Raw genomic sequence first — 142017 nt, 5'->3', positions numbered from 1 at the left:
TTCACCGTCCTGGGCTTCATCAGTAGTTAAAGCACTAAGTAATGCAAATAATACAATATCATGATCTCACACATTTTACAGCAAGAATAATATCAAATAATAAATAACTGTACATACCATATGTGATATGACAAGACAGTAGATCTTATGGCATAGTAGTAGCTGTGGTAAGCAGCAACTGTTACAAAGTAGGCCTATATGGACAAGCACAATATTGATTGGGTTACAGGTGTTGGCAATCCACAGATACAGAATATCTTTCTTAAAGTGACCCATTTGGCACAGCAAAAATAAAGAAAACAAACTTAATCCATGTTCAGATAATATACATGTACACATTAATACAAACTCATACATTAATGTAAACACTTTTTGGATCCAAAAATAATAGCAATCCACAGATGCACAATTAAGTACTCAAAATAATCCACTTGGCCCACAGAGGTGAAACAAACTTGTCCATGCTCAGGTGTTCTACATGTAAACATTAGTACAAATTCACAAAAAACAACCATAATCAATTTCAGTATTCAGACTTGAGGGATGTAAGGAATTGAATAAGAAAATAAACCTAGTTTCTTTCTGCATAAGGATTTTTTTAGCTCGTTCTACAGGACCTGAATACGTCCAAAGTGCAAAAAATGTCATGTCCTCATCGGAATGAGATGCTTCAATAAAATGTTGTACTAAAGGAACCTCTATTACATTGTTCCTGAACCTAGATCGGTGTTCCGATATTCTTACTTTGATAGGTGTGAGAGTATGACCTGCATACAACAATCCACAGGACATCTAATCATGTAAATTACACATGCAGTAGCACATGTGGCAAATGCCTGTAAAAAGAACTTAAAATCTTCTTTGTTGTTAAACTCTTTTACCTGCAGAGCATATTTGCAGGAGGTACAATGCCCACATTTAAAGAAACCACGTGGAGGACCAGACAACGTACGTTTTATGGGTGTTGATTTTAAATCCGTATGCACCAATATATCTTTTAGTGACTTGGTGCGTCGTTTGGCAAAAAGAGGGGTATTATCTGTTGGGATACTGCCAGGGAGACAAAGTCCATCATGGTTCCCAAGCCATCTCCGGACGTCCATTGACCTCCCGTAGAAACGCAGTATCAGCAATTAGCGACACGAGCTCCAGAAAATATCTTTCCACATTCCAGAACTGGTGCACGCTCTATCAGCAGATAATGCACAGCGAAAGTTGCACTCAGGAGAGTATCATTTAGAAATTTATTCAGCGTTGGTCAGAACAAAGAAAAACATGACTGCCTGCTTCGGTCTGCTCAGGCAGAGAGAGAGAGAGACAACAGCTCAATCAAAACAGAAACATCCTGTGAACAGGAAATATGCAGGCTGTGACACAAACATCCTGCTCCTTTTTAAGGTGGAACGGAAATATCCTAACATCCTCCCCCTTTCCGTGTAACCTGTAGTACCTGTGGTTCAACCCAATTGCAACCTCTGTACGTAAACCTTAAGTTGTTCTCTGTTAACAACCTTAGACAACAGATCAGCAGGAATTTCATTTCCTGCCATGTAGGACACCTGAATGAGTCCTTTCTGAATACACTCTCTTGCACGATGTAGCTTAATCTTCAAGTACTTGGTTCTTTGCTTGCAACTCTCTGAGTTCAGCAAAGCCAAACAGGATCTATTGTCTTGATACACTTGTATAGGACATTTCACAGAAACTCCAATGTCCTTAAACAGTTGCATCAACCATTCACAATCCATGAGTGAAAATGACAGAGCATTGAGTTCTGCTTCACAGGAACTTAGGCTCACTGTCGTCTGCTTCTTGCACAGCCAGTCAAACAGACAGTGGTTGTACATGTAGCATACTCCAGAAGTGCTTGTACCATCCGTGGTGTCGCTTCCAAAACTAGCATCTGCAAAGATTTCAAGACCTCCAGTCTTCTGACTGGTGAACCTCAGCCTGTAGTGCAAAGTCCCTTTCAAATAGCGGGCTATGCGCTTCAGAGCTTTCCAATCCTGAACAGTAGGATTGTTAGCATGTCTGCTAAGCAGGTTAGTGCTTACAGCAATGTCAGGTCTTGAGCATCTAGCAATGAAATTCAACTTGCCTAGAATGCATCTGTACAGCTCCTCTTCCCGTATCAAAGTTGAGCCAATTTCCCGAATGACAGTCAATTGGAAGATCGGGGAAATCCCAGCCTTCAATATTAAGTTGGAACATTGCTGGATGGAAAAGTAAAAAATCAGATCCAGAATTCAAAAAATATATTAATTCCTTTCTTATCATACTATTACAAGAAACTTGGGTGGAGGAGGAAATTGAGTTAAATGGCTTTGAGTTTATATGTTTGCCTGCTAGCCCGTCGAATGGTGGCCGTCCTAAAGGTGGCCTTACAATTGGTATCTCCCTTAAACTTCGGGCTAAATTTTCACTAGTGCATGCATTTCCGCCATATGCTATTACCGGACTGATCTCCTGTGGAAACTTCTCTTTATTGGTTACAAATGTCTACTTCCCTCCAGGAGGGTTAGCAGCTGACCTTACTTCTAGATGGGAATCCCTAGAGGATTTTTTACTCTCTTGTTATCTTAAATATCCCAATGTCCCCTCCATTACTGGAGGCGATTTTAACGCTCGGATAGCCTCAAATTGGGAGGCTCTTAAAAAGTCTAAGTGGTGGATTGACCCTGGCGCTCAAACTTACGATCTAGCATACACCCCCACTAGAATATCAAAGGATGTAAAAGTCAATAAGGCGGGAGTGATGCTTTATCAGATGACTTTACGCCTTAATTTAATTATATTAAATGGCAGGTGTCCTCCAGACATTCCAGGAGAGTTCACCCACCTGGGGCTAAAATCAAACAGTGTTCTTGACTATGTTCTGGTTTCCCGGGATTTATTCTTGAATGTCATCTCTTTTAAAATTGATAATGCCCAATTTAGTGACCATCTTCCCCTGACAACCAAGTTATGTGTTGACTGGCAGTTGCTCGACCGTTCCCACCCAATCCCGGTGACTGTGGAGTCATCCACTAAAACAAAGGGGATTAGATGGTCTCCTGCCCTCGCTCATAGATATATGGATTTTATCAGAGAAAAGTTTCCGGGTGATCAGCCGGATGTAGGAATAGTCCCGCGTGATCCTATTACCTGTATGAATTTTTTTTCTTACCTGATAGAAGTTTTAACTCGGTTTTTTACTTCTCCAACCTATGGAGTTAAAAACGATTATTTTAAATTTGGCGCCCCTTGGTTCAACTCTGCTTGCAAACTAGCCAGACTCCATCTACATACAATATATAATGACTATAAACTTTCCGGCGCTCCGGCCTTACCTCCATCTTATTCCCTGGCTAAAAAAGCATACAAACAGGCCCAGAAATCAGCCAAACGGGAATGGCATTTAAATCGTTGGCAGACTATAATTTCTGCCTCAAAATCTCATAACTCCCGGAAATTTTGGTCCTTATTAAAGGGAAGAAACGTGAAATACCCCTTAACGGTGATCCCGGCCCCTACATGGGAGCAGTTCCTGAGAAAATATTTCTCAGTGGTAGAAGCTCCGGCTACTCATTGGAGACCTCCTAATCCCCTTCCCGTCTGGCCCAATACCGACCCTGCTGAAATCCTAGAATTGATAGCTGAGCTGAAAACTGGTAAGGCCCCTGGGCCAGATTTGGTCCCTGTTGAGGCTATAAAGCTTCATTCTACATGGTGGGCAGGGATTTTAGCTAAAACGTTCGACGCAATAAATGCCACGGGCTTAATTCCAGGAATGTGGAAGGAGGCCATTATAATTCCTATCTACAAAAAAGGCCCTCCCGGTAACCCAGGGAATTATCGGAATATTAGTCTGCTATCGTCCATTGGGAAAATATATGCCCGTTTTTTGCTGGCAAGGTTGATGAAGTGGTCAGTTGAGGCTGACCTGATTGGACATGAGCAAGCTGGATTTCGATTAAACCGATCTACAACAGACCAGGCAATTATTCTTTATCACGTAGCCCGGAAATACTCGACACCTAGACGGGGCCAACTTTGCGCAGCTTTCATAGATTTGAAAGCTGCGTTTGATAGTATCCCGAGGAAATTACTATGGGATAAACTTGCCAGTTGGGGAATAGATAGAAGGCTCCTGTGGCTTATCTCCCAACTTCATGCCGGGTCCGTGGCCAGGGTGAGATTATCCCCTGCTGGAGACCTGACTAACCCAGTGCCAGTAAATAAGGGTGTACGCCAGGGTTATATTTTAGCGCCGCTTCTTTTTAACTTATTTATCAGTGATATGAGGAACCCATTAGCCGTCTCACAAAAACTTATTCACACCCCTCGTATAGCAGATTACCGTTGTCCTTTACTTCTCTACGCAGATGATGCTGTACTACTCTCTTACTCCAGAGTGGGTTTAAGGAGGGCACTAAAGATTTTCGCGACATATTGTCATTCTAATCATCTGTCTATTAACCACACCAAGTCCAAAGTACTGATATTTTCAAGGAGTCGAAAACTTTATTCATGGAAACCGGAGGGAACGAAAATCGAACAAGTACACAAATTTAAATATTTAGGAATTTATTTTCAATATAATTTAGGGTGGAAAGCGCATATTGAATATCTTCAAAACAAGACAAAAGCCCTTTCACACTCCCTCCTTCATTTTTTCTACTCTGAGGGGGCCTTATTCATCCCTGCGGCCCTGAAGGTGTATAGCATTAAAGTGATGGCCACAATGGCCTATGCTGCACCTTTATGGGCTGCCTTTGCAAACCTCTCACCATTAGAGTCACTTCAAAGCCAATTCTTACGCCGACTTTTAAAACTACCTACATGCGTAAGTAATGCGGCTATTCGCTTAGAAATGAAGATCCCCTCAGTGGAGTTAGTTATATGGAGGAGAGTTTTGATTTATTGGATATCCCTATGGCATAAACTCCTGAACCACTATCTCATTCAATGCATGTGGCGAGATGACTTCACAAATTTGTGGTCAGGAAAAATCCATGCCAAATTGCTGTCCTATGAGATCTCGCCCACTGAATTGCTCAAACTGGAGCTAAATGTGGCAAAAAGGTATATAAATCAAAGGCTGGATGATGCGGAGCTATACCAAAATTTCGTAGCTGGTGGTGGAGCCTGCTCGCCGTTAAATTTCGGCATAACCCCTATCTACCGCGCTCCGTCCTACTTAACATCGTTTATGGCCGCGTCTCACCGATATGCCTTCATTAGAGCTAGGTTCAATGTCTTTCCAACAAACGTGCTGAGACATAGATTCACTAAGGGCCAAGTCCCTTCAATGTGTGCTTGTGAAATGAAAACATCTGAATCTCTACATCATGTTATGTTTATCTGCCCTTTGTACAGTTCAGCCCGTGCTAGTATACTAAACTCCATAATCCAGCCTATGGCTGACAAACCAGTAGACCTACAGCTTGCCTGGTTGTGGATGCTTATATTACCCTACAGGTTGCTAAATTCCTAACAGCCGTCCTCTCACACAAGAGACGGAATGGAATGTTAGCTGATTATTGATAGCTCTAAGAAGTTTCTATAACGACATCAGATATTGATTTTAGTGTAGTGTAAAAAATAGTTTTAATTTTAATTTTAATCCTAAATTTTTCTTATGAATGGCTAATATTTGTCCTTGTGAGTTGTGAACTGTGTTATACTATTTGTGGCTTGTACGAGTCCGCTGTTTTATTTGATTTGTTTTGCTGTTGTTGCGTTTCATGATGGGCGTAAAGCCGAATAAACATTTTGAACATTTGAACATCTGTACAGCGTAGTGTCAGAAAATGCTTCAGCAGTACTATCTACCTGGTAACCTGTCACCATCGGTGTGTCTGCTGGGTTTGCATCAACCAAATTCAACCTGGTTAATACATCAGCAATTTTCTGTGTTTGGTGTACCAGAAAATTACCTGCTTAGTCCCTCTCCACCTGCAGAGAAAGATAGTTGGATACCTCACCAAGATCCTTCATGTCAAAGTGCTCCTTCAGCTGAGCTAGGGTGCTTTGGTAAAAAGCCTGATTCTTCCAAAACATCAGAAGATCATCAACAAAACATAAACAATACAGTTTGTTTTGCCCCTCCTCCTTGACAAACACACACGAATCAGCTTTGCCCTGGTGAAAACCTAGAGAAAGCAATGTCTCAGTGAGTTTTGTGTTCCAACACCTGGCACTCTGCTTGAGACCATATAAGGATTTCCGAAGTTTACAGACCATTCCCTTCTGTATCTGCATTCCATCAGGTGGAAGCATGTACAGCTCCTCTCCCAAAATCCCATACAAAAAAACTGTATTAATGTCATGATGGGAAACATGCAGTTTCTCCTCTGCAGCGATTTTGAGCATCAGCCGAATGCTCTCATACTTGGCGGTGGGTGAGTAGGTCTCGTGGTAATCCTGTCCTGGTACCTGTGAAAAACCTCTGGCAACCAATCTGGCTTTGTGTCTGACAACCTTGCCATTCTGGTCTGTCTTGGCCTTGAAGACCCATTTGCTGCCAACCAGTCTCATTCCTGGGACTACCAGTACCAGCTCCCAAGTTTGGTTCCTATTCAAGGAATCAACTTCAGCCTTCATGGCATTAAGCCAAGGCTCAGCATCTTTAGAGGTTAACTCCTGAACCTCTTTGAAGCTCAAAGGTTCCCACACCTTCTCTGAGCTACTAAGAACAGCAGTTGCTGTCTTAGCAAACTCATCAGCAAATCTCTTTGGAGGTCTGCCTTTGGTGGCCCTTTCAGACCTGCGAACTAGACGCAAGTCTTCTGGATTCATCTCCTCCTTCTTAGGAGAAAAGTGACCAATGGTGAACAGTGGTTCTTCCAGTTCATTGTCAGACGCATCAGATGGTCTGGCTGAGGCCTTTGCACTCTTGTAGTCTGCTGTGTCATCACTGTCGCTGACACCAGCAGCAGCGCCGCCCACTGAGCTGGAATCTGAACTCTGATCATCATCATCATCATCATCCTCAGCTTCCTCAACATTATCTGCTTTTTTCACATCACCTTCATCTTTCTCTGGGTAACTCTGGAAAATTCCCACATTTTCCCCCCACTTAGGATTATACTCAACACTCTTTGTGAATGTAATGGACTTAGAGTCAGTCATTCATATTTAAAGTTTACTTACAGAAACATTGTAAAATTAAGGAATGTTAGAAGGAGGCTGGAATGAAGTTATGTGGCTTTAGCAGAAATATTATAAAGGACTAAGTAAAAATAGACTGTTAATGGATGAAAGGAGGAAAGGTAAAGTTACATTATATTAAGATAAATTATAGGATAAAAATTGGGAAGGATGGAAAGGATTTGCTGAAATAGCTAACCGAACTAGAATACAAAAAAGGGAGGTGTGAGGAGGTCAAGTAAACAAGCAAATGAAAGATAAGTTATGGGAAGGTTCATTGTGGTTTTTTTTAATTGTTTCTATTTTTCTGTTTTTTATAATTATTTTTGTGACGTGTTGTTAAGTTTGTGTTTAACTTGGTGTTTTTTCTTTTTCTTTTTCTTTTTGTAACCTTTAAAACTTTAATAAATATTATTTTAAAAAAATAAAAAATAAGGTGGCAGGGCCTTTGGTCTGACCCAAGAGGGCTCTTTCTGGTGGTGGATTGAGCAATGGCATTCCTCACCTTCATTTATCTGTGGTTCTCAGGCTGAAGCCCCATAAATGGAGCCACTCCCCCATCAGCTGCCTCTACAATAAGAGCCTGCTATAGCCATTGCTCAGAGACCAACCCACACATTTCCCATATTCTGGAAAGCTTTTATTCCTTTTCCCTTTTGCAGTGAACTGCCCATGTGCTGAGAAAGTCTATGAATATGCATTGTCCTGAAGGTACATCTCATCCGTAAGAAAGGTTCATGATGTTCCCCTGATAAAAATTAGCACCTCCCTGCCACCATTATTGCTAGATATTTTAAAACTACAGCTATGCAGCATTGCAAATTAATTTTATATTGCAATCCCTGTCAATCATTGACCTTAATTGTAAACTACAGGATGCTGAGGCAGCATGCAATAGCAACAGCCTTTTTCCTACTGCTGCATCATGTTAATCTTGTAGTCTACTAAGACCTCTTGATCCTTTTCACATGTACTACTGGCAAGCCATGTGTTCCCATCTTATATTTGTGCAGCTGGTTCTTCCTGCATAAGTGTAGCACCTATGGTCACGTAAAGCATCCTCAGTAAACACACGAGATGTAACCAGCTGTGTTCTTAGATAAATAAGGTATACTATTTATTGTATCAAATTGTAAATTTCTTTTTTTTTAAATGATATTTATTAAGATTTTTCAACAAGAAAAAAGGTGACAGAAATAGTAAAAAAAGAATACAACAAATGCAAAACTAAAAAAGAAAAAATAATAAAGAAAAATAAAAACCGTTAAAAATAGATCCCTCTTTCTCTTATCTTACCACTCATTTACTTATTTTCATGACTTCCTCACACCTCCCTTTTTTGTGTTCCATTTAATAATTAGTTCAGCAAATCCCTACCCTCTTTGTTTACCCTTAATTTCTTATCTTCACATATTATAACTTCAGATTTTCATCTAGTATCAATCCATTTTTACATATTCCTTTTGCCTTATTGCTAAAACCACTTCCTTTCATTCCAGCATCATTAACATTCAATAATTTTGCAGTGTTTCTGTAAATAGTCTTTAAATTTCTTCCAGTCTTCTTCCACCAACTCTTCTCCTTGGTCTCGGATTCTGCCCATCATTTCCGCCAATTCCATATAGTCCATTACTTTCATCTGCCATTCTTCCAAGGTGGGTAGATCTTGTGTCTTCCAGTACTTTGCGATGAGTATTCTTGCTGCTGCTGTAGCATACATAAAGAAAGTTCTATCCTTTTTTGGCACTTGATAAGTTCTTAGTATTTGTTGTTGTTGTTGTTGTTGTTGTTTAGTCGTTTAGTCGTGTCCGACTCTTCGTGACCCCATGGACCAGAGAACGCCAGGCACTCCTGTCCTCCACTGCCCCCCGCAACTTGGTCAGACTCATGCTGGTAACCTCGAAAACACTATCCAACCATCTCGTCCTCTGTCGCTCCCTTCTCCTTGTGCCCTCCATCTTTCCCAACATCAGGGTCTTTTCCAGGGAGTCTTCTCTTCTCATGAGGTGGCCAAAGTACTGGAGCCTCAGCTTCACAATCTGTCCTTCCAGTGAGCACTCAGGGCTGATTTCCTTCAGAATGGAGAGGTTTGATCTTCTTGCAGTCCATGGGACTCTCAAGAGTCTCCTCCAGCACCATAATTCAAAAGCATCAATTCTTCGGCGATCAGCCTTCTTTATGGTCCAGCTCTCACTTCCATACACCACTACTGGGAAAACCATAGCTTTAACTATACGGACCTTTGTTGGCAAGGTGATGTCTCTACTTCTCAAGATGCTGTCTAGGCCTGTCATTGCCCTTCTCCCAAGAAGCAGGCGTCTTTTAATTTCATGGCTGCTGTCACCATCTGCAGTGATCATGGAGCCCAAGAAAGTAAAATCTCTCACTGCCTCCATTTCTTCCCCTTCTATTTGCCAGGAGGTGATGGGACCAGTAGCCATGATCTTCGTTTTTTTGATGTTGAGCTTCAGACCATATTTTGCACTCTCCTCTTTCACCCTCAATAAAAGGTTCTTTAATTCCTCCTCACTTTCTGCCATCAAGGTTGTGTCATCTGCATATCTGAGGTTGTTGATATTTCTTCCGGCAATCTTAATTCCGGCTAGGGATTCATCCAGCCCAGCCTTTCGCATGATGAATTCTGCATATAAGTTAAATAAGCAGGGAGACAAAATGCAGCCTTGTCGTACTCCTTTCCCAATTTTGAACCAGTCAGTTGTTCCATATCCAGTTCTAACTGTAGCTTCTTGTCCCACATAGAGATTTCTCAGGAGACAGATGAGGTGATCAGGCACTCCCATTTCTTTAAGAACCTGCCATAGTTTGCCATGGTCGACACAGTCAAAGGCTTTTGCATAGTCAATGAAGCAGAAGTAAATGTCTTTCTGGAACTCTCTAGCTTTCTCCATAATCCAGCGCATGTTTGCAATTTGGTCTCTGGTTCCTCTGCCTCTTCTAAATCCAGCTTGCACTTCTGGGAGTTCTCGGTCCACATACTGCTTGAGCCTTCCTTGTAGAATTTTAAGCATAACCTTGCTAGCGTGAGAAATTAGTGCAATTGTGCGATAGTTGGAGCATTCTTTGGCACTGCCCTTCTTTGGGATTAGGATGTAGACTGATCTTCTCCAATCTTCTGGCCACTGCTGAGTTTTCCAAACTTGCTGGCATATTGAGTGTAGCACCTTAACAGCATCATCTTTTAAAATTTTAAATAGTTCAGCTGGAATACCATCACTTCCACTGGCCTTGTTATTTGCAGTGCTTTCTAAGGCCCATTTGACTTCACTCTCCAGGATGTCTGGCTCAAGGTCAGCAACCACACTACCTGGGGTATATGAGACATCCGTTTCTTTCTGGTATAATTCCTCTGTGTATTCTTGCCACCTCTTCTTGATGTCTTCTGCTTCTGTTAGGTCCTTTCCACTTTTGTCCTTTATTATGGAAATCTTTGTACGAAATGTTCCTTTCATATCTCCAATTTTCTTGAACAGATCTCTGGTTCTTCCCATTCTATTGCTTTCCTCTATTTCTTTGCATTGCTTGTTTAAGAAGGTCTTCTTGTCTCTCCTTGCTATTCTTTGGAAATCTGCATTCAATTTCCTGTATGTTTCACGATCTCCCTTGCATTTTGCTTGCCTTCTCTCCCCCACTATTTGTAAGGCCTCATTGGACAGCCACTTTGCTTTCTTGCATTTCCTTTTCATTGGGATGGTTTTCGTTGCTGCCTCCTGTATAATGTTACGAGCCTCCATCCATAGTTCTTCAGGCACTCTGTCCACCAAATCTAAATCCTTAAACCTGTTCCTCACTTCCACTGTGTATTCATAAGGGATTTGACTTAGATTGTATCTTACCGGCCCAGTGGTTTTTCCTACTTTCTTCAGTTTAAGCTTGAATTTTGCTATAAGAAGCTGATGATCTGAGCCACAGTCAGCTCCAGGTCTTGTTTTTGCTGACTGTATAGAGCTTCTCCATCTTTGGCTGCAGAGAATATAATCAATCTGATTTCGATGCTGCCCATCTGGTGATGTCCATGTGTAGAGTCGTCTCTTGTGTTGTTGGAAAAGCGTGTTTGTGATGACCAGCTTGTTCTCTTGACAGAACTCTATTAGCCTTTGCCCTGCTTCGTTTTGATCTCCAAGGCCAAACTTGCCAGTTGTTCCTTTTATCTCTTGACTCCCTACTTTAGCATTCCAATCCCCTATAATGAGAAGAACATCCTTCTTTGGTGTCACTTCTATAAGGTGTTGTAAGTCTTCATAGAATTGGTCAATTTCAGTTTCTTCAGCACCAGTAGTTGGTGCATAAACTTGGATTACTGTGATGTTAAAAGGTCTGCCTTGGATTCGTATCGAGATCATTCTATCATTTTTGAGATTGCATCCCAGTACAGCTTTTGCCACTCTTTTGTTGACTATGAGGGCCACTCCATTTCTTTTACGGGTTTCTTGCCCACAGTAGTAGATATGATGGTCATCCGAACTGAATTCACCCATTCCCGTCCATTTTAGTTCACTGATGCCCAGGATGTCAATATTTATTCTTGCCATCTCATTTTTGACCACCTCCAACTTACCCATGTTCATGGTTCTTACATTCCAGGTTCCTATGCAGTATTTTTCTTTACAGCATTGGACTTTCCTTTCGCTTCCAGGCATATCCGCAACTGAGCGTCCTTTCGGCTTTGGCCCAGCCGCTTCATCAGCTCTGGATCTACTTGTACTTGCCCTCCACTCTTCCCCAGTAGCATGTTGGACGCCTTCCGACCTGAGGGGCTCATCTTCCAGCGTCATAACTTTTATATGCCTGTTGTCTTTGTCCATGGAGTTTTCTTGGCAGGGATACTGGAGTGGCTTGCCGGTTCCTCCTCCAGGTGGATCACGTTTGGTCAAAACTCTCCACTATGACCTGTTCATCTTGGGTACCCTGCTCGGCATAGTTCATAGCTTCTCTGAGTTCTTCAAGCCCCTTCGCCACGGCAAGGCAGTGATCCATGAAGGGGTTCTAACAATTCTGTTTCTAGTTTTGATTTCTCCACTTGGAAGCCAACCTTCCTGTCTTGATTAAACACCTCCAATATTTGATAATAATGAAGCCAATCTCGTACCTTGGACTTTATTTTCTCAAAACTCTGTAATTTAATTTTTCCACTCTCTTGCTCTAAAATTTCGCAATATTTTGGCCATTTAGATTCCATATTAAGCTTCTTCACCCCCTTAGCCTCCATTGGTGATAACCACCTAGGAGTTTTATTTTCCAACAAATCTTTGTATCGAATCCAAACATTGTATAATGCTTTCCTAACAATATGGTTTTTAAATCCTTTATGAACTTTAACCTTGTCATACCATATGTATGCATGCCAACCAAATCTGTTATCAAATCCTTCCAAATCCAGAATGTCTGTATTCTCAAGAAGTAGCCAGTCTTTCAACCAGCAGAACGCTGCCGATTCATAGTACAATCTTAAGTCCGGCAGGGCAAACCCCCCTCTATCTTTTGCATCAGTTAATATCTTAAATTTTATTCTGGGCTTTTTGCCCTGCCAGACAAATTTAGATATATCTTTCTGCCACTTCTTGAAACAGTCCAATCTGTCCACAATCTGTAATGTCTGAAACAAAAATAACATTCTAGGCAATACATTCATCTTAATTACAGCAATCCGGCCTAACAAGGAAAGCCTCAAATTTGACCATATTTCTAGATCTTTCTTTACCTCTGTCCAACATTTGTCATAGTTGTCTTTAAATAAATTCACATTTTTAGATGTCATGTTAATCCCCAAATATTTCACTTTCTTCGCCACCATTAACCCAGTTTCACTTTGAAACCTCTCTCTTTCCACATTTGTCAGATTTTTCTCCAAGACTTTGGTTTTTTGCTTATTCAGCTTGAATCCTGCTACCTGACCAAAAACTTGAATTAATTCCAAAACTCTTTTCGTACTAGTGTCTGGCTCTTGTAAAGTTAATACTAAATCATCTGCAAATGCCCTCAGTTTATATTGTTTAGCTCCGACCTGAATTCCTTTAACCAGCTCGTCCCCCCTAATCATATTCAACAAAACCTCCAGGACTGATATAAAAAGTAATGGGGATATTGGGCACCCCTGTCGTGTCCCTTTTTCTATAAGAAGTTCTTCAGTAACCACATTATTTACAATTAACTTTGCTTTTTGTTCAGAGTATATTGCACCTATACCATTTTCAAACCTTTGACCTACCCCCATCCCATGGAGATTCTTCTTCATAAAACTCCAAGAAATATTGTCAAAAGCTTTCTCTGCATCCACAAATATTAAAACCGCCTTCGTGTTAATGTTAACTGTTAATAATTCCATAACTGTTAACTGTTAATAATTCCATAATGTCAATTATATTCCTTACGTTATCTGACATATGTCTCCCTGGGAGAAAACCTGCTTGGTCCTTATGAATCTCCTCCACCAGCACCTTCTTCAATCTTTTTACTAAAATGTCAGCAAATATTTTGTAATCCACATTAAGTAATGATATAGGGCGGTAGTTCTTAATCTGATTTTTTTCAGTCTCAGTCTTTGGTATAAGTGTAATAAATGCTTCTTTCCACGATTTGGGTGCCCTTTTCCCCTCTAAAATTTCATTGCAAACCTCCTTCAACGGTTGTACTAACCATTCCTTCAAAGCTTTATAATATCTGGAGGCTTTATAATATCTGGAGGTTAGTCCATCTGGTCCTGGAGATTTACCTAATTGCATATTTTGGATGGCACCCTCTATTTCTTGTTCTGTTATTTTCTCATTCAAAACCATCATACTTTGTTGCGAGATTTTTTGTAGTCCATATTTCTTAAGAAAATCTTCTATTTCTCCTTCTTTTTCCGGCCCTCATGCATATAGTCTTCTGAAATAACTCTGAAAACAATTACTAATCTCATTTGGTTTATAGATGTTCTTTCCTTCCACCTCCAAACTTGTAACTGTATTCAGTTTTTGTCTCTTCTTCAATTGCCATGCTAGAAGTTTCCCGCATTTATCTGCTAATTCAAATGTCCTTTGTCTCATTTGCTTAATTTTCCATTCTATCTCTTGGTTCATCAGTTCCATATACTGCATATACTGCATATACTGCATCTGGTAAAACTTAATTTCTCTCAAAATTTCATGAGACTTTGGTTTAGACCTCAATTTCTTTTCTCCTTCTTTTATTTTTTCCAAGATCTTATCTTTCTTCTCATTCTGTTTCTTCTTCTTTAGAGAGTTCTGTTGTATTAGGAAACCTCGCATCACGGCCTTACTTGTGTCCCAAATCACTCTTTTCTCGATGTCTGTCTTCAGATTTATCTCAAAGTAGTCCTTCAAAGTTTTTTGTTTGTTTTTTTTTAATAATAATTTTATTGCATTTTCCACAAAAAAAAACAAAAAAGCATATTTTCACAAACATTACAAAAAGAAAAATTTTCACAAACATTACAAAAAAAGAAAAAGAAAACATAGACAAAAAAAGAAAAAAAAAGAAGATTTTGACATAAAAATAAACTCACTTTCCAATTATAACCTTCAAAACCTTATTTTCCTTACTTCCACCCGCCTCCCGATCTTGTATTCTATGTAATAATTAGTTCAGCAAGCTCAATCTTTGTTCATTTTGATTCTTGGTCCCTCCCTTTGTGCTCTTATTTAACTCAGTCACTAGAACCCCTTCTTTTCCTTTTCAATGTCCTCAACATTCAAAGATTTTACAGTGTTTTTGTAAATAGACTTTAAACTTCTTCCAGTCCTCTTCCACCTGCTCTTCTCCTTGATCTCGAATTCTGCCGGTCATTTCAGCCAGTTCCATATAGTCTATTACTTGCATCTGCCATTCTTCCAGAGTGGGTAGATCTTGTGTCTTCCAATACTTTGCGTCCTTCAAAGTTTTTTGGGCCTTTTTGTAAATCTCATCATCTCTGAATAGGGTGTCATTCATTCTCCATCTAAAGGAGCCAGCTGTTGTTAGTTTCATCTCCATCTTTACAGCATTATGGTCGGAGCATGTCTTTGGGCAAATTTCTACTTTTCTTATCTTTGGAGCCATTCCACTAGTAACCCACATTTGGTCTATTCTTGTCCATGTCATTTGTGCTTCAGAGAAAAAGGTTCCCTCTCTCTGGAGGGTTCCTTGTTCTCCAAATATCAATCAAGTCCATATTTTCAGTCATTTCAAAGAAGGTCTTAGGTAATCTCCCATCCTTAGAGACCACCTGTCTTTGTGCTTTGTCCATATTTGTAGAAACCACACCATTCATATCTCCTAACAAAATTACATTGTAATCCAAATAGTCCATTAAGGTCTCATGCAACTTCTTAAAAAATTCTGCCTTCCCTTCATTAGGTGCATATATCCCAACTGTCAAAAAATTTTCTCCTTGGATTTGTATCTCGATTGCCAAAAATCTTCCTTGTTCATCTTTAAAAATCAATTTTGGGGCCAACTTCTCCTTTGCATAGATGACCACTCCTCTTTTCTTAACTTTATCTGATGAAATAAATTCCTGTCCTAATCTTCTATTTATAAGCAATTTTCTATGTGCCCTTGTCACATGAGTCTCTTGTAAACAAATCAAGTCCAATTGTTCTCTTTTCAAAATATGAAAAACCTCACGCCTTTTTCTGGGAAGGTTCAATCCATTACAGTTCCAACTTAGAAATTGCAGAGCCATTGTTATTTAGTTAGTTCCAGCTGCTCCCTGCAGCTGTTCTTCTTCCGTTGGTGATTTAAGTCCAAATGTTAAATTCGCAAGATCTGCTTCAGAAGTCAATTCCACCACTCCTTTCTGAAGGTCCTCCTCGTTTCTTTCCAGGAATTGTTCTTTATCTTGTACTGTTCTTATTTTAACTTTCTTTCCTTTGTAATTAAAAGACAAACCTTGTGGAAATTCCCACCTGAAAGGTAAATTGTTCTTTTTCAGCAAGTAAACCAGATTCTTGTAATGAGTTCTTGCCTCCAGAATGTATTTGGGAATGTCCTTGTAAATTTGCACGTAGGTATCTTTGATCTCCAAGGTTCTCTGATAATGTAGATTTAATATTTTATCTCTTTCCTCTTTAGATCTCAAAGTTACCAGGCAATCCCTTGGGTTCTTTCTGTTTTGCCTCCTGCCCAATCTGAAGGCAGCTGTTATCTTAAATTCTTCTCCCTCTGAGTTTACCTGCCAAAATTCTGAAAATTCTTTTGTGAGAAAGTCCACTAGGTTGTCCTCTTCACTTTCAGGGACCAGTCTTAATCTCAAGTTCCTCTCCTTCCTCTGCATCTCCCACAAAGACAAGGCCGCCTCATGTTCATCCAACTGTTTACAGACTGGTGCTAATTTTTCCTGTGTAGTTTCTGCAGTAGTTTTAGCTTCCTCAGCAATTTTTCTAGTTGTAGCGTTTTCTTCAATCAGTTTATTTATAGTTTCTGTGTTAGTTGTAATGCTTTTAGTATTCAAATCTAATTTTGTTGAAAGTTCTGTCAACTGTTTGGTATTTTCTGTGCTCTGCTTTGTCAAATTTTCTAGAGATTCATTTATTTTGAGTAATGCTTGTGTCACTGGATCCATAGATATATTTGTCACTTTTTCCTGCCCAGCTGCACCTGTTGGCAGTGTGCTTGATATTGAGCCCCTTTTCTTTTGTGCAGCTTTGGCTTTAGATCTTGTTGCTATCTCTTCTGCTGGGCCACTCATGTCCCAAGGTCGTTCTCCCAGGAGCAGCTTTTGAATGGAAAAATCCACTGACTTGTTTTTTTACCAAAATGTCTGTGTTCTCAAGAAGCAGCCATTTTTTAAGCCAGCAAAATGCTGCTGATTCATAGTACAGTTTTAAGTCTGGCAGGGCAAATCCACCTTTGCATCAGTTAGTATCTTAAATTTTATTTGAGGTTTCTTGCCCTGCCAGACAAATCTAGAAATATCTCTCTGCCACTTCTTGAAACAATCCATTTTATCCAAAATTTGCAGTGTTTGAAACAAAAACAACATCCTAGGCAGTACATTCATTTTTATCACAGCGATTCGGCCTAGCAATGATAACTTCAGATTTGACCATATTTCTAAATCCTTTTTCACTTCCATCCAACATTTTTCATAGTTATCCTTAAATAAATTCACATTCTTGGCAGTCATATTAACCCCTAGGTATTTCACTTTCTTAACCAGTGTTAATCCTGTCTCCTTCTGAAACCTCTCTCTCTCAGTCACTGTTAGATTTTTCTCTAAAACCTTAGTTTTCATCTTGTTCAGCTTAAAAACCGCTACCTGACCAAATTCCTGAATTAGTTCCAGTACTCTTTTAGTACTAGATTCTGGCTCCTGTAGTGTCAATACCAAATCATCGGCAAATGCTTTCAATTTGTACTGTTTAGCTCCGACTTGTATACCTTTAACCAATTGGTCCCTTCTAATCATGTTTAGAGGGACGCAGGTGGCGCTGTGGGTTAAAGCCTCAGCGCCTAGGGCTTGCCGATCGAAAGGTCGGCGGTTCGAATCCCTGCGGCGGGGTGCGCTCCCGCTGCTCGGTCCCAGCGCCTGCCAACCTAGCAGTTCGAAAGCACCTCCGGGTGCAAGTAGATAAATAGGGACCGCTTACCAGCGGGAAGGTAAACGGCGTTTCCGTGTGCGGCTCTGGCTCTGGCCAGAGCAGCGATGTCACGCTGGCCACGTGACCCGGAAGTGTCTCCAGACAGCGCTGGCCCCTGGCCTCTTAAGTGAGATGGGCGCACAACCCCAGAGTCTGTCAAGACTGGCCCGTACGGGCAGGGGTACCTTTACCTTTTTTAATCATGTTTAAGGGACGCAGGTGGCGCTGTGGGTTAAAGCCTCAGCACCTAGGGCTTGCCGATCGAAAGGTCGGCGGTTCGAATCCCTGCGGCGGGGTGCGCTCCCGCTGCTCGGTCCCAGCGCCTGCCAACCTAGCAGCTCGAAAGCACCTCCGGGTGCAAGTAGATAAATAGGGACCGCTTACCAGCGGGAAGGTAAACGGCGTTTCCGTGTGCGACTCTGGCTCGCCAGAGCAGCGATGTCACGCTGGCCACGTGACCCGGAAGTGTCTCCGGACAGCGCTGGCCCCTGGCCTCTTAAGTGAGATGGGCGCACAACCCCAGAGTCTGTCAAGACTGGCCCGTACGGGCAGGGGTACCTTTACCTTTACCTTTTAATCATGTTTAAAAGGACCTCCAGGACCAATATAAAAAGCAATGGAGAGATTGGGCAACCTTGTCGTGTTCCTTTCTCTATCTTAAATTCTTCCGTCACTACATTATTTACAATTTACGTTATTTTGTAATTCAACATTAGCTTATTTTCTTGAGAGATTTTTTGTAGTCCATTTGTTTTCAAAAAACGGTCAATGTCCATTTCTTTCTGCGTCTCCTGTGTATATAGTTGTTTAAAGTACCTCTGGAAGCACTTTCTGATCTCTGCTGGATTCTGTATATTCTTTCCTTCCGCTTCCAAGTTTGTAATAATATTAAGTTTTTGTCTTTTTTTCATTTGCCAAGCCAGCAGTTTTCCACATTTATTTGCCGATTCAAATGTCTTTTGTCTCATCTGTTTAATTTTCCATTCTATTTCCTGGTTCATCATTTTCATATATTGTACTTGATATAACTTTATCTCTTTCAGAATCTCCTGCGACTTTGGTTTCACTCTCCTCCTTTCTTTTCTCCTTCCTTTATTTTCTCCAGAATTTTCTCTTTTTTTCTGATTTTGGACTCTCTTCTTAATTGCATTCTGTTGTATCAGAAATCCTCTCATGACCGCTTTGCTTGCGTCCCAGATTACTCTTTTTTCAACAGTGGTGTTCATATTTATCTTGAAATAATCTCTCAAAGTTTTTTGGGCCTCCTTAGTCACTTCTTCATTCCTAAACAAAGTGTCATTCATCCTCCATCTAAAGGAACCAATTGGTGTTAGTTTCATTTCCATTTTGACAGCATTGTGGTCGGAGCAAGTTTTAGGGCAAATTTCCACTTTTCTGATCTTCGGAGCCAGCCCTCTAGTTGCCCAAATTTGGTCAATTCTTGTCCATGTCATTTTGGCCTCAGAGAAGAAAGTTCCCTCTCTTCCCAGAGGGTTCTTCATTCTCCAGGTGTCAACTAAATCCATATTATCAGTCATATTAAAAAAAGGTTTTGGTAGTCTACCATCCTTAGTCTCTTTACCTTATCCATATTTGTAGATACCACTCCATTCATGTCCCCCATCAAAATCATATTGTAATCCATAAAATCCAAGAGTCTCATGTAACTTCTTTAAAAATTCTGATTTTCCCTCATTTGGTGCATAGATGCCTACTATCAGAAATTTCTCTCCTTGTGATTGGATTTCAATTGCAACAAATCTTCCTTGATCATCTTTAAATATAAATTTTGGTGATAGGCTCTCCTTTGCATAAAGTACTACTCCTCTTTTTTTAACTTTGTCTGATGAAATAAATTCATGGCCCAATCTTTTATTACTCAATATCTTCCTATGTAGCCATGTCACATGTGTTTCTTGTAAGCAAATCAAGTCCAATTGTTCCTTTTTCAATATATGAAAGACTCTGTGCCTTTTTTCGGGGGAGTTCAGTCCATTAATGTTCCAACTTAATATTTGCAATGCCATGGTGTGATTACTCTGATTTTCCTCCAACTGCACCCAATGCTTGCTCTTCTTCTGTTGGTGGTGTTGGTATCACATTCACTGAATTATCCAGTCCAAAGTGTAGTTTTGTTATGTCCAGTATTCCTTTTTTTGGTGATCTTCTGTCCAATGCTTTTTGTTCTGGTCCTCTGTCTGATCTTCTGTCCGATGCTCTTGACTCTTTTCCAAGCTCCTTCTGCAGATCTTCTTCGTAATTATTCAAAAATTTAACTTTATCTTCTACTGATTTTATTTTTATTTTCCTTCCTTTGAAACTGAAGGATAGGCCTTGGGGAAATTCCCACCTAAAGTTGATTTTGTTCTTTCTCAGCAGGGCAACCAAATCACTGTAATTGGACCTAAGATCCAAAAGGTATTTAGGGATGTCTTTGAAATTTTCCACTCTTGACTGTAGTAGTTCCAAAGGGTTCTGATAATGCCAGCCCAAAATTTTATCTCTCTCTTCTTTAGTTCGGAGGGTAATCAAACAGTCTCTTATTCTATTCTTCTCTTTCTTCCCTCCTCTTCCAAGTCTAAAGGCACTCACGATTTTAAATTCCTCCTGTTCCAAATCCAAATCCCAAAAATCTGCAAATTCCTGCATGAGAAAGTCTATCAAACTATCCTTCTCCACTTCAGGTACAGCTCTAGTCCTCAAATTTGTCTGTTTTTCCTTAAGCTCAAACATAGAAAGTTTTGACTTGTGGTCTTCCAATTGCCTCTGCAGGTCTGGGACTCTCTCTGTTTCAAGTTGTGTTACCTTAACTTCCACAGCAGCAACTTTTTCCCTGGCTTCCTCTGCGGTCTGTCGTATCGTATTGGATTCCTGTATCAGTTTCTCGATGGTTTCTGTATTTGTATTCACCTTTTGTCCCAAGTTATTTAAGCTTTCTGTATTTAACTTAATTGTAGTAGTTGCATCATCGACTTTCTTATTAAGTTGTTCCAGTAAGTCACTTATCTTACTTAATGCATGCTCTAAAGCTTCTTCTGATGACATCCCTCTTGGTTTAGATTGTGTTGGAACAGCCGCAGATGAGGCAGAAGGGCCGGATGCTGACGCTCTTCGCTGCCAAGACTTCCCAGACCTTTGATGAATTGCGTTTTAGACTAAGTGGCTGTCTTATCTTAGTATATAATTAAGATTGCCATATTTCCAGAGGTAAAAATCTGGGCAAAAAAAGTTGTTGAGCTTTTTTTGAGTTATCACCCACTTGCCATCCACCGTGGCCTCACCCACACCTGAGCATGAGCCTGAACCTGAGCCGCACACAGACACACAATTTTTTAAACCCCCCAAACCCAAACACTTGCTTAAAATTGTAAAAATCCCCCTGGATGGGCATGTAGGCCCCCCAATAGAGGACATGCCCAGGGCTTCCCAGACATATGGCAACCCTAAAAAGATGTAATGGGTATGTATTTTTGTATATCTATGAATAAGTATCAATAAATAAGTTCATAAAAGAGGGGGGAAGAGATCCTTAGAAGATAAAGGTGGTATATAAATGTAAAAAAATAAAGACACGATTTTAAATTTCTTCCTTGAATGGAGATCCCCATTGTGATTTCTAGTCTCATTACTGATAACTGTAAGCAACTCTGGAAGCTTTTTTTAGGTGGAAGAGAGCAGTCAAAAGTTTCCTTTTTCTGTCTGTAGTATAATCCACAGAATCAAAATCACCGTGCTTCACAACATGCTAAGGTCCTCGAAGCACTCAGTTGTGTTCACAGGTTGGCAAAAATAAAAATAAAGTGGGCTCAGGAAACTGAACAGACATGAGCAATTTCTCTTCTTTAAGGGATGGGTACCCCTCTGAATACAAAAGCATCTGTGCAGATGATGCCAAAGGTCCATCAAGGCCAGCATCCTGCTTCCCACAATGGCAACCAGATGAAGCCTTCAAGCAGGGCCTGATGCCAAACGTGCCTTTCTGTTGTTTGTCTCCTTCAGCATATTCAGAGATAGACTGCCCCTGAACCTGGAGAAGGAAAGGCACCTGTCAATTGATTGCTGTATAGAACCTCCAGGTTCAGAACCAGTCTACCTCCGAATTTGTTGGAGCTGGAAAAACCAACAACAAAAAAGGGCTTAATGAATCTCTCTCTCTCCAAGTACCTCTTGCCTTTCAACACAACCCAGAATTATCTCCTCCTGCCAAAAATAAAAATAAAAATCCATCTAGTCCTAGTGGACCCATTAAGTCCAATAGACATGATGAAGTAAGGCTCATTAATTTCAGTGGGTTTTCTTTGAATGCAAGCCATAGGATTGCTAGCCATCCTAGCAGCAGAATTCTTTCTCCGTCGAAAAACCTGTGCCTCCTGTCGTTGTGGTCAAAAAATGAAACAAAAATGAATCTTCTCTCTCTCTCTCTCTCTCTCTCTCTCTCTCTCTCTCACACACACACACACTGCAGCCTAGGGAGGGAGACAGGTATGCATGATGTCTGCACACTTCAAGTAGCACATTAAGAATGCATGCTTCTGATTGGCTTCGGTAGGGTGCCTAGAAGTTTGCTTGGCCTCTGTGAGAGAGAAACATTACAAGAAGACCTTTAAACAAAGGCTTTGCTGCACATTTAATTATTTGTTTTAACAAAACTTAAGGGGGAGAGGAAATTTGGAGACAGCCTTCCTTCCCCAGCTGCAAGCCTAGTGATGAACTAGATGGGGTGATGGATGTCCTATAGCAGTGGTTTTCAACCAGTGTGCCGTGGCACCCTGGAGTGTCTTGAATGATGGTCAGGGGTGCTGTGGGCTACACTGGCCTCCATCCCTCTTTCCTTCCCTCCCTTCTCTGGTACCCTCTTGTGTCTCTGCCTCCCAAAGGCTTACACAGCTGTTTATTGCAGCAGCCCTGGCTATAAGCTCTGCAAGCGGATAGTGCCTCTGGGAGGCACCTCTCTTTGGGGTGGGAGGGTGACTGGCAGCTCAGAGACCAGGGACGGCAGCGGTGGCTGCCCAGAGGGAACAGTCCACAAGGGAGGGTGTTGGGGAAAGGGTGAGAGGCTGCCAGCTCTGCAGGCAAGGGGTGACATAAATGGGCTCCTGAGCCCCACAAGGGTGCTGCAGAAAGAATGTAATTGGTCAAGGGAACTGTGGACTCAAAAAGGTTGAAAGCCTCTGTCCTGTGGCCTCAAACACCTTCTTCACAAGGAGAGAAGGTATGGGGAGGGAGTTATCTGCCATCTTTTATTACAGGCATAAAAAGGATTAACAAAAAAGAAGGCCATGAACAGAAGTTACTTCACCATCCCAGGGGTAGCATAAGAAAAATAATAAATGCCTTTTCAGGCCACTGCCTTCTTGGCTTCAAAAACTCATCCCTAGTCCATGCTATGCCATGCCATACTATAAAAAGCATTCTGCAGACCGGCAGGTTTCATGACCCACTAAGGAAGATAAACAGAATAAGATTGAAAGCGCTAACAATTAATTGCACATTTATTCAAATTCTGATTAATTCAACAAAATAGATGCACTTGATCTAGTCATATTGTATCTGCTTTTCATTTATACTTCCAGTCATTTATACTCCCCCCGCCTCCCCCTTGCCTTTTGCCCCCTCCCCCCAACAATTGCCTGAACAATACACACACACACTGAACAAAGAAAGAACTTCAGTGCTCTGTATTGCAATAGCAGAGAGGGAGAATAGGAAACTGTGTCTGTGGGCTGTATTCCATGCTACCTAAGAGATCACCTTAGCCCATATATGCCCATCTGACCACTTCAATTGGCAGAACTAGCACTACTACAGATGCCACATAATACCTGCGCCACATCAGTAAACTTGATCATTTAGTGTGGCAACACTTTGGAACCCCCTGAGTGTTGATATCAGGCAGACACCTTCACTGTATTTTTGTGTGTGTCTGCTGAAGAGTTTCTTATTTAGGCATGCCTATCCAGTGAAATTAATGGGCATGACTCATTTAGGCACAATCATTTCAACCAGTGATTAAGTACTGGGAGTAGCAATAGGTGTGAAAATTTTATTCCTCTGACCTTTATGTTTGCTTTTATGGTGTGTTTCAGTTTGATGCTTTGTTTTGCTGTATTTGTATTTTTTTTTAAGTACTGGGAGTACTTAGAGCTTCATGCTGATGGCAATGTAGTGTGTGCACTCAGAGGATGACTTCCAAACCATCCTAAATATTTTTGCAGAAGCTTATGGAAAGCTTGGTCTATCACTCAATATCCAAAAAACCAAAGTGCACAAAACAACCCCTCTTCAGCACCACAAATCCAACTTAATGGTGTAATGTTGGAAAGTTCAATCACATTTCCTACCTGGGCAGCTATCTTTCCACAAGGGCTGACATCAATGTCGAAATCCAGCATCGCCTGAGCTCTGCAAGTGCAGCTTTCTCCTGACTGAAGTGCAGAGTGTTTGAGGACCGGAACATTAGCAGGGAGGCCAAAATGCTTGTTTACAAAGCTATTGTACTACCAGCTTTACTGTGGGCTTGTGAAACATGGACCACTTATAAATGCCATCTCCAGCTTCTCGAAAGATCCCATCAATGGTGTCTCCAAAAAATTCTACACATCACTCAGGAAGACAGGCAAACTAATGTTCAGTGTACCGGAAGAAGCAAAAGATCACCAGTGTTGAAGTAAGGATTCTTCAACATCAACTTCGTTGGACTGGTCATGTTGTGAGGATGTCTGATTATCGTCTTCTAAAGCAACTACTCTATTTCCAATTTAAGACAACAAAAACAGTGGACAACAAAAGAGGTTTAAAGACTCTCAAGGCAAATCTAAAAAAAAAAAGTAGTATAAACATTGACAACTGGGAAACACTGGCCTGTGAGTGCTCCTACTGGAGAACAGCCTTTACCAAAGGTGTCATGGTCTTTGAAGAAGCACCAACTTAGGGTGACAAGGAGAAATGAGCTAAGAGAAAGACAAGTTTGACAAACCCTCACTGTGATCAACTCCTTCCTGGTAACCTATGTTCCCACTGTGGAAGGACGTGTGGATCCAGAACTGGCCTCCACAGTCACTTACGGACTCACTGTTAAAACCGTGTTCATGGAAGACAATCTTACTCAGCCATAAGTAATAGCCAAAGAAAACACCTTTAAATGAGAACTTGAACAATACACCCTGGAGTGATTATTTACTGTAATGCAGTAGACTTTACCGAAAACATTATGCAATTTAAAGGTTGGCAAACCTGATTTCTTCATCAAAATCCTGTAGATGATCAGAAGGGGAAAGCAGAACTGCCTGGTAGAATTTGTGTCTGCTTTGTCAGCGCAACACCATTGTCTGAGGCCACATCAAAAATGTTGCCATCTGCGCCTGCTTCACTTCTGTCTGGACCAGGTACAAGAACAGGGGAAATCAGAGAGGGGTTCGAATCTAGCTGCCCACATGGCATGCTAGTTTTCTTGGTGTAGGGAAATATAGGGTTGCACCCAATGTCTGCCATACTCAGAGCCACTGAAATCAAAGGATATGAATAACATGGTCTCATCAATTAGGCAGCTAACATTTGAGCCCCTTTTTTCCTGTACCTATTTATGTTTGTTTGGACTTGAGGGATAAATGAATCAGTCAGTTTTAAGCTCTCACATTTCTTTTTCACCAATGTATGCATTTCTCTGGTCAAACTGCACCACAAAATTTGGAGAGCTGTGAATTTTGAAGGACAGCTGTGTTTCAGATCATGTGTTGGCATGAGAAGAGTGGATCCGGTAGTCTTGCATTAAACTAAAAAAAAAGGGGGGCTTTCCTCCCATTCGTGAGGAGCCTCCCCTCCCAATGGAGGATCACTCTCCATGCATCCAGTCAAGTGGACTGTAGTCAGTAGAAGATGTTACACAATAAGGCTGCACTCCTAACACCCACTTACCTGAGAATATACCCCACTGCGTTCAAGAGGATTTACAGAAAACAGAAACAGGTACAGTGGTACCTTGGGTTAAGAACTTAATTTGTTCTGGAGGTCCGTTCTTAACCTGAAACTGTTCTTAACCTGAAGCACCACTTTAGCTAATGGGGCCTCCCGCTGCCGCTGCACCACCGTCATGCGATTTCTGTTCTCATCCTGAAGCAAAGTTTTTAACCTGAGGTAATATTTCTGGGTTAGCAGAGTCTGTAACCTGATGCGTCTGCAACCTGAATTGTCTGTAACCTGAGGTACCACTGTATAGGTTTGTGGTGAAAAACCTGCTAGTCTTCAAGGCATCATAAAAGTTCCCATAAAAAGTCATGCGCCTCCTTTACAAATTCTCCTCTCACCTGTCTTGTAAAGTTCTTGTGAAATGGGCTTCAAAATGACAGAAGAAATTTCTCTGTTTGATTTCATCTTTTTGTCCGTTGATATTGTTTTCATTCTGAAGTTGATGTGTGTGGGGGGGTTTTGGGGGGGCAGAATTTCTGTTTCTCTTGAGGTTTTGCCATATGTCGTTCAAATATACCCATCTCTGTGTGTGTATCTGCATGCAGGCACATAAATCTCTCTTCTCTTTGTGGTCATGCATTTCTTTTCCTGGATACCGAGAACCTGATGCTCCATCTTCAGACACACCACTCTGCCTGACATCCCGATGATGGAGGAAATCTGCCACCATAGCATTTGTTGGCACAGTGAATGTGTATCACAATTAACTACACAATGGCATAGGTCCCTTCCTGGGGCTCTTCTTCCTCGGTCACAAGCCCCTCCACTGACACGTTCTGTCCTCAGCTGTATCTGTTGCCAGTCCCTCTGAAAAATAAATAAATGCTGCCCCCACCCTGAGTGCACAACAAGACAGGAGGATGCTTTGCAAGGTAGCTCTTTCTGCATCCAGTCGATTGCCAAAGACAAGGCCCTTTTCACCCAAGTTGCAGTGTGAGGTGGGACACGCTATGGATGATGTTGATGATGCTAGTGGGCACACCTGGCTTTGTGTTGCCACATAATATAAAATACCTGCAAGGTTTCCCTGAGAAGCATATTTATCATTATTCTTAAATACTGATGCTCTCTCAAGAGCACGTTAGGAACTCTACGGTGCTTAGAAATGTCCAACAGATTTATTATCTGAAGCAGCTTTCCGCAACATGGTGTCCTCCAGAAGTTTTGGACTGCAATCTCCCAGCAACTCCATGAGCACAAAAGCACTCTCGCCTCCTCTGGATTCTAGCAAACTGGTATTTGGAAGCATTATTGCCCTCAACTGTGGAAGCAGAGCATGGCCATCGTGGCTAGTAGCCCTCAATAGCCTTCTCCTCCATGAATTTGTCTAACCCTATTTTAAAGGCATCCAAGGTGGTGGCCATCACTTAAGGCAACTGTAAGCCATCTTGCTTGGTGCTTTTGTGAAGGTGCCATGGGTTATTCTTATTTAGGTTGCTTCCAGATGGGTAGTTATGGTGGAATGGGAGCTACTCATGCATGCAAGTCTCTCTTTTTTTATTAACAAAAAAAGCTGCATTCACACAATGTCAGAGGCATCAAAACACCTGCCTCTATATCCCCCCCCACACACACACCCATACTAATTTTATCCAGATTTATCCCTTTCTGGGGGAAATCCCACACCCTCCAACATTCCTCAGATGAAAACAGGGACATTTCTCACTCCCCGCCCCCAACTGACCCTCCTCAAGCCCCCCCCCCCTCTTTTGTCAACCCACACCCAGCGAGGAAGGATGAATGCCACCACCACTTCACCAGTGGGACACAGCACACCTGCCCTCCATTGTCCTGAAATAGCCTCTTAATTCTGATTTTATTTTATTCTTCGGTTGATTTACAAAAAGAAATCAAACACCAATAAACAAATTTTGGAAAGGGGCAAGATTAGATGCAGACACACAAAGGTTTTGTGTCTCTTTTAAATCAAGACTCCTTGAACTCGGCTCCGCTTCCCGTCCAGGGCGGCCCTGCCTTCTGCCTGCCCCTCGGAGCTAGCGCATCATGCGAGGCTGGGTCTTGGCAGCGGAAGCCTCTCCTCCTCATCATCCGCTCTCCAGTAGCAGCTACAAGCTGCCCAAAGGGAGGAGAGGCCAAGGAGAGGCAACAGGATGTTCCCTTCACTGCTGCCACTGTGGCGCAGGTGGAGAAAATAGGGACAATCCGGGATCAAATCAGAAGCCAGGATGGCTTTTGTAAATCTGGGAATGTGCCCAGAAAATAGGGACACTTGGGAGAGTATGAAACGCAGTCTGTCTGTTACCAATAATCCATTTACATATTAAGCACCCATCTAGAAGCATCCTTAGCAACTATTTGGTGTCCTATGGTATTGCTGCTTTTATTATCCATTTCTGCTGGCTTTTAATTCCTGCATCTTGTTAGCTGCTTTGGGGGACTAATGGCTGAACAATGACAAGTACTGGTGCCCTTGTGTTGCTGTTGTTGCTTTGTGCTAATGGACCAACGTGGCTATCTAAGTTTGATCTCTGAGCCTCAGAGTGTTTTGTCTTGTTTTCATTTTGGCTCAGCAGTATAAATGCCGTAAGCCCAACTCACATCCCTTATTTGCAGAAGCCCTACTTTCTTGCTGCCGCTCTTCCTAGGCCCAACTCTCTCTTTGTGAGAGCACAATGGCGGCCAATAATTAATTGATTGCTTTTCTTGGTTGCCTCCGCCCTCTGGGTAAGATGAGCCAGCAGAAGCAGGCACAGGCACTGCTTAGAGAAACTTGACCAGGGATGAGGTCACTGGAACGGGGCAAGGGGGTGGGCAGCAGGCACAGCTCAGCCTGAATCCTTTGGTTTCCGGCACAGCACTGGTGCATCCCTATAAAGCTAGCGAGTGACGGGTCTCTCAAGGGCTGAGCGGCTAATCAACCTCACAGACACCTCTTGGGACCACCTCTCCTGCTTCGGAAGACATATGGCCACTTTTGTCCCGGTAAGAAACAATCCAGCTGTGCCCATTGATTTACTTACTCCATTTGTGGACCACCTTTCTCCCCAGAATGGTATCTGCACCAAGCGTTGCTAGCACTTATAATCTAAAATGTTGCTAAGGTGCAACAGGATCAAAGAACTCAGCTAGTACATAGAATCCTGGGATTGTACTGCTGGCTCATCTAGTCCAAACCCCCGCAGTACAAGAATCACAGCTAAACTGATCACCAGCATGTTTTATATAAGGAGAGAAGGGCATCCGTGGGAATGTGTCTCAATGTGAAGACATCTCTTACAAGGTGGAGTTAAGATTTTTGCAGTGCATAGCTAAACTATGGCCCTCACTCCCCCAGGAGGCAGTGATGGCCACCAACCTAGATGGCTTTAAAAGATTATTAGATGAATTCATGGAGAAGGAGGCTATTGACTGCTGGCCATGATAGCCATGCCCTGCCTCCACGGTTGGAGGCAGCAATGCTTCTGAATACCAGTTGCTGGAAACGTAGGAGAGGAGAGGGCTCTTGTGCTCTTGCAGATTTCCCACAGGTTGGCCACTGTGAGATCAGGATGCTGGACCAGAGGGGCCATTGGCTTCATCCAGCATGTTTTAAAGATGTTCTTAAAATGGTACAGCAATACTGAAAGTAAAGGATGCTAACCAACAGGAGCCGGCAGAGAAGATTGCGAAGAGATTCTGGCTAAAACATATACACCTTATGTTTACGAACTAAAGAGCCACCACCAAATATGCTAGCCTTACCTAATACAATGAAATGTACAACTTGGTGAACCTGATCTGGAGCAGCCTCCTGACTGGCGCTAACCTGCTTTGCCTTTCTCCCCTCCATGCACCCTCAGTACGCCTCCTGCTATGGGAACAAGCAAGCGGTGCAGCTCCTGGGCCGAAACAGCTACTTCTCCCTCTTTGCCAACCCGCCTTGCCTGATCAGCCAGCGGCAGCGGCTGGCATGCCAGGCCCCAGAAATGACTCTACGGCAGATTAGCAAGCTGATCCGTGTCCTAAGGCAGCTGAACCTCCGTGACGCCAAGGGGAACAAACTGCCTGAAGCACAGAGGTGAGAAAACGGGGCAAAGGGGAAACCAAGATAGCCCGTTAGGGAGCTGGGGCATGGGGAAATCTCTTTAGGCTGAAATATCAGTGTTCTCCAATGGTTAAGAGTATCAGGCGAGGACCTGGGAGACCAGAGTTTGAATCCCCACATGGTCATGAAGCTCACTGGGTGACCTTGGGGGGTCAGTCACTGTCTCTCAGCCTTGCCCACCTCACAGGGTTGTTGTGGGGGATTGAATGGGGAGAGAACCATGTATGCCCCCTTGAGCTCCTAGGAGGAAAAGGTGTATAAATCTAATTGATTAATCCATCGAGAACAGGCGACCAAGTCAGATGGCATAATTCCAGGGAAACTGGGAAGTCCCTTGGGTGGGAACTGCCCTACCCCATACCCTCGAGGCAGCAGGCATTGGAGTAGCTATAGTCCCATGTTTTCTCTCAACCTTCCTAAATGAAGCTCTTTCTGCCTCACTCCTTACAAGGGAGAAGCTCAAAAAGGCCAATTCATTCATTCGTAGCTAGGGGGTAGCAGCCTTCCAGCCGCCCAGGCAGTCTGCTGTTTAAAGGTTCTACCCAGGTTCAATCTTGGTTCTAGATCTGTCCTGAGTAAGCAGCTACTCTAGAGCTGGGAAAGGGGGCTGAGAGGGAGAAAACATTTTTTCCTAGTGTGGCTGTGTGTTGCACTTTACGAATGATAGCCCTGTTTGAAGGTATCCTCTATCTCAGTGACTCCCACAACGTTTGGGTGGCCCTGCCCCTTGGCTCCATAAACTCACCCTCCGTGCCCCGACCTTACCCTATGAAAACCCTCGTTCAGAATAGCAGTTTGTACAACCTACAATTACTTGCATATTCAAAATCAAATTAAAACTGTTTCAAGTTTCATTAAGTCGACAAAGCTAATGGACTTGATGCCATGATCAATGTACACCTCCACCACACCCCTGCCTCTTAGGGTCCTCCTAAGTAATCCCAGCACCCCCCACAAGGGGTAGCACCACCCACTTTGGGACCCACTGCTCTGTCTGAGGGGACCACCGGGTGGTCCAGTTTTCCATCTTGTTAACATACACCTTCAGCTTATTGGCCCTCATTCAGCCCTTGGCCTGGAATCTGAATGGGGAAGTGGAGCTGGGTGGCACCAACAGACTGCCGTAACTGCACACTTTCTGATTCAGTTTAGTCCGGCCCCCAAACTCCCTGCCCTCTGCCCCCCCAGATCCAGAAAAAAATCTGCAGCAGGCCTAGGCTTCAGCCTTAGCATGGAGCCATTTCATAAAACTGCTTAGGAAACCAGCCTGATAGCAGTGACCGAAGACGTCTCACAGCACAGAAGACAGAAAGCAGCAAAAAAAGAGGTGGTGTTTGGAATTAAGTTCAGCCAGGGAGCTCATTATAGGGGACATTGAAGTATCCATACAGGGGAGAAACTGTGAGGTAGGTTAGGCTGAGAGGCAGTGACTGCCCCAAGGGCACCCAGTGGGCTTCGTGACCAAGCGAGGATTTGAACCCTGGTCTCCCAGGTCCTTGTTGCTTTGAGTTCACCTTTATGGGAAAAGGCGGTTGTTTTATTTATTAAACAACAAAACAATGAGTACAACAGCTCTCCCAACCCTACAGTTTTTCCTGCTTTTCAAGTAAATTGTAATACTGGCTGCAAGAAATTAAACTAGATGCATCCACTCACATCTGAAGCTGCCAGTCTCTTATGGCAGAGCTCTCCTGCTTCTTTGAAGTGATTTCCAGTATGGAGTGGTGATGATGAGAAATATGGCAATTGCTGGAGTTGTGCCTATGGTGCAGCTGCTGTAAAGGAATAGCAGCCTCAGCCTAGAGATGGGGAACTGGCGGCCTTCCAAGTTTTTGTTGGACTACAACTGCCATTATCCCTGACCACACTGGCTGCAGCTGATGGGATTTGAAGTCCCACAACATGGCCCCTGCCTTAGATGGCTTGTCTGGATGAGATACATACCTCCACCTTTTAAGATAACTCCTTACAAAGCAGCTTGGAAAAACTGGGGAAAGATAGTGGTGCAAAGGTCGTGTGGCCTTCCAGATATTGTGGGACAACATCTCCCATCATCCCTGACTGCTGGCCAGGCTGATAGGAGTTGGAGTTCAGCAACATCTGCAGGGCTACAAATTCCTCAGCGCCTCCATAAGAAAAAGAGGCAAACCTGGCCACCACTTAGGAGTCATTACACACCATGGTCAAGGCTCCTTTCCCAAAGATAGCATCAAGCGTGTGGTGGGAAGGACAATGTCTTAATGCTCTTGATGCCCAGGAATCCTACGCCAGTTTGCCCAGCTGTGCCTGCAGGCTTCCAACCCAACTGCCTTGCTTGCCTTCCAGGAGCCGTTCAAGCAGCTCTTCCATGGAATCACAGCAGTCCCAGACTTCGGACCAGCACTGCCTGTCCTGCTTCCATTCAAGACGCAATTCTGGTCCACCTTGTGTCGGGTAAAGAACCAAGACAGCCCAGAGGCTGACCTGCAAGAGAATGACCTCGACATCCTTCTGCCTGCGTTACCTCCTTCCACTCCCCCCCCCCCAATAATATTGGTGGGGTTACATTCAGGACAGCAAACAAACAGGAAGTCCTGTGGCACCTGCAAGGCCCTGGCTGTGACCCTGCAATGCAGACCCCACACACCCTGCCTTGTTTGTAGTGTGGCCAGGAGGGCTGTAGTGTTCGGCAAGAACAACGTGCAGCTACTGCTGCAGCCAGCAAGAAAGGGAAGGTTAACCCCCCCCCCCAAAGCATTTCCCATTTAGAATGAAAGAGATGGAGTAAATAAATTTACCCATGCAGATGCAGGAAATAAAGGTTGAGTCTCTAACGGCTGCTCTGAGTGAATGTGTTGTTATGTGCCAGGAGCCACCATGGGTGATGCATGTTTGGGAGGGAGGGCGGGAAGGGGTGACGGGTCCCGCCCATCTAACCACAATCTCTTCACCACTCAAATATGAACATCTAACCATGTTTTCCCCAATGTCATAAAACTGTGACCCTCCCAGTCAGGCAGATTGGTGTGATACCTTATAGCAGGACCAGCTAAGACACCGCAAAATAGAAGACACGTTTTCTGGTTCCCCAATACAAAGGGGGAGGGATGTGTTCCAGTGGGGGGGGGGGAGAATAGTCTTCAGTTGGCAATATAGGTGGGGACATCATGCAGACTTAGTTATGCAAGGCCAGCCTTCACTAACCTGCTGCCCTCTGGGTGTTTTAGACTACAAGTCCCATCAGCCCCTGGGGAAACCAATATCTGAGTTACTACAGCTCAGATTGTGGTGGAGGGGCATGTGAGTCCTGGGCGCAGAGGGTGAAGATACTTCCAGGATCACAATCAAGCCAAAATCCATTGCTTACTTAGAGATCCTAGGTCATAGAATCATCAAACTGTGGACTTGGAAGGGACCCAAAGGGCCATCCTGCAATGCAGGAATCAATATCAACTATCCTACCTGTTGCTCTCACTCAGCTGGCTCCACATCAATCACCCCTGAGCATCAGCCTTACTCATCACCCTTGTCAAAGCACCTGCTGATGCCTCTGTGACACGAGCACTCACAGATGCACACTGCAGAGAGATCCCTTCAGCTCCAGCCCTTTTCCAGACCGTTAGATACATGGAGACCAGCAAGGCACGTAACCCAAATCCCCATGGCATCTCCAGTTGCCTGCTTACTGGAGCACCCTGGCATTCCTGCCTCTCGGCCAGTGCGAAAAACCTGGGGAGAGCCAACTTTTTTAAAAAAGTGTGTGCCATCCTTGGAGCAGAGCAGCCAGATCTGCAATCTCATCTTCTCCAGACACACAGAAAGTATCAACAATACTCCCTCACTTGGAACGACAAGTGTGACTGAGATCCAGACCAGCAGCAATTGGGGAGCAAGCGTTTCTTCTTGGGTGATTTGCTGCTGCCACTTGGTGGTGACAGGAACAGATGACATTTGATGCAAAGCCCAATAGCACACAGAGAAGGTACAGGGATCCTCCGCTCCTCTTTGAGTTGTGTTGGGGGTTTCAAAGAAGTGTGAGAGACGTGCAACACACTCTTCTGGGTCTTGTCCAAAAAGAGGGCAAAGCAGTGACACACTGAGAGCAGTGACACCCTTGGATAAGGCCTGGAAACATGAGGCCCAGCAGAGGCAGCACAAATGCCTCCACAGAATGTCCTGCGAGGTTCAGTATCTGGCACCACCGACAGTGCAGCCCCCTACAGGAGGACAGGCAAGAGAGAGCACTGAATGCAGCTAAACTAGAGTCAGCACTTAAGGGAGGAGAGGGAAAGGGACACACTGCAAGAGCTCATCCCAAGAGAAGACTGATAATACAAATGAGCTTAAAAATGCTAACACCAAACTCTGGGTTTCTATACAGAACCCATTTTTAGGCTCCCGCCTGAGGTGATGCCAAGTCACAGGAAATACAGTTTTCCACACACAAAAATAGTAACTTGTCAGTTTGGGAGCAGGAACGGACATGCACAGATCCAGTCTGCAAATAACTCGAAGCCAAACCATAGCTTCACACACCAACACAGGATCGTATGGCCTTTGTTCCTCCTCTGGTCCTGCTGCTGCAAGCTGCTTTGGCTTTGCATGTACCGTATTTTTTGCTGTATAAGACTCACTTTTTCCCTCCTAAAAAGAATGGGGAAATGTGTGTGCGTCTTATGGAGTGAATGCAGGCTGCGCAGCTATCGCAGAAGCCAGAACAGGAAGGGATTGCTGCTTTCACTGCGCAGCGATGCCTCTTGCTGCTCTGGCTTCTGAGATTGAAAGTATTTTTTTTCTTGTTTTCCTCCTCCCCAAACTAGGTGTGTCTTGTGGTCTGGTGCGTCTTATAGAGCGAAAAATACGGTACTTCTTCAACCAGAGCATATTTAAGCTATGGAGGCAGTGATGGCCACCAACTTGGAAGGCTTTAAAAGAAGATTGGACAAATTCATGGAAGGCAAGGCTATCAATGGCTGCTAGGCATGATAGCTAACCTCTACCCCCACTGCCAGAGGCCTCATGCTTCTGGGAATCTCAGGTGGGCAGAGTGCTGTTGTGCTCATGTCCAGTTTGCAGGCTTCCAACAAGGATCTGATTGGTCACTGTGCGGAGAGGTAGGTCATTGGCCTGATCCAGCAAACTTGTCTGATGCTCTTATGTTCTTATGTCAAGGTGATGGGTGGGATGCTAGATTTTGTAAATTAATAAAGCGGGGTAGGGGTGGGCGGACACTGTTAGCTCACATTAAAAATAAGAAAAATCCATTAATCCCAATGATATCCAAATGAGACTAATGATTATAAAGATAATATGCTCAGATGTAGAAAGGGCAATTCAATCTCCAAACCGTTGAGTAATGGATGGTGGGTGTTTTTCCTTTCAGTCTCTTTGGGAATTGCCAGATCCCCTTTTGTTGTTCATCCATTAGCCCCCATCTCAGAGGGACATACCGTATTTTTTGCCCTATAAGACTCACTTTTCCCCTCCTAAAAAGTAAGGGGAAATGTGTGTGCGTCTTATGGAGTGAATGCAGGCTGCGCAGCTATCACAGAAGCCAGAACAGCAAGAGGGATTGCTGCTTTCACTGCGCAGCAATCCCTCTTGCTGTTCTGGCTTCTGAGATTCAAAGTATTTTTTTTTCTTGTTTTCCTCCTCACAAAACTAGGTGCGTCTTGTGGTCTGATGCGTCTTATAGAGCGAAAAATATGGTTATCTGAAAACAGGCATCATGATTTGTCTTTTCTATACCATGGGTAGGCAAACTAAGGCTTGGGGGCCAGATGCGGCCCAATCGCCTTCTCAATCCGGCCCATGGACGGTCTGGGCATCAGTGTTTTTTACATGAGTAGAATGTGTCCTTTTATTTAAAATGCATCTCTGGGTTATTTGTGGGGCATAAGAATTTGTTCATTTCCCCCCCAAAAAATATATTCCGGCCCCCAAGGTCTGAGGAACAGTGGACCGGCCCCCTGCTGAAAAAGTTTGAGGACCCCTGCTAGACAAACCATGACCTGTAAACCTAGGAACAAACCTTGCTTAATTTGTCTGGAGACAAAACCACAAGCTAAGGTTCAAATGATGAAGAAAGCCAAACTGTGGCTTAGCTTACAGTGGGACTGGAGGAGCAAAGGAGCTGGCAGGCTCATGTGTTCATGCTAAGTGGTGGTTTGGCTTCATGTTGTGTGAACTGAGCCATGCATAGGAATGTAAAAGGCAGAGAGCATCTGTAAACTGAAACTGACTGTTATTAGTTCTTGTCTAAAAGCCTTCTACAATCTTGGTTAAGCTGCCATGATGATGTCACAGGCACCTAGCAAGAACATCAGGCCTGCCAAGGGCAAGTTGCCCTCCGCAGCCTAATTTACAATACTTTTTTAGCACAATGCCATGCATTTGGCAGCTCAATAATAAAAGCAGCACAGAGAAATCCACCACAAAGCAGAAATATGAGCGTTCACTGAGTGCAAGATGACGACTTACAAGCAGTGATGACAGAGCAAGACAGCTTTATAAAATGCTCTCATTTTATTACAGAATATACACAAATATACTTCCTGAACTACAAGGCTGGAAAAGAACCATGTAGGCAGTGTCCATGCACTAAGTTGGCTCAGCTAGCCTGACGGTCAAAGCCCCAGACAGCAGACAGAAGAACTCAACTCAGGCTCCCATTTCCATCCGCCAAGGAATCTGGGCACCTGCTGGCCGGATGGGAGCCTCTTTCTTCGCCCTTCCCTTTGGGCCGGAATGCATTTTGGCAAGAAAAAATACTGATCTTTGAGTCCTGAAATCACTACTGCAAAGTCGGTGGCTGGTGCTGCTCCTTGCAGCTGTTCTTAGACCCTCTTGGCCTTACAGAATCCACCACCAGAATTGGCAGGCGATTGACTCCAGTCCTGCAACGGGTGGCAGGTCCTCAAGGAGTTCAAAAGGCGCAGCCAAGCAAAAAGGTCACTGAGGTAGGCCCAGAAGTAACAGCCTTTTATAAAACGAAAAGGAGGGGAAAGGGAGCAAATCAAACAGGCCACCCATCTCTGGTAATGAAGCCATGCCCAATTCTCAGATGGAGAGAGAGAAGAAATCCAGTTGAGAGCTTTCTGTTCGATGCTCACAAAAATGATTATGCTGCATTCTATGCACAAGGGACTCTTCAGCCAACCCAGCCTGTCTGTGCATCTTCCCCCTTGTATGTATACGAAGCTCTTTCTCTCTCGGCTAACTTTGATATTTCTGTTTGTGCAGTACAGGGAGCTTCATGAGGGCAAGGAATGGTAGTTCAGGGGAAAATGGATCACAACACAGTTCCCCGTGTGCTGCAAATTTCTCAAGTATCTAGCAAATGCATTTGATTTGTTCCTCATCTCCAGACTGACTGCAAGGCCTGTAATCCCTCCATCCCTCTCCAATGATTGTCTTTTGCAAATAACAGGCTCTTTCCCTGCACTTTAGGGAAGATACTCTGCTGAAACAGGAAGCCCTCCAGGAGCTTATGAGATGCTCATGGACCACAAGCCATCCCACCCAAACGTCTGCTGGCAGAGTGCTGCATCAACCCATCAGCAACTAAGACAACTGACCACCCCTCCTGAAAGCAACATGGGAAGACATCAGCCTCTCTGCTTCCCAAGAGTGGCCCAACAGAGACCACGCGTGGACAAAATCAGGCTCCAACGACGCTTGGTCAGAAAGTGCTCTCCAGCAAGCAGTGGCACCCACAGCCTGTGGGACACACTTCCTGAGTGCGGAACCACTCCATCATGTGGCTGGTGTGTCCTCCGTGCCCGCAAGTCAGGCAGAAGTTGGAAGAGCCTCGGACTGCCACGTGGCAGATGGCACACTGGAACGCAAAGCCCTTGCACAGGGCACACTGAACGCCACGCACTTCGCTGCGGCAGTGGCTGCAGTAGACTCCAAACTCTGCAAGGAGAGAAAGAAAGGAGAAGCAGTGGAGAAGTTATTGGAGGGGCTCTTGCAAGCAAGGCTGCACCTGCAGGGAAAAGGCTGGCATATGAGAAAGCTAGGATCTGGACGCCAGCATGTTACTAACACCACCACCTGGGCTCTTTGGTTTTACCTTCTTTTCTTTCTGCCAGAGGGCATCTCAAAAGAAGAAGCTAAAAAGCCCCCTCCGACAAATATCACATTAACCAAAGTAGAAAGACACTCTGCTCCCATGGATCAATTTTGTAGGAGGGAGAGAGGAAAGAGAGAGGCCTGAATTACCCAATCCAAGGACAATTTCTGTGGGAAGGAAACCCAGGACCTTCTTGCATGCACAGCATCTACTTTTCCACTGAGTTCTACAGTTCCTCCATCAAGGTTTCCACTCACCAATCCCCTTGTGCGGGTCAGGGGGGCAAGAGACAAACTTGAGAACTTCCGCCCGCTTCTCTCGCAGGCCCCAGCGGTAAAGGATTTCTCCGTAGCACTTCTTAAAGTCATCAAACTGCTGGGTGTTGGCTGGGTCCAGAAGCCTGGAGAAAGATCACAGAGTCCTCATCTCCACATACAATGAAGCCAAAGGGCACCTAAGTGCCTTTGTCCCCGGCTAGCGAAGGCTGGCATTTATTCACAGTCACTGCATGATACCACCTCAGCAACCTCTCTTCCCTTTGTCCCCGCCATCCAAATAAAACTCAGATTGTGTGTTCTTAGGGGCAGGGACCTATCTGATTTTGTTTTGTGTTTATGTAGGTTTTTCTGTATGTTCCAAGTTACCTAGATGGGTTTTGCTTCATGCTGCTGCTTTTTATTCTTCTCAGTTTTGTATGTTTGTAGTATGCAGTATTATTGTAGTACAGTGGAACCTAGGTTTTCAAACATAAAACATTCCGGAAAACAGTTCAACTTCCAAAACATTCAAAAACCAAGGATCAAAGGGTAGTCGACAAAATCAATTGAAAAAATGGGGAAACACGCCTTGGAAGCTGTTCAACTTCCAAGGCACGTTCAAAACCGGAAGCAATTACTTCTGGGTTTTCGGTGCTCTGATTCTGAATTGTTCAGCTTCCGAGACGCTCGAAAGCTGAGGTTCTACTGTATGTGCCTCTGTAGGTCAAACAGTTAAGAAAAGTGGCTCAGATTCTAGCACTTTCACAAAGAATAAAACTTGCTAAAATTGGGAGGAAGAGGCGGAGGAGAATGATTGAGCACACATGTTTGTGTAAAGTAGAGAGAAACTTATCTTGGCAATAGTTTGCAGAAATATAAAATTGTACAGCTGAATAATGTAATAGACACAGCATTCAAGGAGCACAGTGCTGGCCACCAGCTGTATCAGTGTGAAGGAGGAGAGCAGCAGGACTTTTCCTCCTCAGGTTTGGCAAGATCCCTCCAAAGAGAAAACTGTGCACAAACATTTTAGCATTTAAAACAGCCTTTCCCAAGCTCACGGGCGTAGCCAGGGAGGCAGCTGCCCCCCCACTCAATCAAAATCAATCGAAATCTGAGGTTCTGCTTCCCTAACAAAAGCCTGTCCCCCCCACCAAAAAAAAAACCAATCTTGGCTGCACCCATGCCCAAGTTCACGATCTCCAAGTGCTGCCTGGGGTGCAGCTTGAGGAAGGATAACTTTTTTGTTTGTGGGAGATTGGAATGGAAGATTTAAAAAGAAATGAAAACATGAGGACCTCAAAAGTAAATGTGTGTGTTGATATTCCAGCTCCCTGGCAGACCAAAATGACCTGCTGGCTCAGCTGCACTCCCCAGTTAAACCAAGAGCTAGCACTTCCCACCCCCGCCTCAGCCTAACTGCACTCTGGGAGGGAACAGGAAATGCTCAAAAAAAATAGGAATGCAGAGCCAATTGGAATGCAGTTGATTTGAAGCTCAGTTCACCTCCCTTGTGGCATCACATTCAACCAAGGACACCAGAAAGTTTTCTGCCACCCTCCCTCCCACGCCTGGCCACCCTTCTGTACCTTTTGTTCTTGTCATGCTGATCCTTCTCGCGATCCCGATGGTCAGCGAATGCCAAGTTCCCAAAGCGGAAGTCGTCAGGTGAAGACTCGCCCCAGGCTGGTATGTGGTCCAATTCTTTGCTGGCTGCAGGAGGTCAAAGGGTGGATAGAAGACCTTACAAGATGGTGGCAGCTCACAGAGGGCTGTGCTGGTGGAGATGGGAGTTTTGGACTAGGACCTAGGAGACCAGGGTTCGATCCCCATGCAGCCATGAAGCTCACTAGGTCACTTTGGGCCAGTCACTGCCTCTCATTGTGAATTAAGGCAAAGTCGCCCAAGAGCTGGGCTTGGGTAGTCAATGGGAAGTGCTTTGCACAACTGTGTTCAATTGCCCTTTTGCAAGCAGATTTGCCAAGTGCAAAGCGACCACCCAAATTTATTTTTGATTTTAAAATCCCACTTGTAATGCAATCTGGGTTCTCAAAGTGGCTCACAATTATTAAGTCCCCAAAGTACAAAGGAAAAGAGCCAGATATGAAAACCTAAGTTTTTTTTTAATTATCTGAACAAAGAGGGCTGGGAGGTGATCTTCCAAGATGCCAAAATCTCTTCCTACTGGGTATTTCAGAGCTGACAGCAGTGCACTCACCTATGTTCCAGCTGCTAGTGCTGAGTCCAGGGTCTGACATGCTGGAACAGGAGCCAGAGGAGGTAAAGCTGGGCTGTTGGGAGAGAGACAAGAGGGAAGTTGCATCACCGGAAGAACCGACCTTGACAGGTCCTTTTGGGGAAAGCAGTCAGAGGCAGAGTCTACCCGTACATATCGGCTGTGGCTGGAGGAGCGTTGAGGAAAGAATCCCACAGGAATCAGGGCTCCCTGTGGCCTGGACTGGGCTTCAAAGACACTGCACAGCATGGCCAGAGTCTGCACATCATGGAGCCGGCAATAGTGGGCCACCCTAGGAAGGGGAGGGAAAGAGAAGACTGGGTAGACCAACGGCCACTCACACACACACAAGGCTCAAAGCAGAGATGGGGGCCACCTGCCCCCAAAGAAAAAATAATTCAGATTTGGCAACCCAACGTCTTAGAGGAAAATATCAAGTAGATATAAACCATTATCTGCTTTGCCCTCAACAAAACCAAAGAGGAGGCAAACAAGTGCTCCAAAGCAGAATTCCTGTTTAGCATTACCACCAGCAGGTTTGGGGATTTCACATTCTTCACACTTCCCAATGTTTCTTGGGTTTTTCTTTGTAGCAAAAAAAGGGGTCTTCACTTGTTTTTGCTTTCATTTGCAAAGGAAAAGGTGAGAGAACCAGGATGCTGAATTTTTGTGCCTGATTTCAGATTCACTTTGCAAAGTATACAAAGCTTGGACTAAAACAAAGACCAAAACCCCCACAAACACTGCCTGGCTGAGAGACACACCTTTTTTTCCTCAAGTCTCTATGGTTTTATAGGTCACCATATTTGCAAAAGAAGATGGGCTGGGGAGCCTTGGGGAACATAAGCACCATCCAATGAGATCCTGGATGATCTACAATTTGACAAGGAACACACTGGTGCTTCAAGCAATAACAAAAAGCTAAGTAATTTTTTTGTGAGTGTGTATTTTTAATTGAGAACAAAATATGGCTGACAAGGGATACCACAGATGAAGGGATTGGGAACATGTGGCCCTCCCGAAGTGGTTGCACTACAACTCCCATCAGCCCCAGCCAGCATGGCCAATGATCACGGGTGATGGGAACTGGATCTCCCTGCATCTGGCAGACCACAGATTCCCCACCCAGCTGTGAGAGAGGATAATGAAGTGTTGCATGGCATAGCAAAATAACTCTCTCTCCCTCCCTCTGTTATAACAGGAGAACCGAGAGACATCCAACAAAACCAATTGCAAAAATATTCAGGGCAGACCGATAGGATTTATTTACACCGCAACATAATACTGATGGGATTACCTGCCCACAGCACATGTTAGGTAGGGCTGAGGGAGCTGCAGCCAAAGCAGAGATTCCTGATGACCTCAATGATCCCCAAACTGGGAGTGCAGAAACTGTTGACACCCACTACTATAGGTGACCAACCACTCAACACCCAAGAGGCACCCAGAAAAAAAATAGGAAGAAAATAAAAGGCACTGTTTTGTTTAAGCCTTTGGGTCCTCGCCTCTTCCCCACCCTCCCCCCGATTCTTATTCCAGCTGCTTACAGAGAATCCAGGAGCTGGCGGCCGAATGGATGCTGGGCCCAGGGGGTCTCCAAGTCTGGGTCGGAGTTTGGGCCAAGGCAGAGATCAGTTGCTACTGTGGCCAGTGACCAGACCTGGAAAAGAAGGAGCAGATGATGGGCACACACACACATAGATGCCCATGCTGTGCAGCCCACAAAGCAAGCGGTAACACTGTAGGGAAGGGGTTGAAGGTTGTCTGCTGAAATACATAGCTCCATGTTGCATGGATGGTGTAATTCCACCTATGGAAGAGAGGGGGCCACTAGAAGAGGGATGGGGGAAAGAAGAAGACAAGTAGCTGAGCAACAAAGAAGAGAGTAAAAAGCTCAGGCTGGACCATTGGCCCACTCTCTGCTGCTCCCTAAGTCAAGATGCTCCCCAGACAATATTGCAAAGCGATGGGAGATGCCTCGCTGGGCTAGCAAAAGTACCTGCAAGAGATCCTTGCGTCCCACAGTCAGGGCAGAGGCAGCGTTCTTCTGACAGGTCTCCTGGATGTCAGTCACGTTCAGTCTGAAGGACAAGAATAGCAGGTGATGCACAAGTGGGGGAGACATCACTCTCAAAGGCTTGGCCCGATTTTCCATATTTCATGTAAAGCAGGAGTGGGGAACCTTTTCGGTCAGAGAATTGCATTCCCTCACAGGCAATCTTACTGGAATTGAAGGCTGGTGGTGGGTAAGGCCAGAGACAAAGATGGGGCAGAGCAATGGGTGGAGCTTTTACCTGTGTGCTGTAGTCAATATTTCAGCCATGCAAAAGACAGAGGCTTCTGAAGCCCACCACCACCACCACCCAACAAGCAAGAGGCATTTTAACAATTCAAAGACAGATTCCAACCAGACAAAAACACTGGAGGCCAGCTCTGCAGCTTCCCTTCCTCTTCTGTTGAGATCGAGGGTGGGGGTGGGGGGATGACTGTTGGCAGACAACTTGGGCAGTGGCTAGTTACTGAATCTACCTTCTTTTTCTGCCCAGGACAGGTGGAGACACAGCACTCAAGGCACCTCAGCCCGCTGTTGCCATTTCCTAGCTTGGAAACACAGCAGGGTGCAAAGCAGTCACTAAGCTCTAAGATCTCTCTGCCAGAGTGACAGAGAAAGAAAGGCCAGAAGAGAGATACAAGGCTGTCTCTCCTCCCCACCCCAAGCTATACAGTAGTACAGCTGGAAAGCTGGAAGGAGTGAACTCCAGTGCACTGTCTCCAGAACACAGCATTCCTTGAATGAAAGACTGAGCTCTGGAAGTGGGTTCAGGGTTCCTGCTTTCCTCCTTCTAGGAAGAGAAGGCCCAACAGCCTGAATCACAGTCAGGAGCTCTTTAAGGCTAAAAGAGAGAATGTGGATTTGCCTGGTCAGCTGGGGGCAACCAAGCTCACCACAGACAACCAGGCAAGTGGCTATTTGCACGCCTGCAAAAGGCAGGGGGTGGGCTGGAGGAAGGAATTCAGGATTGTAGGCGGCCCAGGGACAGACTTTCTGTCCTGATAGGGTGAAGGCCTGCAACAGAAAGTGCAGAATAGGATCACAGGCTGAGTTCTCAACCTGTCCCCCAGAACAGTACCGAAGACTGAGTTGCCACACAGAGTTTCTTGCACATGTGGCCCAGGTACTCACATGTACATCTCCCCTAGTAATTTGTGAACAGGAAGCAGGCAAGAGACATCCTGAATGATCACTTTCCCGGCAGCTTTGATGGGCCGGTTGGCAGCATCTGTCCCCTCTCGCTTGCTGCTCTTCCATCTCCTGGATTTCTGCAGTAGACAGAGCAGCATTTTAAAAGCAGTGATGAGGGAGAAAGACTGCAGACTGAGGGCAGGCAGGGAAGCTTTGGAAGGAGAACATTCAGCCCACGGCCCTGGAAGCTCTGCCTTAGGACCAACCAAGCAAACATGAGCAGCTAATACACAGGGAGACTTGATAAAAGGCAGTCAAGACAGCAGCAAGAACAGAAGGAAGGAAGGTCTGTCGAGTTCAGTGGGTAAAGCCTAGAGAAGAGGCAGCTAAAGCAGGAAGCTGCCTTATGGAGAGTCAGGCTCTTCATTGATCTGGCTAATGTGACCGGGCAGAAGCTCTCCTGGGTTTCAGACAGAGAACTCCTCCAGCCCTACCAGGAGATGCTAGGGATTGAATCTGGGACCTTTTGCAGGCAAAGCAGATGCTCTACCACAGAAGTAACAAGCTAATCCTTGTATAACCTTTGTGGAAAAGGCATAGTCCCAGCCACCAATCTGACTGTAGAAGGTATGTTCCATGTGGCATATGGAGAGTGAAAGTAAGAAAGATTTGGAAAAAGGAGACCTTCCTAGAATCCAAGTGGTTGTGGCCACATGAGTAGGTAGGGTGTGCTGGTGCATGGCCAGCCTGGCACGAAAGCAGCCTCTGCTAATCTGGTGCCCTTCAGAAATACAACTCCCAACACAGCTGTGCTTCATGAGAGCTGAAGGGAATGAGCCTGGCAGAGGCCACACAGCAGGAAACGCTGTACCAGGAGGACAGGCAACGTTCACTTTCAAAACAAGAGCATGGGCTGCAAGCAAACTAGCCGTGCCCTGTGCTTACAGCCACAAAGACTGTCTCAAGTCCACGGTTTCACTCATTCCTTTGGCCACGTTTTCCCATTTAGTTCTTAGATTTGCTTCTAGCTGCCTACTGGGTGAAGGGGAAGGGAGACACATGCAGAGTCGGGAAAGATGGAAGCCATGAGGTCCAAGTTCATTCTCAGAGGGACTTTGGCTGAAAAGGTCCAGGCAACACTGATCAAGCTGTGCTTACTGCATGTGATCAAGCCATTAATGTCCAAGGTGGTGACTTGGTGCATCTCTCACAGAATAAAACGACACATGACCTCTACCTAATAGAGGGAATTCCTGCCTCCCACCCCTCCTCCTGTGCAAGTCCCTGTTGCAGATGCAATAATACATGCAAATACACAAAAGCGCAATTCCCTTGAAGTTCCCCTATTTGCACGAATCATTAACATCCAAAGCTGTTTGTCGGAGCAAAACAGAATTTATAGGGGGAAAATGTGTAGGGAGGGAGGTGGGTGGGTGCACAGAGGAATGCACAAAGCCAGTTATGGTTCATGCACCTCTCGCCAGCTATTTAAAAAGCTGTGAGTTAGGAGAACTTCTGGGATTTGAAGCCTGAAGGAGAGACCACAACCCTGAGAAAGCGAACCCTGAGAAAGTGAGCACTCAAGAGACAAACTCTGCACTGGCACAGCAACACATCTGCAGAGGAAGCTTCCCACCCTGAGCGGCCAGAGGCCCAGGGGGCTCTATGATCTCAGAGGGGGAAAGTCAAGCAAAGTCATACTGGTGCCTCGTGGGGGGCACGAGTTCTTTCTCATACAGACTATACAGCCTGCAATTCCACACACTCACTTTGGAGACCAAAATCGAGGATTAGAACAAACTGGGAATGAGAGACTTGGAGATCATGCTGAACAGGGAGTCCCCCAGGCCACTTTGCTCAGGCAGAAGCAAACACAAAAGCCTGTGTATACTCTATACTAAAGAGAGAAAGAAAAGCAGGGTTCTGCAACTTATTCCAAACTAGGCAAATTTCACACATAAAGACTGGTTGTTTTCAGTCATTTTATTCTGAAGTCTGCCTGTCCCCTTCTCTTGCACTTGGGTGTCAGAGATTCCATAGGGTACGATTTCAAATATGTCTCCACAGACATAAGGGAGAGGAAAAATGTATGCTTAATATGAGGGTCAAACTAGATGTGACTTTCAGAACTTTCTTGAACTACATGCTAATGACTAACCACATCAGCTGCAAGTGTCCTGGTCTGGCTTAGCTGTTACTGGTGATGTAACACTGGTACCCCATCCCCACAGAGCACCCTGTTTTCAACATTGCTTGGAGGCTACTATGCTGTAACCAGCTGCCCTAAGACACAAGGACAGGCTGCTTACACCTCCAATTTCATTATGAACTGCAATGCAATCAAATGGAATCCAGATCAGCATTTGACAAGCCTTCCAGGTGTTTTGGACTGCAACTCCATTCAGCCCTGAGAAACATACTGATGGGAGTTGCAGTTCAAAACACCTGGAGGGCACCGGCTTGGCAAAGGCTTGGCCAGATACAGACTCAGTGACTTGATAGAGCAAAAGAGCCACAGAGGGAATGTAAAGGCCAAGCAACCTCCTCAACTTCTAAGCATCAGGAAGAGGGATGTCATGGGATGGGGATGGAAGCGGCAACTGCACTCAACGAGATCACAACGAGCTGATGGACTGCACCAGCACACGGGAAGGGAGAGAGGAGCCATGTCAACTGGTTATGGATATATAGACATGAAGCAAGCCCAAGAATAAGCCACCAACCACTTTGTAGCAACCGCTGGGATATTTGCACAATCAGCAGGGTGTGGGGCTATGAAATCCTTCCACCCTCTAGTGACTCGTGTACACTTCCCTTTAGCAGCACTTTAGATGGATGAAGCCTCAGCTGATACGTCAAGGGGTCAAGAATTCAAAAGCAACTTTTCACTAAGAATCTGCACTGCACCCATATTATGTCAAATAATGTTAGCTCACCCCTAAATCAAACTGGTCTGCGAAGGGAGGGCAGAGTCAGTTAAAGAGACTGAGGTCCCACAGTACTCTGCTTTCTCTGTGCCAGTATCCAAAGCAAAGCCCTGATCACCTACAGTCAGCAAACAAGAGACACAAGACACAGCAATCAATCAGGATGGCTGGTTGGTTATCGCATTCTGGCTACTAGGAATACAGATATCATTTGCCCTGATCTGCCGCTTAGAAGTTGTGTGTGCGCACGCATGCACACAATTTTTTTTTGTTTTCTTCTCCCTCAACACAATGCAATGGAGCTTTATGACTCAACCATTGCCATGCAAATAACTTAGCAGCATCACCGATTAGTAATTCTCATCACTTCTTAAAAATAAGGTTCACAAATTGCCGCCTGGCACAACATTTTGCTCCATGGCAGAGCTGGAACTTGGAGCTACTTATTCAGGTCTGCAGGCTTAGGCCTAAGTCCACACATTCAGCAAGAATTAAGTGGCGAAGTAGACTATACTACATCAGGTATCTCAGGCTGCATCTCAAGTTTCAGACACATAGGTCAGAGCCAGGGAATCTATGGACCTATGTTGCTGAACTACAATTTCCAACATTCCCAGCCACTGACCATGCTGGCTGGAGCTGATGGGAACTGGAGTGCAACAACATCTAGAGGGCCAAAGGCTCCCCATCACTGGTGCAGATGAAGATATAGACCTCAAAGAGGTACTACTATCACTTGAATCACGCTAACCTTGTACTATGAATGTGCTCTGGATGCATGCAATGTGTGTTTGGGGAAGGGAGTGGGATACCACACTGCTTCCCTTAATGCCCCCCACCCCGGGGCTGATATGAAACGGTAGCCCCTGCAGGTGCTTACCTCTACCACCATCAGCCAGAGCACAAGACAGTCTCAGTTGAACTGGCCCTGGGCAAGAAAAGACTCTCCTCCTGCCAGCTCTCTGCTACCACCACCAAAGCCCATTGCCTAATGTGGAAGGAGAGACTGGTAGGGGGATCCATTCCTTTTTTAAAAATATAATTTTATTAAGACTTTTCAGCATACAATAAAAACAGAAACAAAACAAAGAAGCAAGCTGACAGAGAGATAAGAATAATAACAGAGTGTACGTGTGTGTGTAAGTGTGACTTCAAACTATCCATCTTTCAGTTGTGTCAACAAAAATTCCTCATAATAATCCAGTGTTCAATCCAGAGTAATGTCCAGTTATTCCCTCTGCTAGCTGATGTTTTCCTAATATTAAATCCAGGCACCGCAGGTTCATTCCTTTTCCTTCCCATCCAATAATTCCAAAAGTTTGTCCAGTTATTATAAGTAAGCCTTAATCTTCCTCTAGTCCAATCTCACAACTTTACCTCCAGACTTTAAAAAGACATTCAGTCCTTATTCTTTATATAATAAGACAATATTCATAATTTATTAAAAAAATATGTCCCTCAATGTCTTTGCTGCCCAGGCCTGCCAACTCTATGGGGCTGAGGCCTCTACAGCTCCCCACCTCAATGTCTGCTGGAATAGGACTCAGCCCCCTCCCCACAGGAGGCCTGGTGGGATGTCACCCCCCAATGTTGGTTGCAACTTAGCTGCTGCCACCTTGCTTAGAGTTCTGGTAAGGATGGCACTAGCAGCATAGACTTGGGAAGGCGAAATACTTGCTTTGACTTGATGGGTCTACTGGCGAGTCTAACTGCTGACTCAGCCTTATGCTACACTTGTGAGTATTATCAGGGCTTGCTAACAAATTATGTAGACATTAATTCACAGCCCCTAAAGATGTATCCATATCTTCCAATTCCATTTCCTGGGGCCATGGGCTTCCATCTTTGTCATTTAGGGGAAAAATGATTTCCCGCTTCCTGTATTTCCATCCTTTTTTCAAAAGTATTGCAGGAGGCATTCTCACTTTCCCCCCTCAGATGATTTCAAATTGTACACAGAGTCCTCCTTACATGAATTCCATCTCCTTCCTCAACGTCATAGCTCCAGCATTACATTGTTCCACTCCTTCCAGCACTGATACTACTGCAAAAGGCTTAGGGGCTTTTCCCCCAAAAGGAGAACCCATTCCTCACACATGATGGCAATGGTGGCTTGGATGAAGGACTTCATAGTGAGGTGGGGTGGGGGTTCTGGAAAGAACACCCCCTCCTCAGACTTACTTACCCTACACCCCAACCACTGTTGCACAGGGGGAAAGCATATTTCAGACACAGGCAAGCTGAATGAAATGCTCTGTAGAAATTATGTAAATTAGGGAAGCTCACCTATTTTGCAGAGTTTGCTCTCCCAAGGAGGGGCAGGGATCTAGAGGGCACCCAAGCCCCATCCTCAGAGGACCAAAGATCTGAACAGCCACATGGATTGCAATCCACATGGACTGCACCACATGGATTGCACCAGGAATTTCCAATGAATCTTTCACAAAATTATTATCATAGAAATAAAGAGCGAGCATAACAACTGGCATTCCTATTAATGCTGTCGGTGGTTGAAAGGGCTTCACGTATGCAAGCATATGATAATTCTTGCAACCACCCCGAAAGGTAGGGTCAGTATTGTTATTATCCTTGTCTTGCAGATGTGGAGCAGAGCCCAGGAGGCCGGCACACACTTGCCTAAGGCTTTCCTAGTGAGTTCATGGCACAAACAAGATCTGAAACAGAGGATTGCTTGGCCTCTTAAACACCCTTAACAGCTCTGGACTTGCCAGGGCCAACATTCTTAAGAAGCTTGTTTCTATAGCCTAGACCACATACTGCATGGAAAAAAGGAAGCTCCCCACCCAACATCCCTGTCAGAGAGCCTATTCCTAGGCTACTCCAATCCAATGCAGGAATCACAACTAAAGAATCCCTGAGAGATGGCCATCCATCTGTTTAAAAACTTTCAATGGAGGACAGTTCATGACCTTCTGAGGTAATCCATTCCACTGTCAAACAGCTCTTACTCTCAGAAAGTTCTTCTTTATGTTGAGACAGAATCTACTTCCTTGAAATTTGAATCCACTGGTTCAGGTCCTCCCCTCTGAAGCAGCAGAAAACAAGCTCACTCCATTCTCCATGTGACAGCCCTTCAGATATTTGAAGATGGCTATAATATCACCTCTCAATCTTCTCTTCAACAGGCTTAATATCCATAACTCCCTCAACCACTCCTCATAAGGCCTGGTTTCCAGGCCCTTTATCAACTTGCTCGTCCTCCTCTACACAAACTCCAGCTTGTCAATATCCTTCTTAAACTGTGGTGCCCAGAATTGGTTACGGGACTCCAGGTGGGGTCTGACCAAGGCAGAGTATTATCTTGCTCCAATTAGCACCAAGCATTAAAGCTATATAATCATCCTGGTTGTCCTAGAAAACACAACCGACTCTGAAGTACCACCTCACATAAGCACAGGATGCCTTCCCTCCCACTGCCCTGATTCCTCCTCCCACCCAAGTCAGTTGTCCTCCCCAGCTACAGTCTGGGTTACGCAAAGCCAGGCAGGTGGCAGGTTATTCTTGGGCCCATGGGGAGCGGACAGTTAGTCAAGGGCAGCAGTAACACAGCAAACAGTACCGGGAAGTCGTTAATTGCTTGTATGGACCAACGCCGTCTGGCAGAGCAAGGCGACATCTGTGCATGAGAATGTTACGCCCAGGTGGGGAAGGAGGGAAGAAGGTGAGCCGTTGAGAGAAGGAGAAGAGGAAGAAAAGAACACAGAGCTGAGAAACTCATGAGCCAAGGGGCCTCATGCTGCACCAAGGGCAGAGGCCAGCTTTGGACAAGTCAGAGATGTGCCATTCCAGGGCAGCCAAGAGCCTCCTTATTCTGATTCAGCACAGGAAAGATGGAAGGGTCTGCCCTCTAGAGGAGTGACACAGTGCTATCTACTCTGAGAGCTAGCACCTCTCCCAGGTTGCAGACAAAAGCCTGCCATCTGCCATTGCAGGGGCTGAACCTGTGGCCCTCTACATACCAAACATACTCATGATCACTTCCCACAAAAAGCACAACAGAAGCAAGTTCCCCTAAGATGTCATACGAATCCTCGCTGGTCCTCATATCAATCCTCTATTCCCGGGATAGGGAAACCTGTGGCACTCCAGATGTTAATGGACTCCCAACTCTCCCATCAGTCCAAGCCAGCATGGCTAATGGTCAAGGGAGATGGGAGCAGAAGTCCAACCACAGCTGGAGGGGCACAGGTCCCCCACCCGTTCTTCCTTCACTGCAGAAAGGGAAGTGTCTCACGGAACTAGCGCTGCTGACAGTGACACTGAGGTCAGAGGCCTTGAGCCCTCTGAGTCCTATAAGACACAGAGCAGTCAAATACACAGGCAGGAAGGTCCTGCTAGCTACACCCCTCAGGTGGTTGTTTCCCTTTCCTTATCTCTTTTCCCCTGTGGCTAATTTAACCCACACAAATTCCTAGGAAATAATTAGCTGCTAAGAAAGGGAGCTCAGATGACCCCCATCAGTGCGTAGCAAATGCTCAGCATCCAGATGTGAAGAGCCGTCAACCTGTGCCAATCCCTCCACCTATCCAGGCAGCATGGATAGCTTCTGGGGTGCTGGCATTTCACACACTGCTTCCCTACAATATGCTTCCCATGATTCAGATTATATACTCAATTACTGACCCAAGAGCACAGGGATTTGCAACAAGGAAAAGCCCTGTGCAACTCTGTTTTATTTCATCACTATAAAACCACCCTGTCAGTTGGGCCTCCCAGTCCCTGTGCATTTCAATCCCCGAAAGGCCCCAAAATAGGCAAGAGTAGATACAGCTTCAAGAGCAAAAGACTCCTTCCAAAATGAGACCCCTGCAAACTCAGCCTTCAGGGAACCTGGCTGGCTCAAAGTGGCACATGCCACACTGGGGAGAGGGTCTCTTTCTGCTGCATTAGGTTTTGCAAAGCTGCTAACTGCTGATAGCGCTGGGAAAGTTGAGCCTAATGCGACCAGCTCAAAGAGCCCCAAACCCCGATTCTAAGTGCATCAGCTCAGTTAAGTGTTTTTTGGCTCACTCTCAAGATTGTCATTTTAGGCCACTGTATATGATGGCGTGGGGAACTCTGCTCTGCCAAGAAGGTAGTCACAGCTGTGTCCTATGGGGTTTCATTAAATAAGGGCCATTCAAGCTCTTCTAAAGTGGAAGGGACTAGATGTGGTAAGTCTGCCCTGGGACACCTAACCAATTATCTCTGGCAAGTAGAGGTGCTCAGCATGAGCCAGTCAACAAGCCCAGCTCACAAGTAAGCGGGGAGCAGGAGGCAACATTGTGGCCTTTGCAACCCAGGGGGTTGGCAGATTTTCACGCTCCCTGATGGTCCCCAGTGTGACCCAAGTGTAAAAAGCCTGCCCTCTTGTGCCACACAGTCAGTCCAGATTGCTTACACACAGAAATCCACAGAGCTGTCAGGCACCCCTATAGAATTCTTGCATGGCCCACCCAAGAACCACTCAGATGCATAAAAAAACCTAGCAGCTGGACAAGTCCCTAATTACAGATAGCTGGCCTTTTCCAGTAAGTGAAGGCATAATGCTAACAAAGGAAGCATCATCTAGAATCAAGAGCATCCCAAAGAGAGCCAGCAGCACAGCTCATCCTTGGGCTTCTGTTATAGGACAGGCAAATCCTGCCCTCCACCCAGCAAGAGTGCTGTTAAGGGCAGTGATCTCCAACAAGCGTAAAAGGCTGGAAACGAGGCAGCGAGGAAGCTCCACAGACCATACACTTACCCTCTCCTTATAGTAGAAGGAACTGATGGAGACCTGCTCCTTCTCGTTGCGTGTAGGGCTCCCACCGTACAAGCGCAGGTTGCCAGGGGTCTCTGTACGAATCTTCATGGGAGTGATGAGGCCACTATGATAGGCTGAGAGGGCCGACAGGGAGCTGAACACAAGATACACATTCCTGAAAGCTGAGCTAACAGTCAGTCCCATGCAGCATCACAGGAAGCAGGGATTGAGGCAAAGGGCACAGCAGAAGCATAGGAAACTCTCATAAACTCAGTCAGGCTGTTGGTCTATCCCAGAGTTCGCCAAAGGTTTAGGGCCTGTGGGCACATTTGCAAACCTGAGAAACTATTATGGGAGCATCACACACACTACAACCTATTCTATACAATAGGATGTTTCTTTCAAGACTAAATTCTCAGCAGTGGAAGGGAACTTATGGACACCTGGGAAGGCCTCCGAGGGTGCATGTGTACCTGTGGGCACTATGTTGGTGACCCCTGTTCTATCTAGCACACTACAGTCTACTCTGGGCGATAATGCTTTCCTAAAGTCTCAGGAACAGATTCTTCCTGGCCCTGGTACCCGAGAGCCCAAGGGATGAACCTGGGACCTTCTATAGGCAAAGCATATGTGTTTCTACGGAGCCAAAACTAAAACTCCGTCTCCCTCATTCAGAGAAGAGGAAGAGGAGCCTGGGCATTGCCATGAGCACACCTCTTGCTGCTGAGATGGCTTCCACAACAGTCATTTCCTGCAGCTACTCACGTACTTACCGGGGGGTTGGTTCTGTAGGGGAGACTGCGCGGTGCATCGTCATGGGTCGCGTGAAGTACACCAAGTACCCTGTGAAGATGAGAGATCCTGCACTGAAGAACACAGCTTCCAAAGTAATAATTGGCACCACTTCTATAGTTAGAAAGGATGGTCTTCCCACAGGAAGGCAGCTTTAATCAGGGCTGTGTCTATTCTGGCCAAGCACACAATGCAGTACTGCAAAGCCTGGGGTCAAGGCTATATAGAATCTCACAAGGCCAGCCAAGATCTCCAATGGCCAGGGGCTTTGACCCCTTGCTGCACTTTTCCTTTCCCCCATATCTTGCAGACAGAATTAATCACACAGTTCAAGTAATCTGTCCAACCTGCAACTTCTATACTAGATGTCAAACGCATGGCTCATTTTTAGCCTAGGGACACATAATAAGCCAAGCATTATCATGCTCCCACAACTGCCCAGAAATCAAAGGAGGGGGGTGGGGGGAGGTTGCACTCTAGTCTAGAATGCTGTCAAGAATTCCTGTCCACATGCAAAGATTCCAAAGCTGACAAATGGGTGGGGAATTTGCTCCCTGAGCACAGAAGTCTGAATACCATTGCTCTAATTTGGGCTTTGTTCAGGGTTAGTTTCTTAAGATGCTACCAGTTTGCTAAAGATTAGGCAATTCTACCCATTTTCTTCTTTTCTTTACAAGAAAGAACTGTTTTATAACAATGCAGGTTTTACTCAGCAAATCTGAGGGGCAAATTTGTTAAGGGCTTAAAATCGGTGTTTGGTAGGATGCAACTCCTTTGGCCAGTGTAGCACCCAAGCCTTCCCTACTCCCTGACAAAAATCATAAATCTTATTCTGTCTCAAACAGGTTTTCTTTTTTAAAGAAATACATAGAAATTTACTCCCTTGCTATATACACAGATTAGTAAATAAACTGGAGGAAAGGGAACCTAATCCTGGAACTGGAAACCTAGAATATGCACTCAAAATTATTTTTATTTTTATTTTGCAAAGCTGCCAATTCTATTCCACTCCTGGAAACAAAGATTTTAAGACAAAGGATTTCTAGATGCCCAGAATCATGTCAATTTGTTTGTAGGGTTGTCCGCAAACCTCGTAAATTGCCTCCTTCATTTTGAGGGCAGGTTTCCTGATGCTGCAGCAACAGCACTGTAGCAACAGCTTGCTGCACAGGCGAAGGGAAAGGGGGTGAGGGCACAGTAGTGTACCCTTGCCACACTCACTCACACCCTTCTCCTCTTGGTGGAAAGCTCTGATAAGATTCGAGCTGGGAGCCCTGACCATTTCCCTGCCCTTCTCTAGCTTCACATGCTTAAGAGTCTACCAACCTGCCCCACAAAACCTGGCTCCAGAGGTGCGTGGAAATGGGATGTTGGAATCCTGATAGGAGCCGTAAGCATTCGAGACCCTGGGGAAAGTTGGCAAGGGCGGCGTGACGGAGTTTGGGAGTGCATAGGGGTTGCTGGAGGAGCTGTCCTCCTGGTTCTGAAACAGAAAACAGATTAAGAGTTGCACGCATGGAGCCCATCATCTTGACAACAGGGCTTTCGTCCTGAAACACCAACATGCCAATATGTCAGGGAGGGGGCATAGCTCTAAGCTAGAGTGCATGCATTGCAGGCAGGCAGGCCCAGGTTCTATCTCTGGCAACCCCAGTTAAAGCTATCCCAGAAAGCTCTTTCTGTCTGATGCTCCAGAGGGCTGCTGCCAATTACAGGAAGCAAAATGAGGATGGATGGACACAGTATGAGCTGGGATCAGGCACTTTCCTACATTGCTGCGCAGGCCTGCAGGGTCAGCCAGGTCCCCTTTTTAAACTTTCCCAGTTTGCCATGTTTAAAGCGAAGGAACATGGGAGTAGCATTACTACTCTACCTAAGGATAGTAGATTTATCAGGCAGAATTGAAAACAACCAATTAGACAAAACAGACTTTCAACCGGTGTTGAGCTCATATATATATTATACTATCCTGTTGTTTAACTGCAACATTATGTATCACTGTTTCATATACATGTTCTTAAGAGTTTAATACAGTACCATTTTCATATTTTTGATCTTTTTGTCTTGCATGCACTATTATCTAGGGACCCTAATCGTTGTGTATTTTTAACTGCAAGGTACAGCAGGGCTGCTATTCCCCCTGGCCTGCAATCACGCTACTCATGTGGGAATTGAGTGTCTTGTCACCACACACAGAAACTCAACGCCAGTCAGCTTTCTGCTTTTAAAAGGAAAAAGCACAGAGCCAATGGAGAGGTGTCTCTTAGGACTGGAAGGCAGCAGAATGAACCCAGATACATCATTTGTTGTTGCCATTTTCTATTGTGGTCCCTAAGGAGGCTCTCTTCCTAAATCAGAAAGCATTTGCCACAGTGGTAGAAGAACAAGGCCAAAGAAGAACACTTTGTGGCCAACCAGGGCTTAGTTCTTAAGACTTAAGGGCACTTCTAGATGGGGACTTCAAAGCACTTCCAAATCCCACAGCAGAGGTGCAATTCCTGGTATCCCAGTCCTCAGTCTGCCACAGAGCATGCAACTTGCATGACTGGTGCCTGGTTTATAGAAAGGAGAAGAGGGCAGTGGAATATGCCGCCTTTGGGTTTGAGGAACATTTCCTGTCAGTGGCACAAAATGTTTTCCAAAGCAGGAATCAGAACATTCATAAGATGAGAAACCTGCTACCCAGCCTCGGCAGCAACCCACATACCAGTGACAAGGGCCAGCCAGCTTGAGAATCAGAAACCCTCCCTGCAGATAAGCAAATTTTGGCACCTCTGTGCAATGTGGTTTCTATGCTTCTGCTTTACCAGTACAATGCTAAAAACTGAAAGCATGGAAAGCTACTATGGACAAGTTTTAAAATCTGTTGTAAAGCGCTCTGGATTTGTAAAGAAAAAAGGGATACTAGGAGTTTTTTTCCAAACAAAGGTCAAGGAGACTAGGGCAAAATGAGAAGACAGGTTGGTGCTGAAAGCCATTTCCTACCACAACAGACTCCAGACAGGAGACCAACTGGCGCAGACAGGGCTCCAGGCAGCACTGATTCCGTTTCACCTTCTGCATGGAAGTGTCCTTCAGGATCTGCAAGAGGTCCCCACATACGATGTGAATAGTTTGGGTCATGAACACACACACACCCAGCTTCTCCACACACTCAAACAATGATCAAGGCTCCAGGACTGAGGGTTCCTTGGGATAGAATTCATGGGTAGGCAGCCAATGCAGAGACCCTCCCTGTTCCCGGACCTCTACATCCTTCTGCCACCCCACCTGCCAGAGTTGCTCGCTTGCAGACCCACCTTCAGCAGCTTGGCCTTCATGGTGGAGGGGATGGTGGTCTGATTGACAAACTGGAAGGAGGGGGCAGCATTGTTGGGATACTGAGCAGGGAACATCACCAGCATCTTGACCCTGTGGTTGCTGCAGTGCACAGAGACGGTGCAGCTACGATTTACAGCATCCATCTGCCAAAGCCAATGGAGGAACAGAGGAGATGTTAGGAGAATATTTTGTTAGTGGATCCAATTCTGACCTACTTCAAGGAACAGTGGAGGTCCGCAAGGGGACCAGACTCAACCTGGACCCTGCAATAATCATCATCCTCAGTGGTGGCTGGTGCCCATTGGAACTGGATTCTATTGGTGGAAGGCAGGGAGAGCAACAGTAGGAGACCAGAGCAAATGGTGGGCTGAGCCAAGTGGTTCTGGAATTGTCCCCATCCTCCTTTCTGCTGAGTTCTGTAAGGTCAACACGGAGACTAAGGAGGAAGTTGACAGCCAGTGCTATCATCTAGACTAGTTGTAAGAAAGAGGTTGCCTGGGGGGCTGACTGGCTGTGGGAGACCAAGCTTGGTGGGGCAGTGCCCTATTCACCCTAATAAACCAGCCTCTCTTGATCATCATTATTGTTATTATCACAGAAGTTTCCAAGTTACATTTCTTTTTCATAGAATGATAGAATTGGAAGAGACCACAAGGGCCATCGAGTCCAACCCCCTGCCAAGCAGGAAACACCATCAGAGCACTCCTGACATATTGTTTGTAAACTGCTGCTATTGTTGTTGCTACACTTAAAGTGCGTACTTAGCAAATAATTTAAGTGAAGTTCTTGCCTGAAGGCTCAATCTGTTTTAACAAATGTATCTTCTTCCTTAGACTTCAAAAACAGATTTTGTATACTGCTTAAAGCAATTTTGGAAAAGTAAATGAACTGTATTTTATAATGAAACAAGCAAATTCACCACCAGAGCAGTCTAAAAACAGATGGGGCTCAAGGTGAGGATGGCTGAAAACAATGTCACAGATCTACTCTGGGCAGATCCACTAAAAACAGGGGGCCTCAATGAGTCATGACCATTAATATCAATGGGTCTATTCTAAGTAAGAACACTGGATGCAACTCAGTATTTGGGCTGGCTGCTTCCACATTCTCTCCCCCCTCCCCTGCTTTCTGCTTAAGAGATACTCCAGAAAGTGAGGGCATCATGGATGCAACCCTGCCAGGGAAGTCTCTGCAGACCATTCCCTTGGCCTGTCAAGGAGAGAGTCATGGTGGCCCAAGGAAGACAGTCTGCCAGAAGAGGGCAAACAATCCCCACCCAGCAGAGTGTTGCAAATTCTACCCTCTCAAGCAACAGCACACCCAACAGGAGAACATGGCTCCTCCCTCATCTACCTCCATGTTGACGTTTCGGATCTGCACGTTGATCAGAGAGAATTCCTGCTGCAAGGTTTGAGGCAGCCCCAGCTGGTCCAGCTTTTTCCCCACCAGGAGACTTTTCTGGGAGTCTTCTTTCAAGGCTGTCAGGGAGAGAAGGCAGTGCTGAGGATCTGTGCCCTCCTCCTCCCATTCCCCGTCAGAGAAAGTGGAAAGAGGTGGGACAACAAGCTGAAAGTGCCAGGCATTTGGGGGTGATGAGGAGAGAATTAGAGTGGAATTAGACAGGGGCAGACAGGAAGATTATTCCTTCATAGAAGTCTGATGGACTATTTGAAGCTCTGATACTTCAGCAGTGTTTTTAAGGCTGAAGTGGAGAACTTTTCCTCCTGAGAGCAGCATTCTGTCAGGGTCTACAGAACACCAGCTGTGGGTAAAAAGTGGGAAAGGGTGGAGCTAGACCCCTTTCCCTTTTTCTACCACCCCCTCTGTCCGTCCCCCTCTCACACTTTCTGCCACCTCTTCTTCTCTTTGCCTAAAATGAGTCAAGGGCTGCCATTGCCAAACCCTCTTCTAGGGTTGAAGCCCAGATATGCAACTCAGTTGCCACCTGCAGAGAGTAGGCAACTCCTGTAGGCAAGTCTTTGTAACTCAAGCCCTTCCTGATGTTGTGGAGCCTCACCTGTGCAACTCCCACCCATTTGCCTGCTCCCTTTTATGCTGTTCAAACACCCACTGAAGACTCTGTTCACTAACAAGTGCCCCTTCTCCCCCCCCCCTCCACCAGAGCATGTTGTGTAGCATCCACTGAAGACCAATGGCTTAATTGCTTTCAGCAACTTATGTACCATCTCTACTTTTGAAGTAGAAACCCCCTTGCCTGCAAAATGCTCTGCTTGTTCAGCACAGATCGGTTGCTGATAATCTTCTCTGTAGACATACTGCCTTTGAATCTGTGGTGGTTGCAGTGGTGGCTGGTGCCCACTGTGGCTGTTGGGTGGAGGGCAAGGCAGCTAACAGAGATAGAGCCAGGGGTAGCAGGGCTGACTCTGTGACAGGGTCTTTTCAGTAATGGCTCGCCAGCTGTGGAGTGCCCTCCCTAGCGAGGTACACCTGTCTCCAACATTATTATTTTTCTGGAGGAATTAGAAAGCATACCTATTTACCCAGGTGCATGGCTGAAGACCACTGTTCCTAGCAACCTTGAGATCACTGGATGCAAGAATGTTTTAAACTGTAACTACTTTTAGATGTTCTTAATTGAGCCAGTGTGGTGTAGTGGTTAAGAGTGGTAGTTTCGTAATCTGGGGAACCGGGTTCGTGTCTCCGCTCCTCCACATGCAGCTGCTGGGTGACCTTGGGCCAGTCACACTTCTTTGAAGTCTCTCAGCCCCACTCACCTCACAGAGTGTTTGTTGTGGGGGAGAAAGGGAAAGGAGAATGTTAGCTGCTTTGAGACTCCTTAAAGGGAGTGGAAGGCGTGATATCAAATCCAAACTCTTCTTAATTGTAATTGTTTTTGGAGTCTCTTAACTGTTTTGGAATACTATTGCTTCCATTTTTGTTTTTAAATTCAATTTATGAATTAATAATAGTAATACGGGGAGGGAATGGGACATGGTTAAGGGAGGCCTCCTCAGAGTGACATGCAAAACAAGGCACAGAAGAGTCTGCCAGCTCCACGAACCACCCAGGCACCCCCTCACCTCACCTTCCTCTTCTCCATGGTTGGCATTTTGCTGGGGCTCAGTGTCTTGGGAAGGCAGGGCCTTGTCTGGCTCTGGCAGGAGAGAAATCCCATCGATGAGCTCCTCCACCCCTTCCAGGAGGTCATTGGAGCACAGCTGGAACAAGAAGCAGCAAATGCAGCAAAGCAGAAACAGAGCATGCCATGGATGCGGCACAGCAAACATGGTGCAACTGGAAAACATGCCCACCCAAGTTCCAAGTTGGCTAGGATTTCTGCGCCATCCCTGTCTAGAGACCTCACTGGCTTCACGCTGCTTGTTCCAAGCTCCCACATAACCCTTGCCCTGGTTCATATAACCTCCACACCAGCTTTTCCCCGTAAGTTCCAATATGCTCCCTCTCCTGGCTGCATTTCAACATTCTCACAAGAGACCTCACCTGCATTATTGCTTCCTTGCAACCATCCCAAAGGGATCACCACCCACACTTTGGGAAACCCTGAGCCTTGCTTGCTTATAGGTTTATCATCTGCAAAGATGGACAAAACTGTACAGCTTCCCTGCTGGCACACCTTGCATGCTCCCTTCCTGTTGGGGGCAAGGGGAGCTTACACTGCAGTTTGAGGAATGCTGGCTTAGAGGAAAGGAGATACAAGGACACAGTTATGTGTTTCACAACTGCTGAACCACCACCACCTCCACCACCAAAAGACGACAGGCAGCTCTTGACCAGGGCCCCAAAGGGAAGGAGAAAGGGCCCAGGTTTTGGTGAGGGAGCTGTAGGTTAGATTGAGGGAATGCTTCCTGACTCTAAAAGCAGTGGGATGAAGACGTTGACCAAGGACACTAGTGTAATGGTGCTTCCATGCTGATGTTTAAGCAGGTGATGAACTTCTATCAGAATTAAGAGATTTTGCCAGTGCAAAGGGTTGATCCAGATACTATCAAGGTGGGTTCCACTTGCTTGATTTATTCTGCTGAAACCACCATAAAGTCAGGAACAGGAAAGAGGTTTGATACAAAAGCACAGAAAGAAAACCCCGCAACAGGAGAGGGACCCAGGACAACAGGAAATACCTGACAATTTAGCTGGAAAATAGATGTTTTTTGGTTTCTGACATCTGCAACTTTGAGCAAAACAAAAAAAGGAAAGACTATGCCACCTGCCACTTACCCGTTGCAGCTGGCAATCAACTCGCCACATCCGAAGTGTCTGATCTCGAGACCAGGTGACCAGCTGGTAGTCCTTGGATCCTGAAAGGCATTTCAGATTAAAGAGTTTAAACTCTGGCTCTTTTGAGATGGTATGGTATTTTGAAGACTATCTCCGTACTCTGCTTGAGATGTTTGGCCCACATTTTTGTACTTTTGCTCTCTCAAGGGTGGGGGAGAGGGAGAAGGGTGAATTTAGAATTATCTTTGTATGATGTCTGGCAATGTTGGGTTTTGCTTGTAGACCAACTTCTGTATGTACTCTTTTGATTTCACCTGTTTCGAAACTCAATAAAAATCACATACAAAGAGCTCAAACCAGCCCATGTTCCTTTGATATTAAAGGAATGGGTAAATTGAAGACCGTGTGAAATGCAGCTTAAGCCCAATATTTGTGACACAAGCGCCCAATATCCTTTCCCTGCTTGTGTCATGCATGGCATTTTGCTCTGCATAGTTAGACCAGAATTCTCAATTTCTTTTGGCCATCACAGATTCCCACCCCCCAGCGAATACAGTTGCAGAATGGGGGGGGGGGGGGAAATCTCTTATGGGTTACTGCAATTTAATTTTAAATGAACTAGTTGAAGAACAGAGAGACATGACACAGAGAGGGAAGTCAGAGAAGACACAATGCAATTGAAAATACACTGCCTGAAAAGAGCCAGAATGGGCTTTGAGCTGCAAAGCCACCTCTGTGCTTTGTGGGCCAGACAGCCAGCAGGCACACTGAGACCACTATGAGAAGGACGCATCTGTCACACACCTTCCTTCTGCTTCCGCCACTGGAATTCTAGCACAACATCATCGTGCCCAACAAAGGTGTGGACCGGCGTGTTCAGGTCAAAGACATTCCAGAGGAGGAGGCTGTTCTCTCTCCGCAGCTGGGGCACCATCACTGTCACCAGTCCATTGCTGAAAGGCTAAAAGAAGTCACAGGGGAAGGTTGGAGGTTCAGAAACTCTGAAATGTTTCTCAGTTGCCCTTTCCCCACCAAAACAAGTTACAACATGGCAATACACATGCATCTTTGTAATGTGTGAGTGATCACATCTGAAAGACCTGACAGTTAGCGGAACACTCCTGGGTGTGTGCCCAGCTCTTGTGCTAATTAACAGTGCCAATGTATCAAACCTCAGTGATTTTCACAAGCTTTTGATGGACTATACGGAACTGGCGGAAATGACTGGCAGAATCCGAGACCAAGGTGAAGAGTTGGTGGAAGAAGACTGGAAAAAATTTAAAGTTTATTTACAGAAACATTGCAAAATTAAGGAATGTTAGAAGGATGTTGGAATGAAGTAATGTGGTTTTAGCAGAAACGATATAAAGGATTAGGTAAAAATTGATTTCTTTAATTGGAGAAAGACGAGAATGTAAAACTACAGTATATTAAGATAAATTATTAGGATAAAAATAAAGCTGGAAAGGATTTGCTGAAATATCTAATTGAACTAGAATACAAAAAAGGGAGGTGTGAGGAGGTCAAGGAAATAAGCAAAGGAAAGAAAGTTATGTAAAGGTTTGAGCTGTTTTTTCTCTTTTTTCTAACTGTTTGTATTTTTGTATTGTATTTTCTGTATCTTTTTTATTTTTTTGTTGTTGTTTTTTCAATTTTTTCTCTCTGTAATTTTTAAAATCCGAATAAATATTATTTAAAAAAAAAAAGATTTTCACAAGCTTTATTCCTTATGGCTCTTGGGTGGAGAGTGAAGCAGGCTGCAATCTCAAGTTGTTCCATGCTCTTCATTACTGTTCTTCTCTCTGCCACCTCTGCTACTTCCTACTCTACCCATGAGGCAGAGAAGAAGAGGGTCTTACATCATCTTAGTTGTAAACATGTGAACCTAGGAGTGTTGGAGGGTTGTTTTTTGCTTGGGATATATTTGAATGAAGGAGATACACAAACACCTTAGATTAAGTTTGCAAACTTACAAGAGTCATTCCCACTGCAAGGGAGTAAAGGAGGAAAGCCTCTTTTAAGACATCCCTGCTGAGATACATACCATCTTTCGCCGAAAGTAAGACATCCCCCGAAAATAAGACCTACTTCCAGTTTTGCCTCTCGCTGTAATATAAGGCATCCCCCGAAAATAAGACATCCCCGATAATAAGGCCTCCCCCAAACATAAGGCTTTCCCGGAATATAAGGCCCCCAAAGCTACCGTAAGGCGTCTGACTCCTCTGGACAGTAGCTCACTGATTGGCCGCAGCGCAGCCAGAGCTGTTCAGGCAGTGCGATGTCTCTTTAAATCAGAGAGCTTGCGCCGCCGCCAGGACAAGCTGCCACCTGCTGCTCGCTCTGCCCTGACGGAGTCTGGCTGACTCACAATTAGACAATAAATGTGTACCGTATTCTTCTTCATAGAAAATTAAGACATCCCCTGAAAATAAGACCTAGCGCATCTTTGGGAGCAAAAATTAATATAAGACATTGTCTTATTTTCGGGGAAGCAAAGTATGTCTATCACCTGAAAACAGATAAATATGCTTTTTCTCTTTGAGTATTTGCCTGACCAGCTTTCTCAGTTTGGCTCTGTCCTTACCGTGTATCTGGCTTTCCAGACAGGAACCTGACATGCCAGGATGTTGAGGTATTTTCGGGGTTGTCGGTAATCCCAAAACTTCAACGAAAGAGATAACAAGCCAGTTCAGGAGGAGGAGGAGGAAGAGGATGCTTACCAGCAGCAACATACACACACCTGGGAGATCACAGCACAACAAGAGCACTACAACATGGCCAGAGTGGCAAGGACTTCTGGCCTTCAGTAAGTGTACATATGCTATTTGGAATAACATCCCACTGGAGGACTGGGGTATTCATGAAGGATTTTTAGTATGTGGGCTACCCATTGTCCTTTCAGCATCAAGTACCACACTAAGATGACCAGTCCTGCTCCATGTATCATTTGAAGGTATAAACCACCCCTGGCTTGCCCACAAACCTCACCCATCACACCCCTGTCAATCACACTGAGAAAGGGGAGCAGAGGCCATCCTTTCTATTGGCAGGACTTTCTAGCAGTAGTAAGACATGTGCATATCTGAAAGAAGCTTCCTGGCTACAGGAAACACAGCTATAACATCTTGGGGTTTTCCTGGTTCCGGTCGCCAGATACCCAGAAGGCACCTGAAGCTGGAAATGCTTTTTAATCAACACAAGAATAGACAGCTGGGGCCCTCCTCAGAGGAAAAAGCCCTTGTCACCACCATTAATGTACTGGTAAATATGTTCTGCGGAGGGCTGTCCTTGAAAACAGTCTGGAAACAAAATGCTGCTGCCCTCCTCATGCTAGAATTGGGCCAAAGACACAGCTCAGTAAGAGTAGTGCACTCAGTACACCACCTCTCTGAAAGCTACCAGGTATAATTAAAAAATGAAAGCAATGACCCATAAAGTCCTATAAACTGCCTTAAGCCATGATGCTTTCAAGCAGGGATGGGGAATGCCTGACCCTGCAAATGTGGCCTGACTTCGCCTCTCATCACCCCTGTTGGCCACATTAGGCTGGGGCCGATGGGAGCTGGAAACCAACTACACTTGGAGGGCCTCAGGTGAGTCACCCCTGCATTAGGGGAAAGGTTATGTTATGCCAGTATGTTGCAGTGGTTAAGAATGTTGGGTTACAACTTGGGAGACCAAGGTTCAAGTTCCCAGTCAGTCATGAAGCTCATTGGGTGACTTTTGACCTCTCAGCCTAAGCTACCGCACAGGGTCACTGCACATGGATGGAACTTCACAAACAAATATAACAACACACACAAAAACAGGCAGATCCAGCTTTTGCAAAACAAAATGCAAAGATGCCCAAAGACTGCAATGATTTTTTAGCCTGTGGCAGCGTCACACACTGTGACATGCAGCAAGGAGTATGGGAAAGGAGTCTTGGAAAAGACTGGTTGCTTATTCACCAGGGCACCCCTTCCCTCAAAATGGGCTGGTGCCCACACATACCCTCCATTCATTTCCCAGTGGCCCCCAATGGCTGTGAAGACTGGCAGGGACCAGCACAACTGGAACTCTCCACCTGCCTGGCTAGTGAAGTTCACATTTCAGCCAGTTTGAAAGGTAAGCCCCATGTCAAAACTGGGCTTAAGGGCCCTCAAAACCCAGCCCCACCCACCCACCTACCCTGACAGAGTTGTCCTGGCTGGACGTAGCCAATATGTTCTCATTGTCTGGGTGCCAGTCCAAGCCATGGATTTTAGAGAGATGAGCAGCCAAATATTCCACCGCAGTGCCAGGTTTCTGCAAGAAGAGATTTCATTTGAAAGCTTGCACAAGAGATGACCACAACCATCTCCCTTAGAGGGGCAACAGTGACTCACCCGTCTGTCCCAAATGCGCACATCCCCGTCATGGCTGGTTGCCAAGCAGTGGGCATTCTTCTTATTCCATTTTACCTGGGAGGCACCAGCTGCAGAAGGAACAGAGCACACACACAATTTAAAAGAACACCAACATGCCAATAGGCTGTATGGTCAGGTGAGTATGACGACGACACAGCAAATGCAAGTGAGATGTCAAGTCAAGCCCAGCCTGGGTATTGTATCTTGCTGGGCACAAATAATTGACAACAAATAGGGCAAGAGCTTTCGAAAATGGAGTGGTCACCAGAGGCGTAGTACGGAATGCTGCAGGGTGCAGCACAGCCACCTGAGAAGGCCAGCCCAGGGCACCAGCCAAGAACCAAGCCAGCTCATCTGCCTCCTACTGATGCAGCAGGCAACTTTCTGGGCAAGTGGGGCATGGGTCAAGTTTGAAAAATAGGTTATCACAGGTGTGGGCAAAAGGTAGACTGGGCTCTACTGGAAGACTCCTAGGTGATTTGCAGCTGATTGCCAAGAAGCTCTGGATCACAATGCCTTAGCAAGAACACCAACAAAATGTCTCCCCTGCCCTGTCCTAAATTATGCTGCTGAAATAAAGTCTGAGTAAGGCAGAAGTTGACACTTTATGCTAGCCTCTCCCAAGCTGGTGCCCTCCACATACTTAGGGCTACTACTCCCACCCGCCACAACCATGCTAGTTGGGGCTGATGGGAGTTGTAGGGCATGACATCTGGAGGGCGCCAGGTTGAGGAAGGCTGTTTAATACCATTGCCAGATCTGCTACTGCCTGCTCCAATAGTGGCAGGCATGCCACAGGTTGGACACCTTGTGGGCTACTGGAAACCAGTGCCAAGACCTCTTTTTTGCAGGGCACTTAACACCAACTACTGAGTGAAATACTATGCCAATATTTCAAATTCCACCTAACCAACTGGTACTTACCGACGGCAGAAAGTGAGACAGTAGGTTTCCGAGTGTCCCTGAAATACAACAATACCAGCATAAGCATACATACTGTTCCCTCTCTATTCAGGTTAGTACCTCTCAATTTTTGCTTCTCCAACTTAAAACTGGAGACGCAGAGTTCTTACACTCAGTAAGTTTTGAATTTTGGGGGTAACAAACTTCACTCATTTTGACCAGTGACATGTGATACAGTGAGGCAACAGCATTACTTGCCTCCAGAAAAGGTGGACAGAAGAGGGCCAGGCCAGGCCAGGAAACTATGCAGAGACAGAGCAGGCAATCTTCTCTGCAGTTGAGGACTCTGAGCTTTCATTAATAGTTTAATTAACTTTTTTTCTTTCTTCTTTTTTTCTATTATGTTTTATTGTAATTTATATTCAGTGTTAGCCGCCCTGGCCAGGGAGGGTAAGGTCTACATAAAATTTTATTATTTTTATTTTTCTTTATTATTATTATTATTATTATTATTATTATTATTATTTGCTCATTTCTCATGGCAATGAATTTGAAAATGACTGACCTAGGCGGACAACAAATCATTCAGCCACCACCAGCTCCCACAACTGAAGCTCAGCTGCATGGTAGCTTCTGCACAATGCGGCGGGGGGGGGTGGACTATGCTAGTGAGGCAAAGTGCAGAATGCACAGGGGCCTTACAGACACAGGCTGCTGGGGTTTCTAGTTCACTTGCCTGGGGAGGGCTCCTTCATGATCCCAAATATGAAAGAGCAAAACCCATTCACCAAGAGGATATTACTATGGACAGCTTCACCCTTCCAAACTATCCTGCTCCAGTGGCAGCAGTCCAAAGTGCCACACGGGCATTTGCTCCCATAAAGACCAGCAATATCTTTCCCAATGTGCCTCTGCACTTACTTGATATCCCAGATGTAGATGTACGTGTCAACCGAACTGGTAACCAGCAGGTCCGGCTCAAAAACTGCCCAGTCCAAATCACTAGAAAAGTTGCAAACAAGGGAAGGGGGGGAGCATCAGCAAGAGGGATCTACAGTGGTGCCTCGCAAGACGAAAAGAATCCGTTCCGCGATTCTCTTCGTCTAGCGGTTTTTTCGTCTTGCGAAGCAAGCCCATTGACAGCTTAGCGGATAAGCGCTATTAGCGGCTTAGCGGCTTTTAGCGGCTTATCGGATAAGCAGAAAAGTGGCTTAGCAGCTTAGAAAAAGGGGGTGGAAAGGGAAAAAAAGTCGGAAAAACTCACAAGACATTTCGTCTTGCGAAGCAAGCCCATAGGGAAATTCGTTTTGCAAAGCGCCTCCGAAACGGAAAACCCTTTCGTCTAGCGGGTTTTTCGTCTTGCGAGGCATTCGTCTTGCGGGGCACCACTGTATCTTGGACAGCTGCAAACACCAGACTCTGCATGGTCATTGGTAATTCTCTTGTTCATTGCCTTCTTAACACAATGCCCCATAGGCCCAGTTTCACAGCTCCAAAGACCAGCTTTTCCAAAGACAGAAAGCGTCATCCAGGGAGCTTTAGCTACATGCCCTTTGCTAATTTTCCTGGCCACTGTGTTTCTCTAGGGCAGAGGTACGGAACCTCCAACCCATGGGCCAAAGGGAGCTCCCAGGACCCTCCCCAGAGTGCTTTGGTTTGGCTAAAATATGTTCTTGAAATATAATACCTCTTGGAGGATGGAAAGGGGTGTGTGGGGGTGTAAAACTCACTTGTGTGGCTGGAATGTAGCACATTGTATAAAAGGCAGGAGTCACATCTGCTGATCCACCCACTTTTACCCCTGGTTCCATCCACCACTGGATTGTGTCCACCTCATCCCACAAGAGTGCCCATGAGATTAAAATGTTCCCCACCACAGCCCTGGAGCAGAAGGTTCCACAAAAACAAGATCCATGATGGCAAACAGTGTTCCTGAAAAACAGCTAGCCCACTACTACTGAGATCTCCCTATAACACAGCCACAGAAAGAGCAATATTGCTTAACATCTGTATGATGCTTCCTATACATTAACACCCTGCAAGGTACATCGGTATTATTATTAGCCATATTTCAAATAGGGAGGCCGTGACCAAGAGTGCTGTTTGCCTAAGGTCAGCTATCGAGCTCATGTCAGAGGTGAGATTCAAAATGGAGACTTCATGACCTGTAGCCCAGTCCCTTAGCCCTTACGCTACCCCAGCTCCCAAAAGAATTTGTGTCCTGGAATATTCTTCTGAATCCTCCGTAATGCAAAGCAGTTTCACAGAAAACAAACTGGCATGCAAAGAGGTAAAAAGTTTGAAAAGCACAGCTCTGGGGACTAGGGGAGTTCCAGCTCACCAGAAAAACACCCTGTTGCTGCTGAGACCATCATTTAATCAGGATGAGAGGGGGGTGCTTAATCTTGTTCTCCCTCAATTCACTGCATGAATATTGAAAATATGTCCAGACAAACTCAGGATTTGCTAAGCTGGAATATCTGGGCATGTCCGCAGACAGTTGGTTAGATTGTGGTGCTGATAACGCCAAGGTTGCAAGTTTGATCCCAATAAGGGACAGCTCCATACTGCAGCACTGCAGGGGGTTGGACTAAATAATCATCAGGGTCTTTCCCAACTCTATGCTTCTATGAGACCAAAGTTACTGCAGCAGTGACTGATGCACTTCATGCACTCCAAGCAGGGAAGGCCAAAAGGGGGGCTTCAGAGGGGGAAAAGGAGGGGGGTCCAAGCATCAAGCTCATCACATCAGGACTGAAATTCCCAACACCATGAGCCAGTGTGCAAGGCTCACTGGCCCGCATGACAATGGAGTGCGCTAGGGCTCCCCAGGGCCGTACCTGATCACACGTGTGTGCCCTTGCAAGGAAGTGCCAACTTCCCCATTACCATCTTTCCATTTATACAGGTCAACTCGTTGGTTGCTCTGAAATTAAACAGAAGACATGAGAAGCCACAACACGGGCAGCAGAGTGCTATGTAACTACAGAAGTGCTCCCTAGCATTGGAACACTACACCACCCTTTAAAATCAGCAGGAAAGGCCCTGCTCTGAAGCACGTCAACAGGAGAAACTAGCTTGCCAGCATCTTTGCTACAACAGCTCTTCCTCCCTCCCTCCCAGCCACACCACACCCCCAAGAGTCTGAAATGAAATCCCCACAGAGATGCATCAATGCACTGCCCATTTAATTTTTCCTAAATGATGCAAGACAACTTACGAGAATTGATTTGGCTGCTTTAAGTTCTCCTTTATTTACACAACCTCACCTGTTTTTAATGGCTTGCTGGTTCATTTTGATCCTCAGAATGCTTTACTGATTCTGAAGTTTGTTAGTTGCCTTGATCATCAAATAAAGTTTAGCAAAAACAAATTGTGCTTTGGTCCACACATCATATGAAACCATCGTTTTAAAAAAACCTATGGTTTAATATGAACAAGCAGCATGTGAACTGCTGAAAAGCTTTTGCTCCACTCATTTCCTGCTCAGAACTGGGCTTATGGTTTGTTTCCCTTCTGAGGCTTATTCTTTTCTTATGTTCTTATGACTGCAAATCTTCTAGATGACCATCTTGGGAAAGAGGAGCACCCTTTCCCACCAGAAAACATGTTTAACTTTTCACATAACCAAGAAAAGTTAGCATTTATAAGAACACGCAATGCAACTACTCCACTGCAAACCCTTGAAATATCCTGATTGACAGGATAAAAAGGGCCATATAGAGTCATTAACTGTGCTGCCTCCAATCCCTGTCCGTGAATGAAGATGTCCTGGCCACATACACACACATGACTTGGGATCATGTCCAATGTTACATTTCCCTCACCAAATGTTTAAAATGCTTCTAGGGAAGTGGCTAGAAGAGAGCGGAATGTGTTTTTATGTGTAACACTGGAAAGGGCCAGATGTGGGCAAGCTTCCAAGAAGTTCTGTGGAATTCAAGCAGCCTGTCCCAAGAACTGAAAGGGGCTGATTATTGCAGGTTGATTGCAGAGTAAAGGGGTGTGTGGAATAAACATGATTGTTGCTATTGTTATTTCCGTTTAGGGTACCATGTGCGGAAAGGTGGGACTCTGAACACTAACATAGCCCCATTCCCACAAGCTAGTTGGGACAGATTTGTTGCACTCCTGGGATCCAATTGGGAGGAAATGTAATCACAGGATCAGGGCCAGCATGGAGCATACCGACGCAGCAAAGTAGTGTGAGTGACTGTCATGCGGGTTCCACTGCACAGCTCCTATGTCCCATTTGCTCTGGCGCGAGATCTTGCGGTGGCCATCAGAAGGTGCATCTAAGTTAACAATGTAGAGGAAGCGGCGCCTGCAAGAGACAGTAACACACAAAGAAGACATCAGCAGCATCACACTGGAACCAGCCTGTGAGTTGATGCACGTACGATTTCCAAAGCACCAGAAGAATAAAGCACAGTCAACCACCTACAAACTCCATCTTGTTTCTGAAACTGCTTGGGGGGGATGGATCTTTATCAATGCTGGTCAAAATGGGCTAAGCTACACTTCATCATGAGTGGAGGGCAGATTTTGCTCCCATGAACAGCTCAGACTTTCCTTGAAAGCAATGGGTGGCAGCCACTTAATTCAAGGATGGTTCTGAAGCTGGAGATAAACTTTCTTCCCAATGACCCCAGCCCCTGGTAAACAAGCTAAGCTTGATGGGATTCTGCTATTCAGTCACACCAGAGTATTGGGAACCTCTGTAAGGTCCATGAGGTTGAGCGAGAACCATGCAGCATCTCTTGTTAAGCTTCACAGCCATGACCAAAGACTTGAATCTGGGCCTCCTTGCTCAGCACTCCAACCACAACCCTACACTGGCTCTGCGACATAAATCGTGAAATGTTAAAGTGAAAGAGATGCAAATTAAAGACAGCCGTGAACAAGAGGACATTAACTTTGCTGCTGCAGAACTTCACAACAGCAAAATCCTATATGACATATTCCAGGCCAGGCTAATGCAAACTGCCTTAGTTGGACGCCAGGCTTGTGGCTGGCCTGGTTCCTCCAAGGGACTGACGGAGGCGCTGGCTGACAGCAATGTAAGGCTACACGGTCAGACGGCTTAAAGACACAAAGTCCTACACGGTGTGTGACATTACGCCAGAGAGACTGACAGGGAGGGCAGCTAGATCCACCACCATGGAATGCCTCCCAAGAGGCTTAAAAATATCACAGAATATGATATGGAGACAACTATGTCCAACATTCCTTTCTCAGTCAAAGAACGGAAGGGAGTGTAAACATGTGTCTGGTGTGTATCACTTCAGACTACAGGTGGAGCTGACATGACTGAATGCTCTTTCCATGCAAACAAGTAAGTCAAGGCAAATGATCCCAACCAATTCTATGCATGGGGCTTTTGGAAAAACAAAAAACCCTGTATGGAAGAAGCAGCCTTCCAGTTAGATGAACTCATACCAGTCATCCTGAAACAGATTTACTTCCTCGTCTGTGGATTGCAAGAACTAGGTCACAATTTAGATGCTTGCCTGGCTTGAGAAGCTGAAATCAAGCTCAGATTTTTGACCACAAGGTGATTCTATGATGCCAGCCTTTACCTAATAAAAAATTAATTTGAACACGCTCTCACATGGCAAAAGCTGGCATTCACCACCTATGGTATATTCACTGAAAATGAGCTTGTCTCCAGATGATAAGCACTGCATTCTATCAGGGGCAGGCACATTTGAATATAATATTTAGCACAAGGATAATGTTGTCACATCAAAATATAAAATGAGAGTTACGAAATATCACTCTGGGAAGGCAAGAAGGAACAGGCATGAACCCCCATGCAAAATAAATGTCCAAAGACTTAGAAACAACCTGGGGAACAGCTGGGTGCAAAGCTGCACCAACTTTGTTCAGATACTCTGCCAGTACACTCTCAGTTCTTTTTTTTCTTTTTTCCTTACTGTTTTTATTGAAAGTTTTTCATGGATAGCAAACGTACATATAGTGACTACGTTTTCAGTTCATGGAGTCCTATCTACATTTGGTGTGAGATAATGCTATCATAGGCATTGTGAGGATTGGGGGGGAGAAAGAGGTGGGGAGAGAGAGGTGGGAGAAAGAAGGGGGTAATGCTTTTTTCTTCTTTTGCATAGTGTATGTGCATGGTTTTTGTGTCACTGTCATGTGGATAGGTTCTGCATCTATTCGTTTATTAATTTTCGTTGGTAGTGGGAGAGATTGGGGAGCCCAGGGCATGACTAGTTGTATTCAGTTGATTGCAGTGAAGGGTGGGTTCTATGCTGTTGGAGGGTTTATGTTGGTATCTTGTTGAGCTGTGTATGAAATAAAGGGCAGCCACACTAGAGTGAAGGCATCCTTTTGTTTGCCCCCATGCTAATTTCAATTTTTTTGATGTCCTGACCTAGCATGGAGGGGGCAGGAGGGGCAGGGTTGGTGCAAGTGCAATCAATCCACATCTACATGTAGAGAACTAATGTCTGCATAGGGCATTACGGAAAGAAACAGCATACAAGGATGAAAAGAAGCATGAAGGTTAGACTTTGGAAAACACACAAGCAGGAGGACATCAGATAATCAAATCAGCAGAAGTTGAAGGTCACTGAACAGAGCTGAATACATGCAAGATGGGATTAAGGATAAGACTGAACAAGGCTTCAAACATCAGCAACATGGAAAAGAAGCAGTGTGGGGAGAGGCAAAGTGTAAGACTCCGAAGTCAAGGCCTCATGATTTTGGATCTGAGCAGTGACCTGTGCCTCAATTTTTTTTTTAAGACTTTGCCAAAATAAATTGCATCTCATTAAAAAAATCTGCTGGGAGGGAAAATATGGCATAGACTCAGCATGAACAAAGTCTTTCTTCATACAACATATAATTGACATATGGAATTCAATGCTACAAGGTGTAGAAAACGTTAGTAACAGACAGCTTTTTTAAAAGTTTACAACCGCCTCCCCCACCTTGAAGTTTAAGACTACAGCTCCCATAGTCCCAAGCTATCATGGGAGTATTGATACTGGGGCTGATGGGAACTGTAGCCCAAATCCTTTGGAAGGGGCTAGACTGGGAAAGGCTGGTATGTACAAATTCAAGGAGGTTAGGTCTTATCAAAGGCTATTAGCCCACAACAACTAAATGGAGCTTCCACCTTGAGAGACAGTGTGCTTCTAAACAGGACATCCTGACAGCAATCAGTGGGGTGGGGGTTGCCTTCATGCTCTGTTTCCCAGAAGAGGCTTTTGAATGGCCAGTCATGAAAACAGGGCATTAGACCGAACAGATCCTAGAGTCAGATCCAGGAGGGGTCTTTTATGCTTTTGGGGCTTGAACTTATGCTATCAATCTCTTCTCTTCTGCCCCACTGAGAATGTGAAGCACTAGGAAGAGGAAGAACATCAACCCAAGAAGATGTGTCCATCTTCCCTCCACATCCACCTTCAAGCAGCTGCCAGGGCTAACTGCAATTCTATCCCAAAGGTGTTGGCACTTACCCAGAAAGCACTGCATGCTGCCCAAGACAGTCCACGGACATTGCAGTTGCCTGCAAAATAGGAGAGAGAGAGAAATAAGGTCCCTCACATTAGCTTAGCTTGTCAATACATTCATTGCTTAGGAAAAAGAAGAGAATGTTAGGTTGGAAAATTTGGTGGTGGGGAAAAGAGACCACTAGAGTCAACCTGATAGGGATGAAATAAACCTGATTAAACACACAATTAGGAAGGAGAGCTACACACACTTACTAGAGAGTAAGTGCCACTGACAACAACAGGATTTACCTTCACGTGGGCACGAGTAGGGTTGCACTCTAAGCCTAGGAAAGGAATTCAATTTAGAGCAGAGGGGGAGTCAAGTGAGCTCTTGCCTGCAAATGCACAAATCACCTGCTCCAAAGATACTGAGATTTAAATATATATACTCAGTATGCTTAAATCCAAGCATACCCAATTTAAAGGGCTGCAGCACCTCTTCACGCCAAGGGGTTTTTTTTGTCCCCGTTTTGCAAGTTCCACATAAGTAATGGAAGCAAAGAAAAGGGAAGGGCAGTAAAATAGTACTAGTTGTTACTATTAAAAGAATAGTTATCATGAAAAACTAAAAAGGATTATGACATTTTGGTTGAAAACAACCTTTTTCAGGAGCACTAAAAAACAAGCATATTTGCAAACCAAAATACACACAAGCACAATGGAAAAGCCTGTGATAAGAACCTGAAGTAGACAAGACATATCATAAAACCTAAAATTGCTAAAGGCTTTGGTATGCAGCCTGGGAATGCTATTTGATTTGCCTTTATCCCTTGAAACTCAAACAGCCTGAGTGGCAGGAATGACCTTCTAAAACTGAGCATAATACACCATGTCCACCCCCTCCCCAAGGAAAGAGATAGCCCTGCCAGTTATCCAGTTATTCAAGGCAGGATTGCTGCAATGTGCTCCCCTTGAAGACTGTTCAGCAACTACAGCTAATCCAAAATACCTGCCCTGCTCTTCAAAAAGGGAGTTGGGGGGTGTCACTCATTTGGTCAACACTTTAGCTTAAAGCTAGAGCTCTGCTGTGCTACCTTGTCTTCAAACCAGTAACTCGACTTCTATTTGGGTGCTGTAGTAAAATTTAGCATAAAGCTTTTAATCCCAACAAGCAAATCAATACTGGAGTCCAAGTTCTGAGTCCGCCAGTAAGACCTAGGATTGTAGCTCTGTGGTAAAGCATGCAGTAGGTCCCAGGTTCAGTCCCTGGCGTCTCCAGGCAGTGCTACGTAAAGACCCATCTCAGATTGGAGAACCACTGTCAGTCAATGTAGAAAATACTAAGCTAGATGCATCAGTGGCATAACTCGGTATCTACCTAACAAGGATCACATCCTGCACCCCAACTACTTTGCTCAAATTGGCAGTGAATCAAGGCAGGTAAAGAGCAGCTACTACAGTGTTTTGGTAGTACTTTTCCCAGAAAGGCATAGACAAATGGAATGAGCCTGCAATGCAAACTCAGTAAACTTGTTTTATTAAAAGCACTTGATCTGCAAGCATATTGCACTGCTCTATAGCAATCAGACTACCTTGAAATGAAAGAGAAACACCATGAAAGGCAGCAAGTGATTAGAAGCAGATGAAACGCTTGCCTTTCCAGCCTCTCTTTGCTGTGCTTCTACACTGTCAATGTGACAGACTAGGTCAGTAGGTAAACACAACAGCTGTTGGGAGGAATGGAGAGAAAGATGAGCTCAGTTCTGGAAGGAGAAATTCCAGCATTAGAAAATGCCTAAAGGGCTTGGCCTTCTGGGAAAGATTTCTTCATGACCTCTGAAAGTCTGCCCAGAGCCAAACAACAGCAGAATCTCCTTCAAGTGGGTCCTTGGGGCATCCGTAATTGCTCCCATTATAGAAATACCTGCTAGCAGACTTGCACTGAAGCAGCTGCAAAGCTTGCAAGGAATCTGGAGCCACTACAGGACTCCAGCAGCTCAGTAACAATTTTTAGGTTTGCTGCAAATTCCACTCAAAAGATTCACATATCTCTGTTCCTAGAGCCCAACTAGGCTCCATGATCTAAGTTTTTGGAAAGCAGAGATCCAATTGCTGTTATCCCTCTGGTTCCTGCAAGGTCTTTCCTGATTGAGATTGTTATCTCTTTTGAATGTTTATGTACCCCACCTTTTGATTGAAGGGTCCTCAGGGTATTTGTTTCTCAATAGCATTAATGTGTACGCATTTACTCCTAGAGTCTTGGAAAACTAGGATTCAACAAGCAAGGATCCCACATGCTGGTCTATACTATCAGATGTCATCATGATGCAATTAAAAAGGCTTCATTGCACACTTTGCTGCAATCAAATATTGACAAATAATAGATAGTCAACTGACCAACATCCTAATCCTAGTAAAAAAAATTATTAGTACACCATCTGCACACATATTTCCATGAAGTTTAACTACTGCCATCCCCCTCCAGTTTAGGTGCAGAAAAGTATTGTGACTTATGTATTGGGGATGCTGCACTTGAAAAGCCTTTCAGGAAGAGAGTTTGCCAGTCTTATTCCACAACATACTGCACAGATACTCCTCAGTAGATATATGCATTATTCTATTTAATGAATTGGTTCCCAAAACAGTAATATTCTGGAACGAGGGGCTTCCACACAGGGAGCATTCACACGCATTCAAGAGTTTTCTAGGATGTGGAGGAGAGATATTTTATTTTTATTTATTTATACTTGCCTCTTCTCATGCTCCTAGTTGCACACTTAAGCCTCATTTCAAGTAGAACAAGATGACAGGAGAAGTTCCCATACCCTGAACCATTCTGCAAAGAGCACACAATCTGCATGGGTCTCATCTAAGCCTGGACAGGTTAAACAGAGTTGTCCAAAATTCCTGTCAAGTACTGTCTGCTGCGGTCAGATACAATAGTGCTGAAGTGCTAAATGATGAAAGGGCATGTTTAGTCTGTGCTTCTTCCAACACTAACTGTAACCTTTTAAAGTATGTAAAAAAAGGCCCTGTTGGAACAGACCAAAGGCCCATCTAGTCTAGCTTCCTGTTCTCACAGTGGTCAATCAGATAGACTATGGGAAGCCCATAAGCAAAACCCAATAGCGACAGCACCGCTTCCACTTGGGTCCCAGTAAATGGTATAGAAAGATAAACTGACTCCAACAGCAGTCACAATGGAATGACGAGAACCTGCTCGCCATCCGTAAATAATCAGTCTCACGCCAAGATGGGTTGAAGAAGTCTGGCCGCAGCTCTCTCTAGAAGCTGCTGTAGCACAGCCTTTATTGTGTGTCCACGAAAAGATACAAATTCAAGGAGAGAGCTTTGCCTCAGTCAGCAGATAAAAGACAATACAATACATTAGTCTCATGTTCTCACACCAGACCACGCAGTTGATCATGTTATACTACGTGGACCAATCATTGGATGGCATGAGCTGTCCACGCGCTGCTCATGCTCCAAGGATTGCTTTCTGCTATGAAATCATCCTTGCAATAATGAACTTTTGCCCATGCTCTTATGGACAAATGACCATATTCCCACAATGGAACATGAGATATGACACAGCTGCCAAAAAGGTTGCATGCTAGATGGTGACGAAGATTCTGTTTCCACCAAGCTTTGAAAGTAGGCACTGGTTAAGTGCAGCATGCCTTCAATCTCTTTATAAGAAACACAAGTACACTTATTTTACATTACTTTAGAAGTGGCACTCCCCAACAGCTATATAGAATAAATTAGCAGGAACAAGCTATATTCATAGAAACTGCCTACGGCATACCCCAATGCAATATTCAGGAAGACTTAACTACAAATGTTAAATTTCCTCAACACTATTTTTAAACCAATCAGTATGACAGATCGCTGTATCTTTGTGTAAATTCAGTTCTCACATGACAAGCTTTTGATTTTTTGAAACTGAACAGCAGACCACAATCAGTTCACCATCTACAAGATGGAAACGACGGCAACTTACTGTACAAGGATGCTGTACAAGTTGAGCACATTACAAACGGAATTTTCAGGTGGTACAGAGATAACACACTGGTAAAGGGTCTCATTTTAGCTGCAAAGCTATTATTGCAGCTCTGTAATAACAGCTTCAGAAATGAATTAATAAAAACTACCACTATTGGAAAAAGGAAGCTTCTTTACCCTCCGCCCAAAATAGACACCCATCCATCTAGCTGATAAGCAGAAGCCCAGTATCCTGTTGGGAGATGGCGGAGCCATTCCCCCTTGGCAACAACACCAGTAAGAGGAGTAGACAAGGGCACATTATTCACCACTTAATAAACTTTCAACAGTTACTGTCCCTGGCTTAAGAGGTCTCGGGGCTGGAACTAAGTGATACTATCTGCCCAAAGAAGTAGCATCATGAGTGGCACCACAGGATCATCTGATACAGCAAGGATGGGGAGCCTGTGGCTCTCCAGATGTTGCTGGACTACAACAAGAAACAACACTACATGAAGGCAGACAACATTAACCCCACTACGTGGAAATTCCTTGTAGACCACCACAGTGCCTAGAGTCAGGTCACATATCCACAGCAGTGACCAGATGAGAAATGACCACTGGGAGGAGCAGAGAGAAGAAACACCATGGTGCATTTGTAACAGTGAAACTGGATACCTTCATCTGCCCCAGCTGCAATAAAGCATGTATCTCCCGTATTGGCCTCTACAGCCACAGGAAATAACTATGCAACAGTTTGACTTCACCCCCAATGGCACACTCTTCCGTTGTCCCTTGTCTTGAGACAGATGCCAACAAGAAGAAAGGAGATTCTGACTAAGCATCAGGAAGAGCTCTCTGACAGCAAGAGCTGTTGATGGTGGAACAGTCTCGCTTGGAAAGTGGTGGACTCTCCTTCACTGGAGGTTTTTAAGAAGAGGTTGGATGGCCATCTGCCATGGATGCTTTAGCTGAGATTCCTGCATAACATAGGTTGGACTAAACGATCCTCAGGGTCCCTTCCAACCTTACAATTCTATGATTCTATGAGCTAACATCATTCATTATCCATGACCACAGGACATGCTGGCTAGGACCAATAGAAATCCAAGTCCAACATCTAGAGAGCCACATGCTCCCTACTCTGAAAAACACCTGTCCTTTCCCCCGCCACTTTTCAAAGAATCACATGCTGTCAATGGCCGGAACCACTGGAAGCACCTACTGTTCCAGAGGCAGGGAGAGGGAGGCTTGTTTCTCTTTCCTGAGTAATTTTATTTGGTAACAATGCAGGAAATATCTCCCCCAGTGCCTGCACATGATGATCAGCATGCTTTGCAGGGAATGGTTTCACAGACCAGCCTGAGACTTGAGCCAGGCCTAATTAATCCCAGAGACTGCAGGTTGGCTATTGTAAGGATGCTTGCCTAGATGAACCATTTGCATGATACACCAGGGTGTTTCTTGTGGGGAGAAGGAGACAGGTGGGTCCTGTAGCACTAACAAAATTATTTACTATGGCGTAAGTTTCCTGAAAGGGACGCAGGTGGCGCTGTGGGTTAAAGCCTCAGCGCCTAGGACTTGCCGATCAAAAGGTCGGCGGTTCGAATCCCTGCAGCGGGGTGCGCTCCCGCTGCTCGGTCCCAGCGCCTGCCAACCTAGCAGTTCGAAAGCACCTCCGGGTGCAAGTAGATTAAATAGGGACCGCTTACCAGCGGGAAGGTAAACGGCGTTTCCGTGTGCGGCTCTGGCTCTGGCTCTGGCCAGAGCAGCGATGTCACGCTGGCCACGTGACCCGGAAGTGTCTCCGGACAGCGCTGGCCCCTGGCCTCTTAAGTGAGATGGGCGCACAACCCCAGAGTCTGTCAAGACTGGCCCGTACGGGCAGGGGTACCTTTACCTTTACCTTTAAGTTTCCTGAAAAGTGGGCTTAAGTCCACAAAAGCTTATGCTGCAATACAATGATTTTTTGGTGGACTACCTGGAAATTGCTGAGGTTTTTGGTCAGAGCGCTTAATAATATTTTTTGCTGCTGTTCTACAAATCGAAATATATAATGTTTTAATAACCACAATTGAGCCTTTCTAGAGATGAGTGAAGAAAAATAAAAACACTTTCTTCAATACCAGCACCATCATGAAAAACAGCACCTTATTTGTTGCATAATTCTGAAGTTAGTTCTTTCACTTGTTCTACCTCCACTGTTCAATGTCAGCTGCTGGGAATCCCAAGTGAGAAGAGTTGCTGTTGCACTCAGGTCCTGCTTTCAGGCTTCCCTTTGAGGCATCACATTGACCACTAGGAGAACAAGATGCTAGACTAGTTTGGCCTTTGACCTGATGTTATTATGAAAAACATGGGCCATGAATGCCCGTTAAGCTGGCAAAGTTTCAGAAAAAATAGTAGACCTGGTATCCATCATCTGGAAAAAAAGGTTATTATTAAGCTTATTCATGATCTTGTAGAAAGGCATCTAAAAGCAACATACAGCATAAAGGTAAAGGTACCCCTGCCCGTACGGGCCAGTCTTGACAGACTCTGGGGTTGTGCGCCCATCTCACTTAAGAGGCCAGGGGCCAGCGCTGTCCGGAGACACTTCCGGGTCACGTGGCCAGCGTGACATCGCTGCTCTGGCGAGCCAGAGCCGCACACGGAAACGCCGTTTACCTTCCCGCTGGTAAGCGGTCCCTATTTATCTACTTGCACCCGGAGGTGCTTTCGAACTGCTAGGTTGGCAGGCGCTGGGACCGAGCAGCGGGAGCGCACCCCGCCGCAGGGATTCGAACCGCCGACCTTTCACCACTAAATACAAACTAAGCTCACACTACTATTTGAAAACCCCTCATATTGCTCTTTTTCTAAACAAGTTGCCCTTTCCATTCTATTGTACCTTCAAAAAATGCTTGCTGTAACAATCTTATGTTGAGAGCTTTGTGAGGTCTACCTAAAAAGTGGTATATAACTACTGTAAATAAATGGGCCTCTTAGGTGACCACAGGACTCTTAGACCTTGACTACAGCCTTGAACACAGCCACGCTTAATAAATTATGTTCTTAAAAACTCCCTCCACACATACACACACATACACTTGGGCTTGCCATCAAGTCTGGTGAAGAGTTCTGCAGAACTCGATTTTTTTGCAGCGTTTTGGTTGGCCTGACAAAGGTGTTGCCCAAAACTGGATTTGGAAGTTTTCAGTTAAGGCGAAGCCAGCCCTCTTCAGCAAACCACGAAGGAAGGAGAGGTGCCCCAAGTACACCAGAGGACGCCCCCCACCCCGTGTGACGCGTCAAGGGACATGGGTGCACCCCACCCATGGGTGGTAGGTAGGAAGGAACAGAGGGGGAGACAGCTGCTGCCCTCCCCTCCCAGGGAAGAAACTTGTATGGGAAGGAAGAGACCTCAAAACAAAAGCCCCGCCAGCCATCCCGCTTCGGCGCAAGCCGAGGAGACCCGGTTACCTGCGAGTCCCGAAACTCCACCACAACATTCTCGCTACTCCAGCGCGCCGCCATCTTGGACTGCCCAGGAAGCAGCTGGAGCAAGGGACGCCGCAGGCGGGCGTGACGCAACGCGCGTCGCGCTCGAGGCCTGCCGGGAAATGTAGTCCAGCCTTAAGGAGGCCTGAGGAAGAGCGTGTGGCTCGCCTGTAGCGTTTTATACGCTCCGGCGCCCCACCCACCCCACCTGCACCGTCTCCTCCAATAAAATATAATAAAATACAGCCTTCCCTCGCTTCTCGTTTTGGGACTGGGTAGGGTTTAAAAATACGTGGAGCCAATATTCAGTTTCTTAAATTGCAAGGGGTAAGGAAGTCACATCTTGTGGAAGCCAGACGTGCTGCGGTTGGTTGGGAGTGGGGTGTACTTGCGGCATGCTCAGAAGCTCGTTTCCTCATATTTATTAATTTGTTAATTGGTCTCTTAAAGCCGCTTTCCTGGTCCAGCTCATCCAAAGCGGTTTGCAACATTTTAATACCCAACAATGGCAGAACAATAAACTGGACAACCAATAAAGAAGCCAATTAAACAGCATGATTTCTAGGCAATAAAACAATATCACATGAGGGAGGGAGGGGTAAGAAGCCCAACACTATTTCCCGGGTTCGTTGGAAGCTGCCTTATACAGTTTCAGATATTTGGTCTTACGTGAACTTGGGGATGTGGTACAGTGAAAGGCTTTAAAAGAGAACTGAACAAATTCATGTGGGATAAGGCTACCAACGGCTACAAGCCACAATGGCTATGCTCTGCCTACACTGCTGAAGCCACTGCGTCTTTCTTGAAAACCAGTTGCTTGGAATTGCAGCAGGAGAGAGCGTCCTCGGGTTCAAATCTGGTTGGCATGTCATTGGCCATTGTGAGAACAGAATGTTGGATAAGATGGGACACTTGCCTGGTGCACAGCAAGCCTTTCTTATGTTCTTGTGTCCCTCCAGCACAGAAAGATGCAGTAAAAGTATGTTCATATTACACTGTAGCAGGCTTATTTTACATTGATTTCTCCTAACAGTTGAAAACAAGCTCTGCCGTCTAGTGGCCCCTGGTACAAATGTTAAGCCCTGGGGGGCATTCAGTTCCCATCCATGATGAAGGGTTCTGAGATGCACCTGCTATCTACAGTAACAAAACTCCAATAGAAGAGATGTTTTATGTTGCAGCAGTGTCCCGCTCCCCTCGCAAAGAAAACCTGAAATTGGGCTTAATATTAGAGTATTAAGAATAAAAATTGCTCAGAGGAGCTCCAACCTGTAGATCCCTCTGAGACGTTAAGATAGTAGGCGGCTTTGGAGTGGGCGCAGCTGCTCTATAAGCAAAAGAATTAAGTTTCAAAAGCAGGCAAATGAGACTATTGAGCAGCAAAAGATATAGGGCTGAGATCCATTGGGCCACCCCCTAACTACACCCCTGGTTATGGTTCACACTGAAGAAGAGGGATTTAAAGCGTTATATGCTAATGTTCAATGTTGTTGTCCCCCCAACACTGGCTTACTGCTGCACATGGTCACTGTGTTAAAAACCAGTGAATCTTTACTTTGGTCAATGAATTCCACAAGCTGATTATGGGTGTTCCAGACATCCTGTTCATTGAGGATCCATCCTGATTTGTTTGCAAAGGAGGCTGACAACGTTGGTCATTTACTGACTATTCAGCCATTTTGGGGGGTGCTAGGCAGTGGCTGCGTACACACCATACATTTAAAGCACATGGCTTCCCTCAAATAATCTTGGGAACTATAGTTTGACCTCTGCAGAGCTACAGTTCGCAGCACCCTGAACAAATAAGTTTCCTCATAATTCTTTGGAGCAGTAATGTGCTTTAACTGTGCACTAAATGTATGGTGTGTACGTGGCCAAAGTTGTGTCAAGCAAATGTTAGCCTGCACTTTCCAGAGATTTTTCCCATTACTTTCCTTATCTCAAAAAGTCTGATCTTTTTTTTTTTTTTTAAATGATATTTATTAAGTTTCACAAAATATAACAAACTTCAAAACAACAGACAACAGACATCAGAAATACAAACAATATAAAAAAAAAACATAGAAACAAAAAAAACATACAGAAAATTCAACATAATAGTAAAAGAAGCATTAAAAGACAACTCTGGTTCATTCTAATGGTCTTCAAAACCTTATTTTCCTTGCTTCCTCCCGCCTTCCCTTCTTGTATTCCACTTTAAAAGTTTTTTTCAGCAAGCTCATTCAAATTCGTTTTATCCTTTATCTTTCCCTTTGTACACTTCCTTATCCTAATCATAATCACTGGATCCCCATCATTTCATTTACACTGCCCTTAGCACTCATAAATTTTACAATGATTTTGTAGATAAACTTTGAACTTCTTCCAGTCTTCTTCCACCAACTCTTCTCCTTGATCTCGGATTCTGCCGGTCATTTCTGCCAGTTCCATATAGTCTATTACTTGTATCTGCCATTCTTCCAAGGTGGGTAGATCCTGTGTCTTCCAGTGTTTTGCGATGAGTATTCTTGCTGCTGCAGTAGCATACATAAAAAAGGTTCTATCCTTCTTTGGCACCAATTGGCCGACCATGCCCAGGAGAAAGGCCTCTGGTTTCTTTAGGAAAGTGTATTTAAATATCTTTTTCATTTCATTATAAATCATCTCCCAGAAAGCCTTAATCCTTGGGCACGTCCACCAAAGGTGAAAAAATGTACCTTCAACCTCTTTACATTTCCAACATTTATTATCGGGCAAATGATAGATTTTTGCAAGCTTGACTGGGGTCATGTACCACCTATACATCATTTTCATAATATTCTCTCTTAAGGCATTACATGCCGTAAATTTCAAACCGGTGGTCCACAACCGTTCCCAGTCAGCAAACATAATGTTATGACCAATATCTTGTGCCCATTTTATCATAGCAGATTTAACCGTTTCATCCTCAGTATTCCATTTCAGCAGCAAGTTATACATTCTCGACAATACCTTAACCCTGGGTTCTAATAATTCAGATTCCAGCTTCGATTTTTCCACCTGGAAGCCAATTTTCCTGTCCATATTATAGGCCTCTCTTATTTGAAAATAATGTAACCAGTCACGCACCTTATCTTTAAGTTTCTCATAACTCTGCAATTTCCATTTATCTCCCTCCTGCTCCAAAATTTCACAATATTTTGGCCATTTAGATTCCATGTTAAGTTTTTTTAAGGCCTTAGCCTCCATTGGAGAAAGCCACCTTGGGGTTTTATTCTCCAAAAGATCTTTGTATCTGATCCAAACATTAAACAGCGCTTTCCTGACAATATGATTTTTGAACGACCTTTGTACTTTATCCTTGCCATACCACAAATATGCATGCCATCCAAAAGCATTATCATACCCTTCCAAATCAAGAATGTCTGTGTTCTCAAGAAGTAGCCATTCCTTCAGCCAGCAAAAAGCTGCCGCCTCATAATATAGTTTAAAGTCCGGCAGGGCAAACCCCCCTCTCTCCTTCACGTCAGTAAGAATTTTATATTTAATTCTGGGCTTTTTGCCCTGCCAGACAAATCTAGAAATTTCTTTTTGCCACTTCTTGAAACAATCCATCTTGTCAATTATCTGTAGTGATTGGAACAAAAACAGTAATCTTGGCAATACATTCATTTTAATTACTGCTATTCTACCCAGTAAGGATAATTTTAAATTTGTCCATATTTCAAGATCTTTTTTCACTTCAGACCAACATTTTTTATAGTTATCCTTAAATAAATTAACATTCTTTGAAGTCATATTCACCCCTAGGTACTTTGTTTTTTTCACCACTGTTAAACCTGTTTCTCTCTGAAACCTGTCCTTCTCCATTTGTGTTAGGTTCTTCTCTAAAACCATAGTTTTTGATTTGTTGAGTTTAAACCCTGCCACTTGACCAAACTCTTGTATTAATTCCAAGGCTCTTCTAGTACTAGGGATTGGCTCCTGTAATGTCAAAACTAGGTCATCTGCATAGGCTTTTAATTTATAATGTTTCACTCCGACCTGTATACCCTGAATCTGTTGGTCCCTTCTAATCATGTTCAGCAATATCTCCAGGACTGAAATAAAAAGTAGAGGGGAGATTGGGCAGCCTTGTCGTGTCCCTTTCTCTATCTTAACTTCTTCTGTAACCGCATTATTCACAATTAACTTTGCCCAAAAAGTCTGATCTTTTGAGGGAAGCAGGTTTATTGCACATGACCTCCCAACCAACTGTAATTGCATTGCCTGAATTTGCCAGTATGTGACAGAATCCCACTAGAAAAAAGTGACAGACTGGGGAGTGCCCTATAAAAAGAAAACGAGGTTCTGCACGTGGATGGCAGTTGTGGACGTGGACAATCCATTTCCTCAACTTTCTACAACTAGGTGTATTCCAAAGAGCAACCCTATCATTGGATGTTGGGCTGCAAGCCTATCGGCCTGAATATAAAGATACAGGTTCAAGATCACTTCCTTTGCATCAGGTGAGCTTCCCAACCAGCTAGATGAGCTCTCTAGCTTTTCTGCTATGTGTGTCAGTGGCTATTTTTAGAGCCCTCTTGGGCATGGAAGTGAGCCTGGAATAAAATCATTGGAAAAACAGACAAAAGGTGGGTTTCCTCTCTGCCACCAGCACTGTTAGCCACAGCTTTAGCAGAATCCCTTTCTTACCTTCTGTACAGAGCACTTTATGCAACTCACTGTGAATTTGCTGGACAGAATTTGGTCCTTTATGCATTCACACTCTGGTCCTAAAGTTCTGGGGTCTACAAATATGGGAGACTGGCCATCAGGGTTGACTTGGGCAGGACTAGGTAGAAGGTAGATATGCAGTAGATCAGCAAGGATTCTGACTCTTAACAGCCCCAAAATGACCTCTGGACTCCCCACTGTTGAAACCAACAAAGGGCGGGGGGCGTCAGATATGTGGAAAGACACCTAATTCAGTTCTGATACCCTAGTTCCTGGGCACAAAATTGTAAGTCAGGGGAAGTGAACATGGTCCCTACATCTTGTTGGATTTCTCTCATTAGCTCCAGCCAGCATAATCAATGGTCACAGATGATGGGAGTTGTAGTCCAGCAGCATCTGAAGGCCACTTGAGGTTATAGTGAAAAATGATGTAGAATTTGCAAGCTGGAAGTCTGCCCACCCATGTTTTAGCATAATTGCCAGTGTGAAGAGTGCACTTACCTTGCACTTTTATGAGACTCCCCTAAAAACACTGGACAGAATGGCTGTGTCCTTGCTACAGGACTGCGGAGCAATGTTAGGTGAAATTTGAGAACACATACAAGGAGCACAATACAAAATGAAGTGCAAAAAATATGGGAGTAGAACAGGATAGGTTATGCATCTGTGGCTTCATCTTAAGAATGTAATCTTCTGGGGGGAGATGATGGTGGTGCTATATAAATAATAATTGATTCTGTGTACTTGTGTGTGTATGTTAGTACTAGAAAAGAAGAAAGTGTTCAAGAGATGTGGGGGATATGCATGAACTCCGTTTTCAAAGGCCAAGAGGGCTGTCTTCTGTCCTTGTTCCCACCCAGTGTTTCACACCACACATGATCAACAGTGCAATCCTATACAAGTCTACACAAAAACTCCCATTAAGAACAATGGGATTGACTTCCTAGTAAGAGGGTATAGAATTGCACCCTAAAACTCAGGAGACCTATATAGCTGGTCAACTACTTAGCTCTGCTATTTTTCGCTATTCTTATTAAATATCAAATTCCCATCTGAACTAAATATGCATTTCCAAAAACCTGACTGTTTTATATTTGTGCTTATAAAATTCCTATTTATTATTCGATTTTTTAAAAAGTCTCCACAACAAATGTTTGTGTAACACAATGAAGCACACATTTGCTTGAAAGTATGTCTCACTGCAGTTTCAAATAGAATACCGAATTATTTTGTAACCATATTTAAAAAAGAAACCCAAAGCAGTCCTGGGACCCTTGGTGTGAATCAACCCCCCTCCCCATGGCAGGACCTAGTATGTGGTCAGATGGCACAGAAAGCCACCATAGTTCCTGAAGCTAAGCTGGTTTGGGCCTGTTTGGTACCTGGATGGGTTGATAACAGGTATGCTTCTTTGGGCTCCTTGATGAAAGAAAGGTGGAATATAAATGTAGAAAGTATCATAAAATCAAAACCCTCTTAGGGCCACAGAAGAGTGTAACTGGGAGCTGTATGGTGGAATGCAGTATAGCTTCAAATCAAGCAACATCACTTAACATCTGAGAACCTGCTCCTCTTGTTCCTTATGACTTCAATCATTTATTTTATTTATTTATTTCATAAAATTTTTACATTGCTTGATAGTAAAAAAACTTCAAAGTAGTTTACAAAAAGATAAAAGAATCAAGTCAAGAAAAATGTCCCTCCCCCACAATAGGAGTCAATAACCTCTGGAACATCCGAAATAACTCCGCTGAACAGCTACTAGAAGATGCAACGCAAGCTGCAAAATGAGGCTTCTTTGCAGCCCACACTACCACATGGTAGGCACAAGTGTGGGCACATGGTTAGGCACAAGCGAGACTTGCACCACTTGTGTTCCAGTCTTCATCCGGCCTGTTTCAAAGTCCAGAGCTCCTCAGAATACCAAGGAGCTAGTTGCTCAGACTCCAAAATGCCAGAGAGGATGCTCAAGAACGATTGTGTCTGCCACCCATTTCAGCTCGCTATTCCATCGCAAGACCAGGGTTTCACCAGGACCTCTAGCTTTATCCACTGGAAAATCCCCCAGAGCATTCAGGAACACATCACGTTCTACCAGTCTCTGAGGGTGGGCTGTCCTAATGGGCCCACCACACTTACAGGGAGGAATTGCTGTTGTCAGTCCAAGCATAACCAGATAATGGGCTGACCATGCCAAAGGTGTACATTGCATTTCTCCTATCTTCAGTCCATCCCACATATTACTAAGGGCAAAGATCACATCAAGGTGAGTCCTGCCTGGTGTGTTAGACTGTTGACCCTTTGAGAGAGACCCACAGTTGTCATGGGTCTCAGGCTTGTCCAACAGCAGCCTGTGTGTGGATATAGAAGTTGTAGCATCCTCCAGCAACACCTCAGCCAGCTAGATCAGGGTTGCTGCTGGATAACAGGGCAGTCAGTAAACCAGCAGCCTCCCTGATCTGTCTTTCTGGCCCCACACCAGGTGCAGACAATGTAAGCGCATCCCAAGGTCAAGAGGCTTCCTGGTGAAGGAGATGGTGCTCCTATAGCCAATAGCAACATCCTTGCCTTGACCCCTTAGTCTAACCTGGTGCAGTACCAAAAACCCAGGTGGGTATACTAGGTCAGGTCAGGTCCATCCAGCTCACTCACTCAAGTCTCTGTAATGCAAGGGAGAGAGGCCAGAACAAGGAATAGAGACGAAACACCTATGCCACCCCCCATAGTGGTCAGCACCCTGCACCTCACCCAAACAGTGGCTCCCCATGCCCAACACCCCTGGAATTGGAGGAGCATCTAGACCAGCATCCTATTCTCACACTGGCCAAACAGATGCCTGGGGGAAACCAGTAAGCAGGAACGGTGCACGAGAGCATTCTCTTCTCCTATGGTTCCCAGAAACCCCACTTACCTAGGAGCTAGTCCCAGTGGCCTTTGTGCTAATTACTCCCGAGTAAACGTGCGGGGAGGGGGGGTGGCGGTTGGGCAGCAGTCCGACCTTGCGCACAGTTTTCCCAGCAGCAAGCCCCGGGAAAGTAAGTGCGCCCACTAGGATGAGGCAGCCGTGCAGCGCGCGTTTACCGGGGCATCCCTCCCCGCTGCTTTTCACGGGGCTCGACTCCCCCGACAGTTTCACGCGAGGTGGGGAGGGAATCCTGGCGGCCCGCCCCGTCCACGCGCCCACCGCTCGCCCGCCCAGCCCTTGACGCAACCCCGTGGCGGGGGCGGAGAGAAGCTCCGGCGCAGGCGTCCTGCGCGCCTCTATTGTCTCTCCTCCGGCAGCCGGACGGCCAGAGGAACAGGCGGGAGGGAGCCCGCCAGCGAGGACACCCCCGCCCCCGACGGAAAGCGGCGCCTGGCCGAGGAGCGACGGGGACGCCGGCAAGGCCGCGCCGAGGCAGCCCTCGGGCGGGCAGGGCGGCAAGGAGAGCCAAGGGAGGGCCTGCGCTCGCTCGCTCGCTCCATGGCTGGCCGGGGCGCGCCTTGACGGAGCCCGCAGCAGCTGGGGCTGCTGTTCCTCCTGCGAGAGGCCGGCCTCGCCTTCCCCGCGCTTCGCCTGGATGCGGAGCGGCAGCGCCAGAGGACCCGCGCACAGAGGCCGGGGCCCCAGCGGCGGCGGCGGCGGCGGCGTCTTTCTTCCGTAGGGCGGGCCCCGGAGGCGGGGCAGCGCTGGCCCTGCTGCCTTGTAGCCGTGGATGAGCCCGGGAGGAGCAGCGGGCCGCCCGGTGGGGCGCGGCGTCGGACGGCGGCTGGGGCTGTTGCTGCTTGCGCTCGGAGCGAAGGAGGAGCGGCGGCGGCCGGAGCGGCGACGACGGCCGGGAGAGGATGCCCGGCTCCGGGGGCCGCTTTAGCTCCTAGTCCCCGGCGCGGGTGCCCCTGCTCGACCTCCCCGTCCACGGCGCTGCCGCCGCCAGCGGCATGGGCGGCAAGCAGAGCACGGCGGGCGCAACGGCCACGGGGCGCTCCCGGGGCGGGCCCTTGGCCGGCGTGTCGAGCGACGACAGCGCGGTGCCGCCGCCCGGGGGAGCCCCCCACTTCGGGCACTACCGGGGCGCGGGCGGCGGCGGAGGGCCCGCCATGGGCTTGCGCAGCCGCTCCGTCAGCTCCGTGGCCGGCGTGGGCGTAGGGCTGGGCATGGAGCCCGCCGCCGCCGGCAGCGTCCCCTTCGGCCTCTACACGGCGGCGGCTGCAGCGGGGGCCACCACCACCACGACAGCCGCGGCGGGAGCAGACTCGGAGCGGGGTCCCGGCGGCGGGTCGGGCGCGGACTCTACCCCTTACGCCCATGGCAACGGTTTCCAGGAGACGGGAGGCGGTCACCACAGAGACGGGATGCTCTACCTGGGGTCCAGGGCCTCGCTGGCTGATGCGCTGCCTCTGCACATCGGACCCCGGTGGTTCAGCTCGCACAGCGGTGAGTGTGCTCGTCCCCGCGGCCTTGTTTCCGGGCCTCCTTTCAGACAGTCATGGGGAACCGAGAAAACGAGAAAGGGAAACTGTGCAAGAAATACAATCCAGCAACATATCTATAGCATCATTTATTTATTTTTTGAGGGGGACCCAAATGCATCCTTCTTCCCTCTTGCCCCAAACACAAGGCCAGGGTCCCATTAGGTAGGCAGCAAAGATGCAGTCTTATCTGTGGTGAACTTGTCTTGCGCTTGGAGGTTCTGGGGGTTAAGTTTGCTGACACTTGAAGCCCTTGACAGGAGATTCAGAGTCCTTTGTTTTAAAGGTGAGGGTGGCTGTTGTCCTTGCTTGGTGGTGGTGGTGAGGAAAAGGTTTACTGTGAGCATGTTTAGAAGCATTCCTGTGCTCAAGGCCTGGCAAGTAGGTTTCATTTGTTTATATAATTTATGAAAGTACTTATAAATGGTATGTAGAATATCAATGCAGCATACAACCACATTTACAAGTCCCAAAAAGCATTAAATACAATATACAATCATAGAATGGTAAGGGATCCAAAGGGTCATCCAGTCCAATCTCCTGCAATGCAGGAATCACAGCTCAAGAATCCCTGACAGATAGCCATTGAACCTATCTTTAAAAACCTCCAATGAAGGAGACTCCCATCAGCTTCCAAGGGAGTCTGTTCCATTGTTGATCACGAGAAAGTTATTTCTAATGTTTAGTCAGAAGCTCCTTCCTGGTTATTTAAATCAGTTGGTTTGGGTCCCTGCTTTCTGAAGCAGCAGAAAACAAGCTTGCTTTGTCTTCCACGTGACAGCTTTTCAGATATTTGAAGATGGCTTTCAGATCACCTCTCCGATCTTCTCTTCTCCAGACTAAACATGCCCAACTCCCTCACAACCACTCATAAGGCTCGGTTTCCAGGCCATTAAAAATCCTGGTCACCCTACTCTGTACATGTTCTAGCTTGGCAATATTCTTCTTAAACTGTGGTGCCCAGAACTGGAGACAGAACTCCAGGTGAGGTCTAACCAAGGCAGAATAGAGCCGTACTGTTATAGTACTTCCCTTGACACACTATAGGTTCATAAAATGACTGGCTCATCTTTGAAAAGTTTATACCAGCAAATAAGCCTTTTGACAGCAGCAGCAGTGATTTGGGGTCAGTTTGTGCCCAGGCAGCACTTTGGAGTGCCCACCTGTTTGTTTGTTTGTTTGTTTGTTTGTTTGTTTCTGTTTAGGGTTGGGGTGGGGCCTGCTTTAGACATACAAGGAGATGCACCACTATTTAAGTGGTGTTTCTTTCCTTTCCCCCCATAGGAGCCCAGGGAAGCTAATAAAAACTGTACAAATAGAATTGTCAAACAATAATTTAAGCCCAACTATAGAATAACAGTAATGCTTCAACTGTTGAACTCCACTCCAGCTATTGTTGAATTGCCACTGTGACTTGTCTGGTGTAGCAGCTGAGGAAGTGATTACTGGGGTGTGGAGAGACTAAGGTAACAATCTGTCCTTTCTTACGGATGGCTGGCTATGGCAGTTTTGCAAGTATGGTCTGAGGCTTTGGCACATCACCTATCAATGCAAAAGAAAGCTGCCCAACAGACCGTGTTATTATTTATTAAATTTATATACTGCCCTTCAAAGATCTCAGGGCAGTTCACAAGATAAAAATGGTAGTTCTCTTGATTAATGGACAGTATTTTTCTTTTGCTCTTGGGAAAAGAGCAGGCTTTCATTGTATTCTCCCCCACTCCACCTCTCCCTCTGTCTTGGATTAAAGCTAGAAGGGGAATGTAGTAACTTGCTTTCTCACCAATATAAGAAATGATTTGCAGCTTGTGGACTCCCTTCGGGCATCTTGATGACCCATTATGTGCAGGATACTGGACTTAAATGGGCCTTTGGTCTGATCCAACAGATTTTTTGTGGAGCATGTTAACTTAGGGCTGTGTTTAATTGGAACAGATTTTAGAGTTGCAGGAATGTATGGCCTCTGTAGGCTGTTAAGTTATGGTAGGTAATTGAGGGTGATTTTAGTTTTCAAATCTCACTCTTTGTTTCTTACTAAATTACCTGAGCCTGGACACAGAGAATGAAGATAAGATCTGTGGGGCCTTGGAAAGTGGTATTTGGGCCTACTGCCCTCAGAGGTGTGTAGAACACATATTTGATAACTCATCTGGTAGAATTCTAGATAGGTGAGCACCCCAAACAGCTGGGGAGGCATCAGGTTAGCGAAGGCCATTTTAAGGGGAAGCTGAGAAAAGAAATTATCTGGGATGGAGAGTACAGAGATTTACAGTCCTGTCTTCTACATGTGAACTTGGAGGCAAGTCCTGGTAGGTTCCATGGGGTAAACTCTGATGTGTGTGTTCATAGTTTCCCTTCCACTATGCTGCAGGGAACAAGTGATGTAAAGATGAAGCAGTGCCTCCTAGCAAGGCAATTTGCAACCAGGTTCTGTCAGGAAGTGGAGGAAGTCCCTTTCATCTTGCGAGATATTTTAGACATCTATCTGTTGCCTGCCTAATTGATTAAAATATCCATTAGGCTAAATGATACAAGCAAATCTGATGAGTCCTGGTGCTTTCCAAGCTCATCTTCTTCCCTGTTAAATATATTTGCTACTTTGTTTTGCTTTGTCACCCTTGCCAATTAAATTCCTTCATAGTTAATGTAGTTCCTCTCCAAACCTTATGACCTGTCTTGTTTAAGAGCAGCAATGCTATATTTCTGTTTTTACAAAAGAAGAGCTCCATGTAACTGAGAAGCTTTACCATTTCTAATATTGCTCCATTCGTGGTGTCTCAGTTGGTCTGTGTGTTTTGCACCTCTGCAAGAGCAGTATGGCTACCAAGACATGCACAGAACCAAAATATTATACTGCCAGTACAGATTTGTGGTTAGTTGATGCTAATTTTCTGTGGACCAGCTGGCACAGACAAATCATGTATTGTTTGGAAAATAATTGCCTGGACCAAGTGGAGTGCATAGATTGTTTACAGCCACGATGTCTTCTTCACAGAGTGCAGCTCAGAGAGAAATTATTTAAAACCCATGTATTCTGTGTCCAGATAATTAGGTTAATCTTCCAATTAATGCTTTCCATCACCTTGATATTTCCCTGAGCAGCAGGGGGCTTTTCTGCTTGGCTATATCTGTGTTCAATATTCTTGATACCCTATTGCTGGAGGGGGAAGCTTTTCTTCCAAGGGGGGAGCGGGAGGGGGAGCACTGTGAAGGTCACAGCGCATGGGACTCATCTCCACTTCACTGGCTGCCTTTACATCTCTGACAGAAGATATCTGTGTTCATGGCTGTAAGAGCAGCGGACAGCTCCCACAAAACCTTAGTTCCTTTGCCATGTAATTGCAGCACTGCCTTGTGTAGCATTCAGAAAGCTGGCTCTTGAATTCATTTATAACCTTCCTGGGTATTTTATTTTATTAATTAATTTACTCTGGAAAACTCATGAAAAGCTGCCTTACATCAGCTCATACAGTTGATCCATCAGTATTGGCGACACTGACCGGCAGCAGCTCTCCAGGGTTTCAGATGGGGAACATGCATTCCCAGTCCTACCTGCTGATGCTACAGATTGAAGCTGGGACCTTTCATGTGCAAAGCGGATGGTCTACCTCTGAGCTACAGCTCTTGCCCATTTACTGAAAGTGGCATGCCTGGGTTCCCCAGGGTTTCTCATCTAGGTGCTGACCAGCCCCAGACCAGTTTGGCTTCAGCAAGGCTGCTGCATCAAGCTCCTGAAAGCCTGAGTTAGTTACTACTCCTTGATTCTTTGCCTGGGAGACTAACTCCCAGTCCCCCATTTCAAGCATCTTTATCAGTCACTTTGGTGGACTCCCCAAACTCAGCCTTGTCAATAAATTGACAAAAGAGAACAGCCTGCAAACTAGTAGTTCACCTGCCTGCACATGCCCAAGTTTAGTCATTTGTGACCTAAAAGGTGGAGGGCCCGGCGTTTCCAGGGAAGTGTGTTGCCTACTACAGGTTTCCAGGCAAGTGGCTATTTATAAGCCAAACAGCTGGTAGCCCCTCTCTGAAAGGAGGCTTCATTGCTAAAATGGACCTTGCAGAGAGCTGGGTTCAAGCAACTTTTCAAGGGTGGTTTCTCTTGCTCAATTGCCCTCCCTAAACATAAGAACATAAGAAGAGCCTGCTGGATCAGACCAAAGGGGGCCCATGTGGTTTTGCATCCTGTTTGTGCTGTGGTCAGCAAGACGCCTATAGAAAACCCATAAGCAGGACCCCAGTACAAGAGCCCCTCTCTTTCAGTTTCCAGCATCTGGTATTCAGAAGCATTGTTGCCTCCTGCTGGGTAGGCACAGCATAGCCCATCTCGGCTTTTGGCTTGCCTTTTGCAAGGGCTTAGCCTCAGTGTTTGGGGCTAAGTCTTCAATCTAGCACTTCTCTTATGAGAAAAGTCACTTGACAATTGTTGACTGTCTCTAGGTGGGGCTTTCTTGAGCAGCAGTTAGAGCTGGGTCAACATCTGTTTGCTCAGAGCCAACTAACCTTTTATTTAGATGTCTGTGGCAGCAGAAATGGGGCAGAGGTGAACATCTAGCTAATAAGACAGCAGACCTCCAAAAATGCAGCATTCCTGTTTTTTAATTAGTCACAGTAGGCGTTGTAGTGGATCCATATGGGTGAGTTTGAAGGCTGTCAGACAAGCGGTTATGGCCATTTCTTCCCAGTGAGTAGTATGACAAGGGAAGTCTCTCTCTCTCTCTCTTTTTTTAAGAAAAAGAACACTCTGCACACACAAACACTAATTATCTGACCTGTTGAGCCAGTGTGTTTGAGGCATACCATTTACCGTGGTATGCAACGGAAGTTGGGTCAACCTTGCCTTCAGGGCTTCATCCTGTGAGCTTAGCCACACAATTGATAGAGGAGGTGGTGCTTTTGAGCCATGTGGAGAGTTTGTTTTCCTCACCACTAAGTACCATAAAATGGTGGATTTGGAAGGGACACCCAAGGGTTATTTAGTCCAACTCCCTGCAGTGCAGGAATGAAGCAGCCACAGCTTGACCTCTTGCATCTAGGAGTGGAGGTGGGGAGCTGCTAGCACCACCTCCAAGAGAGATGCCTTGCTTCCATGCAGGTTCATTGCACAGAGATATAGCAAGGCCTGAACTTCCATTGTAACTGAAAGCTTATGGGTGTAGAGCAGTGTCGCTCCAGATCCTAGCATTGCTCTGATGGAAGCTCTGCTTACCTTGCATTGGAGGTTTGAGTGCGCAAAACCAGTCGTAGACCCGCAAGTGCCTTGTGATCACCATTGAGGCAGTCCCGTTTGGTGGTTCCTTGTGCTGAGCTGTTGGACAAGTGGAAGAAACACTTGCCAACCTAGCCTTCTGCAGTTTGTCCCTGTGATGTACTGGGGATTGCTTTACAGTACAAGAAACCGCATATGCCCACTAGTGAGCCATAAATAGGTCTTTTAAAAAAGAACTTGTATGGAGTCTTCTCTTGAGCAAGACCTCCCACCAGCCTTCGCCAACCCGCCGCCATCCAGCTGTTCTGCACCACAATTCCCATCATCCCCAGTCAGCACAGCAAAGGCTGGAGCGCACAGGCAGAGAATAACTTCCCTGGACTTGCAGTGGCTCTTCTCAGCCTTTCGCAAAGTTGGAAACAGCCCTTCTGTGAGTAGAAGAGGCTCTCTTGGTTAATGGAAGGGCACCTTTGGATCCAAGCTGTTATCTTTGTTTAAAAATGTATTCTTATTCTGTAACTACCAAGGCTGGTGGTGTTATTGGAGATGTGAATGGATATGGGTCTCGGGAGAGAGGGTTGGCCTTGGGTCTGGATGTGAAAAGGGCACTGTTATTATTGTTTATAGTTACCACTGTTTATGTACAGTGTGCCAACTTCCTTATAGATTCAGGGCATGATCTGAAGACCCGTGACGCAGCAACTGTAGGCCAGGTCTGGTCAGCTTCTGGGATGGGTGATTGCTTGGAAACAGTGGTGGACTTTGGGCTCTCAAATTCCAGTGTCACCCTGGGTGCTACTAAAATTCAGCATCCCCCAAGTCTAGTGGTCCATTCTACAGCATTGTTTTGGCACCCTCTGCAGCATGGTGCTCTACCCTATAATTCCCTCTGCTAGAAAACCCTTGGATAGTTTGCCTTGAGTTCTATAGAAGAAAGGAAGGAGGTAAATACCTTCCTGATAGGTATTTAGAGAATGGATTCGGTTGCTGGTGCATAATCAAGTTATAGATTTCATCAAGATAACGTGCAGAATTCTAACTTTATATGGGGTGTCCAACCTCTCAGCTACACACACGCAGCCAGCCATCAAAAGCACATTTGCTGAAGAGTGTTAAGCTGGTGTAGCATAGTGCTGGAGTGTTTGACTAGGCCCTGGGTTCAAATCCCCATTCAACCGTGAAGCTCACTGGGTGACCTTGGACCAGTCACTGTCTCATAGCCTAACCTACCTACCAGGGTTGTTGGGGTGGGGTGGGGGTGGGGGAACGAAGGCATGCCAGTTTGAGCTCCTTGGAGGAAAGGTGGGATAGAAATCAGATGGATGGATAAATAAATAGATAAATAAATATAAAGGCTTTGTGAACTAGATGTGAAACATGGGTATACCACTGGCATAGCTGTGCATTTCCTTGCTTGGAAGAAGGGGTTGCATGTGGAGCAGGAGGCAGCAGGAGTGTCCTTGGCAGAAAAAGAAAGGAGACAGGAGTCATCTACTTTCACATAGCAAGGCCGTTTCTGGGGTTTCTGTTTTCAGCATCTGTGCTCTGCAGGAAGCAGCGGCTTGTGTGTGCGGCTTAATACTTCCTATGGGAAAGGAAATGAACAGCCTGCCAAGAGAAGCTGCAAGCTGATCATTACCTGTTTGTTGTGAACTCATTGGCTGCACCTGGTGTGCCAGATACCACCGTTTCTGAAAATTGCCTCATTTAGAGAGTCACAACCCTCATCTTAAGACGGGGCTCTTCCTATGAAGCAAGGCTGGGGAACCTCTGGCCCTCCAGATGGGACTACGACTCACATCATTTCTGGCCAAGGACTCTTCAGGCTGAAGGTAGACATAATATGGAAGGGGGACATGACTCCTGCAGTGAAAGCCCAGCTTTGCTATGTGTGGGACAATACATTCATTTTGTCACGCCTAATGGCAATCTTGCTACACTTCTCCCCAACCTTCAGGTGGGCTGCTTGCCTTGCAGAAAGCAACATGCTCATACAAAAAGCTGTATTTTTCCACTTTTATGAAGTACACATTCATTTTTAAACACAAATATCTGGCAACGGAGAGGTCTTGATATCATGAGTGGTAGCTGTTGAAGTGGTTTTGGCGGCAGCTCACCTTTGCTGCAAACCTTCAGGAAGTTTGTTCAGCTTCTGCCCTGGAGAGGGCAAGTTGCATTTGGGCAGAATACGGCATCATGCATGTCTCCAAACAGGCACCGCTGCTTTGCAAATGATGCATCTTTCTAAGATAATGTTGAACCAAGATTGAAGACTGCTGCCTGGTTCCATCCAAATGTACAGCTTTCGGTTTGAATGTACAGCTGTAAAACATTTAGGCCCGAACCCTGCATGGGCTGAGTACAGCACAGCATCAATCAAATGAGCACATTGGGAGACCCCTCACAGAGATACAATTTGCAGAGTAGTTTAACAATCAATCCCTCTTTCAGGGAACTCCGGGAATTGTAGTTCTGTGCAGCAAATGGGGTCTCTAACAACTCTCAGCGCCCTTAACAAACTACAGTTCCCAGAATTCTTGGGGGGAAGCCATGACTGTTTAAAGTGGTATTAAAGGTAAAGGTAAAGGACCCCTGACAGTTAAGTCCAGTTGCGAACGACACTCGGGTTGCGGCGCTCATCTCGCTTTAAAGGCTGAGTGAGCTGGTGTTTGTCCGCTCCACAGACAGTTGTTCCGGGTCATCTGGTCAGCATGACTAAGCCGCTTCTGGCACAACGGAACACCAACACCAGAGCAGCGCACCTTCCCGCCGGAGTGGTACCTATTTATCTACTTGCACTTTTTGGGGTGCTTTCGAACTGCTAGGTTGGCAGGAGCAGGGACCGAGCAACGGGAGCTCACCCCGTCGTGGGGAATCGAAACGCCGACCACCTGATCGGCAAGCCTGAGAGGCTCAGCGGTTTAGAGGTGTGGATGTGGCCTTGTCTTTTCTTGGCCATGTGCCTTTCCTACTGTGCATTTTGTGAGTTGGCAATTTTTACTGTTCTTCCCCCTCTGCGCAATTGGTGTTACTACAGTTTTGGTTGTATTGGGTGTATTTTATTTTTTACCTCAGCAATTTCCTCCTTAGTTTGCCCTGTGTGTGTGCTTTTGTGTTCCTTTTGAAGAGGGATGGATTGTTAAACCATTCTGAGAACTGAGCAATTATCAATGCCTTTAACAAACTACACCTCCCATAATTCTTTGAGGGACACCATAACAGTTTAAAGTGATATGGCAGTCCTGTAAATATGTGGTGCGAATATGGCCTGGATGCCTTTCAGTTCTTGTGGAGCAGCTCCTTGGACCTTTTTTCAGCAGGTGGCAGCTGAGCAGATGCCATTTTATTCTTGTCTCAAGAATGAGAGTTCTGTAAGTAGTTGATGCATTTGCAGCAGCTGGGAGATTCTACCCACCAGGCGAATTTGAAACCTTAATGGTGCACAGAGGGATTTCTGGGGAGTGTTTGAAAGGAATGAGAAGCAAAATATATAAGAGAGCTTCCTGAGTACAATTGTGGCAGTGGTGGCCTTTCTGCCACATCACTGCTAGCTGAACATTTCCTCCATGAGAGGAGAAATATCCCCTGACTCTCTAGGAGCATTTATTTATTTTGGAGATAAAGATTCTGCATCTTCTTTTTCCTTGGCCATCAAGCCACTGCTTTGAACCTTTTAACAAGGTTGAACCAACCATTCTTCGCCCACCACAAAATGCCAACAACCTTGCAGGTGCATTTCTCAATGTTATTGAGCACCAGCCAGACATGCCCTTCATTTGCTTACCTTTCTTTCCCCTCCCTTCCCTGGTGTGATACTGCTTCCTGCAAACACATTGTACTGACAGAACCAGTGTGGCATAGTAGTTAGAGTGTTGGACTAGGACCCAGGAGACCAGAGTTCAAATCCCCACTCAGCCATGACTTTGCGCCTGTCCCTATCCCCTAAGCCTGACCTTCCTCACAAGGTTGTTGTGAAGATAAAGGGAAGGGGGGAGAATTATGTACAACCACCTTGAGGTCCTTGGAGGAAAGGTGAGATTAAAATGTAATAATAAATAAAGCATAGACCCCTTTTTAAATTCTTTTAATGTAATTTTATAAATGTGAGTTTCCCTAGCTGCGTACTTCATAGAGAAAGAGTACCATAAGTTGTCAGTTTGAAATAGATAAAGCAGTTTCATGTTTGGCTTGTTTCTGTGTGCTGCTAGAGTGGTTTAGAGCAGCAGGCCTCAGGTTGCCTATAATGGACAGCTTTGGCTGCTTGGTTTAGCACCTGGAGGCTGGGAAGTCAGCCACTTAGGGACCTACAAAATACAGGTCACTTCCTGTCTGCATTGCTGTGCTGTTGTAAACACATGTGCTGGTTGGCCAACCCTAATTCCACACTGAACTGTCGTCACAACTTGCATTGCAGTTTTGAGGGCAAGTGTAGGTAATGCAAAGTGCATGAATGGATCTGCTATGGCCAGTGTGTATGTATCAGATGACATTGTGATCACTTTTGCACACTAAGGAGGGCCTTTACAAAAAATCCATGCTTAAGATTCCAGTTTAGCACTGAAGATTTCCATGGAGAAGTAAATTATATGCCTGCTCGCATAACACAGCTGATCCCTGCTGTTCTGGCTATTTTTGGAGGTGTGATCCTCTCCACACAGAGGCAGGGGTCCATGCAGGTTTGGCTTGGTTTGGAAGTAAGGAGGAGCAGAGAAGTTCTGGGAAAGATGTGGGCATACCACTGCTGTGTTCCTGAGTCAAGGGGACCCACCTTGCTTAGTGCTTAGAGTGCAAGGTATCCTAACATACTGTTTATTTACTGCACAGATATCCCACCTTTTCCTCCAAGGATCTCAAGGTGACATACATGGTTCTCCCCTTCCTCATTTAATCCCCACAACAACCCTGTGAGGCAGGTTAGGCTGAGAGGCAGTGACTTGCCCAAGGTCACCCAGTGAAGTCCCCTGGTCTCCCAAGTTCTAGTCCAACACTCCGGCAGCTTTTAAAAAGCAGCTTGCTAGGATTACACAGAGCTTGCAGAAGGTGAGGAAAGCCAGCCCCCAGCAGGAAATCGGGTTAGGTTTCCTGTGTATGGATCAAGCTTCATATGGGACAAGTGGGAGTTGTAGTCCAAAACATCTGGAGGCAAGATTGTGATGGATGGGTGGTGTTTGGACATCCATAAGTTGATGACAAAGTTATTGTAGCCTTGATTTGGGAATCCAGGAAATGAAGGCTTCTAGGAAACCAGTTTGCTTTGAAATTGAACTTGAGCTGTCTGGCATATCAATAAATTCTATTTTTACAGGGTGCTGGTGCTTCTTTTCTCTGCCCTCCCTCTCCCCATTGCTTACTCAGAATATTATGCTTAAAAATAACAAAAGCCACACCAATCCTCTTAGATCCTCTTTCTTTTAATATGTTAATTATTGTGTATATTTTGTCCTTTCTTAGTCAATCAAGTTACCTCTTATAAAATAAACATTTTTTTAAAAAAATGAAGCCGATTGCTCAGTATACCCCCAACCCCCTTGTTTACAAATTACTTGTTCTCTGCTGTGTGCTTAGTATTTTCCTTGTTACAGAAGATGAACAGGTCCATAATTTCCTGAATTACCTTTGTCCCTAATGGGCTGACAGTGGCCTGTAACAAGATCTGGGTCTGTTAGGCAATATGAATCTCTGACCCGGAAGGACTTGCAGCCAGATTTAGTACTGAATGAGAGAAAGGTGTTGGCGAAGGGCTGGGGCATAAAGGGCATGGGACTTAAGTTACTGCAAGCAGGGGCATGGGGTGAGATTCAGTGCCTTGTTGCAGCAGCCCTGTTTGTTGTTCTTTTCCTTTTACAATCCAAGGTGGTTAACGTGAGAAGCACAGAATGCAAGAAAACTAATAAGAATAAGGAGACAGCAGGTTAAAAACCACCAAATACCAGCATAAAAAATGTAAATTTGATCTGTGGGAGTGATACTGATGTAAAAAGGCCTATGTAGTACAGTCAAGCTTTTAAAAGGTCAAAAGCCTTTTAGTACACACAGATCTTACTGGCTTTCCACTGCAATATCAACACAGATCTCCTGCCCAGGCAGGGAGTCCCAGAGCAACAAAACAATTGTGAGCTTCGTAAGCTCCCTCAGATCTCTCGCTCATAAACCAGATCCCGCTGGTGGAGAAAATGGCCCGCTTTAATCACCATCACATCTTTGGAAAAGGCTTTCTTTTGCCTGCTCTTTCCCAACAAGCTGATCACTTATTGCATCACAGATTACCTGTCTGCGCACAGCCCCTGTCACACAGGCATCTGGTTAGCCTGAGCCTGCAATTCTTATGGGTGATGCTGTAATGTTGCTGCACACATTCAGCATAGGGTGTGTGTGTTATTGGGTTGTTTTGTTTTTATTTTGATTATTAATTTTGTGTTTTCATATTGTGTTATTATCTTGGGAACCGCCATGAGACCTGCGGGTCCAGGGCAGTATACACATTTTAATAATAATCGTCATGCTGCAGTTAAAATAGCCACCTATTAATGGAATGTGACAGCACCTTACATTTTTATGTATATAGGAAGATATATACAGTACATATAATTATCATTATTTAGTTGGAGGTCACTTTGTACAATTATAACTTTAAAATGAGTGTTTTATACATGATAAAACTCTAAGCCATTTACATAAAAACAATAAAAACACAGCAACAATCACTGACATTTGCATCCATTTGTTGTGTCTGCTATAGAGCAGGGGAGGGCAGATCATCACGATTATTTATGATTATTATTATATCTCATGTTTCTTCCAAGGCATTCAGAGTGGCATGCATAGTTCTCCCTTTCTCCGTTTTAGCCTCACAACAACCCTATGAATTAGGTTAGGCTGAGAAAGAGTGACTTCCCTGTGAGTTTTGTGGGAAAGAATGTCAGAGGCCAGCTTCTGCTTCAGTGATGAGCATGTGGTTCTTGGTATATTGGATAAGGATTTTTCCTTAATTTATTTAAGCGATTTTTATATTGCTTAATTGCAATCGTCTCTAAGCAGCGTACAACGAATGCAGTATGGAAAAGGTAAAAATCAGTTAAAATTTTAAAATCAGACTTCAGTTAAAATGCCTGCTGGAATAATAATAATAATAATAAATCAGTAAGACACCGAAAGTTCAACAGGGAGTGGGCCAGTTGTAAATACTGGTAGCTGCTTTGAGGGCTGTAGCTGAGAAGCAGGAAATTTATTAAATATATAGCAGAACCAAATCTATCTTCTACCCACTCCTGCGACACAACAGTATGCTCTTGACACTGAGCTGTGACACAGGGTCTCGCCTGTAGTTGTTTACCTAAGTCAGAAAGGTACCTACTGGGTTGTGTGTGTATTTCTGCTGTAAAGGGCTGACAATAGATAGGATGATCAGAAGTGTCCCTAAGCGTGACAAGGGACGTACTGCCAAAGGGATGATTTGTTGGAATGTAAGTCTGCCATCCAGTGTTGTGCATCTGGTTGTCAACAAGCATGATTAATCCTGCTTGTGGGTTTCCCATAGGCATCTGGTCGGCCGTTGTAGGAAACCGGATGCTGGACTCGCCAAGCCATTGGTCTGATCCAGGGGGGCTTTTTAAATTATCCCTTAAGAAATGTATGGTGTGCAGACCATCATGGAGATCTCCAGATGACTCCTTTAGCAGATGACTCCTTTACCATCATATCACGGCACCATGGCTTTTTCCTGTCAGAGGCCAAAGAAAGGTCAGCATTGCTGTGGGCTGTATGCACGTGGTGGTGGCTGTGATGGCACCACTGTGCAAAACCTAAATAAACTCTGCCTGGGCATGCCAAGACCTTGTCCCTGGGCTACTGCCAGCATTCCAGCCTGTGCTCATCACCTGGGGGTGTCAGTCAAAGCAGCGTCCTAGCCCTGCCCTTAGGGGAATATAGCATGCTGTTGACATGGGCTGTTGGCTTTTTTAAAAAGAGTATGTGCATCCTTATTTTTATCCTGTGTCCCGATCCCAGTTTGTGGCAGAATGAGCAGCCTTTGTTTGAACTTGCACTTCAGGTGAAAGCAGCGCTGAGCTTTCCCCTCTTGGATGCTCTTTCCCTCCCATTTTGAGGGGAATCTCCTTTCCTGCTCTTGGACTGCTCACACCTCTTTGCGTGTTCCAAGGAAGCAGGAGTTGGGAGTCATAGTCTGACAAGTCAAGGTAGCTTATCCTGAAATAAAATGTACAGGTAAATGGTGGTGGTGGGTAGTTAGCCATGCACTCTGCATGCTTACCCCAAAATCACTCTCACAGATCCGATGCTCCAGCTGCACTTGGTTATGCTGTGGGAACTGAAACTCACAGACCTTGTTGGCAACGGCTGTTTCACTTCTGCAATTAGTCCAGCAACAATCCTGAGACAAAAAAGGGGCTGGAGACTGCGTTTGAGGATGTTGAGGGCACAATTAACGCACAGTTAGCAAAATATGCATGTACACCAGGAGTTGGATAATATAAATTTGGATTTTATTGCAGGTGATGTGGCTACCACCCTCTGATCATGTCTCTCCCTCCCTGCCCCGCCCCGCCCAAAAATCAAAATAAAATCCCAGATCAGCCCACCACCAAGAGACAGACTTTACTTTTCCAATTGATCTGGATAAAAGTTGGAACCAGAAGAATTAATCTGTTTCTTGAAAAGCAGATAGAGCTGAAGTGGGAAAGAGGGTCAATCTTCCAAGTTGCTCCTTCAGCATCTTTGTACTTCTCAGGGGACAAAGGGGTAGCCATTCTTACACACCTCATGACTCAGGGGGCAGTGAGTTTGTAGGGACTCAGAGGCCTTGAGGATGTCAAGAGTGGTATGGTATGCATGGCCGCCTATTGGCAAGCCCTAATAATACACACAAGTGTAGCATAAGGCTGAGTCAGCAATTAGACTCGCCAGTAGGCCCATCAAGTCAAAGCAAGTATTTTGCCTTCCCAGTCTATGCTGCTAGTGCCATCCTTACCAGAACTTTAAGCAAGATGGCAGCAGCACAGGCACCAAGTTGCACCCAACATTGGGGGTGACATCCCGCCAAGCCTCCTCTGGCCTCTAAGATTGGGGGCGGGGGGCTGAGTCCCATCCCAGCAGACATTGGGGGGGGGAGCTATAGAGGCCTCAGCACCATAGAGTTGGCGGGCCTGGGCAGCAAGGACATTGAGGGCAGAGGCAGCCAGCATCTGTCTCCAGCCACCTTTGTGCCAAAAGATTGTGTGTCTGCATACTGGTTGCTTTCTTGATTAATAAAAGGACTGAGGCAAGTGTGTTGCTTTCAGGTCTATGTATATCTGCATTTGGATCTGGGAGGAAAAAGATAGGCTTCAGAGCTATAAAAATAGAGGATGGTTGCTGGGTGACAGAAACGAGCTGCTCCTGGTTGCCCAGGTGAAAGCCAATATCACGTGTCAGTTGTCTCTTCCTCGTCAGCTTGGGTTTGTTTTCAATGGCATTTTCGTTGCTACGTGGCTGGCATAATGTGTGCATCAGCCTGGACTGCAACCTGCTTCTAAAAGGGTATGGAAATACTTTGTGTCTCGAGGCACACCGGCTTGTTGATGTTCCAAGTCTGTGTGAGAACCGGGAACAAAATGTTTGCCTCCTTTAGAGTAGCTGCAAGTGATGCTGTGGCATCCCTGAAAATGATCTCCCCAACAGCAACACTAACATGTCAAAATGGTCTGTACAGTGTGACGCTTAGGTGTCTAGAATGTCAGCCATGAAAGTTTTCAGCTTCTCTTAGGTGTCTATGTTGTAACTTCTGGGTTAGCTGTATTTCACCATAATGCTTCTTCAAGAATTAAAACTGTATAGCTTCAGCTTCACCACCTTTTGAGCTCACCTCTTTTTTTGTGTAACTGTGGTCTGTGGTCTGCGAGTGATCCATGAACTTTGCTCAGGTGATCCCTATCATGTCTGCAAATATACCATAAAAAATCATACCGCATCAAGCACAGTGCAGTACAGTTGATGCTGCAGGTCTGCCAACCACAGCTGTATACCATACAGTTGTTGCAAGATTCATATCCTGAAATGTGGATTTTAAGGGGTGCAGGGAACACTGCATTTACACACACACACACACCGGGCTTGGAACTATCATATGGAAAATTCTAGATCAGGCTCATTTTCATATCCCTTTAATTGATAAGTTACTAGAGATTTAATTGATTAGGGAGTGCAGATTGTAATAAATAGAGCTGCAAGCAACTAGTTTGCTTATTTGTTGGAACCACTTTAAACTTGCTGTATTAGTGAAATGAAAAAGAGAGGGAAAGATATTGCGAGAAGTGTACAGAAACTAAAAGCTTTAAAAGGTTTTTTTACAGTTTAAAACACTTTCAACTGTTATAAACATAGTCTTTTGTAATATGCAAAAGCTTTTATGATATGCAGAATTATTCTAATCAAAGTTATTGTCTGCTTTTTAACAGAGCATTTAATCTTCTGAAAAGTCTTTAATTGGCTAGAAGCCCTTATTTCCACACATCCTAATGAGGGCTTTTAAAACGGGAACAGACCTTCCTCATTATCCCACAGCTAGAGGAACTATTGATCTTGAAAATTGTAACAAATATATTTAAACAACCTCCCATGGCTCAGTTTGTAGAAATCCCCACTTTCTTGCCCCACATCTCTGAGTTCCTGAAAACTGAAGTTCCTGATGGGAAGGGTCCATGTTTGCTACATAGCTGCAGAAAGGGGTAGCTTTATGGATTAGCATTATTTAGAGTGGCCTTCCCCAACCTGGTGCCCTCCAGTTGAGGCCATGATGGGAGTTGCAGCTCTAAGGCTCTTGAGGGTATCCAGCTGAGGCTGAGGCTGGGTGTTATCTCTGAAGGTTCCCAGGTGACATTAGCCATTGCCTCCAAAGGCTTATGCCATGCAGAACACTTCCTTGGGGGGCATGGGTGAAGGAAGCAGGGAGTTGTTTCCTTGGCAGTTTGTGACAGGCATAAGATGGCATAAAGGTGAGCAGTTCCTGCTGTGCTCACTCAGGGCACCTGGCATCAGAAACCATTATTCGTACAGTGGTACCTCGGGTTAAGTACTTAATTCGTTCCGGAGGTCCGTTCTTAACCTGAAACTGTTCTTAACCTGAAGCACCACTTTAGCTAATGGGGCCTCCTGCTGCCGCTGCGCCGCCAGAGCACAATTTCTCTTCTCATCCTGAAGCAAAGTTCTTAACCTGGGGTACTATTTCTGGGTTAGCGGAGTCTGTAACCTGAAGCATATGTAACCTGAAGTGTATGTAACCCAAGGTACCATTGTACTGCGTTGATTGACAGTCCTTGGTGTTAACCTTAACCTGCCCTGGCTCTTTCTACTCTTCTTCCTCTGGTCCCGTACTAGGAGTAAGTTCCCATTTGGGAGCCTGTCCAGCAATTTCTTTCTTAGCCTGGGGACTTGACAGGCTGAAGCTTTTTTTTTTTCACTTGGAGAGAGATGTGTGTCCAAGAGGCAAACTTTTGGACCCATTGCACTACTATGTTCCATGTTTGATAGAAAAGCATAAAATTTCTGTAACCAACTGAATGCAGGGGGTTGCTGTTGTTTTCTTGGAAGTGCACATTTAATTTTGCTTCTGACTGGACTAAGAATGTTCATCTCTAGACCCAGCTCAAATGAGGCATTCACAATAAAAATGAGTACTGCACTATAGGTTTACTTTTTGTTTTATTTTGTGTGTTTCTAGTTTTTTTTTTAAAAAAATATTTTTTATTAAGGATTTTCTTGTTTTACAGAAGTGTAGTGCCTCGTATTTTTTTTTTTCTTCTTCTTCCATGTAACGTTTTTACAAATCCGTTTCATTTGTTGAGGCATTAGGGGGAGAAGAAAACAGAAAGAAAAAAGAAAGGGGGGTGGGGAGAGGGAGGATGGATGGGGGTGGGGTCGGGTGGCGGTGTTTCTATTATGTTTAATGTATGTAGAGTTTGGTGTCAGCGTTGCTTGTGTTGTTCACTTGTGTTCCTTTGGTGGTGAGAGAGGTTGGGGTTGGCTTAGGGTGTGATTGTTTGCTTGTGATTGGCTGTGGTGATCTTTGTTTTCGTGTGTGAGTGAGGTGGGTGGGTGTTTTGGATCAGGTTAGCCATATTGATTTGTATGCTGTTGGTGGATTATTGTCATTGTCCTGTTGGGCTGTGTATGTGATAAAGGGGAGCCATACCGGGGTGAAGGCGTCTTCTTCTGTTTGTCCCCGTGTCAGTTTCAGTTTATTAGTTAATTTTTCTAGTAGGGCTGTTTCCCATACTATTTGGTACCATTGGTCCATGCTTACTCCTGACAGGTCTCTCCAGTGTCTGGTTATGATGTTTCTGGCTGCTGAGAGCAGGTGGGTTATGAGTTCTTTGTGGTGTAAATGGGCATTGTTGTCTTGGAAGATGTTTAGTAGGGCCAATTCTGGGGTGATGTCTATTACTTGCTTAGTTATTTTACATATTTCTTGTATGGCTGTTGTCCAGAATAGTTGAATTTTGGGACACTCCCACCACATGTGGAGGTATGTGCCTGTGGAGGTGCACCCTCTCCAGCATTTTGGTGAGGTTCCTGGGTGTATTAGCGCTAGTTTCCTTGGTGTTAGGTACCACCTGTAGGTGAGTTTCAGTGTGAGTTCTTTTCTTTTCGTTGATATGGATTTAAAGGGGGGTTTAGACCACATTCTGGTCCATTGAGTGGGGTTAATCTCATAGCCTATGTCATTCTCCCATTGTTTTTTGATTGTGTCTAGGGGATTTGCGGGATTTTGGAGTAGTATTTTGTATATTGCGGATACCGTCCCTTTACCGTTTCCCTTTGTTGTTAGGAGGAGGTTTTCGAAGGTTGTCAGGGGCCTAGTTGCTGCTGATTTTACTGTTGGGTTGTTTAAGAAGGCATGTAGTTGGTGTTGTGTTAACCAGGTCATTTGGGTGTCTTCTAGTTTGTCTTGTATTTCTTGTGTTGACAAGGGTTTGTTATTTTTATAAAAGTCTATTAGGCGATATAAGCCTTTGGTTCGCCAGGTTTTTGTCTGGAGGTTTTGTGCTGCATGGTAGAATAATGGGTGGTACGCCAGGGGGATTAGTGGGGATGGGGTTGGGGATAGTTTGCCTATTTGTGTTTTCCATGCTTTGAGCATGGTCTGTGTGTACCTGTTAAGTGTTGTGGGAATTTTCTTTAGTTTGTTTGGGAGGAGTGGGTATGTTGTGGTGCAGGTGTTTTCAATTGTGTCCCTCTCTAGGTGTACCCATTGTTTTGTCTCATCTTCTAGTATATATGGGATTATATGGCGTATTTGGTTGGCATTGTAATATGCTTCTATGTTGGGGATTCCCCATCCTCCTTCTGAGGTGGGGAGGTGCAGGTATTTGGGGCTTATTCTTGGTTTTTTATGTGAGAAGATGAAAGAGTGTAGTTTTCTCTGCCAACTGCGAAGTTGGGTTGAGGGGATCCAGATTGGGAGGGTTTGGAATAGGTAGGTTAGTTTTGGGAGTGTGATCATTTTGATCATGGCTATTTTGTCTGAGAGAGTGAAATTCATGTTATTCCATCTCTTTAGGTCTTTGTTAATTTGTCGCCACAGGGGCTTGTAGTTGTGGAGGTACAATTTATTGAGGTTTCTGGTTATTTGTACCCCTAGGTATCTGAACTTGGTGTGGCAAAGTTTTATTTTGGTGACCTTCGTGAGTTCTTTTTGGGTGTGAGGAGGGGTGTTGAAGCACATAGCTTCTGACTTTGTAAAATTTACCTGTAGGCCCGACACCATTGCAAATGTGTTGAGTTCTCTGATTAGGGAGGTTGCTGTGCTTATGGGGTCTGGTGTTGTGACCATTAGGTCATCTGCAAAGAGCCCTAATTTATAGGTTCTGCCTTTTATTTCCACTCCCTTGATGTCTGTGGCTGCTCGGATGCGGATTGCTAAGGGTTCCAGAGCCAGGATAAATAAGAAGGGAGACAGTGGGCATCCTTGTTTCGTGCCTCTTTGGATAGCTATAGTATTAGAATCCATATTGTTAGTTCTGCATTTTGCTGAGGCTTGGGAGTATATTTGTTTGAGGATTTGTAGGAAGTTGGGGCCAAATTTCATGTTAGTTAGTACTGCTAATATGTATTTCCACTCCAAGCAATCAAAGGCTTTGAGGATGTCTAGGGACATAATTGTCAATGGGATTGTGTGTTTCTAGTTCATGTCGCTTTTGTAGGTTTATGTGAAATGAATTTGAGTTTTCAAAAATATTTTTATTAAGGGAAACTTAAAGGGAAAAATACGCCTCCACAGTTTGCACAACCCATAAAGACAGACACAACCTATCAGTCATGTATTGTGGCCCACCAGGTATTTGGCAACTATCCTGTGATCCTAGTCCAGGAAAACAGCAAACACTGGAGATTTGTAGGTCCCCTGATAAGCTGGGAATTGCTTGGTGCGTCACCAATTGTGTAGGCCTGATATAGATTTATGGTATATATGTTCATGGTAAGAAATAGAGATATTTGTAAGACTCGTAATGTGACTTTATTTTCTACCTGCCTTGCTAATATTCCTCCTAAGAGCACTAAACTTCTTTCATGGGCAAAGGCCAGCCATATGTCCTGGTTCTTCAGGGAGAAAACAACAGAGCATCTTGTCATCCCTTAAATACAATGCTGCAATAAACTTGTTTGTCTTTAAAATGCTTCAAGACTCTAGTTTTGCTGCAACCCCTTAGCTTAGGCTAATTCTCTGGAAACATTCATAGGGGGCATCCAGGATCAGGTGCTGCCTTTGCTCATACGTGAGCATGAAAAGATTGCGCTTGCTTGCTTCTTGTTTTTCAGGAAAGCCTTGTGGCATATTCCAGAGTTCTCTCCTTCCGTGTCCTGTCCTTCCTTCCTGTGCCCTCTCTGACTGCAGCTGTCTGTCTCACACGGCCGAAGGGCAGCGCAGAGGCATTTCTTGGGAGGTGCACGTTCTTTCCCTCTGTGGTAGAAAGATGCCAGGCTGGAGAGGGCCTGGCCCATGAGACGTTTTTGAGCATGTTCGGAATACAGTTACAAAGTCATCCACAAAGAAAATGATTACAGAGCAGTTGCTCGTATGCAGAAGGTCCCAGGGTCACTCTTGACGTGTCCAGATAGGGCTGAGAAAGGGTTTGGTTTGGTTATGGAAATCAAATCTGGCACTCTTTCAGCTGCACCTTCCCTTACAGGGTTGCCTGACATTTAGTACATGTGACCTCAGTGAGATTTTAACTTCATGTCAGGTCTGACTTGGCAGGAGGCGGCTTCCTGTGTTCCTAAGATGGTGTCAGAGTCAGCATCCCTCTCTAATCCACATGTCCTTCTCTTTTGCTCCTTTGTAGGTTTCAAGTGCCCCATTTGTTCCAAATCCGTGGCTTCCGACGAAATGGAAATGCACTTTATCATGTGTCTGAGCAAGCCCCGCCTCTCCTACAATGGTAAGTGGGGGCTTTTGAGCCCCATCTGACTTGCCTGTTGCCACCTTGTGTTCTTAACCAGCTCACCTTTCTCAGCATCTTTCATGCAAGCCCAAGGGTGAACAACCAGACTTGGTTGGGACTCCAGCTCCCACCAACCCGAGCCAGCATGGTCCAATGGTCAGGCAAGGTCAGAGTTGTAGGCAAGCAGCAGCTGGAGGCACCAGATTCCCCAGACCTGTGGTCAGCTGTCCAGCAGCGAGCGTTGATACACCATGTCGTGTTCTTCCAGCCTGGGCTTTTGGTGACGTCACCTGTGCTCCTCAGAACTGTGTCGGCTTATGTGCTAAAAAATACAGAGAGAAGTATTAAAAACTGCTGCCTGGAAAAATAAGTACTAAGCCATTTTTTATGCAATGCACTCTCAAAAGATGCAAACTGAGTTTCTGGGATTTCCCCCACACCTGCTTAAATTCTTCTGAATTACCTCTGCAGCCATAAGGACTAGAAACTCTACAATAGAAGGCTTTTATGTACTGGGTATCAAATCCTGTTCTTAGATAGTGTTGATTGTGAGCTCATTGTGGGGGGTGGGCATGCACTGCCCTCCTTTTGCTGCTGGAGCAAAGGCAGTAGTCTAGCGCTTGGGTGGGTTGGTGAGTGTGCATGCATGCATGGTTGGTATAGACCAAGAACCCCAGGTGATTTATTCAGCCTCCTTTGCAGAGCCAGTGACCCGCTTCCCTCGCTCAGGGCACTCACTTGCTTTCTGCTTCTCACACAGAGAGCAGTGCAGGCTTTGCTCAGGGCTGCTGCAGTCACTGCTTTGCAGCTCAGCTGGCTCTCAGCATGGCAAGGGGGCTGGCTGCTCTCTCCCGCCCCCCAGGAGTGATGAGCTGGCCTGCCCAGCAACTGGGGGGGGGCAATGGCTTGACCGGCACCTGCTCCAAGCTGTCGGTGCCAGGCTGCATTAGTCCCCCAGTGTCCCTGACGCTACACAGGATCCACCCAGGCTGTGCTGGCAGAGACGGCGCCAGGCAGCTCCTGAGGCTGCAAGCTAGAAATCAGGTCAGGAGGAGGAGCTGGTCGCTCTGCATCACAGCTGGGCCTTCCCCAGCCTGCCTGACAGCAGCCTGCGATAGGGAAGGCAGCTCCATCACTCCCTCCCCACGCAGAAATTTCTCAGCCTGCCAAATTGAGCATAGCCAGAGATGGTGCACCTTATGCAGTGGTGCTGGAAGATTAAATCCAAGCTGCCTTCTCTGCTGCCCTCGCCACCATGAGGATCCCTGTTCTTCAGCACCCCACCCCACTACCCCAATAAGCCCTTACCATGCATTCAGACTGCTCTTACGCAGGGTTGTGTCAGGTCAGGCAGCGGGGTGAGGGTGGGAAAAGTGGCAGGGGATTTGTGGAAACAGCAGAACTGCAGTGCTTAGCAACTCATCCAGTGCCCCCCCCCCTTGTCCTCACCTTTGTTGCCTATTTTTGGAGCTGTGAAGCAAAGGAGGACTTTCACAGAACTGCCTCCAGGCATCAGACAGTGGGATGCTGGTTTCCTTTGATGCCTCTCAGTGTCAACCTAGCAGCCTCTTTGGCCTGCGTTTAGTTCAGAGGCTTCCAGAGGAGAAGAATATTGCACTATTTGTTAGGGCTGTCAACCAAGTAATGATCTTCACCGGCTTCCAAGGAGCTAAAGAATTACATGATTAGATTTATGCACACTTAACTAGTGCAGTGGCACAAAAGGTGCTTTTAGCATGGCAAGCGCAGGTGGCAATTTCTATTTTAGCATGCAGACTCTGCATATAAGAAGAGAGAAAAATGTTACCGCTTAATGTTTCAGACAGTGATTTTTACCGCTTTTGCTCTGGATCCTCTTAGTTTTTGTCAGCTTATCTGGTTGGAGAGCACAGTAACAGCAGCCTCCCAGAGTGAGTGTTCCTGAAAAGAGGAGTGAATAATCAAAATGAGTTCTGCAAAATAAACACTCCTTTGTAATGTTATGTTCTGATTGCAGTAGGAGTGTGATATCCAATTCAGACATCACACTAAACCGTGCTTAGTCTTCCATAACAATGGTTTGTCATGATATCTGAATTGCATTTAATCAGATTTTCAAGACAGTGCAACTTCTCTATATAATAAGCTGTCCAGAGTGTGATGAGGAGGGAATGGGCCTTTTTAGTAGCGCCCACCACCAGGGTATATGGAACGTTCTCCCTGGAAAACTTTCCTGCCATCAACACTGGTATCTTTTTAGCACTAGGCAAAGACATTTCCCAGGCATTTGAGTGCTATTTTTTTTTCATTTGACAGCAGTTGATGGGTGTCTCCTCCCCTTGGGGGTGCTCTGTGTGGTTGGTTGGACAGAGGGATTGTTTTTCATAGTACAATAATCTTGTTTTGCTTTTAATTATTTTGTTTACTACTATTTCCAAGATGTTTTAAGACATGGGTAAAGTGACTAATAAGCTGAAATAATAATCAGTGTGAAAATATTACTTGGGCTTTTCTCTTAGCACTTGCCTGTGACTTCCTTTGGCCTGGATGTCTTATTCCTAAAGCATACAGCACAATCATTGTTTGTTTTGTAGGTAGCAGTTGGGTTATTCCCTTTTCTCATTTCATGATCATAAACAAACCTTCTGTTAACCTCAGCAATTTCCAGAGATGTGTCTGGAGAGACACACCACCGTCTTTGGTCCCTCTGAGTTCTGTTTTGCTTTGCTTTCCCTTTCAGCAGGATGCTTCTTGTAGCGTGAGCAAGATTGGTCAGTGAGACTAGCAACGTAGTAATAAAAACTAGAACAGAAGCAAGCCACCCTGACATGCTAACTCTCTGTGGGTAGGAATGCCTTTTCTCAAGGAAGTGTTTATGGTCCACCACATGAGCTCTACCTGTACTCTGAACCTAGACACAGGCTTACCATCTCTATGAGGACTAGGTCCCAAGTCTCTAGACAGATATCCCATTGCCTTTTCGTAAGGTCCTCCCTCCGAGAGCGGTCAGGAACAAATTAGTTGGCTCTCACATTCAAGATCTGTACAAAGAAGCCAGCCTGTGTCCCCAGCTCACCTATCTAGATGTGCTGGTGGTAATCATTTGGTGCCCTAAAAGAGAGAGGGGATCTCTCCTGCTTGGTGGCTTGGAGACGATTCTTATCTGCACAAATGAACGAGTAAGTGACTGTTTACAATATGGCCACTGTTGGGCTCAAGATGAGTACCTGTGGAACTGCAGTGTAGGGGAAGGCATGCTCTCTGCAAGACCAAGGTTGCATGAGAAGAGGGACTTTGTAGCATTAGCCCATAGACAAATCCAGGAGTGAGAAATTCTGTCTGTTATGAGCCCTTACAATCTCCTTCTTGAAGCTGGTTGTCAAGGTGGCACAGGAGGATAGAAACCCATTTCTGCCTGGTCCTCATTGCTCATCCGCCTTCTCTGACCTTCATTCCCCCCTGCAGATGATGTCCTAACAAAGGATGCAGGCGAGTGTGTCATCTGCCTGGAGGAACTCCTGCAGGGGGACACGATAGCCCGGCTGCCCTGCCTGTGCATTTACCATAAGAGGTAGAGTATGAAGAAGACCTGGGTTCAGCAATCTCTCCCCATACAGTTCCATTGTGGGACAGCAGGGCTCCCGCAAATGGCCAAACCTGCCCCCTGGCACCTTCATATGGGCCGCAGAATTCCTTGGATGCTTCTTCCTCCTCAAGCCCCTTCTGCTGGGCACATGTGGCCATGCTGCTCCTCATCCACGCCCCCCCCCCTTGTGGAGTTAGGGCAGGTACTTGGCCTCAAGGATTCCCCTGTTGTGGAGTATAATAACCACCTTTTCTTCTTCAGTTGTATAGATTCCTGGTTTGAAGTGAACAGATCCTGCCCAGAACACCCTTCGGATTGACCCTGGCAACGCTTGCTGACCTCTCCCAAGGTGAGGCTTTGCTTAGAAAGCTTCTCTTGAAACATCTGGAGGCCTTAAAACACCACCCACACTTCTATTTATTACCAAGTTTTAGCATGCAGTGTTTACAAAAAAACAAGCAGAGTGCAACCAATCAACAAACGCTATCAGTTTATCCAAAACTATATTTTAAAGATAAGAACTAACCCCTGAGTCATTCTTTACCCAATAGATGAAATTTTAAAACAACCAAAACATATTAAGCTGACAGAACTTAAAAGAGGTATCAGCCCAACAACAAGATAAATCTGATTGATGAGTAAAAACCAGGATATTCAGAAATAGTTTTGCAGTGGATGAATATGACTTGTCTGCACAAGCTGCAAACCCTCATAAATGCCCCGATTTTTAGTTGCTTGTATGTGTTAATCTCTGTCAATTTCTCTACTTAAACATGGAACACAGTTCTGCAAACTACTGAGCCTTTCAGGGATGTCATCAGCAAGTTATTTACTAGTTAAGTCAGCCTATGGTGCAGTCAACAAAAAGCAAGACACCTGTAGTCGACTGTATACTTTTAAGAATTATTTCTAAAAGTAGCATTGGGTCTTCTGTAATAAGCCAGAGTTTCATTAATTTGGGAAAAAAGCCCAAGCAAGTATGTGTTGTGTTTCTTTGCAATGAGGAGGGGCCCTTGATGTTCTCAGGGTATCCTGTTGATGTAGTGTCTACCAGTTAAGGTGACACTCATTGGTGGGTTGACAAACCACATTTTACAAAAAGCCTTGCCACACAGAATCAGTCCCCTCAAATTCTCCTAGACTACTTTTGTGTTTAAAAACACATCTTCTGCATGCATATTTTTATAGCATCTACATGATGCTTCTCCTATATCCCCTGCAACCTCAATTCAATCCAGATTTTCCATTTCCAGGGAAAATGCCATAAAGCAAAAAAATAATAATTTTTGACTAACAACCTATTTGTGATATTAAGCTCCTGTATGGAAGTTTCCTTTTTTCTTTCTTTCACTGAAAGGGTATTTTACCCATTTCAGAACATGGGGTGCATCTGTAAGAATACCCATAATGGATTTCTTATCTCACATGGAAGAATACTCTGGTTTTGTGTTAAGTTTAAACTCCCCTTATTTTGTGGGAGTTAAATGTGTTTTTCCTCTGTGTTGGTGTTGTCAAGAACTTGCTTTCCTCGACTTGGGCTCACTTCTCTGTGCACATGGCAATCATTGATCCTGTCATTTCTCTCAACAGGTCGTCCCGCCATCCATCTCCCCTCCCCCACCCAACCTCCTCTGAGCAGGCTCTGGACCCCACTGGGACGACAGTGGGGACGAGGGGCTTGTGTTAACTTCTCAACTTAAAAGGGCAAACAAGAACCCACCCCAAGAGAAGCTGCTGCCCTTGCAGGGCTACACCTTGGCAGCCGTCAGCCTGGGTCGAGAGGAGTGCCCGGTGCCAGAACCGGCGGCCGTCGCCCAGCGGCGCCATGATGTTTGGGCCAGACCTGGTTGCTAGCCAAACGGAGCATGAGAGAGCCACCCACCATTTGACAAGGACTCGGCCCTTCCTGCCATACGCGGGTCACACTTTTGCACTGAAAAGGTGATTTCCCAGCCCCCCCCTTCTCCTTTTCACCTCCACCCCTTGGAAAAGGAAGAGGAAACAAAAGACCCCCCCGTCCCACCACGCCTGCCCCCTACCCTCATCCTGCGGAGGAAAGGGCATTTTCTGTCATGTTTTTGAAGGCGTCGTAGGTTTGTCTTTCAAGTGTTTACAAAACAGCCATTTCGTGTCAACTGATGTGTGTTCCTGGTGATGTTTACAAGACTGCTTCCTCTTGGCCTCCTGGCTCGAGCCGCTCCGGCAGTTGAGGAGCCAAATTTCCCGAGACCCTTCTCTTCTCCCTCCTGCCTCACCTAGGGACACCCCCCACCTTCATTGCCAAAAGTCCCCTGGTTTCCCCTTCCTCCCTCCCTTCCCTCCTCTCAGTAAGTCTTGGTTTGAACTCCTGACTCTGGGGCACCTTCAGGGGCATATTCTGAAGGGCTGTTTGCCACTCACAAGTGTCCTGCTAAGATGCCTGAACCTTTCTCAGCCCTGTGTGGAAAACAAAAAAACAACCGATTTTTATTAAAACACACACACACACAAATGCGCGCACACAGACACACACACACACACAGACACTCCTCCCTGATCCACATTTGAGCACGAAGCGGAGACCGCCTCAGCCATGGGAAAAAAAGCCCCTGCCCCGGTGACCTCCATCCAAGCAGGAAAAGGTATCTGTATTTATATAGTAAAAAAATAAAAAAATAAAAAAAATATTCAAAGCTTGGGAAGGGAAGCTTCCCCTATTAGTCAAGGTGTTTTGATATGGTATTAAATAATGTTCAATAAAATAGTCACTGTTATTTTATTTCAGTTGTATTCTTAGTTGTGTAAGGGCTTGGGATATGGTAGGTGTGCACTTTTATCAATTCTTTTCAGCCTGCAGCTCTTTTTGGTCACTTGTTTCAGCCAGAAATGCTACTACAAGGTAAGAAATCCCCAAATGGCAAAGTGATTGCTTGGAGTGAGAATATCGGAAGGGGCTTCATGGAAACGAGTGGTCCAAACCATGGTTTAGTGTGAACAAGCCAACATGTGGGATCCCGGAACAAAGATTGTGGCTGCTGTATTCTTCTGCTATTGCTGCTGTGCGACGTGGGGCTAAGCCATTGTTTCATTGCTTGTTGCTGCTAAACCATCGGTTGGCCTAGCATTACCTGTAAAATGGGGTCAGTGTGAGTTGTACTGCAGTATGTAAATGTCCCATGGACTGCAAGAAGATCAAACACATCCATTCTTAAGGAAATTAGCCCTGAGTGCTCACTGGAAGGACAGATCGTGAAGCTGAGGCTCCAATACTTTGGCCACCTCATGAGAAGAGAAGACTCCCTAGAAAAGACCCTGATATTGGGAAAGATTGAGGGCACAAGGAGAAGGGGGCGACAGAGGACGAGATGGTTGGACAGTGTCCTCAAAGCTACAAACATGAGTCTGACCAAACTGCGGCAGTGGAAGACAGGAGTGCCTGGCGTGCTCTGGTCCATGGGGTCACGAAGAGTCGGAAACGACTAAACGACTAAACAACAACAACAACATGTAAATGTGTGACATGGAAGTTTCTGTCACTGATTGGCTAAATTGCTCTGATGGTATGGACTGTGAAGTCCAGAGAGCAAGGCAGTTTGCCGTCCAAGTTCCATGAGGGATGAAAAAGTTGTAAAGTTTGGCTGGGATTAAAACTTCACCCGGGGTGGCTGAGGGCTGGAAAGAGGTTGCCCTGACTTAAGAGAAACTAAAAAAAAAGATGCTCGGAGCATGAAAAGCAAAAGAAGGGCACAGGGGTAAATGAGGCACAGAAGAAATTTGTGGATGAAGGAAGAGGAGACAGAATAGAAGGGAACTGGGAATATGTACAGAGAAGGCTCTGAAAAAAATGTCAGAATGCTTAGGAGCTGGAGGAGCAGCAGGCCAGGGAATGGAAGTGGTAGAAAGTGCCAGGGGAGCCTGTCAAGGGGCAAGGCTGCTAGAAAAATCAGAGCAAAGATTTTTGACCATTACCTGCAAATCAGAGATTTTGCAGAGGGCCCACGGACAGGAGGAGCTGTTCATTGTTGGTGGAAAAGAGCCCAAGGGCATAAGAAACCTGTCACTGCCGCATAGTGGGCTGGCAAGCTGGAGAAGGCAACAAGGGCCAAGAAGCTGTGCAGGAGGGGCTAGGGTTTTTTTTAAGCCAGTTCTTTGGTTGCAGTCTTGTAATGTCCACTGGTGCTGCTTCAGTAGCCAATTGGTGGAGTGGCTGAATGCCTCAGGCCTGCAATTCCCCTAACTGGGACTCCTCTCTCATTTTTAGGAAAGCCTGGCTGCCACAGCCTGCATATATTTACACTGGTTAAGAATTCTCCCACGTGATGTGTATACTGCTGGGGGTGGTAAAAGGGTGTGCGGGGCAATGAATCCCTCTGGCTTTTGACGATTCACTAGGTGTTACCTGCAGATCTTCACACTGGCATTTGCACTCGCATTGTGTTTCCTTTTAAGCTAGAGCTGAGGACCTCAGGAAGCTGAGCTGTGCAGCTGCAACCACAATCTTGAGGTTTTCTGCACAGAATTGCAACAGACGCACATCTTTGTTTGGGGCTGTGGTATCACGTCTCAAGTAAAAAGGCTGAATGTTAAGGACCTTTTTCTTAGGAATGGCTGCATCTTGTTTCCTTCAGGTAAAAATGAATTGCAGGTAACAGGCAATCCGAGGCCCCCTCTTGCTTGTCTCAGTGTTGTCCCTTGTAGAGCTCAACAGGTAGGAGGATGGGGACAAAACCAGAATTCGTTGGCTCTGGTGCCATCTACTGCTGGGTTCTCTGGATAGCAGGAATAGGGAACCTGTGGCCCTTTAGCAGTTGTTGGACTGCAGCTCCCAGCAACCCTAGCTTGCCTGACCAGTGGTCAGGGATGATGGGAACTGCAGTCCAGCAACACAGCACAGGTAGAGCTGCAAGTTCACCCATTCTTGGCCCATGGACTGAAAGGAGCTGCACCTTAAGAGCAGGAGCAATACTCCCCCCCTCTATAAAACAGTGGAGGACCAGAAAGACAACAGCACTAGCCTCAATTTCAAAAGTGATGTGTTGGACGCACCCCTCCACTTTCCCCGGTACTGATGAATCACTGCCATTAATTTGACTGCCTTTGTATGCCACCTTTCTGCCAAGGCATCTGTATTTGTATTACAGTTTGGAAACACTGAAATGAATGGTATAAAATGCAGAGTGACAAGAGTTCTATTAGGCCAAGGGATGGTACAAGGGATGGTTTTTGTCTTCTCTTAAGAGCACACAGGTTTTGCATAGCTCCAGAGAAGGTGGAGGAAAAGCTACCCTCCAATCCAATCTCTTGATGCTCTCTGGCTGGGCATCCTCTCTTCCAGCTTATTAATTGGGGATGTTTTTCATTTTGTGAGACACTTGCAGGAAAGGCAAAATCTGACCTTGGTGCTGGGAGGCCCAATTCCCATTTCCAGGGTTGGCTCATGCAGATGAAATCTGTCACGTGTGTGAGGTTCAGATCCCGCACCCTCACTGCTTCTCCTGTAGTGTAAAATACCCCTGTGCCAGCATTCCCCAACCAGTGCCCTCCTGCTGTTGCTGCCAGATTCCAACTCCCATCAGCCCTGAGCATTTGTCAAGCTGGCAGGAGCTGATGGGAGGTGGGAGTCCCAACGGCTGGTGGTCCATAGGCTGGAAAAAGCTGTTTAATGCAACTGGCAAGCCTACACACACTTTCCCGACCTGTGCTGAAGGCAATTTACTGTTGCTTCATCTTGGTTAAATAGTGGTGGTAATGAGGGCAGCTTGAAGTCCTTGATCAAGGGGCAGCAAAAAATTTCAGTCCACTGTCCCTCAGATCTTGTGAGGGGCCGGACAGCGGCAGCAGCGGGATGATGAGTGGCGCGCGAAAGGGCTCCAGAGAGGGGCTGCTTTAAATGGCGGCCACTAGAGCTGCTGCTGGCACCAATCAAAGCCCAGCCCCCTTCCTCCACAGGGTGGGGACAAGGCAGGAGGAGGGAGGGAGGGAGGAGGCGCCACCGCGGTGTGGAATGGCACAGCCTGAACGATCAGAACTGGATCCACACTGATCCACACGGCGATTCCCGGACTGTCCACGGGCCGGATCCAGAAGGGAGTTGGGCCAGATCCAGCCCCCGGGCCTTAGTTTGCTGACCCATGTCCTTGATCATGGGTTCTGCCAGTGAATTGGAAAGTAAGAAATGAAAAAGCAGATGCCAGAGGATTTGCAGAGGAGAGGAGTCAAAAGAGACACGCATACAGCTGTCAACCTGTGTAGATAGGAAAATGGATTGAGAAGGCAGCATGCAACTGCAACTTTGCTTCCTGGAACTATAGAATGAAGGATGAGTAAGAGGTAGATACCTCTTTGATTTGAAGTACATCAGCAAGGGTTTCTGACTCTCAGAAATGTCATAACAAAATGACTTTCCCCCCATCTAGATTAGGCTGCTGAAACACAGAAAGCTGATCAGCAGTGGGCCTTGGTGTGGAAAAGACAGAACAAGTACTGGTACTGAAAATGATTTTATGTGATCAGAAGCCACACTGTTCTTTCATTTTAACTGGGTGCCTTTGCATCTGGCTCTGGATGGTAGATCTTGGGGCTCTAGTAAAAAAAACCCAAAGCAGATTCATCAAGCCTGGTCTTTGGCAAAGGACAAAACTTTAGGATTTTCTACACTGGAAAAGCATTTCTTCAGTGCCCACATCCCATCCCAGCTTCTACCCATGTGCTTTTGTAACACCTGCAGCTCCATCTGCTCCACAAATGCACATTTATGGCTCATTTCAGCTCTGCTTGGCAAAACAGGTACGTAATACATATTCAGACAGAGGTGGCTGTGGAGTCACATGAGCTTGCCCCTCCAGCCAAGGTCATGCCTACCTAACAAAAGGTCACCACTTTTAAAGCATCTTCAAAATCAAAGCTTCCATCAAGGAACCTTGGCAGTGGCACACTGGGTGAAGCAGAGAGTTCTCCGTTGTACTGATTGCCCTTTGGATAACTACAGTACCCTGCATCTCTTGAGAGAATGGAAAGCTCTGCAGGTTGAACTGAACTGGTTTAATTTTTAAGATTGCAGTGCAAATGAGCCAGAGGTGGTAGGCAAGCCCCCTTTGGAAGGGTGTATGTGGTACAGCCTCCGCAACAGATGCTTCCAGTCAAAGATGGATCTTGCGCTCTGTATGGGGAAAAATGCTGGGCCTCGTGGGAGGACACTCCAAGCGTCCTTATCATGTGTCCGTAACGGTTTGTGCTCATGATGGTAGCGTAAAGTATATACACAATCCCACTTTCAATACTGTGCCCCTCCAGATGGCAGTGATGCAATTAACACTGGGGAACCATCACAGAACAATTCATAAAGTGGACTGATGTGTGTGGACGGTTCCATGTAAATCCACTACAAAGCACTGTTATTACATCTGCGAAGACAATCTCAGGCTTTCACAGCACCTTTCCAGGGTTCATGAGGTTTTTAGGGTCCAGCGCCGCCTTGATCTGCTGCATGGTGGACAGCGCCACCTCGTCTACTTCCTCACGCAAAAACTGGCGTTTGCCCAGGCCTATGCCATGTTCCCCTGTGCAGGTGCCGTCCATCGCCAATGCACGCCTGGAGGAAAATAATAAAAGCACAAACATTGGATCAAAACATAAGAACATCTGTGCTGGTACCTAGTTCCCAGCATTTGCCTCTGGTCCTCTTGTTAAAAACAAGGGGCAGCAAGGATACAAAGGGGCTGTGAGTTTCGCCTCACCCCTTGGCTTACACAGCCCCCCACATATTGAAAGGTTAACTTAGGAAGTGGAAAGACTCTTCTATTATCGCCATCATCGCATTCATTGGAGGCTCTTAAGCAGCAGTGATTCCTGCATACCACAAAATATAGAATCATAGAGCATGAGCTGGAAGGACCCCAAGTGTCATTCGTTTAAAGGAATGACAGCTCCAGAATCTCTGACAGACGCCCATCCAAACTCTGCTTAAAAACCTCTAGTGAAGGAGAGTGGTGGATTACCTTCCAAGGTAGTCCATTACCTTGTCAAACAGCTCTTACCGCCAGAAAGTTTTTATCAAATGTTTTGTCAGAATCTCCTTTCTTGTCATTAGAATCCGCTGGTTCAGGCCCTCCCCTCTGAAGTAGTAGCAAACAAGTTTGCTCCATCTTCCATGTGATAGCCTTCTAGATGTTTGAAGATGGCTCTCATATCCCCTCTCTCTGGAACAACCCTCAACCATTCCACATAAGGCTTGGTTTCCAGACCCTTGATCACCAGTCAGATCCTTACCTGACCAGCCGTTTGGTAAACTCTGCCACTCTCCTGCTTTCTTCGGGATCTTCCGGATCAAAAATCAAGAGGCAGTGGAAATTCCCATCACCAACATGGCCGACAATAGGGCCTGAAAAACCAGCAGCGGTAAAGAGATCATTGTTTGCCATGATGCAGGATGAAGATGAGGCCAGCCTCCCTCAATCTGGTGCCCTTCAACTGGACTAAAACAGCTCAGTACCCCAGTAGCTCAAGGACCACCTCTCCCCACACGCTCATCATCATCCAAGGCTTCCTTTCACTAGAGGTTCAGAAGTGGCAGTACAAAATCAGGCCTTTTCAGTGGTGGCCCCACATTTCTGGAATGCTCCTCAAACAATAGTCTGCCCACCTGTGAGCTTGGACTCCAGGAGGTCTTTCTTTGTTTCCAGCAAGATTGCAGGGAGGCGGGAGATTGGAACACAGACGTCAGTTGAGTATCCCTGCAGATGGGAGGAGGGTGGGGCAAGTGAGATGCTTTTGAGGAGGCGTAACTTTCTCCCCTTCCTAGCCTTGTGACATCTTTTTGAGACCCACTAGGCCTCAAAATTCCCTTGCCTAGCCTTCAGCCCATCAATACCACCCCACATTATTCAGTCTCTGCAACCCTCCAGTCTACTACCCTTGTGTGGCTCCACAGCAGCCCAGTCACATTGCACCAAACACTAGTTTCACTAGACATGCAGCAGAGTTCTTTCATCAACAACTCATTCTCAGAAGCAACCTTGAAAAGAAGGTAGCCAGTCAGCCAAACGCAGGAACCTGCTTATAACTCAACCTTGTGATCCTCGTGAACGGAGGTGGCATTCGGAACAGGGTAAGCAAGAGGTGAAATGAAGCATAATGGAGAGTGTTCTTGGTAACTCAAGCAAAGGAGCCAAATTGCAAGGCAGATTAGATTTCTTTCTTTCTTTCTTTCTTTTAAAAGTGCTAAGCCACCCACCGTTTGCTCCTCTCTCCTCCTGACTCACCTTCCGGCCTGGGCGAAGGGCCAGCGCAGCATACCAGGCATTGTGGCGTGCGGCCCACAGCTGACTGCGAGCCTCCTGCTCCCGTGACCACACAAAGTCCGAGCCCCCATTCGACTGCACAATCTCCCCTGCGAAGATAGCCTTGCGTCAGAGCCCCACCACTACCACCTCTGGTGAGCCAGCGTGGTGTAATGGTTAAGAGCGGTAGACTCGTAATCTGGTGAACCGCGTTCGCGTCTCCGCTCCTCCACATGCAGCTGCTGGGTGACCTTGGGCCAGTCACACTTCTTTGAAGTCTCTCAGCCTCACTCACCTCACAGAGTGTGTGTTGTGGGGGAGGAAGGGAAAGGAGAATGTTAGCCACTTTGAGACTCCTTCGGGTAGTGATAAAGTGGGATATCAAATCCAAACTCCTCTTCTTCTTCTCTGCTGCCAACCATAAGAAGAGCCTTCTGCATCAGGCCAATAGCCTATCTAGTCCAGCATCTTGTTCTCACAACCGCCAACCAGATACCTGTGGGGAAACCCATGAGCAGGAGCAGAGCCCAAGAGCCCTCTCCCCTCCTGTGGTTTCCAGCAACTGGTGCTCAGAAGCATTGCTACCACCAGCTGTGGAGGCAGAGCATAGCCATCAAAGCTAGTAGCCGTTGATCGCCTTCTCCTCCTCCGTGAATCCATCCTTTTTTAAAGCCATCCAAGTTGGTGGCAATCACTGCCTTCAGTGGGAGAGAGCTCCACAGTTTAACTATGCACTACCACCACCAAAGCATGGTGCCAGGCTGCTGTGCCAAACATATCCCTACTCATAATAATAATAATTTATTATTTATACCCCGTCCATCTGGCTGGGTTTCCCCCACCACTCTGGGCGGCTTCCAACAGAATATTAAAATACAATAACCTATTAAACATTAAAAGCTTCCCTAAACAGGGCTGCCTTCAGATGTCATCTAAAAGTCTGGTAGCTGTTGTTCTCTTTGACATCTGGTGGGAGGGCGTTCCACAGGGCAGGTGCCACTACCGAAAAAGCCCTCTGCCTGGTTCCCTGTAACTTGGCTTCTCGCAGCAGGGGAACTGCCAGAAGGCCCTCGGCACTGGACCTCAGTGTCCGGGCAGAACACTGCCTTATTCCCAGGCTTGTCTGGTTGCCAGGCTTGGCCCGGCTTCTGCAGAACCTACCTGTTGCTTGGACCTGCTCCTCCACGCTGTTTTCAGTGCCGTGGAACTCCAGGAAGAGGGTGGGCAGCTCTGCGTAGCTCAGGCCACTGTGGCGGTTGCAGGCAGCCACCATGACATCATCCAGGAACTCTGGTGGCAAAGAGAAGAGGGGCACTCGCCATAGGGGGACATCACAGGAGCAGAAGGGAAAACTCAGAGCAAGCAAGGCCACTTCAGCTGCAATCCTCATCCAGCTTACACCCCATTGAAACCAATAGGATTCACTTCTGAGCTGACATGGTTAGGACTGCACAGTTAGAACACACCTGGGAGGAAGCCTCTTGGAACACCATGGAGCTTACTTCAGAGTAGACTCACGTGGGATACTTAGTGTACGAATCAATGGGAGCAGCCTTCCTGCAGCATCAAAAAACCACCTCCACACCAGAGCAGTTTTGAGGCGAAGGAAGGAAAAAGTGTGTGTGCATATTGGACAATGCAAGGAGGTGAACGCAAACTTACTTGAATAAATTTGTCTATGGAATGTATTTATTTGTTTCAAAGGCAAGGCTCGCCTTGTGGGAGAAAACACGACAAGAGATCCAATTTTTAAGGTAACACTTGTGGTCACAGACTTGACTGTTTATTTTGATAGTCAGCGGTGGTGTAATGGTTAGACTGTCAGACTAGGACCTGAGAGAGACCACAGTTCAAATCCCTGCTCAGCCATGAGGTCACTTCCTCTCAGCCTAACCTAACTCACAGGCCTCTTGTGGGGATTAAATGAGGGGGAGAACCACCTTGAGATGCTTGTAGAAAAGGATGGGGTATAAATGCAATCAATAAATTAAATGGACATCAAATCTTTTACTTCTGGCCTTCAGGCCTTTTTGCTCCTAGATGGCATGCGGCTCCTTTATCTCACTTCCACCCCCTGCACAAACACACACATATGCCAGCCATTAGCCCCTCTACTTCCCAATTCCCCTCTAACTGCCCTCACTCCCCATTCTTCCTGCTCTTATGTCCTGGTTCTTCCACCCAGCTGTCCCATTCCTTCCCTTACACAGCACCTGCACTGACCTTTGCATTCCATGTCTAACCCCTTCCCACCCACCCCAGCAGTTAGACCATTTGTGAACATTCCATGCCATCCCAACTCAGCCAGTGGCAGAGAGGAGTCCTATATATACTGCACAGAGAAGATTCAGGCTGACGAGACCATTACGAGGCCTGATCTTGCAGGCTCCGGAAGGAAGCCTTTTGGCCCACCCTGTTCTTCTCCCTTGTCCGCCACCGCCTGGGGTGCCCTGTAGTCCTGCTTACCAATACGGGCGATGGGGATCCCAGTTTGAAGAACTTGCACAGTGCTGTCCACAGCTGCTTGCACACTGGGAAAGGCACAGACGGCTGCCACGGTGGCCTCTGGGGTGCCATGCAGGCGCAGTGTGGCCTGGGTGATGAGGCCCAGTGTCCCCTCGGAGCCGACAAAGAGTCCTGTTAGGTGGTAGCCAGCAGCGCTTTTCCTGCAAGCAAAAAGCAGTCTGAGTTTCAAGGGACCAGGCTGGGCCCTGCACTGATCAGCCTCTTCCCCTGGTGTAAGCAGTCAGCTTCCTCCTCCCAATGAGCACATGCAATGTATTCGATGCTGTATAAGGTCACACAACCATCAGGATGGTCGCTTTTCTGTTGGGCTAGCAGCTGAAGAATATAAGAACATAGGGAGAGCGTGCTGGATCAGGCCGATGACCTACGTAGTCCAGCATCCTCTTCTCACATTGGCCAACCAAATGCCTGTGGGAAAACCACAAGCAGGATCTGAGCACAAGAGACTCTCTGCTCCTGTGGTTCACAGCAAATGGGACTCAGAAGCAACAGTGGAGGCAGATATTAGCCATCATGGCTGACAGCCATCAACTGCCATTTCCTCCATGGATTTGTCTAATCCTCTTTTAAAACCCAGCTTAGTCCTGCGGGAGTTAGATGACATTGCATCAAGTAAACATTATCCCATACTTTCTGGTGTGTTCCCCCTCACTTCCCTTCTTGCAAAACGTCTAATCTTTCAGAGAAGCAACCAAATGCATTTTAACTGAGCAAGCTGAACTTGCTGGCATATGGCTGAACCCCATCCCAAAATAGCAGCAGCCTGGATGTTGCCAAAGCCAAGATCTGAGAGAAGGCGCAGAAGGAGCTTCAGGACAGCAAGAAGGACTTAGCTGGGTACCTGGGCCTCCGGCTCCGGCCGGCTGTGTGGAGGACCCTCCCGTCAGGCAGCACCACCTGCAGGTTGAGCACGTTTTGGCGCATGGTGCCATAGCGCACAGCATTGGTGCCTGAGGCACTTGTGGCCGCCATGCCACAGAGAGAAGCATCAGCCCCAGGGTCTGAAGAAGGAAAAGGCACAGCCAGGAGAGCAATTGGGTAATGGCATACCAGGCCACCCCCCTCCTAATGCAGGTAAGATCAAAGCATCAATGGCTCGCCAGCCACAAGGCTGGTCCACTACCACATTCCTTTATTTCCCAGAATGCAACTCCACTGCACCCCTCCCAGAATTGTACTTAAGGCAAGCGTACCTACAGGAAACCAGAGTCCACTGCCCCGTAGGTAGCTGTTCAGGGCCTTTCGGGTCACCCCTGGTTCTACAGCCACAGTGAAGTCCTCTGCGTTCAGCTCAGAGATCTGGTCCATTTGGGTCAGGTTGAAGCACACACCACCCTGTCCCATGGAAAGGGACAAGCACAGGGTTACCAAAAGGGGAAGATGGGGAACCCAAAAAGGAGGAGTCTGGCATGGGGGGCAGGGAGGAGCAGGAGTCCCACATATTCCCCAGCCTTAAAAGTCCACCTCCTTGCCTCTGGAGAGCGGCCAATTTGTTTATTTACTGGTGTGATGGCTTATTGAACAATAGTCAAAAACAGGCAGGAGAAAAGGAGCGATTACCACACGCAAAAGCTACGGCCCCATCCACACCATCTGTTTAAAGCAGTATCATACTACTTTAAACAGTCATGACACCCCCAAAAGAATCCTATTCCCCTCCTGGAGCCACAGTTCCCAGAGTTCCCTGGGAAGAGGGATTGATTGTAAAACCACTGGGAATTGTAGTTCTGGGAGCGGAATGGGGTCTCAGCACCCTTAAACAACTACAGTTCCCAAGATCCTTTGGGGACGCAATGACACTTTAAAGTGGCACAAGAGTGCTTTAAATGTACAGTGTGGATGTGGCCTCTGTTCCAGGCGTGGCCTCACTTGGCACTCCGTCCTCCCCCAAAACCATACCCTGCACCCCCATTCATTCCTCCAGCCTACCTTTCCCCTGCCCCCAATCCCTGATCCCATTTCGCTTGCCATTCCCCTCCTTACCTGCACGGCACTCACACCCCCTTCTAGGCCCGTTCCTGTCCCGAAAGGGATGATGGGAGCCCCACGGCTGTAACAGGCCTTTGCCAGCAAGCTGACCTGCTCCACGTTCTGGGGCCAGACCACCGCATCTGGCGGGCGGCACCTAAAGAGACAGTGGTGGGACAACATAATTTATCCATCAATTTTGCACATGTATAAACGCTTCACTGGCTGAGGCTGTCAGTGCACTGCGTAGCACAATAAGATGTGGGGGAAAGAACTTAAAGCCATTTCAACAAACTCTAAAAACAGTAAAAAAAAAATCCTTTAAAGAAATGAGAATCAATTTCTAACATTTATAGAGAGAAACGCGGTAAAATGTGTAAGCACTATTCTCCTCGTTGGTTTTGTGAGGAAATGTCACTGTTCCCTCCTTCCAGTTATGTGTCTGCATTTACTCAGAACTATGATGGTGTTGTTGATGATTTATTAAATTTATTCATCGCTTTATTTGCCATGGCAACTCAAAGCAACCAAGGGGGAAAAACCTGCATTAAAACCAGGAAGAGAAGATACATTGAAACATCCCACCCACTCTAAAAGGCCACAGATAATTAAAAGCCAAAGGCCTGATTAGAAATGAAGGTTTTTGGCTGTTCCCTGAAACAGAGCTGCCCATGAGGCAGAGAGAGTGAAGTGCCCACCTCAGGTGGCGGAAGTGCAAGAGGAGACACCTTTTGCAAACTCTCAGAGGATGTGCACCTCTTGGGGGTGCAGCTGCTTTTGTGAGCACAGCACCAACCTGTCTAGGAGGCCCTGCATTCTCCCTCTGCCTGAGCACAACCAGATGACTTTCCTCCTCTTGTTCTTCTGCTCTCTGGTCAATACCCAGGAGCCAAGGACAGCCATCTCATGCAAGCATATTGTGCTGGTAGGAACACAGGAAGCTGAGTCAGAAGATTGGTCCATATAGCGCAGTGTTGTCTGCACTGACTAACAGGCTCACCGAGCCTAGAGATGCTTGTGACTGCTCTACGGCCCTTCCCCAGAAATGGTCCATTCTCCATCACAGAATACTGTATGTGCAGAGTCATCATTTATACCTGAGAAGTCCAAGGCCATGCATCAATCAATCGAGGTCAATGTGCAGAAGAGGAATTCTGGGAAGTCCCACTGCGTACCTGTGCATGGACTCGTCATGGCCATGTTGCTCACAAACTGGGGTGGCTGTGGATACATTGCTGCTCCCCACCACTGCTCTCAGGGAATCTAGGAACTCCTCTGTCAGCCAGCCCTGCAGGAAAGATATAAAGCTGGGGGTTGACAAGACAAGCAAGGAAGCACAGCTGGAGAGACAGATGGGCAGCCAGAAGTGCAGAGGGTGCAAGTGGATGTCTATGCAGCCGTTACTGGTGCTGAGTGAACAAGGGATGCAGACCTGGGGTGCTCAAGGAATAAAGAAACAAGAGAGACACAAGGATTTCATAATAGAACCTTAAAGACTCTCCGCCTCCTTCCATAGGTTCCTTCCCACATGCCCCAGTCCATATAGATTAGCCTTTGCCCTCCAGATGCTTTTGGACTACTACTCCCATCAGCCTCAGCACTAATGGGAGTTGTAATCCAACATCTCAAGGGCCACAGGCTGATGATTGCCCACACAGTCAAAGCACAGGTCTTCACTCAAAGGATCCTGGAGCTACAATGATCAGCACCCTTAACATATTACAGTTCTCAGAATACTTTGGGCGAAGCCATGTACTTTAAATGTGTGGTGTGGATGTGACCTTATTTGGGATTAAGACCCACTGAACACATATTTGTTTCTGAGTAAAATGTGTATGGGGACGCAGGTGGCGCTGTGGGTTAAAGCCTCAGCGCCTAGGACTTGCCGATCGAAAGGTCGGCGGTTCGAATCCCTGCGGCGGGGTGCGCTCCCGCTGCTCGGTCCCAGCGCCTGCCAACCTAGCAGTTCGAAAGCACCTCCGGGTGCAAGTAGATAAATAGGGACCGCTTACCAGCGGGAAGGTAAATGGCGTTTCCGTGTGCGGCTCTGGCTCGCCAGAGCAGCGATGTCACGTTGGCCACGTGACCCGGAAGTGTCTCCGGACAGCGCTGGCCCCTGGCCTCTTAAGTGAGATGGGCGCACAACCCCAGAGTCTGTCAAGACTGGCCCGTACGGGCAGGGGTACCTTTACCTTTTTAAAATGTGTATGGGATTGTCTTGCTCTACACCTTAATGGCTATTATAGTTCTGTACCATTATCTCAAATATTAATAGGTTGAAACAGTTGCACAATGGGCAGAAATTCAACAGGTGAACCTCCTCTCCCATCCACTGCCTCTCTGCGCCAAGAGTTTTCACTGGCTGAATTTCTGCCTCTTGTGGCAACTGTGAAAGATTCAGAGGGAGGGGGGGGAGCAAACCTGAGCTTGTTTTGAGGCTCCAGGTGTTGGAGAGCTGCGCCTGATCTCACCCACCAGCAATTTTCACGGGAGACAAACCCATTTCACACGTGCAGCTGCAGAATCAACAGACCAAGTTCCTTCTGGACTTTGGCCACTTCACTCGGCAAGCTTCCCCCTTCGGGGAGAAGACCTATATGCGTGGCTTCTTATCCCGGTTCAGCACTAGAACCTACAGACACCTTTTATATGAATTGCCATTCGTAAGACAACCCTCCTCACAAGCTTGGCGGATCAGGAACTGGACCTGATGAGCAAATAACGCTAACTGTTCTTTACTTTTACCTATGTGCAACTGTACTCCGTGCCTATTTTATATTTTTGTTTTTCATCCTTTAATTTCCACCAGCCGTCATAACTGTTCTCTTTTATATACATTATGAATATATTACCCCCCCCGCGCCAAAAAAATATATTATCATGATTCAGCCAACTATCTCTCTTTCTTGCTATTCCCTACCCCCCTAGGCATTTTATTTTATTTGAGTACCTATAGGCCCCCTATTAAGCAGGAAGGAGGAAATTAATCTCCCTCCCGCCGCCCCATGGGAGGGGAGAAGCCCCCAGACCCCCAACTCTCCTCTCCCGCGGCCCGAAGTGGTCCAGTCTAGTCAAGGCTCTGCCTGCCACCGGGTTACAAGGGCGCGCGCACTTCCAGGGGAGATCCGGGGCGGCTCGAAGGCGAAAGGTCGGCGGGTTACCTTGACTGCTGCTTGCGAGTAGTTCCGGACCGCGAAGCCCAGCGTCCGCCGCGCAGCCATGGCGAAGGACGGGCAAAGGAGGCAGGGGAGGCGGAGCAGCCCCGGTGCGGCTTAAGGTGGACCGGCGGCGGATCCGGAGCGCGCCTCCCTAGCCCATTTCGCTCCTCGCAGGAGAGGTGCTGAGGCGCAGCCTGCGAAGCCTCAAGGCCGCCTCCGCCCCCGGGATGGGAGGCGAGCACTCTGCACGTGCTCAACGGCACGCCCCTTTTCCTCCTCGCACCTCCCCTAGACCACTTTTACACATTTCAGCGAAACGAAGCGGTGGAGGGATTTATACTGGAGTCTTTTTTACCTTCTGGGCTGCAGGTGGGCGGGGAGGGGGAGAAATAAGCCCCACTAAGTTGATTGGGGTTGTAAGAGTGTGTAGGATTGAGGCTTAAGTGAAATTGAGTAGAAATCTTGGATGATGAGTAGTCACTCATGAGTGTGTTATCAACAGATGAATTGGCCACTCCAGTTCACTTAAGTTATCATTAAGAGTTACACAACCAAGGGCAATTAAAGCACAGCAGTTACTAATTAATTAATTAATTAATTGGTGCGACCAGAGCCACAATACTCTGCAAGAGGGATGCACAACTCCCTTAACTACCTCGTGTCACACTTGCCATAAAATAAATTATAACCACTAGTTTACACATTACGTGAAATAAGATGGTAGAATTCTATGTAGAATCATAGAATTGTGAGGCTGGATCAAATAGTTCAAGCCCCTGCAATGCTGGAATTGCAGCTCAATAATCCTTGAGAGGCTCTGACCTCTGTTTAAAAACCTCTGGTGAAAACAACAGGAGTTCCAATCTTGAAAGTGCCTATGCTTGTTTGGATTTTTTTTTTTTTTTGTATATTTTATGTTTCCATTTTGTAAGCCACTTTGAGACCCAGATGGGGAATAGTTAATAAAATAAGTAAATAAGTTAAACAACAACAACAAAAACCTCCAGTGAAGGAGAGTCCACCACCTTCCAAGGTAGAGGGAGTGCAAAATAATAAATAAGGAATTGTTGCGGAAATAAGAAATATTTTTGGGGTGGGGGGCACACCAAATACTGTCCTTTGCTCAGGGTGTCATATTACTAAAGTCCGCCCCTGCCTAGAACTGATAACATGCAAAGAGGTTTGCTTGTTGGCATGGGTTTGCATTCAGTGTATGAGTCACGCCACACCTGCAACTAATGTGGAACAGGCCAGAATTCTGCCACCTCATGCTATGTACGGCATTGAAGCTCAAGCATGTAAGAGCCTTCCTGCTGGGTCAGGCCCATCTAGTCCAGCATCCCGTTCTCACAGTGGCCAACCAGGTGTCTATGCGAAGCCTGCAATCAGGGCCTGAACACAACAGCATAGAAGAAACACAAACAATGATGGCAAATATTGGTTTTATTGTTCTGAAGTCAAAGAGAATTAAGTTAGTTCTTAGCTAGCGTTTCCTCAATAAAGGGAAGGAGCTCAGTCACTCGGGCATAGACCCCTGGGCTGGATGGGGAGCAAGTGCCGCTGCCCCAGGAGACAATCCCAACGAGGGTCCAGGCGCCATCCTTCTGGCACACCAAGGGGCCACCAGAGTCACCCTGTAGGGGAACAACCAAAGCAGGGTGTCAAAGGAGGTTCTGTAGGAAAGGAAGGCGGGAGCTGCCAACTTCCATGTCAGGAGATGAGTGATGGGGAAAGGCCTCATTCCTGCGACACGTGAGGTATGATGGGCAGATGTGTCCATTTTGGTTTCTCACATTTTCCTATCTTAAGTTCAGTTCTCCACATTTCGACATCCGTTTGCAATTATTTTAAAGTCCTCATGAACATTCCCCACCAGCATTTTTGTTGGGATTTCTCCTCATACACACTTCCTTTTTTTGTGTGTGCAAAGCCTGTGCCCCCTACTGTTTATATTTTCCCAGATCTAATTTTTCGGTGTGTATGCTGTTTTCACTAATATGTGCATTCTGAGGCACACTTTACTTTCTAGTACATGCGTTTTTTGTACACCTGACTTGGCGCAGCAAAATTTGGATGAGTGTGTTTTGGTTCACAAATGGCTGTGGGGGATGGCTGTGTTTTTGGTACACAAATTGCTTCTGAAATTACCGGTGGGTGGGTTTGCCTTTTAATGGGAATACCAGTTTAACGCTCACCTTCCCCTCGCCACTGAAACTGCCACCACCTGGGCCCTAGGATTCAGGATTTCCAGGGCAGATGGCAATGACCTCCGGTCATTCTTGCCTCTCAGAAATCAAGTGGCGGACAGGCAGGGCAAGAGGAAGCAGTATTCCATGGCCAGGGAACAACAGAAAAAGGAGGCCAGCAAGATGCAAGGGGGAGATAGCAGGTGCCTCATTTCAGACAGGAACTGCTGTGGTGGCTGAGAGAAGGGGGGTGGGCTTTGGGGAGGGGGTACCTTGTGGTGGGAGGGCAGCTCAGGTAGTAGGGGAGGACGTACCATACAAGAGGAAGCCCCTGCGGCACCAGCACAGATCATGACATCAGCGATGCGAGCCCCCCAATATTTCTTGCACTGCTCATTGGTCAGCAGAGGGAGGGCCACCTGCTGCAGTTTATCTGGAGTGTCCTTGTCTAGGAAAGAACAAATGAGAGGAGGAGTTTTCATTAGGGCTGCCATATGTCTGGATTTTCCTGGACATTGCCGGGATTTGAAAGATGGAATTGACATCCGGGGGAATTTCCCAAAGGCGGCACTTTATCCTGGATCTTAGGCATGTCAATCGAAAAGTCGCGGTTTGGGGGGTGTTTTTGTAAAAAAAAAAAAAAAAAAGTTCAACAACTTTCAGGGTGTCCTTGTTTTTACTTTTTGAAATATGGCAACCCTAGTTTTCATATACATACCTACATGTTTGTTTATACAAATATCTATATACTGATATTCATTTTAAAAATACCAAGAGTGGTTTAAAACAATTATAAATAAAACCGTACAATAAGAAACATTAAAAAGGTTAAAAAGCAGACACTGGTTAACCACAGTGCAAGGATGTTACTCTTAACTGTCTGTGGAGGCTGTGCGGAATAGAACAGTTTTCAGTAGGCGTTTAAAAGTTGGCACAGAAGGCGCCTGCCGAATCTCTTGTCAACAGAGTATTCCACAGAACAGGGCACATGAAATGGCTTGGGGGGGGGGAGGTGCTAGGTTGCTCAAAAGCTAGAGTCTGTTGGCACAGAGGGGAGCCCTTTTTGTATGTGAAACGGGATGGGGTGAGTAAGCAAGTGAAAAATAGGGTGGGAACTGTTGCTAAGGCCCCTGGCTGGTTAATGAGCTAATTCCTTTGGGGGTCTTTTTTATTGGGTTGTTGATTTTGTTTTGATTTTATGTACTGTATTTTATATTTTATGTGAACCGCCCTGAGACATTCAGGTATAGGGTGGTATAGAAATTACGGTAAATAAATAACAAAATAATAATAATGTATTTGACCGTTCTGTGTTTCCTTTTACTTCAGAATTTGGTTAAATTGGAAATGTCAGGTTTTTTGTCTTCATTGCTGTTCTGCTTATTTGCCTTATGATAGAATGCTTAATTGGTTGTTATTGGACCTATTATAAAAATAGTTTTGTAGTTTTGGCATATTGTTGTTTCTTTCTGTTTGTTTTCACTCCAAGATTGAAAATATTCAATGAATTGCAGGCTATAAATACTGTAAGGAAGTAAGTAAATAAAATATGTTCAGCCCCGCCCAGACTCTCCAAGTGTCCCTATTTTTCAGGGACAGTCCCAGATTTACAGAAGCCATCCCAGTTTCTGATTTGATCCTGCAATGTCTCACTTTTCCTTAGGACATCCCTATTTTTATCAGAGAAATGTTGGAGAGTATGGAATAGGCATCTCCAGGACTATTTTTCAGGCAGAACTCACTGGAAATTAGTTCCGGCACCTCTCAGGTGGGCACCATTGCCATTCTAAGAGAATGAGGGAGGTGTTTATGGTGAGTTCCGGAACCTCTTTTTCTAGAAACATAGCACACTGGACGTCCCTATTTTTATTGGAGGGTATGTCTGTCTGGCATGGCCAGTGGCCGGGAATGATGGAAGTAGTCCAGCTGCACCTGAAGGACCACAAATTAGCCACCCTCTGCTCTGTATCACCCAGTTCCCACAAAAGGGATGTGTGGCAGGCTGATAAAAACCTGGGTTCAAGACCATCATGGCTTATTTTCAAGTACAGTGGTAACTTGGTTCTCAAAAGCCTTGGTACTCAATTCAGGTAGGTAGCCGTGTTGTTCTGACACAGTAGAAATATATATTAAAAATAAATAAATTGTCCAGTAGCACCTTAAGAGACCAACTAAGTTTGTTCTTGGTATGAGCTTTTGTGTGCATGCAAACAAAAGCTCATACCAAGAACAAACTTAGTTGGTCTCTAAAGTGCTACTGGACAATTTTATTATTATTATATATATATATATATATATATATATATATATATGCATGCCTTGGTACTCAAACAACTTGGAACCCAAACATTGCAAACCTGGAAGCAATTGTTCCAGTTTGTGAACTTTTTTCGGAAGCTGAACTTGCTCCGTTTTGAGTGTTACCCTTCTGATTTCAATGTTACGCTTCCGATTTGAGTGCCACACTTCTGCTTTGAGTGTTACGCTGAAGTCTGTCTGTTTTTGCTATTTATTTTGCCTTTTTGCAGCTCTTTTTTTTTTGTTATTGTGACTGTGTGGAACCCAGTTCAGCTACTGATTGATTGATTGATTGATTGTGTGACTGCAGTACATGGTTTACTGCGTTCATTTTATGGATCAATGATCTCGTTAGATCGTAAAATTCATGTTAAATTGCTGTTTTAGGGGTTGTTTTTTTAAAGCCAGGAACAGATTAATCCATTTTGCATTACTTTCTATAGGAAAGCACACCTTGGTTTTGGAATGCTTTGGTTTTGGAACGGACTTTTGGAACGGATTAAGTATGAGAACCAAGGTACCACTGTAAAGGCCGTGCCCAGATATTACCAGTGTGGAGTAGTGGACAAGGACCTGGGAGACCAAATCTCCTCTCAGCTATTTAGCCCACTGGGTGACTTTGGACCAGTCGCTGACTCTCTCAGCCTAACCTACCTCACAGGGTTGTTGTGAGGATAAAATGGAGAGAGGGAGAAGTACGTATGCCACCTTGAGATCCTTGGAGGAAAGGTGGAATATAAATGCCACAATCAATAAATAAAAATAAAAATTACTCGTGTGTTTGGTAAGGCCCCATCCAGTGGTGACGCAGGTCATGCCCCCAGGGAAGTCATCTGTGGCCTGGGGCAGACACACAGGAGACACGCGAGCCGTCAGCTGGGCTGGGCTAGCCAGCTTCAACAAGGTGATGTCGTTCTTCACTGTGAAAAGGTTGAACTTGGGGTTCTTGAAAACCTGTCAAAGAAGGAGGCAGTTTAGTTTAAGCCAGTGGTTCCCAAATTTTAGGGGGGCCACTGCTCCCTTGGTTTCATAGACTCATATCCAGTGTCCCCCACACCAAGCATTATTCAGAATAGTGGTTTGCAGAGGCAGATCTTAAGGAAGATAATACATTAAAATCGAAAACAGCAATGGTTAATGGCACTTTTATTCAAAATTCAATTAAAACTATTTAGTTTAATTGAGCCAATGATGCCCACTTTAAAGACTGGTCGTCGTGTGTACACCTCCACTGCTATCCACTCACATTTTAGCAGTGGTGGCCTGGTATTTTGATACACACACACAGAGCAAGGAGCACCTGAGGTCTGGGAAGGTCAATCTTGTGTTTCCTACCTGGGCAATCTTTATGACCTGAACGTCTTCAGCAGGACTGCGTTGGTCAAATTCACCCAAGACCACCAGGTGGCTTGTCCTGCAGCAGGGGGAGCAGTTGATAGTATTCATTAGTCAACCGTGCTGAGAAATATAGCCAAAGCGCTTCATATACACGATCTCAGCAACCACTACAACAGCCCTGTGGGGTAGGCAGATACTGTTATCCCCAAGTTGCTGGTGTGTGGAGGGGGGTGAGCTGCAGCAGGGAGAGAACTGCTTGCCTAAGGCCACCCTTACCTTTGGGAAAGGTAAGATTTGTACCAGCACCTTCAGTTCTCAGCTGAGGCTAGGAATCGGTTTCAGAACTTGGCATCCTTGGACAGCTACCAGGGCCCAGGGCCCTTGCTGATGCCTTCCCTGGACCCTCCTTTCACATATGTTTTTTCATAACTGGCTGGGTCTAGCTGCCACTTAAACATCCCGCAATACACCTGAGCCACACAGTGTCAAGGGACAGCAGCTGCTATCATGGGCTTCCTTTGAAAAGCTTCCTTTTCTGATTCCTGGACATCAATCTGCTGTTGTAGACACAGCAGCCTTCTGGGTTGGTGTCTGTGCCCACCTCTGCCGGTCAGTTGGCAATCCTGCCTGGGAAATGTGACAATCCCGCTTTCTTTATTTCTCCCACTTTGAGCACCAGAACAAAATTGTGGTGGAATGCATTTAGAATTAGATTTTGACTTCGGAATCTCTGAGAAACACTATGAAAAGTAAAGTGTGCCTCTGAGTGTGTGCAGAGTACACTTCACTCACCACCGGCATGCACACATCCCTCTAGGATTACAGGGCTAGGGCATCAGCAAGTCTGGCTTCCTGGTTTTATCCTGAGCCCCAGAGCATCTCTTCTTAGAAGTGGGTTGTACACAGAGTCTCCCTTACCTGACGTTGCAGTGGGCTGCGGTGACCACCCAGTTCTCGCTGATCAGAGAACCTCCGCAGAAATGGAAGCCAGTGTTGTCCTGAGGGATTGAGGGGAACATATGAGCAGATAGAAAGGACCCAGTGAGTGCTTGGACATGCAATGCAGGAATCACAGCTCAGTAATCCCTGACAGATGGCAACCCAACCTCTGCTTAAAATCCTCCAAGTAAGGAGTCTCCTATCTTCCAAGGTAGTTTCACTGTCAAACGGCTCTTAGTGTCAGAAAGTTCTTCCTAATGTTTAGTTGGAATCTCCTTTTTTGTAACTTGAAGCCATTGGTCCTACCCTCCAGAGCAGGCTTCCTCAACCTCAGCCCTTCAGATGTTTTTGGCCTACAACTCCCATGATCCCTAGCTAGCAGGGCCAGTGGTCAGGGATGATGGGAATTGTAGTCTCAAAACATCTGGAGGGCCGAGTTTGAGGAAGCCTGCTCCAGAGCAACAGGAAGCAATATTGCTGCATTTTCCATGTGACAGATATTTGAAGGTGACTACAATATGACCTCTCAGTCTTTTCTTCTCCAAACTAAACATACTCTGGCCCCTCAAAGGCTTGGTTTCCAGGCCCTTGATAATCCTGGTCGCCCTCCTCTATACGCATTCCAGCTTGTCAATATCCTTCTTAAATTGCTGCCCAGAACTGGACACAGATCCACAGGTGAGGGGGCTCACCAAGGCAGAATAGAGCAGTACTATTACTTCCCTTGATGTGAACACACACACTCTCTGTCCTTGTTCCACTAACCAGGGTTGTCTCAATTATTTTACCAACTGCTCATTGCTGTAATGCCAAAAAGCTTTTGGTGGCTCCCCACTCCCTCCCCCAAACTGTCCATAAAAAAATAATTATTATTTTCTACAAAAATTAAGCATATTGACTACTCCTATAGGTATTCCCTAGTAGGGACGCAGGTGGCGCTGTGGGTTAAAGCCTCAGCGCCTAGGACTTGCCGATCGAAAGGTCGGCGGTTCGAATCCCTGCGGCGGGGTGCGCTCCCGCTGCTCGGTCCCAGCGCCTGCCAACCTAGCAATTCGAAAGCACCTCTGGGTGCAAGTAGATAAATAGGGACCGCTTACCAGCGGGAAGGTAAACGGCGTTTCCGTGTGCGGCTCTGGCTCGCCAGAGCAGCGATGTCACGCTGGCCACGTGACCCGGAAGTGTCTCCGGACAGCGCTGGCCCCTGGCCTCTTAAGTGAGATGGGCGCACAACCCCAGAGTCTATCAAGACTGGCCCGTACGGGCAGGGGTACCTTTACCTTTACCTTATAGGTATTCCCTACTGTAATGATCAGATATATTTTGTGGTTTTCCCAAGAGTGCCTCAACATTGATTTTAAATTGTGCAGAACAGCTGATGGGGAAGCTTTTTCAAAAGTAACCCTGAGGACCAGAGTGCTTGTCATGTCCACTTTGACTTGTAGCCCCTGGAGGGCTGACCATAGGTCAAGACGGCCCTCAGCCCCAAAAAGGTTGTTGGCCACCCCGGTGTACCATAAGGAGAGAGCAGCTGCTGGACTTGTATCTGGAGGAGCCCACCCATACACTAAGCCAGTGGCCATCACCACATATTGTGGCAGAAAGTTCCACAAATTAATTGTGCATTGCATGAAGAAGCACTTTATGCTGCCCCCACCTTTCTCATTCAGTTCACCCAGAGTGGCTGGAGAAACCCAGACAGATGGGCAGGGTATTATTATTATTATTATTATTATTATTATTATTATTATTATTACTATTCCAGGTCTCCAGCCAGAACAAAGTGTGCTGGGCTCTTCTTACCTGCAAGGATACCTGCCAGGGCCACGATCCAGGCACTGCCTCCTCTCCATTGACAATTCGGGAATAGCCGCTCAAGACCGGATGGATGGCCGGAGTGCCACAACCTGGCAAGAAATCAGGTTTGTTTGTTTGTTTGTTTGTTTGTTTGTTTTTAACCCAGGAGAGACTCCCTATCCCTGGGTGTAAACTGTGCACAGCTTCATCTGAGTTCAGGTTTCACCAGGGATTGGCCCCCTGCACTGTGTTTTCAATACCACAGCTCAGTCCTGCAACATGTGAAGTAACAAAAGACAAGGGGAGAGTGGTCCTTGATTGCCACAGAATAATGGTAGGGGACTTCAGCCAAGTTAGAGTGTGTGATGGGCAGGTAGGACTTGAGCATTTTAGAAACTTCAGTCATGGTTCTGTGGTTGGAGATGGAGGTGCAGCATCCATTCCCATGGGTGCTGGGGAAGCAGTGAAGTTGACCTGTGGACAATGAACTGCATCCCTTGACCCTCCCACAGATGCCACCTCCTGACCCAAAGCAGTGAGCCACACAGACAGCACTTCCTGTAGAGATATGGAAAGGGGGGCTGTGGAGCAGATCTCTCAGCATGTCAAAGGAGGGGGGTTGGAGTTGCCTCCTCCTCCTGCTTGGCCTCTTACAAGGCACTCACCATGGGCAGCACCAAGGAAGGCCAGGCAGAACAGGAACCAGACGGAAGCCATCTTGCTTCTTGTAAGAGTGGGGAACAAAGCAAGGGCTGCAAATCCTTATATATGTTGTGAGGTAGCTGGCACAGGCGAAAGCCAAGCCAAGTTGGTTTTCCAGCCTCCTGTTATCGTAGGACCTTGAAGATAAGCAAGAAGTTCCATGGCATAGCTCTGGTGGAGGCTGTGGGCAAAGCCAAGGTGACCTGGCTCAAGGGCAGTGACAGGTGACAGCTGGTCTCTGAGGCAAGGAGGAGGTGGAGTAAAAAGGGTTTGAGGGGAAGGCAATTCCTCCAGGATTGGAGACCTCAGGATTGGTTGTCTTCATGCAGTGCATGGTTAACCTGTGGAACTCACTCCTACAGGAGGCAGTGATGGCCACCAACTTGGACAGCTTTAAAAGAGGATTAGACAAATTGCATGGAGGAGAAGGCTGTCAACAGCTACTAGCCACAATGGCTATGCTCTGCCTCCACCACTGGAGGCAGCAATGCTTTTGACTATCAGTTTCTGGAAGCCACAGGAGGGGAGGGTGTACTTGTGCTCAGTTCAGCATTGCTAGTTTCCCACAGGCGCCTGGTTGGCCACTGTGAGAGCAGGGTGCTGGACTAGATGGGCCTTTGGCCAGATCCAGGAGGGCTCTCATGTTCTTATTTGCTGAGGAACCTCTGGTGGGTGCTGCAGCAGATAATTCTAGAGCTTGACACACACAGAGAAGTCAGTCCAACTGGGTATCCAGTACGAACACAGAGAGGTGGGCGTCACAGAACATACCCAACATTCCCAGAACACTGTGGAAGAAAATTGATATGAAGGTTGTTATTCATGCAGGAAGTTAGTCAGCAATGTTGCAGTGAAGGGGGTGATGGATGCAAGAAATCACTGCAGGACAGCCCCGAACATAAAGACATGCAGCCTAATATACCTAAACACATGCAATTGTGTGAAAGACAAATCCAATTAAAAAATAATTTATTTGAAAAATAAGAGGACTGTCTCTGCCAGTTATCTCAACATCTTTGCAATTGTTGGCCAAAACAGTAGAAGACAGCAGAAAAGTATTTATGATAGTGAACCACTAGGTAGATCTCTTCCTGAATGTTTTCCTTTATATCTCAGCAAACAACAGGTCAAGAGATCGAATGGGGGGGGGGGGGTTAAGGATGTCATTTTGGCAAGGAGTAAAATGTCTGTATGGGGCCAGGCCCCATTGCAGGTACAGCCCTGCATGACTATTTTTCTAACTGAGAAACTCTGGTCCACTTCCAAGGAATCCCAAGGTCCTTGGAGCAGAGCTTTAGGGTATCATGTTTTACAGAGGGCAGCCTTCCCTCTATCTGAAGAGCTGTCAGAGGACAGTCCTTTCTTTGAAGCACAATCTGGCTGAAGGCTAGTTTAAAGAAAAAGAAGCCTAAGGAGGAGTCTTGGAAGTTGCCTGTCAGTACCTGGACAGCAGACTGGTCAAAGTCTTCCCCACTATTGTATATTGGTTTAAATGATAGCAATTATTTCTATGTGTCTAAAGTAACCTGTGCAATTTTTAGTAATGCGGGAGTGCCCACCCAAACACTGTCTGAGCATCACTCTGACGGGCTATGCACCTGAGGGCTTCCATGCTGCCGTCCTTCCAGCTTTCCAGCCAGGTTTGTCTGATAGCCAGGAGAATTAGTTGCGTCAGGCACCAGGAAAGTTGACAGAAGCCAGGTGTGTCGCAGGGATGACATTGAGAAGGAGGCACAGCTGTGTGGGGTTACAGGCCTTCAACTAACTCTATCCAGAAAGTTCCATACCTGTGTTCTGCCAACAGGTAAAGCAGCGTGTGTGTGTGTGTGTGTGTGTGTGTGTGTGCGTGTGTGTATAGAGAGAGAGAA

General features: G+C 45.9%; 6 protein-coding genes across 10 annotated transcripts; 2 read left to right on the top strand and 4 right to left on the bottom strand.

Moving 5' to 3' along the window:
- The first annotated feature begins 24565 nt into the window (after positions 1 to 24565).
- On the top strand, positions 24566 to 32507 carry LOC307222911 (uncharacterized protein). 2 transcript variants are annotated; one of them, XM_079988520.1, is made up of 4 exons: positions 24566 to 25096; positions 28493 to 28619; positions 29477 to 29694; positions 32047 to 32507. In XM_079988520.1, exons 2-4 carry the CDS (start codon positions 28602 to 28604, stop codon positions 32156 to 32158), a joined length of 348 nt encoding a protein of 115 aa, XP_079844646.1. In that variant the 5' UTR covers positions 24566 to 25096; positions 28493 to 28601; the 3' UTR covers positions 32159 to 32507. The 2 variants fall into 2 exon arrangements, with proteins under 2 accessions (XP_079844646.1, XP_079844645.1); XM_079988519.1 differs by lacking the exon at positions 24566 to 25096 and having other exon boundaries at positions 28475 to 28619.
- Positions 32508 to 36206: 3699 nt separating this feature from the next.
- On the bottom strand, positions 36207 to 80713 carry WDR59 (WD repeat domain 59). 3 transcript variants are annotated; one of them, XM_079989061.1, is made up of 27 exons: positions 80635 to 80713; positions 73213 to 73262; positions 69914 to 70049; positions 68566 to 68651; positions 66647 to 66727; positions 65747 to 65784; positions 64802 to 64890; positions 64605 to 64721; positions 63019 to 63096; positions 61239 to 61395; positions 60435 to 60514; positions 59284 to 59416; positions 57591 to 57715; positions 56216 to 56380; positions 55902 to 55997; positions 54243 to 54399; positions 52898 to 52967; positions 52125 to 52278; positions 49959 to 50015; positions 43452 to 43588; positions 42267 to 42348; positions 41815 to 41927; positions 40421 to 40559; positions 40250 to 40322; positions 39621 to 39744; positions 38032 to 38174; positions 36207 to 37617 (listed from the first exon to the last, which is right to left on the bottom strand). In XM_079989061.1, exons 1-27 carry the CDS (start codon positions 80686 to 80688, stop codon positions 37382 to 37384), a joined length of 2970 nt encoding a protein of 989 aa, XP_079845187.1. In that variant the 5' UTR covers positions 80689 to 80713; the 3' UTR covers positions 36207 to 37381. The 3 variants fall into 3 exon arrangements, with proteins under 3 accessions (XP_079845187.1, XP_079845188.1, XP_079845189.1); XM_079989062.1 differs by lacking the exon at positions 49959 to 50015; XM_079989063.1 differs by lacking the exons at positions 68566 to 68651; positions 80635 to 80713.
- Positions 80714 to 86921: 6208 nt separating this feature from the next.
- Positions 86922 to 89246, bottom strand: LOC307223416 (uncharacterized protein; the record flags this gene model as incomplete). The annotated part of the gene is made up of 3 exons (XM_079989384.1): positions 86922 to 87986; positions 88238 to 89171; positions 89224 to 89246. 2 exons carry the CDS (start codon positions 89244 to 89246, stop codon positions 88238 to 88240), a joined length of 957 nt encoding a protein of 318 aa, XP_079845510.1. The 3' UTR covers positions 86922 to 87986.
- ZNRF1 (zinc and ring finger 1) lies at positions 89151 to 116741 on the top strand. The gene is made up of 5 exons (XM_079988495.1): positions 89151 to 89740; positions 110320 to 110415; positions 113863 to 113968; positions 114245 to 114332; positions 115574 to 116741. Exons 1-4 carry the CDS (start codon positions 89245 to 89247, stop codon positions 114300 to 114302), a joined length of 756 nt encoding a protein of 251 aa, XP_079844621.1. The 5' UTR covers positions 89151 to 89244; the 3' UTR covers positions 114303 to 114332; positions 115574 to 116741.
- A 4247-nt stretch (positions 116742 to 120988) lies between these two features.
- On the bottom strand, positions 120989 to 131076 carry LDHD (lactate dehydrogenase D). Of its 2 annotated transcripts, none has more exons than XM_079988435.1 (11): positions 130896 to 131076; positions 128910 to 129022; positions 127750 to 127891; positions 126960 to 127101; positions 126608 to 126767; positions 125707 to 125906; positions 124402 to 124530; positions 123223 to 123350; positions 122604 to 122694; positions 122231 to 122342; positions 120989 to 121553 (listed from the first exon to the last, which is right to left on the bottom strand). In XM_079988435.1, exons 1-11 carry the CDS (start codon positions 130953 to 130955, stop codon positions 121388 to 121390), a joined length of 1443 nt encoding a protein of 480 aa, XP_079844561.1. In that variant the 5' UTR covers positions 130956 to 131076; the 3' UTR covers positions 120989 to 121387. The 2 variants fall into 2 exon arrangements, with proteins under 2 accessions (XP_079844561.1, XP_079844562.1); XM_079988436.1 differs by lacking the exon at positions 130896 to 131076 and adding an exon at positions 130156 to 130401.
- Positions 131077 to 132320: 1244 nt separating this feature from the next.
- Positions 132321 to 140164, bottom strand: LOC307221889 (chymotrypsinogen 2-like; the record flags this gene model as incomplete). The annotated part of the gene is made up of 7 exons (XM_079986610.1): positions 132321 to 132526; positions 133393 to 133526; positions 136150 to 136330; positions 136712 to 136790; positions 137633 to 137712; positions 139454 to 139557; positions 140113 to 140164. 7 exons carry the CDS (start codon positions 140162 to 140164, stop codon positions 132365 to 132367), a joined length of 792 nt encoding a protein of 263 aa, XP_079842736.1. The 3' UTR covers positions 132321 to 132364.
- Between the last annotated feature and the right edge of the window lie 1853 nt (positions 140165 to 142017).

Source organism: Podarcis cretensis (assembly GCF_951804945.1).
Source record: "Podarcis cretensis genome assembly, chromosome: 8".
Lineage (NCBI taxonomy): Eukaryota > Metazoa > Chordata > Lepidosauria > Squamata > Lacertidae > Podarcis > Podarcis cretensis.
Note: the sequence above shows the minus strand (reverse complement) of the source record. Positions and strands in the feature narration are given on the sequence as shown.

Coding starts and splice junctions, on each gene's coding strand:
- LOC307222911 (XM_079988520.1), top strand. Junction 29,695..32,046: donor AAACTGCCTGAAGCACAGAG/GTGAGAAAACGG, acceptor CTTGCCTTCCAG/GAGCCGTTCAAGCAGCTCTT.
- WDR59 (XM_079989061.1), bottom strand. CDS start 80,688: ATGGCGGCGCGCTGGAGTAGCGAGAATGTTGTGGTGGAGTTTCGGGAC. Junction 70,050..73,212: donor CAGCATGCAGTGCTTTCTGG/GTAAGTGCCAAC, acceptor TGTCTCTTGCAG/GCGCCGCTTCCTCTACATTG. Junction 40,323..40,420: donor CCTCCAGCCACAGCCGATAT/GTACGGGTAGAC, acceptor CTCTCCCAACAG/CCCAGCTTTACCTCCTCTGG.
- ZNRF1 (XM_079988495.1), top strand. CDS start 89,245: ATGGGCGGCAAGCAGAGCACGGCGGGCGCAACGGCCACGGGGCGCTCC. Junction 110,416..113,862: donor GCCCCGCCTCTCCTACAATG/GTAAGTGGGGGC, acceptor TCCCCCCTGCAG/ATGATGTCCTAACAAAGGAT. Junction 113,969..114,244: donor CTGTGCATTTACCATAAGAG/GTAGAGTATGAA, acceptor TTTCTTCTTCAG/TTGTATAGATTCCTGGTTTG.
- LDHD (XM_079988435.1), bottom strand. CDS start 130,955: ATGGCTGCGCGGCGGACGCTGGGCTTCGCGGTCCGGAACTACTCGCAA. Junction 127,102..127,749: donor GGGGTGTGAGTGCCGTGCAG/GTAAGGAGGGGA, acceptor TCCATGGGACAG/GGTGGTGTGTGCTTCAACCT. Junction 123,351..124,401: donor GGAGCAGGTCCAAGCAACAG/GTAGGTTCTGCA, acceptor CTATCTTCGCAG/GGGAGATTGTGCAGTCGAAT.